The sequence below is a fragment of the Arvicola amphibius genome, chromosome 8, assembly GCF_903992535.2.
Source record: "Arvicola amphibius chromosome 8, mArvAmp1.2, whole genome shotgun sequence".
Lineage (NCBI taxonomy): Eukaryota > Metazoa > Chordata > Mammalia > Rodentia > Cricetidae > Arvicola > Arvicola amphibius.
Genome location: NC_052054.1, coordinates 17,027,633 through 17,158,179, shown reverse-complemented (window position 1 = coordinate 17,158,179; position 130,547 = coordinate 17,027,633). Strand labels below are relative to the sequence as shown.

The 130,547-nt window shown below is 42.4% G+C and overlaps 4 protein-coding genes across 9 annotated transcripts; 1 reads left to right on the top strand and 3 right to left on the bottom strand.

The window, feature by feature from the left end:
• Positions 1 to 9,119: 9,119 nt before the first annotated feature.
• On the bottom strand, positions 9,120 to 44,875 carry Lats1 (large tumor suppressor kinase 1). Its single transcript, XM_038338575.1, has 8 exons — positions 44,701 to 44,875; positions 34,804 to 35,285; positions 29,555 to 29,702; positions 21,943 to 23,453; positions 18,860 to 19,442; positions 14,391 to 14,573; positions 13,898 to 14,004; positions 9,120 to 12,803 (listed from the first exon to the last, which is right to left on the bottom strand). Exons 2-8 carry the CDS (start codon positions 35,149 to 35,151, stop codon positions 12,294 to 12,296), a joined length of 3,390 nt encoding a protein of 1,129 aa, XP_038194503.1. The 5' UTR covers positions 35,152 to 35,285; positions 44,701 to 44,875; the 3' UTR covers positions 9,120 to 12,293.
• A 1,674-nt stretch (positions 44,876 to 46,549) lies between these two features.
• Positions 46,550 to 57,526, bottom strand: Nup43 (nucleoporin 43). The gene is made up of 8 exons (XM_038338576.1): positions 57,357 to 57,526; positions 56,918 to 57,040; positions 56,043 to 56,120; positions 53,922 to 54,102; positions 52,378 to 52,513; positions 51,076 to 51,227; positions 49,617 to 49,739; positions 46,550 to 47,255 (listed from the first exon to the last, which is right to left on the bottom strand). Exons 1-8 carry the CDS (start codon positions 57,474 to 57,476, stop codon positions 47,026 to 47,028), a joined length of 1,143 nt encoding a protein of 380 aa, XP_038194504.1. The 5' UTR covers positions 57,477 to 57,526; the 3' UTR covers positions 46,550 to 47,025.
• Positions 57,527 to 62,648: 5,122 nt separating this feature from the next.
• Positions 62,649 to 97,538, top strand: Pcmt1 (protein-L-isoaspartate (D-aspartate) O-methyltransferase). Of its 2 annotated transcripts, none has more exons than XM_038340147.1 (8): positions 62,649 to 62,877; positions 77,525 to 77,629; positions 79,130 to 79,161; positions 85,911 to 86,015; positions 89,577 to 89,697; positions 90,343 to 90,428; positions 91,964 to 92,133; positions 95,959 to 97,538. In XM_038340147.1, the coding sequence occupies exons 1-8, from the start codon at positions 62,649 to 62,651 to the stop codon at positions 95,969 to 95,971; spliced, it is 861 nt and encodes a 286-aa protein (XP_038196075.1). In that variant the 3' UTR covers positions 95,972 to 97,538. The 2 variants fall into 2 exon arrangements, with proteins under 2 accessions (XP_038196075.1, XP_038196076.1); XM_038340148.1 differs by having other exon boundaries at positions 91,964 to 92,180.
• Positions 97,539 to 102,869: 5,331 nt separating this feature from the next.
• On the bottom strand, positions 102,870 to 126,131 carry Lrp11 (LDL receptor related protein 11). 5 transcript variants are annotated; one of them, XM_038340533.1, is made up of 7 exons: positions 125,573 to 126,131; positions 120,243 to 120,400; positions 116,435 to 116,591; positions 114,996 to 115,121; positions 113,258 to 113,470; positions 110,005 to 110,100; positions 102,870 to 103,024 (listed from the first exon to the last, which is right to left on the bottom strand). In XM_038340533.1, exons 1-7 carry the CDS (start codon positions 126,129 to 126,131, stop codon positions 102,870 to 102,872), a joined length of 1,464 nt encoding a protein of 487 aa, XP_038196461.1. The 5 variants fall into 5 exon arrangements, with proteins under 5 accessions (XP_038196461.1, XP_038196462.1, XP_038196463.1 ...); XM_038340534.1 differs by having other exon boundaries at positions 116,435 to 116,576; XM_038340535.1 differs by lacking the exon at positions 114,996 to 115,121.
• Between the last annotated feature and the right edge of the window lie 4,416 nt (positions 126,132 to 130,547).

Sequence of the window (130,547 nt, the reverse complement as noted above, 5' to 3'; positions counted from 1 at the left end):
AAAAAAAAAAAAAAAAAAAAAGAAATAGGTAGGTGTGTATATAGTGTGTGTATATGTGTGTGTGTGTGTGTGTGTGTGTATGTATGTATATATATAGTCCCAATCAACTAACAAAGACAAAAGTCATTCAGGAAAAACACATCCATTAACTCAATAAATACAAATATATTAAGTTTAAGCTTCTGATCCTCCTGTTTCCACCTCCTCTGTGCTGCAATTACAAATGTGGGCCCCCATGCCTGTGGTTTGTGGTGCTGGAGATCAACCCCAGGGCTTTGCATGTGTTAGACAAACTACCAACTGAGCAGTATCCTCAGCTCCTAGTTCAACAAGTAATTATTTTAGCAACCACTACCTGCCGCACACAATGCTTGCCACTGTGTTTATAATGTTTTCAGGGTAGAGAAATGGCTCAGCAGTTAAGAGCACTTGTTGCTCTTACAGAGACCTGGGCTTAATTCACAGCACCCACATGGTGGCCAGAAATCATCTGTGACTCCAGTTCCAGGGGCTCTGTCACCCTCTTCTGACCTCACAACACCCAGGCATCAACTGGTGCACATATATACATGCAGGGAAACCACGTGTGTGTGTGTGTGTATACATATAAAGTGAAATAAATATTGACAAGAAACAATGTTTTACATGGCTTAAAGTCTTCTAAATTTTTCACCCAAAATAGAAAATGATAGTTCTGCTATAGTGGATATGAACTTTAGTGTCACGGAGCACAGAAAACTATAATCAGTACATTAGCTAGGGATAATAAAAAGCAATACAGAAGATATAGATAAATTACCCTAAGAGATGGGTTTAACTTCTATATGAGTGCAAAATTCTGTTAATTTATGAAGCCAGTTTAGAGTTTTAAAACTTCTAAAAGGTGTAAAATGAATATATGTGTTACAATTCAACTTATAGAAAATTCTAGAACTGATGAGATGAACCTGGAGTAAGGATTACCAATCAGCGATAGCCTAGTGTGAGATTTAGGAGGTTGGGGATGATGTTCTGTAGGGGAAGTATTTTCCCAGATGTGTACATTTTTATATATAAAATAGATACTGTAATTTGATTTTATGTAAATTATACCTCAGTGTCTTTTGTTGTTTTTGAGACAGGCCTCACTCTGTAGGCTAGGGTAGCCTGAAACTTATTATGTAGCCCAGGTTGACCTCAGCAGATTCATATGGTTTCTCTGCTCTCAGGTGCCCAATGTTAGGCATGAGCTTCCATGCCTGGCTTTGATGAGGATGTTTCAAATAGACAACCCTCCAAAAGTGGCTTGCAGTGATTACTTCTATGTATTTAACTTGTACAGTTAATAAAAAAGAATTTGTCAGTTTCTGTTGCCGTGAAGAGACACCATGACCATGGTAACTCTTACAAAGGAAAAACATTTAGCTGGAGTGGCTTGCTTCCAGTTTCAGAGGTTCGGTCCATTACCAATATGAGAGGGAGGCATGCAGGCAGACTTAGTGCTGAAGCTGAGAGTGCTACATCTTATAGGCAACAGGAAGTTGACTGACAGTCACACTGAGGGAAGCTTGAGCAAAAGAGACCTCAAAGCCCACTCTAGTTGTGACACAACTTCCTCCAACAAGGCCATACCTCCTAATAGTGCCACTCCCTTTGGGTATCATTTTCTTTCAAACCACCACATAGATACCCTTAAATCACAGAGGTTTCAAACAACTTCTAATTTTCCTCCTGTTCTCTTCTTCCTCTTCCCTCTCCCTCCTCATTGTCCTTCTTTGGTAGGATCTCACTATTCAGCCCATGGTAACCCCAGACTCAGTGGTGATCCTCTTGCCTCAGCTTCCCCAATGCCATCATGCAGTTTTCTTCTTACCTGCTTTGTCTTTTTACCTTTACAGTGCTGAGCCCAGCTCCATACAGAGCTACGTCCCTAGCTCTTCTTAGCTTCATCCAGCTCACAGTTGGATGAATGCGATCATTGAAACCACAGAAGTAAAAAAAAGTGTGTGTGTGTGTGTGTGTGTGTGTTGTCTAGTTTTGTCATCGTGGCACAAGAGAGTCATCTGAACGGAGGTTCCCCAATTGAGAAAATGTGTCCATAAGATCCAGGGGCCAGCCCATCCCATCGAGGGTGAGTCCATTCCTGGGTTGGTGGTCCTGGGTTCTAAAAGAAAGCAGGCTGATCAAGCCATGAAGAGCAGGCCAGTAAGCAGCACCCCTCCATGGACCCTGCATTAGGTCCTGCCTCCAGGTTCCTACCCTGTTTTAGTTTCTGTCCCAACTACCTTCAATGATGTACTACACTGTGGAGGTGTAAGCCAAATAAACACTTTCCTTCCCAACTTCCCTGTGAGTTCAAGGTCTACATAGCAAGTTCCAGGACAGCCAGGGCTTTAAAGAGATACTCTGTTTCAAAAAGGAAGAGGAGGAGGAGGAAAAAAAGAAAGAACTGTATAGCTTTTATCTAGATAAGATATGTGTGAGTTCTCCTCACACTTGATTCCCCAGAGCAAGTCGTGTCAGACTGACTTCAAAGGGACAGGCTTGTGCAGCTGTCCCGTGTCCTCTGGAGGGAGCGCTTAGAGGCCACCTGCTCATCAGTCGTGAGTGCTACACTAGTCATTGCTCTGACCATGGGGTTTGCAGAACCACCTCCATTCTCAAACAATTGCATCCCCAGTGGGACTCTGAAAACAAGTTTGCATTTTTGTGGTGAATAGCCCGACTAAGGAGGCAGGGCTGTAGCACATGAGAAGTTATAGGGAAAGAGGTAGAAAGGTAAATGCCAGCCAAAGAGTTAAACTTTATTCACTAAGCAAAAGAAAAGTGGAACCTGTTCAAATGAAGGCATAAAGTAGTAGCAAAAGGAGGAAAAGCTTGGTGCTAGAGAGAAGTAACTTGGAGGAGGGAGTAAACAGAGCGATTGCTGAAAGAGGTGGGGCCTCTGGAATTACTCAGGAGGGAAATGGCCATAGAGGGTTACCTCCTGCCAGTGTTTATTCATTGTGCTTTCACCAGTAGACAAAATTAAGTTAGCTGTTATACCTAGCACATTGTAGGCACTAATTAAATAGTTGTAGAGTCAATAAAAACATAGTAAATAAAGTATACTTTGGGATACCATAATCTTTTAAAGTTTTAAAGTTTTTAAATTTTTTTTTCTGTGTATAAATGTTTGGCCTGCATGTGTGTATGCTCACTGCATGTGTGCCTCGGTCTGTAGAGACAAGGAAAGGGTGCTGAATCCCTCAGAACTGGAGTTATAGATGGTTGCAAGCTCCTGCGTGGGCGCTGGGAACTGAACCCAGGCTCTCTCCTAGAGTAGCAAGTGCTCTAAACCACTTAGCCACCTCTCCAGCCCTAAATAAAATCACTCTTAGAAATTAAGAGGTGGGAAAAAAATTTAAAAAAAGAAATTAAGAGGTGTTTCTTCTATTTCATTGGAAACTAAAAGGGACTCTTGGGTTCAGTTTATTAATTTGCTCAACTAGTAACTTTCTGTTATGTATTCTTACAAGATTGAACTGTCTCTTAGAATACACAGTAGTCTGGTTTTTATTTAAAAATCTCCATTTATTTACCTCTTGTTGCAGGGAGGTGACTGGCATGCGCCATAGGCGATGACATGCATGTGAAAGTCAGAGGATAAGTTTCAAAACCAGCTCTGTCCTTTCACCAGCACGTGGGTTCCGAGCATTAATCTCAAGTCGTCAGGCTGGGCAGCAGATGCCTTTACTTACTGACCTACGTTGCTGCTCCAAAGTCATTAACACTAATGTATTCAGCCCATGAACTTCACTAAATTTTAGGTTATAGCCCACAGTATCACTCTACAGTCTTCTGGATTTGCTCTGTAAATTGTTATAAGCCAGTGGGCATTTATTATGCAGTGCATTGTTTTCCTCTGTCAGCTTGAAGATTTTTTTACCCCTTTCCCTTAGTTCCTATCCGTTTGCCTCTGAAATGATGTGATAGTTTAGGCCCTCCAGGAAGTAGCCTCCAAAGCATCTTTTCATTGGAAAGTGATTTACTCTCAGTAAATGGAGAGTTTACAGGAGGTCATGAGAGACATCATATCCTAATGTAAGGCTGGGTCCTATGAAGGAAGTCAAGGCAGCAAGAGTTTCAGACTGTCACAGTGTATGAAGAACATTTTAATGAGGCAGATGGGGAGCTTTTAGTCAAAGGTCGTCACTGGAGAAGCCATCCAGATTTGGGAGTGCCTTAATATTCCTGCTGGACTAATTGCTGAGTGGAGTCCATTGAGGTTTGTAAGATGCATAGATGGTAGTGAATTCAGGGAATGGCAGCTTGGGCATCGCTTAGACTTCCTACAGATTTGACAAGTTCATTTTACAGCTGCCAAAGTTATCAAGATGTAATCAACTTCTTTTTCCCCCTCTTTTTTCTTCTTTTTTTGCATTTTGTTTTTTCAAGACGGGGTTTCTTTGTGTAGCTCTAGATGTCCTGGAACTCAATTTGGAACTAAGAGATCTACCTGCCTCTGTCTCTGCCTCTGGAGTACTGGGATTAAAAGCATGTGCCTGTCTCTCTCTCTCTTTCTCTGGCTCTCTGCCTCCATTATCTCCCTTTTCTGAGATAGGATCTTGCTATGTCATCCATGCAATCCTCCTGCATCAGCCTCTGAGCAATGGGATTACAGGTACAGGTGCATACCACCAGGCCCAGTTTGAGGTATTTATATTATGTATTATGTCCACTAAATGTGGTAAGTTTATGACCAATATTTCTTTTAAAATTTTTAAAAAAAAATAAACGAGGGTCTCACTAAGTAGCCCTTGCTGATCTCACACTCACTTTATAGACCAGACTAGCCTCAAATTCACAGAGATCCTCCTGCCTCTGGCTCCCAAGGGCTGGTTTATTTCTTCCTTTTCATGCATCATTATCCTGCAGAGAAGAGAGGTATATCAACAAGGTTTAACAAATACCTAGATATTGCTTTTCTCTTTCTTTGTAGTTGTTCAAGAAAGAACAAATGGAAAAACATGCTTGTACAACATAGTTATGAGCATGGTTTAATTGTCTACCAATTTCAGATGTCAGTCAAGCTCACTGATGGTTTCTTCTCTGGAAGTCATGTTTTATTTTTCTTTGTCAAGTATGTTTAGGTTAGTCCTCAGGAATTGGGGATGTTATGATGCAGAGACCCTAGACTCCTGTGTTTTTCTTTGATAAAACAAGAAACTGACTTGGCCTGACCCTTTCTGTTCTGGACAGCACCTCAACTGTTATGTTCTTAGACAGGATATTTGGGTTCTCCCTGCACGCATGCTTCAAGATTCAGCTAGAGGTCAGGTGTGGTGGTGCATGCTTGTACTCCTAGCACTTCTGCAGCTGAGGCGGAAGAACTGAGTTTAGGCCAGCATAGGTCAAATAAAATGACTTTCTAAGAAAAAAAAAAAACCTTTTACAGGTTAAGATATCATCCAAATGGGCACTTATCTCGTGCCATTCATTTCCTCTAAGGAGCAACTGGCCTCCATAATCTGCTGGTCTTGGTTCTACCCCAGCAGCATTCACAAGTAGACTTTCCTTCACGGAGTTTCTAGCTATCATATCATACGTAACAGAACGCATCTATCAGGAGCTGATGTGGTGATACCAGAGACAAGATCTGGAGTAATCGTGGGTTATAAACTTGAAGGGCTAGAATGAGGTCAGACTTCCCAGTAGCTGGCTGTGAGCTGGTGACACGTGCCTAATATCAGCACTCAGGAGGCTGAAGCAGCAGTATCACAAGTTTGCGAGCAGCCTTGACAAATCTGGACCACGTGGTGAGATGCTATCATTCAAAAAGAAAAAAAAATACAGGCCGATGAAGTATGTCAGTGGAGGTGCACTTTGGGGTTTCAAAAGTCCACGCCAGGCTCAGTCTCTCTGCCTCCTGCCTGGGAATCAGGATGTAAGCTCTTAGTTATTGACCTAGCAGCAAGCTTGATTGCCTGCCACCACACTTCTTCCATGACAGACATGGACTAACCTGAAACTGCAAGCAAGATCCAACTAAATCCTTTTTTTTTAATATATATATATATAAATTGTCTTGGTCATGGTGTCCTGTCACAGCAATAGAACAGTAAGACAAGGGCCTCAGCCACCTTAGTAACAATGAGGACGAAGATAGGGAATTAGAGATTAGATGAAAGTAATTTGTGGTGAATTGAATGAGAGGGAGTCAAAGTAGAAAATAATACTCCTAAACTGTTCTGCAAACCAGATTGTGCACACTGCGTGCTTCATTAGCCCTGGTGTGGATTTGCTGGCTGGCAAGGATGTGTTATGTTTTCTCTCATTTAATAGTTCATCAGCTCCCTGCAGACTGCATCACACCATTTCTCAGGCATCTGTTCATTTCGTTCTACTCCTTGGTGCTTTCATGGTTTTTATGGTCAAAATAAACTCACCATATTGTCTATGCTCCATCCTGTGGAAAAGGAAAACAGCAGGAGAGAGCAAAGAATTTCAAACTCAGTGTGTAAGATCTGCTCACATCCTAGTGATGGCCACATGTCACAGATAGGTAAAAACAGAGCTTGTAGTGTGATAGCAGAGGCTGCCTGTAAAAGTGGAGTGCAGAGCCGGGCGGTGGTGGCACACGCCTTTAATCCCAGCACTCGGGAGGCAGAGGCAGGCGGATCTCTGAGTTCGAGGCCAGCCTGGTCTACAAGAGCTAGATCCAGGACAGGCTCTAGAAACTACAGGGAAACCCTGTCTCAAAAAACCAAAAGAAATAAAAAATAAAAAAATAAAAGTGGAGTGCAGAATGGATGTAGGGAACAAGAAAAGCCTGTCATTATTAGGCCTGAGATTGAGTCCCTCATGAGTGCAAGCATGTAGAATTAGAATCCAGCTCAGGCCTCGGCCTCTTCTCACAGATATTGGTAGGCACCCTGCTGACACTGTCAAGTGAGTTTTGGGCTAGCAGACTTGCTATTGAGTCTCCATTTAAGGACTGTGACAACCAATAACCACAGCTTCTTCTCTGACTCCTACCTGAGCATCAGAACCTGGCGTCAGGCTCTTGCTGTGAACTTCTCTCACCCTTAAAGCATGAAAGAGGCTCCATTTTCTTCAGAGACCACATTGTGCTGTCTGTCCATGGTACAGAGGCCTAAACTCTCATTGGACTCCCATGCCATGCATCTCCCCATCTGTCTATGGCCTAACTCCAATAAACTCCTTTATCCCCAGAAGTCTGTCTTGAACCACCAACTTCATTCAAACCCTAGCATTGGGAACCTTTTATTTCCTTCCCAGTAGAAACAATCTAGAGTTACACCCAGATCATGAATGCACAAAGATATTCTGGGTATCAGAAAGAATGACAAAACACTGGATACTGAAGGCAGGAGCCATCCATGCCTTAAATACATCTGTCAACATCCCTCTCCCTTTCAGGTATAGACAGAGAGGGAAGAGGGGAAAGCATCAACAGAGGGAAGTATTTTTACAATGTGAAGCATCATGGGCATGGACCCACAAAGTAGTAACACAAATCAGAAATATGCTTTTGGGCCTATCAATTTGGCCTCATGAACATCAAATAATAATTTATGAAGGGGAATAAACGAATGGACGAAAGAAAACAACAGTAATGCTAACACTTGAATGTTTTCATGTTCAGCTGATTTGAGAGAATGCCTAAGAATCTGAATGGCATTCCCTGTGATACATGTAAAGGGAAATGTCACTTTCACATCTAAAAATGATCAAATATATCTAAATGATACTAAATGTCAAGTTTAATTAGGAAAAAGTTTTGGGATCTAGGTGAGGTAGTAAAGGTCTATAATCCTAGCACTCAATAGGTAGAAACACAAAGATCAGACATTCAAAGCCTGTCTCAGCTATGTAAGTAAGCTCCAGACCAGACTGAGTTGCACGAGAATTTGTCTTTTAAAAAAAAAAAAGGAATTTTTTTAAAAATGGAATTACAAGGCTGGAAACTGGCTCAGAGGTTAAAAGTACTTGCTGCTCTTTCAGAGGACTAGAGTTGAGTTCCCAGCACCCATATCAGGCAGCTCAGAAACCACTTGTAACTCCAGCTCCAAGGGACCCAACACCCTTTTCCGGCCCTTTAGGGCACCCTGCACATGGACATACATAGATTTTCTCAAGTGTATAAAGTAAAATGGAAATATAAACAATACCTTAATATTAAATACTGATTTATTTTAAGTACTTCTATTAGAGGAAAATGAATGTCCCGTACATTCTACTGTAATCAGTTTGTCTTAATTGCATAACTGCAATCACTAGTCATATACACTTCAACTCCAAAGCAGCAAAGTTTTAATCATAAATTTTCTAAGATTGAAAAATGAAAACTGAATTTAGAAAATTAGGCTAGAACAGAACATATAAGTAGACATGTTACCATTGAAGGGACAAAGCTCATGGGGCCCAAAACCTAGACAATTAACTACAGGTAACTAAGCAATGTTGAAAGTGGGGAAAACAGTCATCTCCAGGAAAGAGCACATCCAAAAACGATCAGCTCTGAAATGATGTACATGTGAGTAATATTATATAGACTGAACAAGTTGTATTTATGTATTTAGGCACACACACACACAGAAGAAGAGGTCATGAGTTTGAGAGTGAAAAGTGTGTGGGGTACACTGGAAAGTTAGAAGAAGGAAAAGGAAGGGGGAAATGATATGTTTCCAGTTCAAACTATTTAAAATTATATAAAAGTAAAGAAATCTTGGAAAATTAGAAATTGAGATGGTGAAATGGCTCAGCAGGTGGAGGTGCTTGCCTCCAAGCCTGACAACCAATTCAATCCTCAGGAACCACACGGCTGAAGGAGGGAACTGAATCCACTGAGTCCCGATTGCCATGAGTGCTGTGGCATGTGCGCGCGCACACACACACACACACACACACACATACACAAATGCTAAAAACGGAAGAAAGAAGATAGGGCTGGCATGATCGCTCAGTGGTTAAGGCTCTTGCCACCAAGTCTGAAGATCCAGATTTTCCCCCAGCAACCACATGGTCAAGGGGAGAAGTGGCTCCTGGAACCTGTCCTCTGCCCTCCTGTGGGCATGCACGCCCCCACATACAATACAACATATAAAAAGTTACATAATTTAGTTTTTCGCACATAATTGAAAGATCTGAATTTTGTTGTTTTTTTTTATTATCCCAGCAAATGTTACACTAGAGGAAATGATTGGGAAAATACAAATAGATCCATTAAAACTGACTGATTATTTGTTCTATTACATTCAGAAATATGCAAAACAGTTGTTATATTGCAAAGCTGTAATTCTTTTTCTAGCAAAGCATTATTTTATAAAATGGTAGTGTTGCCATTGATTCCATTTTAATACAAAATACTTATATACATAATACAATATAAAAGTAAACTGGGAAGTGCCCTCCACAAAGGAATATACTAAGGGACTTTACAAATATACCAATATGTTGACCCAAATTACGTTTTATTTTAGATTAAAAAACACAAACTGTTTGACTTTAAATATCAAAGGGATCTTTGTTTATTAAAGAAAAGTTGTAAAGTCCCCTGGGTAACAGCAGCAGCACATCTAAGAACCCCTCCCACTGGGTTTCTAAGTTCTAACATATTAAATCAGAATAAAACATTTCCACTCACAGCTTTGCACTTCTCAACAGCAGAAGGAAATAACTTTTTAAAAAAGTCAATCTCAAAGTGACTTCTTAGTCATACATTCTATAGTTTCTATTACAAATAGGAAGGTAGGACAGAAACAGCAACAGGGCCTGCCTCAGGACGTCACTGAACAATACACAACAGTATGTACAATTACACAATTATAGAACGCATTTTATAAATACTATTGATAACGTATTAAAGGGGCAAGTACACAAGACAGCCAGCTTTAAGGGACAGCATGGAGAACAGCGTCTTCACCCTGCTTCAGTTGAGGGTGTCCAGGTTTTCTGTTGTCCTCTATTTGCTCAGAAAGCACCAGCTTCTATGCTGGAAGAACTGGATGTAGTCAGGGAGTAATCCAATATAAGTATCCAAAATATTAAAATTGTAAATAAAATACTAAAATCACAGATACCAATGCTTCTATACTGTCTCTGACAAACACTAGACCATCAGGGAAGTTTAGAAGGACACAGAATTTAGTGTTTACGTTCAGAGGAAACGTGGTTGAGGGAGGGGAGACAGCACCTTTGTTTTTCTGCAGTGTAAATATGACAAAGTCGGTTTTCTACTGTATTGCACCATAATCCAGGAGTAAAACCACTAAATGAAAATGTAAATCTGAGTGAGAAAGCCCAAAGAACAAGAGGGCTGTCTTATAAATGTGGGAACCAAGTCAAAAAACTCTTGAATTAGTATGTTTTGCATAGGACTGTACAGTCTATTCAAACGCCCCATGATTTAAAGACTGTTTCTTGATAGCACATTCTCTTACAGTTCTCCTTAGCAATCCTTCAGAAACACCTGACATTTCAGTGCCCTCAAAATAGTGTTTAAAACATGTCAGTGTCATGCCAGCATTCACAGGATCATCACATCGTACTCTAGAAACCTTTCCAATGACAGATCATCATCATTTTTACAGAATGTGCTCATCTCAGAACTGTGCAATAAATTAAGAGTTTTCAGTTACTTACAGGATGTGGGTCTCTAACCTGTCGGTGAAGTTTCTATATTTAGGGATTCCTGGACATGCATGCAACGCTTTCTGTGTATGTGCTGATATGCACTTTTTTTCACTAGGGCCAGAGTTAACACAGGCTTCATCTCAAAAGAACCAGTGACCCCAAAGACCCATTCTTATACTGCAACAAGTTCTAAACTGAACATGAGTAAGCTAATAAGCTATTAATTTTTCTCTTTCTCCAATTCAACCAAATACCTTTGCCTTTAATTTTTTATACATATGGTTTCAAACAAATTATCTTTTATATGAAAGCTAGATAGGTAAATATCTTTCCTATCTGCAAACATTAAATCTGATAAAGTAATCCATGTCAGTAAACCCTAGGAAAAGAAAATAATATACAAACTTTACTAAGGTCAGAATGCAGCCTGATTCTTCTTCCTAAAAGATGTTACTATGCGTTTTGTTATAAAGCCACAATTCTTCCTTAGAACCTAAACATTATATAAATAGGCACATTAATCTTAAATAAGTTAGGCGGTCTTCAATTTTTAAACCACTATGTATTTTCTAATTAGGAATGGTCATCCCAATTAGGAGTTGATTAATAATTATTTTTAACCAATTAATCTACTCTTAGGTATAATAGTGCCAAACAGAACCATTTTCCTGTGCCAGTGATTTGTATTGTAGCACTGTTCTGAAAGGAAATCTACAGCAATGACAACACAATCAAGATTGATCACTGTTCTGCAAAGGTACCTTTCAGGGACAGCGGTGCTGGGGACTGAACCCAGGGCTTTGTATATGTTAGGCAAGTGCTCTACCACTAAGTTACAGCCCCAGCTCCTGGAAAAGTACTTTCTTAGTGAGTACATACAAATAAATTCTAATCAAAGTTTTACAAACTGTAAATAATTTCTGTTTAGGAGATGGAAATTTTTCCTCTAATCTTAAGATAAAAATATTACAGACCTTAGTTTTCAGTATTTGAAAATTTGATTTATGGCAACTTTGTTCCCTTTTAAAACTGGAAGCAGCATTAATATCAATATGGAAACAAAATTAGTAGTGCTCTGACTTCTTTTTTTTAAAGCCAGTAATTGAGAGGCTAGGTTAAGACTTCCGTGGAGGGAAGCGGTAAACTGCATTATTTCTAGTGAACTCACTTTTTTTCTGCTCTATTTGTGATCCCAGGATATGACTTCCAGATTAGCATTAGCCTAGGTACACCTTCTAAAATGATGCCTTAATTTCTTTAGCTTATTGTGAACTAAAACCACAGTCAGCAGGGGAAATATGGGTATGTTTCATATTTGGTTAAAGCAAGATAAAACTGTCTTTCAAAAACCCTTGAATTTTAAAATTATTTAGCATATATACAAATAGATACCAGGCTTCTCTTTTTAGACAGAGCACTATATTTTAAGTACTTTAAGTACCAAGAACTGACTATAATACTCAGTTCATAATTTACTTTCCTTATAACAATTTATTCTAAATTACTGGATTAAAGGGTGGAATAAATTAACATTTTAAAACAATTTCCCATAATTTAGGAAAATAAAATATTGTACACAGAGCACACAAACTCTGTCATATTTGCATAATCTCCTCAAAACCTAGAAACCCTGCATTTCAGGTCTTTCTGCACTCTTACAAGTATCTCCTAGTCTATTAAACGTACACTAGATCACGGTTTTTTACATCAGAGCCTATGTCCTGGTCATCATCATCAGACTGTTGCTCTGAGCCTTGTGAATTAATGTATTCATACTCAATAGGCTTTGGATAATTATATGGGTAGCCATTGTCATCAAAAAACCTCCGAAAGGTAAACTCATAGAAAGCATGTTCAGGGTGCTTCCCGTTTTTATACCAGCCATTCAGAGTGTCGTTGATATTTTCTTCCTCATTATCATCACTCCACAACTTGTCAGGATCAACAGGGTCAAAATTGGACGTATCTGTTGGGTGCGTGATTTTGGGGATGTATGAAGCAGACTGCTGTCTCAGATCACTAGAGAAATCAATGGTTTTAAAAAATGGATGAGCCTTTATTTCATCAGCACCATTTTTGCCTAGGCGATCTTCTGGGCCTCGGCAGAGTTTGATGATGAGGTCAGAGGCTTCAGGACTCAGCTTAGCTTGAGGGGGAATGTGAAGAGAAGTTTGCCAGTTGATAACCTTTAAGAGAGGGTTTATAAAAAGTAAAGAGATGAAAATCAACAATTGCCTCAAGTTTTATATCAAATGTCTTACTAGACTTCTTGTTTTTCTAAGTAATTTGCACAGTATTTTACCTTTAATAATAAATCACTGCTAGACAATATATTTTCTTTTCTTTTTTTTTTTTTTTTTTTTGTTTTGTTTGATTTTTGTTATTTTGGTTTTTCAAGGCAGAGTTTTAGTGTGTAGCCCTGGAACTCACTCTGTAGGCCAGGCTGGACTAGAACTCAGATGCCTGATTCTACCTCCTGATTACTGGGATTACAGAAGTATGCCACCATCTAGCTGTTTTATTTTTGAGAAAAGGTCTCTCTAAGTAGCCTTGGCTGTTCTGGAATTTGCTATGTGTGGTACTTTGAGTGAAAATAGCCCCATAGACTCATAGGGACTGGCATTATTGGGAGGCGTGGTCTTAATGGAGTAGGTGTGGCACTGCTGAAGGAAGTGTGTCATTGGGGGCAGCCTCTGAAATCTCAAAAGCTACAGCCAGGCTCACTGTGTCTCAGTCTCTTCCTGCTGCTTTCTGACCAAGATATAGAACTCTCTGCTCCTCTCCACCTGATCTGTGTTAACTGCACTCAAAAGGAATTCACAAGGAACTGGGGACACAGCCCAAGGTAGAGCACTAGTCTAGCATATCAGAGGGCCTAGGCTTGGATCCTACCACTCCAAAAATGAAATAGAACCATAAAGAAATAAAGATACACTAAACTATTACATAAAATTACCTACAGGCTGTTTGATACAAAAATGAATTTCATGCTTAAACCTGCGATCTATTCCTATGAAATCTCAGTGTGTATATGCAAACATTTAAAAATCTGGAGGCAGAGGCAGATCTCTGAGGCCAGCTGGTCTACCTACATGGTGAATTCTAAGCCAGCTTAGAGCGACATACTGAGACCCTGTCTCAAAAGAAAATCTGAAAGAATGTGAAATATTTCTGCCTCAAGTCGTTTGGACAAGACATATAAAGGTACTCTTTTAAGTACTACAACATATATAAAGATCTATAAAGGCTAATAATTTTTTGTGTAGGTCCTATAGCTTACCTTCATTTGTGTTTCTAATGGTGTTTGTGCCAAGAAAGGAGGTTGTCCCACCAACATTTCAAAAAGAATAACACCAACACTCCACCAATCACATAACTGTGTATATCCTAAAAGTACCAAAATTACATAGTTATTCACAAGAACACTTTTTTTTTTTTTTTTTTTTTTGTTTTTCGAGACAGGGTTTCTCTGTAGCTTTGGAGCCTGTCCTGGAACTAGCTCTTGTAGACCAGGCTGGTCTCGAACTCACAGAGATCCGCCTGCCTCTGCCTCCCGAGTGCTGGGATTAAAGGCGTGCGCCACCACCGCCCGGCCACAAGAACACTTTTAAAAGTGCTCAGAATACAAACAACATTAGCATTAAGTCAACAATTTATACTGTAAAATCAACACTTCTATCTTAAACCTGAAAAGAAATAAGGTATATTCTAGCATAAATTTGGCTGCTCTCAAAGACTACTGAAATTATTTATGAGACAAATAAATGCTTTGCCTGTTCGTAGTAGTACTTCAGGTGCAATATAATTGGGAGTCCCAACCAAAGAATGTGCTAGACATCGCTGGTGTTGGCGTGCAGCTCTCCGTTCTAGTGGCTTCAGTCTGTCTCCACACCGACAGTTGGAAGGATCTCCCCATTCATTACTGAAATCCATGCTATCTTGCCGTGGATGATCCCCTATAAAATAAAAAGAAAACATTAAATGAAAGCAACAAGGACAAAAGTCAACCTCAAGTCTGTTTAACCTGATATCATGATTAAGAGCTAATAATACTTTCCTGTGATGAATTAATGCACAAAAGATGCCAAGTCACTGGCAGCAATACTATTGCCGATGAGGGCCTGTTTGCAGGATATAAACAGGAAAAGACTTGAACTAAGAAAAATGGAAGACTCAATACTTTACTCAATGTTAAGTGACAGCAATGTAAGTCATGAGTAGGTAGAATAAAGTTATCTCATTCAAACTATTCTGTTATTTTTCTGAGGGTATTTTCATCTGATCAATTTCACTCATTCAATTCATTCAACAAAAGACAATAAGAACGATTCTTCACGCAGACAGGTCATACTCTGGCAGGGCAGAAGCACTACAAACATACATAGTGGTGACAGGGCTGAGGGTGATCTCAGCTGTTAGGGTGCTTGCCTAGCCCTGGGCTCCATGGACAGAACTGCAATGATTTGGCTTGTTGGAACATACCTGTAATCCCACCATAACTTTTCTGGCCCCTTTTAATTATTTTTTAAGGCTTTTTAAATTATGTGTATACATGTGGGCATGTGCACATGATTGAGTACAGTGCCCTTAGAAGCCAGCAGTGTCAGGTCTGCTTGGAGCTGAAGATATGGGCAGCTGTAATCTAACTTGCCCATATGGGTTCTGGAAACTGAACTCAGGTCTTCTGGAAGAATAGTAGGCACTCTTGTCCCTGGTCCTATTTCTTCTTCTTCTTCTTTTTTCTCATTTTCTTATTTTTTTGAGACAGTGTATCATTGTAACCCAGACTTGCCTCAAACTTGCTATGTTGCATGACTTTAATCCCAGCACTTGGGAGGCCTCTGTGAGTTTAAGACCAGCCTGATCAACATAGCGAGTTCCAGGAAAACAGAGCTCTGTAGAGAGAACTTGTCTCAGAACCAGAAGAGGACCCAGCAGGACAGCCAGTCCTCATGACCTGAGTTTAATCCCCAGAACTATGTGAAGGAGAGAAGCAACTCCAGCAGACCTCCGACTTCCACTTGCACATACACAAAATAAAGGGCTACTTTTGGGTTTTGTTGTTATGTTTTTTTTTAAACCAATAACTAAAAAAAATTAGAGTCAGGGGACTCAGCTGGTAAAGTGACAGCTGAACAAGCTTAAAGACCTGACTTTGGATCCCTAACACCCCTGTAAAAAATAGGTGTTGTGACCCCACTCCTGGGAAGGTAGAGACAGGTGGGTCCTTGGCATTATTAACCAGTCAGCCTATCCAAATCCAGGAGCTTCATATACAGTAAGAAACCTTGTCTCAAAAATAGGGTAAGAAAAAAAAAAAGTGGCCGTTGAGATGTTTCAACGGGTAAAGGAGCTTGCCACAAAGCCTGATAACCCGAACTGGATCACTGGAACCCACATTGTAAAAGGACAGAACCAACTCAGTTGTCCTCTGATCATTAAACATCATGGCATGTACACACTGTGCCCATAGACACATAACACAAATATAAATATCAAAATAAAAAGATAATAATCAAGGAAGATACCTGATAGTGACCCCTGCCCTTACATGTAACCACACGAACTGTACACACATTTGTCCACAAACACATGAAAGAAAACGATGATGACGGCACTGAAGGTGTACTTTGTGGCTTGCAATGGAAGAGGCTTTGGGTGCCGGTCCCCAGCAGTACACACATACAAAAGTATGGCATGGGTCTGCAATTCCAACCTCAGAGAAGGCAGAGGCAGGAAGATTAATTGAGCCCAGGTATTCCAGACCAGTCAAGAGAACACAGAAAAGAAGACACACTGACTATTCTATAAAGACAATACAGGAGATGACACAAATGTGATCTGGCAATTACATTAAATTGGATGGCAAAGAAGACCAAACGAGAACCTAACATTTGCTAAAATGTAAAAGGCAAGAACTCAACCACATAAAATTCAGAACAAGTCTTTTCATAAAGAAATAGCAATAGAAGGTAGACCAGAACAGTCAATAAGGGAGACATGTGGGCTGGAGAGATGGCTCAGAGGTAAAAAGCATTGCCTGCTCTTCCAAAGATCCTGAGTTCAATTCCCAGAAACTACATGGTGGCTCAAAACCATCTGTAATGAGGTCTGGTGCCCTCTTCTGGCCTGTAGGCATACATGCAGAGAGAATATTGTATACATAATAAATTAAAATATATATTTAAAAAAGTTTAAAAAAATAAGGGAGACATGCAAGGGCAACACACAGATTTACAGTGAGAAGATATGGGAAAGTCTGAAGCAAGAGAGCAAAAAGAGCTGATATATGATTAAAGAAAGCAGATCCTTCAGCACAGCATGGGGGCTGCAGCGGCAGAACACTGCTGCTGCGCTATGGAGGGCAGACTGCGGGAGAACAGGAAAAGACAGGTGAGCTAGAGAACGATAGGAAGTTTGGCTGAGGATGGTAGAATAGAGCAACAGAGGGACTCAGCCTCCTGGGCCGGTGCCAGCGCTAGTGTTCTAGAACAGAGAAGGATGGAATTGAGCAGACAGCTGTGGCATCTCTTTGTTAAGTTTCAACAGCTATTTGAAATCCATGTGGAAACAGGGAGAGATCGTTTCTAGAGAGACACGAAATCATTAACATATATAGGATATCTAAAACTACTTACAGTACTAAAATTAACTTAATTGTAATAATCACCTGGGAAATTTCATGAAAATATAGTTTCCCTTTTCCAGAGAACATTTTTCAATCAAGAGTCTGAAACAGAGCCTAGGAATTATACTTTTCAGGAGAATCAGAGGTAATAAAGTGAAGTGTGGGAGATACTTAATTCTAGCCACTCAGTGAGCTGGATAAGGGAGAACATGCCTAGAATCCCTGATCTTGGGAAGCTGAGGCAGGACTGTGAGTTTGGATTCATCCTAGGCTAAACAGTGAGTTTAAGACTGGCCTGTGTCTCAGGTAGATCTCTATGGAGCCCAGCCTGGTCTACAAAGCAAGTTCCAGCCAGAGCAATTACACAGAGAAACCCTGTCTCGAAAAACCAAAAGAGACTGGCCTGTGCTACATAGTGAAGCTCTGCCTCAAAATTAAATAAAAAAGAAAGAAATCCATCTGCTGTGTTCACAGATGCCCAGAAGGCTAACACTTACCTTAGAAATGCTATAAGCACTAAATTAGAATATAAGTAAGGCACCTAGGATATAGTAATTATTCAACAAACATTAGATCAACTTACACTTCCATTAGCGCTTGGAGGGTTCTTGGTGAAGCAGTGTGGTAGAAATAACATGGGCCCTGTAATCAGACAAACCTGGGTTCAAAGCCTAGCCCTTACACTTAATTTCTGTCTAACCTTGGACGAGTTACTTGACCTAAGTCTCACGTCTTCATTCTGCCTCACAGTGTCATAATTAAACAGAATCATGTGCATGTATTTAGGGTCAAGTAAGTTGTATGACAGTCATACACATAAATAGCAGTGAAAACAAATATATGCAGTAACATGGAGAAATCTCAAAAACAAAAGATGTTAACAAAAGAAAAAGAAACACAAAAATACATATAGAATGATTATATTTAAATAGTTTCAAGAGAAGGAAAAATGAAGTAATACACTGTTGACAAATATAATACATAATGCTATAAAGTATGGTGTCCAGGTCTAGTAGCACAGGCCTGTAATCCTAGTTAAATAAGAAGCTGAGGTTAGAGGATCCCAAGGTGAAGGAAGGCTTTCCTGAACTACCGAGTGTAAGTTCACCTGAAGTCTGGGCAACCTAGTGAGAGAGCTTGTTTCAGAATAAAAAATACAAAGTGGAGAGACTATAGCTCAGTGACAGACTACCTGCCTAGCAGGCGGGGACCTGAGAAACAACAGCAGCAGCAAAACCGAAAAAAGTGAAGAACGGACTACAAAGTTCTAAATAATGGATGTCTCTGAAGGAAAGAAGGGAAAATAACAATTAAGGGTATCTAACAACTACTGGTTATCTTGGTGGACACAGAGGCTTTATTAAAAATTATTTTAAAAACTGACACATTTCAAAAGTAACAAAATTTTGTAGTAGTTACCTACACTTTAATAATATTTCAATAAACTTTATACACTCTTAAACTTTATAGATCTATGTGTAAGGGATTCGCCTAAATTTTATAAGAGAGTTAGAAACTTAAGCCTACCATTCTCACCCATTGTTGAAGTCATCCTAAGTTGTACTACATAAGTAAATTATGGTGAGTTAAAATGGAATTTACAAGCTCACTTACCACTCTGGTAGTATTTGGAATCATGAGTCCATCTGAAGCCAGTGCACAGACCAAAGTCAGTCAATTTAATATGGCCATCTCGGTCAATCAAAATGTTATCAGGTTTAATATCTCTATGAATAAAACCCATTTTATGAACGCTTTCAACTGCACAGGTAAGTTCTGCTATGTAGAATCGTGCCAGATTTTCTGGAAAGATGCCCATTCTAATTAATAGGCTCATCATATCACCCCCAGGAATGTAGTCCATCACAAAGTACAAGTTGTCCTTATCCTGGAATGAGTAATACAAGCGAACTACCCATTCATTGTCGGCTTCAGCTAGAATATCCCTCTCGGCTTTAACATGAGCAACTTGGTTTCGGAGCAGAACATCTTTCTTTCGCAGCGTTTTTGTGGCATACAGAGCCTTTGTGTCAACTTTCCTTGCTAGACAGACTTCACCAAAGGCTCCTATTCCTAGTGTCTTTATCTTCACAAACATAGACTTGTCCATTTTAGCCCTTTTAAGACGAATATAGTTAGACTCTTTCTGGCAAAGCATCTTTCTCATTTGATCCTGGGCATCTTGAGATAATCCAACCTAGGTAAATAAACTAGAGGTTAAATAAGGAATTGTATTGGATAGCAAGGAAAAAGCTTAAAAAAATTCAGGCATACTTTTGAAAGTTAAATGCATAATGATTTTTAATAAAGCATGTTAGAATTCTAGAATGTATTTCAGAGCAAAATTAATGATCAGAGTCAAGCTTGAAAGCTAGTAAGCAATACACAAAGTGAGTCTATATGCAAATTCAGCTGTGGAGAGCAAGTAAAGAGGCCATCAGCAGGCTTCTAGTCCTCTCTGAAGCACTCACAGAGTAGTTTTCCAAAAGACAACAAAACAAGTCCGTTAGCATGCATTCTCAACTCTCTCCGTGCATATTCCCACATTATAGGGCTAGACTGCCTTCACTAAATCGTTTTTCTAGATGTCTAGGCCTCAAATATTTTCCCCATGATTTTATATTTCACAGAGAAAAACTTTTTCACTCCACGTTCAATCATTCTTATAAACAAAAAGAAAGAAACAACAAATGGCTCAGCAGGCAAAGGCCCCTGTGGCCACGTCTGACTCTCCCAGTTTGATCCCTAGGACCCACATGGTAGACAGAACCAACTCCCTCATGTTGTCCTCTGACCTCTACATGTTCTCAGAGGCTGTGTGCACATGTGCATGAACACATACACACATATACATACAGAGAGATACATATAAATCAAAATGTAACTAAAAACTTTTTAAAGAAATAAAAGTCATGGTAATCTTTCTTTTTCTTTCTGAGAACGTCAGTGTAAGGATGAGACTCCTAGTCCATCTCTAACAAAGTGCAACCTGCTTGGTATCTTTTAAATATTCTGAAATAATTTTTAAAATTATGATGATTAAAGGCATTATAAAAAAAAAAACAGATAAATGCAAAGCTCAGCTTCTAAGCAATGACGGAATACCTGGACTTAGAAGACAAGGAGTTTCTCTGGCTAATAAAGAATTTATTAAAGTTTAAAAGGACAAGACTTAGCTGGGCAGTGGTGGCGCACGCCTCTAATCCCAGCACTCAGGAGCAGAGGCAGGCAGATCTCTGCGAGTTTGAGGCCAGTCTGGAGTCTGGTCTACAGAGTGGGTTCCAGGACAGGCTCCAAGGCTACACAGAGAAACCCTGTCCAAAAATAAAAGGACCACGCTTGGAAAAGTAAAGGCTAATTTTAGAAATGCAAGACTAATCTCAATACAGCAACTTCATGCTTCTGTTAGGATGTGCATTTGCATGCAAAGTCTTTTCAGAGTGGTAGCATGCCAGACTTAGTACAGAACTCTTTCTCTTAAAATCTTACTTGCCTACACAGTAATGGAGGCTACAGAAGTCAGCAAAGCTTCCAACACCATGAAAGTTTAAGTCAGCTATTAGTGAAAGTGAAGAGGAAAAAGGAAAAATAAACTAAGAAAATACATAGACTTTAGTAAGAAATCTAAGAACAATGTGAATAAAAGAATTTGTAGTATTTCTCATTTAACATAATTATTTATAGTAACAAAATATTGGTTGGGCAGTGGTGGCACATGCCTTTAATCCAAGCACTCAGGAGGCAGAGACAAGCAGATCTCTGTGAGTTCGAGGCCAGTCTGGTCTACAGAGTGAGTTCCAGGACAGCCAGGGCACAGAGAAACTCTGTCTAGAGCCCTCCGTACCAAAAAAAGAAAATACCGTACTGAACTCAAGTGAGACTTGAAATAATCATTTTATAGCTCTCTCAGGATGAAAAGAAGCATAATCGTCTTATACTTTGAGTGGCAGATGCAAAAAGAGGGAAAATTCAAAGTTTTGCATTCTGAGCACAGGATACAACCATGATAGTGAGGGCTCAACCATACTACCTACCAAAGGCATCTACTTGGGATCTGAAGGGAATGCTCAGTACTCTGGTCTCAATGTATTCAACAATTTCAACATACTCTTCCTCAAACATAATTAGAAGAGGAAAGTAACTGCAAAGAGATGACTTTGGCACTTCCTTAATTTTTTTCTTTCTGGTGTGTGTGTGTGTGTGTGTGTCTGTGTGACAGTCTTGTTACTGGAACAAGGCAGTCTTGGCTGCCTTGGAACTAGCAACACAGGCCTCTGCCTCCTGAGTGCTGGAATTAAAGTTGTGTGCCACTATGCCTAGTGACTTTGACATTTTCTAATAATGTGTATATTGAGAAAAAACACCAAATTCTCAACTAAAAAGCAATGATTTTTAATGTGTATTGAAAGATAACTCAGATATTTCTACGTGTTATAAAATAATGTATAAAACCTAGAAATTAACCTTTGTTTTAATTTCCATATCCCATATACTATAATGAATTGCAAATTTACATCAGAACGTTATTATAGGAAATGCTGAATAAATCACTAATATGCTATAAACAAAAATTCTCCCCAAGTTTACTTAAATTATTGGCAACACATTATATTTCGCTGTAAGAATACCAGAGCACAGTACTTTAAAATGCCAAGGAAATAGATGATCAAGCGTGAAAACATTTTTAAGAGTTTTACCCGCATCATTTCATTTTCTAACTGTTTTTTCCGATGCAGACGTTGCTGATGAGACTTCAAGACATTTTCTACATGCTGCTCCATAAAAAATTTGAAGGCCTGAGGTGAGTAGCTCTGAATACGAGATTCTCTTCGTTCTTCATCTTTCTTGTTTTTCCTAACAGTGATAGGTGAAGTTGTAATCTGTTTCTTTTCTTTATCCCCACTATCAACATTTTCCAAACTTTTCTCACTATCTTCTTCCTTGGGTGAGCTAGACTGATCGTCTTTGCACGGTTTATTTATTGATTCATATGGAGGAACAGATGGGTTTTGGTGTAGCAGATGTTTTGGGTAAGGTGGTGGTGGACCTTGATAACTTGGAGCTTCAGCAACAGGTGGAATGACAGGCACATTTGGAGCTGTACTCTCAGGAAAAGGGGTAGGCTGAACAGTCTGAATTGGTTGTGGCATCCAAGAAGGATGGGTAGGGGCTAAAGCAGTCTGCAGCTCTGGTTTTAAGACACGCATGCTTTTCACAGGCTGTTGAATAGGAGCTGGTGTGATCGCAGTGACTGTAGTGGCTGAAGGCTGAGAATTAGCAGAGTGACTTGGTCTACTTCCTAACGGGTTATTAAAAGAATTTGACCTCACTGGTATGTTAGGTTGCCATGTAGGAATTTCATGCCCACTGTTTGGAGATGATTGGACAGGAGCAGAGGATGACTGGGGCCAAGTTGTCTGCAGTCCAGGTATGTTAATATTATAAAGCTCCATATTATGACTGTTCCTGTTTGGCACCATCATCGATTGAGGAATATTTCCATTTGCGTATGATGGAGGAGCAGCAGATCCCCCTGTTTGTAAAGTAGAAGGGCTTTGTCCATTAGTTGGGGCCAGAGGATATGGAGGTGGTGGCTGCCGATTCACAGCACCAGCAGGGACATTTTGGTGCATGATAAAATCAGTCTGACCACTGCCGTTCTGAACTCCAGGTCTCCCTGGTGGAAAGTTAAATTTGTTAGTACTTTGCATGATGATTGGTTGTCTGCCAACTGGAACAGAATTAATGCCTCTCTGTCCCTGGTTAGGAGGACTCATGGGAGAAGGGTTAAGAGGTGGTGGAGGGTAGCTCTCCTGCCATGCCCCAGGTGGAACAGGAGAGATTCGGGAGATTACGTATTCCATGCTTCCAGAATAGCGCTTTGTCTGAGAGTTTGGTTCCCACGAAGAGGGAGGTGGAGTTGTGCCTCGTGGAGGGGGAGTCTGGCCTCTTGGAGGTGGTGGAGGAGTAACACTCCTAACTTGAGGTGGTGGTGGGGGATTCACTCTCTGTCCACTGCTTGGGTGAGCTTGAGCAAATGCTGCAATACCAGATCCAGATAGGGGTCTTCCTACATCTGCCTGTGGGTTGGGGCTTTCAGAACGATAGACCACATTTTCTCCTAGAGGTGGGCCATGTCTCTGAGGAACTAAAGACTCTTTAGAACCTTTCCAGCTTTGTTTTCGGTTAATTGATTGTTGCACATTTCCTATGATTATAAAAGAGAGAACAGTCATGTTTTTTAACCTCTCATTTTAAAATAATTTATCTCAGAATTCTGATACTACTAAATGATACTTAAGTTTAAGAATTGTAAAATAGGAATAAGTCAAGAGATCAATTTTACAATGTAACATGAGTAATAAAAACCAGAGACAGATACTGGGGTTCAAAGTGAAGATCAGAAAAGCAAAACAGCCAGTCACTGGCTCTTACCTCTTTGTTATTTATGTTTTAATAAATAGAGCTTGCCTGAATGTCAGTGCAAAGTAGCCACACTAGTTAGCCATACAGGCCAGGCTGCGGTTTCACACATCTTTAATCCCAGCAGCTATACCAGTTAGTCATAGAGGCTGGGCAGTGGTGGTGCACACCTTTAATGCTATAAGACAGGAGGAGACAGATCTCATGCTTAGTCTCATTCTGAGGATTTGTGGAGACAGGATCACCATTTCGGTTTGAGATAGAGATAAGAGCCAGTGGCTGGTTGCTTTGCTTTTCTGTCCTCAGATTGAACCTCAATATATGTCTCTGGGTTGTTATCACTGTGTTATAACTGTTGACTATAGGTAATAACAATGCACTTTTGGGGCTGAAGAAATGGCTCAGTAATTAAAAGTGATGGCTCTTAGAGAAGATCTATGTTCAGTTCCCACCACCCACAAGGCAGCTCACAATGGTAACTCTAGCTCCAGGGTATCCAACACCCTCTTTTGAACTTCACAGGCATTAGATACATGGGTTCACTTATACACATGCAAGTAAAACAGCCATAACCTAACAAAAACCCGATGTATTCTCGAGAACTGCACAAAATAATTAACTAATTATTTCAAGGATCTTAATTGTCCTTTAGGCTAGGCTGGCCTCAAATTCTTGGTCTTCCTGTTCTAGACTTCCATGTGCTGAGAAAATAAGGGTATACCAACCCTGCCCAGATCCAAGAGTACATTTTAAGTATTCCCATCAACCCCTCCCCCAATAAGAGAGATAAGCTAGATAGTTGATGTTAGTTACCTTGATTTAGCCCCCACCACCAAAGATTAGGAAATAAAGTTTCAGCACATGATTTTACTTAAAGACATGGTTATTACATTTCATTAATTTTGTGTATATATGTGGATACACAAGTCCACAGCATGCATATGTAGGTCAGAAAACAACTTGTGGGAGCTAATTCTTTCCTTCCATTATGTAGGTCACAGGGATCAAACTCAGTCCCTCAGGCTTGATGGGAGGAATGTTTTTGAGACATCCAGGCTGAAGTAAACTTATAATATACATACCAAGTTTGAGGCTAACCAAAGATATTGAGACCTTGTCTCTTTTTTTTATTTTTTAATTTCATTTTTATTATTAATATTACCTTTAGAGCTAGAGAGATGGCTCAGTGGTTAAGACCTCTGGTTGCTCTTCCAGAGGTCCTGAGTTCAATTCCCAGCAACCACATGGTGGCTCACAACCATCTGAAATGAGATCTGTTGCCCTCTTCTGGCGTGTGGCCATATATGGAGGCAGAATGTTGTATACATATTAAAAAAATAAAAACTTAAAAAAAAATCAAGGACAAAAATTAAAAAAATATTAACTTTAATTTTTTTTTAAATTTTTTGAGACAGAGTTTCTATGCCTGAAACTCATGTAGACCAAAGTGCCCTCTAACTCAGACATCTGCCTACCTTTGTCTCCTGGGATTAAAGTGCTGGGATTAAAGGTGTGCATTACCACCTCCTGGCTATTTTTAATACTCTTTTCATTTTTATTTCATGTGCACTGATGTTTTTGCCTGCATGTATGTCTGTGTGAGGGTGTCAGATCCCCTAGAACTGGAGTTATAGATCATTGTGAGCTGTCATATAGGGCTTGGAATTGAACCTGGATCTTCTAGAAGGGTAGCCAGTGCTCTTAACTGCTTAGTCATCTCCCAAGGTCCTATTTTTAATATTTTAAATTATATGTATGTGCTGATGTGCTTGAATGGAGATGCCCTTGCAGGTCAGAGGCATCAAATGTCCTGGAGCTGGAGCTGTGAGCCACCTGATACAGGTGCTGGGAATCAACTTGGGTCCTCGGCAAGCAGTACAATTTATTATGTAGCAGTTTTCATCTCTGCAGGCCAGAAGAGGGCACCGGATCTCATTATAGATGATTGTGAGCCACCATGTGGTTGCTGGGAATTGAACTCAGGACCTCCGGAAGAGCAGCCAGTGCTCTTAACCTCTGAGCCATATCTCTAGCCCCAAAGTCCTTTATAAAATAAAAATAAAAAAAATAAATAAAAAAAATCTGGATATGGTAGTTTGAATGAAAATGGTCCCCATAGGCTCATAAAGAGTGGCATTATTTGAAAGGATTAGGACTTGTGGCCTTGTTGGAGTAGGTGTACCTTTATTGGAGGAAGCTCAAGCCAGGCCCAGTGGCTCTCTTTTCCTTCTGCCTGTAGATGATTCAGATGTAGAACTCTCAGTTCCTTTTTCAGCACCATGTCTGCCTGTTTGCTGCCACGTTTCCCACCATGACAATCATGATAATAATGAACTAAACCTCTGAACCTGTAAACCAGCCCAATTAAATTAAATGTTTTCCTTTATAAGTGTTGCCATGGTCACAGTGAGTCCTTTCTAGCAATAAACCTAGGCACTTGACATGCTAATTTCTTTTCCCTCCACCTCACAGTATATATTCTTAACCACTGAGCCATCTCTCCAGCCTGGAGACCTTGTCTCAAAACAACAACATTTTAAGGGAGAAATTAAGTTTTATTGCTATTTTTTCAAAATAAAACAAAAACCTGGGCCCCAAATTGGGGTTCTGATTTTGCTTTCAATTCCTTTTAGAAAGCTAGCTCTTCTCCAGCGCTTCCTACCTAGGGGACATATTTAGACTTTCTTACCTGGTGAGTCCCTTCTTCTCCCCTTTCAGTATTTCTCCTCCCAAATACCAGGGCCTGAACCCAGGGACTCACATTTTTTGTTTTGCATTTGTAAGACAGGGTATTGCCTTGTTTCATTTTCTTCCTGCCCAGTGGTAGGGACTGAACCCTGGGTCTTTCGGCAAGCAAGGCAAATGATTGGTCACTGTGCTATATGTTCAAGTACCCCATCTTTTTTTTTAACCTGTGTATTACTTCCTACTAGTAAATTTCAAAGAACCTGGCAAGTTTTTGAAGTTCTTCATCGATATTGCTGTCCAGAAAAGGATGGTATTCTGTCATTTTACAGTGAGAATGTCTGTATTTTTAAGACCTGCCAAGTTCTCGAAAATATTTAGTAAGAAAGAAAGTTATGCATGGTAGAGTAAATGAACAAGTAGGATTCAGTAAGAATGATGTTTTTTTTTCTCCTTTCCTTTTTCCTTTAAAAACTTATTTCCTAAATAATCAACATATATACACATAGACCCATTCATGTTTCCATGGAAAGAAAATATTGTGGCTATTAATAGTGATATGGTATTTTAAAAGATATTTATTTATTTACCTTGACACAGGTTCTAACTATGTAACCCTGGCTAGTCTGGAATTCCCATATACTATTACCTTAATATGAGATTTGAAACTTCCTTTATTGTACACTGTAATGACTAATCTTGGTTGTCAACTTGACTACATCTGTAATCAACTAAAATGCAAGCAAGCTGAGCACACCTGTTGATGGAGTCCACAAAGATGCGCAGTATGACAACTAATGTTTGGAAGGCAACCCACTAAAGATTTACACATCTGATGGAGGTTAAATTACATAGGCATAGTCTGTGAAACATGCTGCCTTTTGATCAGCTGGCTGTCTCTAACTGCAAACCCTTAGCAGTGTATTCCTCACATGTCAGGTGGGCACAATCTTCCCATGTTCTGTTAGTAGGATGACTTCTTCCTACGCTGTATTTTCTGGCATATAAAACAAGCTCTCATAATCCAGTCCCACTTTACGATGACAAACTTTGAAGCCGGTTCTCAATCTACAGCCTGACTGACAGGGCAAACTGGCCAGACAGAATGTCCTTGTGGAGAGATCACAGGAGGAACTTCCAAAGAGCAGAATTGCAGGTGTTGGGCCTTTTAGATACAAGTTCTCTGAAGATTTATGATAATTAGGTGGTACTTCAGGAGTTGGGCCTTGTTATATCATAATCCTTCAAAAGATCAATAGCACCTAGGTCTCCTTCACTGACACTTCTTGCTCTGATTCAAAATAGCAATTACAGTACTCAACTTCATTTGGAAAAGCAAAAAACTCAGGATAGCCAAAACAATCCTATACAATGAAAGAACTTCTGGAGGCATCACAATCCCTGACTTCAAACTCTACTACAGAGCTACAGTACTGAAAACATCCTGGTATTGGCATAAGAACAGACAGGAGGACCAATGGAACCGAAGAGAAGACCTGGATATCAATCCATACATCTTCAAACACCTGATCTTTGATAAAGAAGCAAAAAATATCAAATGGAAAAAAGAAAGCAAATTTAACAAGTGGTGGTGGCATAACTGGATATCAGCATGTAGAAAAATGAAAATAGACCCATATCTATCACCATGCACAAAACTCAAATCCAAATGGATCAAAGACCTCAACATAAAGCCAGCCACACTGAACCTTATAGAAGAGAAAGTGGGAAGTACACTTGAACGCATTGGCACAGGGAACCACTTCCTAAATAAAACCCCAGCAGCACAAACACTGAGAGAAACAATTAATAAATGGGACCTCCTAAAACTGAAAAGCTTCTGTAAAGCAAAGGACCTGGTCAACAAGACAAAACAACAGCCTACAAAATGGGAAAAGATCTTCACTAGCCCCACATCAGACAGAGGTCTGATCCCCCAAATATACAAAGAACTCAAGAAACTGGACACCAAAAAAATCACATAATCCAATAAAAAAAAATGGAGTACAGACCTAAACAGAGAACTCTCAACAGAGGGATCTAAAATGGCTGGAAGACACTTAAGGAAATGTTCAACATCCTTAGTCATCAGAGAAATGCAAATCAAAACAACTCTGAGATTCCATCTTACACCTGTAAGAATGGCCAAGATCAAAAACACTGATGACAACTTATGTTGGAGAGGTTGTGGGAAAAAGGGAACACTTCTGCATTGCTGGTGGGAATGCAAGCTGGTACAACCCCTTTGGATGTCAGTGTGGCGATTTCTCAGAAAATTAGGAAACAACCTTTAGGATTCTAAAAGAGACATGGACCAAACAACTACTGGATTGTTGGCCTTCTGATCAAAAGAGACAGTCATTGTTGGACTAACCAGACCACATCCTGTAAGCCACTCTAACTAATAAATAACCCTTGTAGGGGGACTAGAAAGATGGCTCTAAAGTTAAAAAGAGTACCAGCCAGGTGGTGGTGGCACATGCCTTTAATCCCAGCACTTGGGAGGCAGAGGCAGGCAGATCTCAGTGAGTTCGAGGCCAGCCTGATCTACAAAGTGAGTTTGAGGTCAGCCAGGGCAGGCAGAGAGAGGGGAGAGAAGGGGGGGAGAGAAGGGGGTGAAGGGAGAGAGAGAGAGAGAGAGAGAGAGAGAGAGAGAGAGAGAGAGAGAGAGAGAGAGAGAGAGAGAGAGAGAGAACTTGTTGCTCTGTTGGGGTTCAGTTCCCAGTACCCCATATGGTGGTTTACAACTGCTTCAGAGTGTAGACCTCAAATGGGCACCAAGAAAGCATGTGATACACATACATACAGAAATCATAGTACACACACACATAAAATACAAATAAAATTTAAATAAATTCCCTTTCATTCCTATAAATTCTGTTCATCTAGAGAACCTTGATTATACAGTGTTTGTCAGTCTGTCTCTCCATCTACCCCCATTCTTTCTTTCTTCCTGTTTGTTCGTTTGTTTGAGACAGGACCTCCTGTAGTTCAAGCTGACTTTGAACTCACTTTGTAGCTATTGCTGGCCTTGAATTACTCCTCCATCTCCCATGTGTTAGTATTACCAGAAATCTGCCACCATGCCTGGTAATATCAGCAATTTCTAAGACCTGACATATTCAGGTGTTTTAAATATATGGTAAAAGAAGAAATAAGAAAAAAAAAAAACAAAAACAAAGAACTGATACGATGAATCACCTGGTTTCATACTGGCATTAACAGGTCTGGCAGCCGCTGCAGCCATCTGCTCTCGACGAGGATCTTGGTAACTCATTTTGCTAATAAATTCAACAGCTGCTTCTATGCTTCTGTTATTAGTTTTCTGAAGAGCTTGAATAACCATGTCCTGGTACAAAATTTTTACAAAAAGAAACATAATTTCAATATAATTAACAGAAGAATGAGAGTAGTAAACACAAGAGAAATTCCTAGTAATAAAAAAGACAGAGTCTCAAACCTAATGATATCTTATTTCATTATCACTTACTTTGTGTACATGTGTGCACGTGTGTGCACAAGAATGCCAAGGCGAGTGTGTGGTGGTCAGAGGACAACTTGCAGAAAGAAGTTCTCACCTTTATTAGAAGATCCTAGAGCCATTAGGTTACCCGGCTTGTCAGCAGGCACCTTTATCTCCTGAGACAACTAGCCAGTCCCCACACCCTATTATTAGTGTCTTTATAATTACTGACAATAGCCCCATAAATCTCAAACTATTAAAGAAACAAAACAAACCTTCAAATCTTAAAAATGTTTCTTTGATATTTTTATCTTTATGTAGCATAGCTACTGCTTCCTTCTGTTATTGATTTTGAAGTGAAATCATTGATGTGGTTTTGATTATCTTTCACTCTTACATAAACAAGGTATCAATAAACACTGGACGCAGGCTGTGGTTGTTAGCAGATAGACATGCTTGCCATTTTAGGCCTGGCAACTTAAATTCAATCCCTAGATCCTACATAAAAAAGAAAGGAGAGAACAGAATCCACAAGGTTGTTCTCGGACCTCCACGTGTGTCACATCACATGCCTGCCCCATATCATGCACACACCCAAACAACAATAAAAAAATTAAAAACTTTAAAACACTGAAAGTCACTTTTTGTATCATTAAAGTGTTTTATTAAGTATTTTTGCCAGTATGTCTATCAGTAAAGGAATTCCTTGCTAGTTTTTATTAAGAGGTTACATCTGCCAGGCATGGAGATGAAAGCCTTTAATCCTAGCACTCTTTGCGGAGAACCTCAGTGTGATTCTCAGCACCTACACATCAGGTAGTTTACAACCACCTATAACTTCAGTTCCAAGGAATCTACTGCCCTCCGCTAGCCTCAGAGGGTACCTGCATTCATATGCACAAATCCACATTTGAACACGCATATACACAGAATTTAAAATAATAAACAAAATAAAATAAAGGTGTCAGATCCTCTGGAACTGGAGTTACAGACCACTATGAAGATCCATATAGGTGCTGGAAATTGAACCCAGATCCTCTAGGAGAGAAGCTAGCTCTGCTCTAACTGAGCCATCTCTCCAGTCCCAAATCACTATCATATTCAAAGCATTAACTGGATTTTTGTTAAAAACAACCAAACTCAATCTCTAACTGAAACAAGGTATACTGTGATCATGTTTTATGACAGTCAGATTTTGCAAATTTGTGATACTAAGAAATTAATTCTTACTTTAAATGCAAATTTAATTTATAAACTGGTTAAATCAAGCAAATTGTAATTATGCTATTAACCATCATACGGTAGCACCATATCACTGGTAAGAAAATCCATTATATGTTGAAATCATATTTTGTTAAATGATCTAGAATTTCAGCCTATGGTTTTGGTGATTATTATCCTGGCTTTTGTTCTTTTGTGACAGGATCTCAATTAGGCCATTGTGGTCTTAAACCGGATATAAAATTTAGCATGATCACCCCACTTCTACCACCCAAGGCCATGACCACAAGGCATATAATATCATACAGCCAGTTTTATTACACTATATGAACAAAACAAAACTATTGCTATGATTTAAAATATTTTCACATAGCTGGGCAGTGATGGTGCATGACTTTAATGCTAGCACTTGGGAAGCAGAGGCAGACAGATGGCTGTGAGTTCAAGAACAGTTTCCAAAGCTACACAGAACAGTTTCCAAAGATACCCTGTTCTGAAAGGCCTAAATAAATAAATAGATCCACATATGTAACAATGTCAGTTTAGTGTTCAGTACTTAAAACAGAGTATTAGTGCCAGTGTGAAAAAAGAATGTTCAAATCAGCACCTTTAATACAAGTGCTATGTGATTTTTAAAAAATTACATAATTATGCCTCCCTATTCATGTTTGTAGGAAAAAATATTTTTAGTGATTATGTATTTGTGTCCTCCAAAAAAGCATCAATACTATTTAACAATTATGCCTATCAAGGAATTAATCTTGAAATATTTGAACTTTTAATTCAGCAGTTACCAGAAACATTTTCAGAAAATAGAGAGAGAGAGAAATGAAGAAAGAAAGAAAGAAAGAAAGAAAGAAAGAAAGAAAGAAAGAAAGAAAGAAAGAAAGAAAGACAGACAGACAGACAGACAAACGGATGGACGGATGGAGACAGCATAATGCTGCACACCTATAATCACATCACTTGGAAGACTGAGGAAAGAGACTGAAGAGCATGAGGTGAGGCTGAACTAAACAGGGTTCCACACTAACCTGAGCTATACAAGACACCATCTTAAAACAAAACAAACAGACCCCCCCCCCAAAAAAAAAAGAGGGCAAGTAAACTGTGCTGGTTAGTTTTATGTCAACTTGACACAAGCTAGAATCATTTATGAAGAAGGGGAACTCTCAATTGAAAAAATATCTCCACCAGATTGCTTGTGGGCAAACCTATTTTGGTGGTGGTGGTGGGGGGGGGGAGGGTTGAGTTTCTCTGTGTAACCGTGCTGGCTATCCTGGAATTTGCTTTGTAATTGAGGCTGGCTTCAAACTAACTCACTGAGACCTGCCTGCCTCTGCCTCCCAAGTGCTGGGATTACAGGCATGCACTGCAGCCACCACCTGGGCTATGAGGCGTTTTCTTGATTGATGTGAGGGCCTAGCTCATTGCAGGTGGTGCCACCCTTGGACAGGTGGTCCTGGGTGCTCTAAGAAAGCTAAGAGGAGCAAGTCAAACAGCAAGTGTAAACAGCACTCCTCCACAGCTTTTGTTCCAGTTCCTGCCTCCAGGTTCCTGCCCTGAGTTCCTGCCTGGGCTTTCTCAGTGATGGACTTATAAATTGTAAGGTGAAATAAATCCTTTTCTATTCAAGTTACTTTTAGTCATGTTTTATTACAGCAAAAGAAACCCTAACTTAAAAAAAAAAGGTACCAGATTCATGGAACAGTTCTGTGACAAGACCTGACCATGTTTTGGGGAAGACTGTAATTCTGGGTGAGAAAAGCCATTGAGTGTTCAGAGCTTATGAACTGCTGTGGGAATCTAGAAGATAATGCTGAGGCTAAAAAGAGACCAACACCAGTGAGGTACAATATTCTCGGCAGTGTTTCCTCAGAGTAAGTACACAGAAGCTGTGGTTCCGAGTAAGCCAAGGCTTTACCTAGTGCTAACAGCCAAACCTGGTAAGTGTGTAAGTTTCCAGGTAGTACTAGTTTTGAAGCATGAGGGAATGATGAAGATCAGCTGAGGCTTGGCACTGTGAGAGGCCAGGAAAGGCCAGTGGTGAATGTGCAGCCTCAGTTGAAGCAGAAGTCCCAGGATTTGAAGAGGTCATCGAGAGAAATTAGAGCTTGATGCCAAATGGCAGGGTCAGAGTGCCTGAAGAGAGCCCAGAAGATGCAGCCCAGCTGCAGTGGAGACCCAAACATTTTGGAGATGCTAGTACAATAGGATGCCTGCCAAGGACAGCAGCAGCTGTGGAGTGGAGCCAGCCTGAACCTAGTGTGTGTGGATGGCAGAGCCAGAGAAGTGCCACTGACAAGGCCCTAGGAGACCAGAGGACCATCTGGGATCCTACACATTAATCGTTGATTTTTTTTTTTAATACTGCTAAACTTTGGATTTCTTTTGATCTGACTTTATCTGTGTCCTGGGTCTTCCTTTTTAAATAAAAATTATGTATTTTTGTTGTTGTTGCTGCTGTTATGTTTCTCAAGACAGGGTTTCTCTGTGTGACAGCTCTGGCTATCCTGGAACTCACTTTGTAGACCAGGCTGACCTCAAACTAACAGAGACATGCCTGCTCTGACTCCCAAGAGCTAGGATTAAAGACGTGCTTGGCTTATAACTTATTTTTTATTTTACAAAAGCCCACCCACAGCCATCCCAGAACTTAAAGCCCTCCTAACCATGTGTTCCTAGTGCTATAGTGAGCCACCATGCCTGCCTATGATTCTTGATGAGTCACCATTGATTACATTTTACATAGCTGAGTTTTAAAAATACATTTATTTATTTTATGTGTATGCGTTCTGGCTCTGTATATGTATGGGCACTATGTGCTTGAGGAGGCCAGAAGAGGGTATAGATTCCCCCTGAACTGGAGTTTAAAGATGGTTGAGAACCTCCATGTGAGCGCTAGAAATCAAACTTGGGTCCTTTGGTAGTGCCGCTCACAGGTAGCTCTTAACCTGTGAGCCGAGTCTCCAGCTGTACATAGTTGATTTTTATCTAAATGATTTCTGCCACCTAAAATATTCACTCACAAAGAATGTTGTTGTGAGAAACAAATTTTATTAATAATCAGAACAAAATATGATTGTTATGAAAAGGATTCACAGGAGCTCTGGAATAGATAGTAAAAATTTGGCTTTGTAGCTGGGTGGTGGTGGTGGTGCATGCCTTTAATCCCAGCTCTTGGGAAGCAGAGGCCGTCTGATCTCTGTGATCAAGGCCAGCCTGATCTACAAAGTGAGCTCCAGGACTGCTAGGGATACACAGAGAAACCTTATCTCAAAAAACAAACAAAAGGATTGGCTTTGTTAGCCTTAACTTACATATAAACTTAGGCCTGGGTGATATGAATATTCTACTTAGTTACTGTAGTTCTCTCTCCCTATGATGAATCTAGATTTCATACCTTGGAGCTATCACTTTTCCAGCAACAACTGAGATGACAGCGTTCACATTTCAAACTACTCCCCTGCCCCATCACTTGTGGCTTTCTTCAACTGCACCTCCACTCTGGCATCATAACCTCACCTATAAAAATTCCAGGATTTAGGACTAGCACAGAAGAAACTAGAGAAATAATTATTTTGTCATACTAATCAGTATGATTGTAAATATAGCAGTCTTTGTTAATGGAACACACAAATTTGCATGCATAGTTGCATCTGTCCTCTCAAAGGAAGATTTCTAGATGAGCTCTCCTGAAAGGAGTTTGCCTTACAGGATAAGAAGAATCATGTGGTTGGTTTGTTTTGTCTTTAAACACTCTTACCTCATCAAAGCCAGCAGCCTGCAAATCCTGAAACATCTGTGGATTGACTTCTGAAGGGCTCCGGGAAGAACTCGTTTCATTTGCAAATGGTAATAGAGAGTTTCTAATTTCTTGCAAGGCTTTATGGTGTGTGCCAAATTTGGGTGGATTTCTCACTTGCCTGGGATCTTCAATCGACATCTTGCTCAGATTATGCTCGGCCTTTGCAACATCAGATGGTTTAGATAAATTCCTAAGCGATTCTCGAATCTCCTGCAGCATTTGTCGGCTGCTGCCAGGGTAGTTGCTGGCAGGAAAGGTCTTAGGCCTCATCTGTCTGTACCCTTCTGGTTTTTCACCCCTCTTCATGAAAGCATCTATATGTGGCCCCGTGAAGCACTTCTTCAGGGCTAACCCACAGATTCTGAGAGATTCCTTCTGAGAAAAGGTGAAAGGAGAAGTTCCCAGGAACGTCAAAATCCTTTACAATCGAAGTAACTAACCTAAAACATAAAATACATAAGTAAAGCTATAGTGATTATGAAAGCAGCTCCATGTATGGAGAAACCCCACTGCTATGAGAATTGATAGCTCCCAACTGAAGCTCAGACTTCATCAAGTAGTACTGTAGAATCTAGGTAAATTGTTTCACTTCTCTGTGCCTATTTTCCCAGTTTAGTTTCTAAAGTGGATTTACATTACTTCTAACTAGCAGTTACTTGTGCCCCCCAAATCTTAAGACTGCTTTAGTAAGTATATAAAGCACATACAAATGTAAGGGATTACTAAGTGAACCTTAAACAAACTCCCTCTCCAATTTTATTTTTATTTTATTTTATAAATATTTATTTATTATGTATATAATTGTCTGTGTGTATGTCTGCAGGCCAGAAGAGGACACCAGACCTCATTACAGATGGTTGTGAGCCACCCACCATGTGGTTGCTGGGAATTGAACTCAGGACCTTTGGAAGAGCAGGCAATGCTCTTAACCACTGAGCCATCGCTCCAGCCCCATCCCTTTCCAATTTTAAATCTTGGAAATTAGACTTCAGTGTAAGATTTATTAATAAGAAAGGTACTAGTGCTTTTAAAAGGTTTCACATGACTTTTTCAGAAGATTCTAAACCTTTTTGGGTTTACCAAACTACCAGATGTGAACAAGGATATCTATATCCTAAAAATGAAACCCAGACCATCAATCCAGACAGTAATCCCAACACTTAGGAGGTAGAGGCTGGAGGATTTCTGGTATGTAGACAAGGCCAGCCTGGTCTACAGAGTGAGTTCCAGGACAGTTAGGGCTACAGAGAGAGAGAGAAACAACAATCTTAGGTCATCAGGCTTGCATTCATTAAGTGCCTTTACCTGGCCCTTCAATTGTCTGAATAAATGCAGTGCAGCAAACGTTGTATCCATGCACTGCTTTCTGTCTTCCTGCATAGCTCTAACAACAGTCATGTCTCAGTTCTGAGCTATGGCAGTTAAAGGTTCAGATGTAATCCTTGCTTCAAGGATTGTAACAGGGCTCATTTTAAAATAGTGGGATTATAACATGGAGGAAAAGTGACTCTCTAAATCACTGCATTGAGTCCTCCTGATTACTACTGGACATGTGAACAAGACAGAAACCTCTGTGGGATTAAACCACCAATATTCTCTTATTTGTTACTAAAAAGCAGTATTGTTATAGCTTAAATATGACATGCCCCAGAGACTTTAGGAAGTGCATCCTAACTAAAGGAAGTAGGTCACTGGATGTACATCCTTAGAGGGCTATAAATTGTCCGAGGTCCCTTTCTGACCTTACTGGCTGTCATGTGAGATGTTCTGCCACGCACTCCTGCAACCTCCAAAACTATGAACCATAATATATTTTTCTTCCCTTAACTTATACGAAGTAATTTGTCATAGTAATCAAAAGTCTAAGAGAGGGGCTAACCAGATGTCTCAGCAGGTAAAGATGTTTGTTAACCCTGATTACCTGGGCTCGATCCCTAGGATCCACTGTACAATAAGACAATAGATTCCCCAAAGTTGCCCTCTAATGTTCACATGTGTCATGTTGTGTGCAAATTCACACATGTACCCATGAATAAATGACAAGAAGACGGGTAGTGGTGGCGCATGCCTTTAATTCCAGCACTTGGGAGGCAGTGGCAGAGGCAGGCAGATCTCTGTGAGTTCAAGGCCAACTTGGCCTAAAAGATTGAGTTCCAGGTCAAGCTCCAAAGCTACCAGAGAAACCCTATCTCGAAAAACCAAAAAAAAAAAAAAAAAAAAAAAAAAGACAAGAAAACATTTTTAGGTTTACTTATACTCACTTCTGGACCTTTTTGCTAACATCAAATATAGTATCTGTTTTTATAAGTATACTATCTGACTCTTCTTCCTCTGAGAACAAAATGGTAGATTTTTGGAGCTGGGATATTGGAACTGGCGGGATATTGGAACTGGCAATTGTTGTAAACATTCACACACTAACCTGATATTGCATTACCTCCAGACAATCGCCCCTTCAGGGGTCTTTAAGACTCTTGTACTAAACACAGTGGAGACTCACTTTGGAGCTAGCACTCTTTAAGTCTTACTTTCTATGTTGAAAAAGCATATATACTTTGTAAGTAACCAAATGTAAGTTTTTAATGCTCCATGAGCTGTTTTTCTTCCATCTGGTCTGTAAAGTGCACACATACAAAAACTTACTTATATAAAAATTTAAAATATTCCTAAATTGTTTTTTTTAATCTAGCAGAAAATTAGTATCAAAGAAGGAGGAATTATAGCTCTGACCAAATGGTTCAGAAACCTTTGGAATTGGTTTATAGGAAAAATTTAGAAAACTTTTGTGGATGTGGGCTAGAGGCTTCAGAATGACGAGAACAGAGCCTCAGTGGCAATTTTGGAGGGTGAGCAAAAACCAGAACAGTAAGAGAAACAAAAGCAAGAAAGGCTGTGCTCGTGAGATTTCAGACTGGAACAGGATCTCTACTGAGAAACTAACTAAATGTCACTGTGTTGTACTCTGGCCAAGAACATGTCCTAAGAATTTTCATTAAGTAGAATTGAAAGGTGCTGAGTTTAAAAAAGGAAGTTTCATGGGAGCTCAGATTATGGCTTGGTTATTGCTGACTGCCTTAACCAGACTTACTGTGAAAATGGGGAGGAAAAAGCAAGAGAAAAATTGAGAAAAAAAGGAGTAGTTTGACCAGAAAAGGTAAATATTCAAAATTTCAGACAAGGATGGTATGGTTATGAGAGCTGGCATTAAAAAGAAACCACTGAGCCAGGTGATGCTGGCGTGCATTTTTAATCCCCACTCTCAGGAGGCTGAGGCAGGCAGATTTGACTTCCAGGCCAGTCTGATCTATAGAACAAGTTCTAGGACAGCCAGCCAAAGCTACACAGAGAAGCTTGAAACTTGGTCTTGAAAAAAAATAAAAGAAAATAAAAGAAAGAAAGGGGGAAGAGGGAAGAGGAGAAAAAAGAAAAGGAAGGAAGGAAAGAAAGAGAAAAAGGAAGGGAACCACTTTTCTTTCAAGAAAGATGACTCAGTTGTTAAAAGCATCACTCTTCAGAGGACCAGGGTTCAATTCCCAGCATCCACTTGGCAGCTCACATCACCTATAACTGCAGTTCTAGGGGATCCACTACCCACTTCTAGCCTTTGCCAGCAACAGGGATGCAAGTGATACATATACATGCTTACAGGCAAAACATCCAAACACATATTTTTAAAAAGAAAAGAAAAAGAAATCACTGCTTTGCATTAGGATAGAAAGGAAGATGCTTTGAGAGCATCCCAGATACTGCCAGACTACACCCATAACAGGCTCACTATATGAAAGAGTAAGCTTATTTGATTTTTCCATTGAGAAGTCAGCACTTTTGGGGTGCTCTGTTTTCAAGGAGCAGATTAGAAAGTTGTTTTCCTAGGACTTATTTCAGTATGCTCAGTCATTCAGTCAATCAGAAAGCCTACGTGCAGAATGGTCCAGTCAGGAACTGAGCTTATAGAGGCCTTTGCTGCACCATTCAAAATCCAAGTTACAGGATCTTAAAAAGGAAAGCCTGAATATTATTAGGCTACGTGTAACTGTGCCAAAGTTCTTGCAGGAAGCCTTTGAAAGAACAGTGCAAGATATTGTTAAGGTAAAAGCCTAAATACTAACTAGGATCCCAGGATGTTGGAGATGTACATAGAGCATATGTCAAGGACAGCTGAAGTCAGTAAATGAAGCTGGCCCAAGAGATAGGCCATGTCAAACAGCAAAGGGCCCAAGCGCACTCAACATTATGCTATCATGGACCCAGATGCTGTTCAGGGCTTAGTTTGGGGTCTTTCTTTGCTCTCATTCCTACCTTTTGAAATAGATTTACTCTGTGTCTTTACATACATAAAAAAATACATACATAAAAATACATAATTTACTTTTCTCATTTTCCAGGGGCTCACAATTATGAATTTGCCTTGGGCCTTAAGGGAGACTTTGGGTTTTTGAATAAGAGTGGAATTATTGGCACTACGGGCACACTTGGGAACAAAACTGATAGCATTTTGAAGTGACCACAAGTCTTTGGGGCCTAATGTGGAAAATGCCTCCAGAGGTTCACTGGTAAAGTCTAGGTGCCCAGCAGGTGACCCCTACTTTGGGAGGTTCCAGAAACATATTTATTTATTTTAGATTTATTTACTTATTATGTATACAACATTCTGCCTCCATGTATGCCGCATGCCAGAGGAAGGCACCAGATCTCATTATAGATAGTTGAGAGCCACCATGTGGTTGCTGGGAATTGAACTCAGGACCTCTGGAAGAGCAGCCAGTGCTCTTAACCACTGAACCATCTCTCCAGCACCCCCCCTCCAAGAAACATTTAAAATAAGGACACTGGGCTGGGGTTTACCTCAATGGTAGAGCAACTGCCTATCATGTCCAAAACCTCAGTTTTGGTCTACCACACCACAAAAAATTAATTAAATTCTGTTACTGTCAGCTCATCTTCCAAAAAGTATACCAATTTACAACTCCTTCAACAAAGTATGGCTAACACAGGCTGTATCAAGTTTCAGTAATCTTTATTGCTATGATATATAAAAAGTTAATTATAAGGCAGAGAATTTTAAAAAGAATTCAAGGCAAAACAGTGTGGTGATATTTAGTTTGTATTTTAACAAATAAAGCTTGCCTGAAGATCAGTGTGCAGAGCTAAGCCACTAGAGGCCAGGGAGTGGTGGCACACACCTTTAATCCCAGGACTTGGGAGACAAGAGGCAGAGGGATCTCTGTAGTTCAAGGTCACCCTGGGCAACAAGAAATTGATCTAATCTAAAAGAGCAACAGAGTTCACACAAGGGTGATTCCAGCACTTGGGATCACGTGCCTTTAGTCCCAGTACTAGGGAGGTGGAGACAGGAGTGATGTGGCTGGCTGGAATGAGAATATAAAGCAGGAGGAGATCGGAGCTCAGTGCAGTCTGAGATAGCAGTCTGAAGCAGTCAGTCAGAAGATGCAGTCTGAGAATTTGGTAGAGGTAAAAGGTCTCCCTAGCAGCGGACTATACTGCTTCTCTGACCCTTCAGCTTTCACCCTCTAATATCGGACTCCGGGTTTTATTTAAGACAAATTAGAATCCGTGCTACAAAACAGCTTACTACCCCAGCTCAAGGAAGAGTGGTGTCAGATTAGCCTTTCCAATGAACAGGCCTGTCATGTTACTTTCCTGTTCCACAACCACTCATGACACCCCCTTGAAGGACTCTTTCAACAGTATTAAAGCAAAAGCTCTGGAAGCACACTGCCCGGGTACTTCTTAGCCCTCCCTTGGGCTCCCACTCCAGGGTCTCTGTGTAGCCCTGACTGGCAGACCAGGCTAATCTCAAATTCAAAGATCTGCCAGCCTCTGCCTCCAGCCAGACTCTCAATTTTTTATTTCTTTTTTTTTGTTTGTTTTTTGTTTGTTTTGTCAAGACAGGGTTTCTCTGTGTAGCTTTGAAACCTGTCCTGAACTCGCACTTTGTAGAGCAGGCTGGCCTCAAACTCTCAGAGATCCACCTGTCTCTGCCTCCCAAGTGCTGGGATTAAAGGCCTGCACCACTACCACCCTGCCAGACAAACAGTTTTTAAAGTGATTAGCTGTATGACCCTAGGCAAACTACTTGGCTTCTGTTCCTGCTTTTCATCCTCAAATGTATCCAATAACTGGATCCATGTCATAGGGCTGTTACTGACATTAAATAAGCTCACACATTTTCAACAAGTACCTGGCCAGCTTCTTTCAACAGGAGTCCTGAAAGTCCTTTTACCTTTGTAAATGCAGATTCTACCTATCTCCAAGCTCACATTCTAACAACGCCAAATAATTAACTCTCAGCTAAAATGCTTCATTATTTTCTACTTTAATTTTCTTTTTTATATAATCTTGAGGGAACCTCTGCCATATTTCTTAAAGAACTTATACTCAATTTTTAAGGCTTCATTCAAATGCCTCCCCAACAGAAAAACTCTCCCAGAACTTGTTATTCCCTGAGCAAAAGACACATTTTGCATGATCCAAATAGAGTGTTTTCGTTATATTATTTTTCCTAGATCACAGATTCACAGAGGATTTAGTGTCTTGACTTTGTTTAATGGACAACGAAAAAGATCGAGAAGTAAAGTGCCTTGAATAAGATTATCTTTTCAAAAAATGTTTTTTAAAATTTACTTAAATTTATTTTTATGTGCATTGGTGTGAAGGTATCAGATCCTTTGGAACTGGATGGAGTTAAGGGCAGTTGTGAGCTGACATATGGGTGCAGGGAATTGAACCTAGGTTCCCTAGAAGAACAGCCAGTGCTTTTAACCACTGCGCCATCTCTCTAGCCCTAATTATTTATTTATTTATTTACTTACTTATTTATTTATTATGTATGCAGTGTTCTGTCAGCATTTTTGCTTGCATACCATAAGAGGGCATCAGATTTCATTATAGATGGTATGAGTATCTGAGTATAAGCTGACAAATGGTTGCTGGGGATTGAACATGAGACCTCGCAAAGAGTGGTAAGTATACTCTTAACTCTGAGCCATCTCTCCAGTTCCAATAAGGTTATCTTGTAGTCAGCTGGATGCTAGACTAGATTCCACATACTCCAGCCTAGTCCAGGACACTTTTCATTACACCTATGACTTAAACTTTCTTGATCACACTCAAGCTTGAAAAGAGTTAAAGTTCTTCAGATTGAAGAAAAAAACTTCCGTGAAAAAAAAAATTGAGGTAGATGGTGGTGGAAGAAGCTTTGAAGCCCAGCACTTGGGAGGCAGAGGCAGGCAGATCTCTGAGTTCAAGGCCAGCCTGGTGTACAGAGTGAGTTCAGCACACAGAGATCCTGTCTCGAAACAAAACAAAACAAAAATGGACTTTTCTTCAAAAATGCATTGCCTTGTATATTAGGAAAAACAATAAAAAAACCAAAAACAGGTACAAATACATAGTAAGATTTCAAAAGCCAGGTATGGTGGCATAAATCTTTAATCCCAACAGAGAAGCTGAGGCAGGAGGATCTTTGTGAATTCAAGGCCAGCCTAATCTGTGGTGAGTTACAGGCCTGGCAGGGCTGTACAAGAACCAGTCTCAGAAATAAACAAAAGCAATCTAGTGTTAACTTGGGCCGGACTAAGTTTATAAAGACAATCTGCTAAAACCCTTGGTGAACTGTATATATTGTTTCTCAGCAGCACAGTCCTCCTGCTCAGAGAGCACTTCTGACACATCCATCCACCAACATGTCCTCCAAGTTACTCTCTAAGGATTGACTGATCAAAGGGCTAGAGAGATGGCTCCGTAACTGAGAGCACTAGATCTTTCAGAGGACATGGCTTCTAATTCCAGTACTCATACTAGCAGACCATAATTGTCTGTAACCTCAGTCAGAGGATCCAACCTTCTCTTTTGATCTCAACAGACACTAGGCGCACACACACACACACACACACACACACACACGCACAGGCAAAACATTTCCACACACATAAAATACTAACCGAAGTGAAAACTGGTGGTAGGGGTTTGTAGGTCGGTCTGCAGAGCACTGCTCGGCATGCAGAGACTGGGGTTAGATACCCAGCACCACCTAAACTGGATTTGGTGGTATGACTGTAATCTCAGGAGGATTATAAATTCAAAGTCATCTTCAACTACACAGCAAATCCTAGGCCAGCTTTGGGCTACAGAGATCCTGCCTCAAAAACAAGTAACAAAAAAAAAGTGAAAAATGCTGAATGTGTGGCAATTTAGTGAGCTCCTGTCTGAAAAGAGAAGAGGGTGGGGCAGCGGGCATCCTCACCATCCATCTGTAAGACCCTACACACATACAGTGCTCGGTGCCACAAAAAAATATGAAAAGTCACTTATTTTTGTATTGATACTGAAAAATGATCATTTCTACTTTATAATATTATTAAACTTTTGTAGGGTACAAAAGTCATCTAATCTAAGCATCACATCTAAATGAAATTCTCAGAGTAGGAACCATTCCAAGAGTATATGTATATAGAACAACAAAAACTAGCATGAAAACCAGAAACTTAAATGGTGGAAACAAAGCCAGGTACCACACACACAGTTTAGGAGATTTTTTTTATTACTTTGAAGAGTCTCAAGGCATACAGGCAATAATCAGGCACAGAGAGAGTGCCTTTCTCACCTGTGCTGCGATCTAGTTTCTTGCCATAACAGTCTGTAAGAGAAAGGCAAAGACTCCACTGACTGACCGCCTTAGGGAATCACTTGGCCCATATTACCTACCCAACCACTGTCTTAAGAGAAAACCTTAGTTAGGACAATAAAAAATAAAAACTGAAAGTATCCTAGCAGTTAACCATACCTTTTTTTTCCTCGTGGTGGGAAAGCTGATTTAAAACAAACATTTGCGGGGCATAATGGCAAAACCTTAAACCCAGAAGCAGACAGACCTTTTTGATTTCAAGGTCAGCCTGATCTACACGTGGAGTTCTAGGCTAATAAGTACTATATATTGAGGCCCTGTCTGAAGAAAATTATAATAACCTTCAACAAATAATCCATAGCCGCCCGTCAGCCTTCATGATGCCAAACATTCAGGCTAATTTCCAAACTCTGTGCGATACCATATTGTGTGAGGCTGTACTTATTACTCATCGAACAAAACTGCTAGAGAATACACATACCTTAAAAGTCATATTTACAAATGTAAACAAAAATCTTAACCTTGTTCCCTTAGAAAATGATTTTCAATGGCAGAAGTCGCAGAAGTCGGAGAAGCCGGGATAAGCCACCTGCGACTCATTCTTCGCTCCCAGCGCTCTTTTCTAGGTACAATAAACAACCTTCCCTCGATTGTTTTTCCTTCCTTTTCCAAACTTAAAACACACGCTCCGACTAAGCTGACACCGTCTCTCCCATCCCTAGCCACTAAGCGGTGACCTAACATATTGCAGCGGGCTGGAGAGAGTCCCCGATCACTTCAAGGTTTACCCCGAGTCGAGGCCCGCCGCGAGACGAAAGAGCAGCGGGTTCGCTGCAACCTCCGGAGAAACACCAGCTCTCGCTTATCTCCCCTCTAAACCTGGGAGGGGCGAGGTGGGGGAGATACCATCGCCTCGGGCCTCCGCCGGCTCCGTCGCCAGCCTCGTTCGCACCTCGGAGGCCTCAGCGCCCCGGGCTCTTCCTGCGGCGCCGGGTGCGGCCAACCTTCATTTCCCCAGGGCAGGGCTCAGCTCAGGTCAGCGCGAGCAGCCCAGTCAGGCCCGGACCCGGCCGGCCGAGCCCGCCGCTCCACGGCGGCCCCTGGGCCCCCGCCAGCGGGGATGGGCGTGGGCCCCGACGGCCACCGCCCCGCCGACTAGGGCTGGGGAGAAGAGTGAGCCCCACCCGCGGCGCCGGCTCCGGACTTACCTGCAGGGGACAGTGGGGCTCCTGGACAGCGGCCGCGGGCCCGAGGACCGGCGCCGCGGCGGCCGGAGCCCGTCCCCGGGGCCCCCGGGGTCGCTCGGGGTTCGGGATGGGGCAGGGCGGGGACGCACGCCGGGGGGGCTGCGGCCGGCCAGCGCGGCCCGACGCGGGGTCGCGAGGACCTGGCTCTCCCCTCAGCACCAGGCCGTCGCTGCCGCCGCCATTTTGCCTTCCACTCCGTGTCGCCGCCGCCGCCGCCGCCGCCGTCCGTCGCGGGTTTCCCGGATGTGGGCATTTCCCGGCGTCGCTTGCGCGGGGGCCGAGGACTGGGGGCTTCAGGCCGCCCCGCTGGGGCCGAGAGCGAGCGCTGGGCTGGTGGTCTCTCGCACGGCTGCTCGCCCGCCGTCCCGAGCCCGGGTGAGCATCGCCTGCGGGCTCCAGTCGCCCGGAGAGTGGAGTCGGTACCACCGCATTCTAGCTCCGCACCGAGACGTGACCCGGGCGCGACGCTGCGAGCGTGGGTCCCACTGGGAAAGGGTGGTGAGCGGCGCTCCGAGACCACGGACGTTTGGAGGCAAGACGTGTAGGGCTTGAAGTAAACCTGAGTCTTCGGGACCTGGAGAGTACCTGTTTTTGCAATCAGCCGGATGCAGTATTCTTGAAACTGGACCTATGGATTAGTAGAATTCAGTCCCACAGATCCGCCGGAAAGGTCATTGTACCGTAAATGGAGTAACGGGGCCTGTGTCAAAAGTTGTTTCTTATTAAATTGAATCTGCTGTCCGAGATGCATCATTGACTTTGGTCCTAGAATAGACTTTTTTGCGGGGATACGGTCCAGGTAGGGGCTCTCTAGGCCATCGGGGGTGAACTGGAACTCACGATTCTCCACCTTCCCAAGCATTGAGATTCTGCCGACACTGATCCGTCAACCCCCTGTAAATATGAACACCTTCCCCAGTTTTGCCGATAAGAAATACGTGCCATTAGTATTTTTCAGATGATCTTTGTGTGTTAAGCTAAAAAAAAAAAAAAAGAATCAAACCATGCTATACAGGTGCCCTACTGAACATTCCATAGTTTTCATTTTGAGACTGGGCCGCACTAAGTTATTGGGCTAGCTTTGAACTCATTTTGCAGTGCAGACATGCCTTTAAACTTGTGATCCTTCTGCTTCAGCCTCCGGAGTAGCTGAGATAGCAGGATCTTCTCCACAAAGCTCAGCTTTGCTTTTTATCTGAGGCTAATTACTGGGTACTGTCTCCAAAAGTGTGAAAACTTCAGATTGTGAAAAAGATTTGGAGGCCAGGGAAATGTTTAGTATGGTTGCTGCCATTGCTTTGTATCTGTTGTCATGGTAATATCCTTAGTGTGCTTTCAGCCTACTCTGTGGTTGAATGATTCCTGCATATCGATGTCCCATCCTGTGCTTTGGTAGTTAAAATTTTAAGAGGCATGTAAATCCAGTGAACCATGTCTGCTGATTTGAACCAGCTATTAAAAAAAAAAAAATAGCCACGGAGCAGGAGCTGCTGCTTGAGAAGGAAACTAAGTCACTGCTTCAAGCCAAGGTGGAGGGGTCATAAAAGATCCTTGGGAAAGCAAGGGAGTGAGGAGTGGATGCCTCACCTAAGGCTGCAGAACCCAAACCACAGACCTCCAACCGGGAGTTGGAGAGCACTAGCATTACTGACTTTGCAATGAGTATATGAAATTATTTTGTAAATATTTTCAACCTTTAATAATCAGAATAATTCCTTTGGAGCACCTTCTATATTAGCACATTTTTTGATATTAAAAACTATTATAAAAACTTAAGCTATAATTCTAGAAAATATATTGTTCACAAGTGTTGATATGTAAAAATTTATTTTTGGAAATAAATTTGGCTTATGTAAGCAAGAATTGATATGCTGAAGAATCTTGGTATGTGATGTAGCTAGTTTTCAAGGGGAGGGGGTCAACAGTTGACATCCTTTGAAATGGCTGAACCCCACACAGTCATGTGCATAGCAACCCTCCTTATGCCTGTTTCTGTTGACTAGATAGTTTAATTCACATAATTCTGCTTGGATTCTACATTGTTGTTTTTTGTAGAATTGTTAAGTTAAATGAAGGCCTGTGTTGAACAGTCCTGGACCCCTCCAATGTCTACACTCTGAAGATCTTGCATTGATCAGATTCTAATAATGTGGGGGGAAGAGTCAGCCAACAAGCCAAAACTGGGCACTGAAGTTAACAACAGTTTTCTGTTTCCTTGCAAATACCATATTTCTTTATGATTGGATTTTGCACACGGTAGAATTGATAACTTTGGTTTTTTCATGTTCATGAAAATAGTTGTCTGGTAACATAAATGGCTTCTGCATCAGTCCCACAAACAAGACAGGGACCTAAAACATCCAAACTGTTTACAGACAGAGTTCTGCTGGGAAGCAAGCTTGTGATTTCAATGCGGTCTTTGGCAGGATCTGTGCTGAGCCAGGAACTTATTAGAGACTGGTGAACAGTGGCCTGGTTACTTATGCTATGAGACAGGAAAGTGCTACTTCTTCCTCCTGTGAGAAGAAAAGAGGAGGGAAAAAAAATGTTAAGACACGTCCAAGGCAACTTGTAATATAAAAACGTTTATTGGGACTCAGGGTTTCACAGGGGTAGAATCCACGACTATTATGGAGGGGAAGCACGACAGCAGGCAGACAGAAATAGCCCTGAAGCAGTAGCCGAGTTTACATCCTGATCCACAGAAAGACACTCAGGAATGGCCTTTGCTTTTGAAATCCGGAGCACCCCCCCAGTGACACACCCTGTCCAACCAGGCCACAGCTCCAAATCCTTCCCAAACAATTCTACCAACTGAGGATCAATCATTCTCATCAGCCCATAAAGACTAACTTCATAACACTAAATGTAAATCTTCTGTTGATATTTCAAAAAGATAATAATTCTAATATATTTAACTCTGTTAAATCAGGCTTATGTGGGAAGTGAATAAGCACAAGATGATAAAAAAATACTACTATGTCACCTTTTTTTATTATTTTGTTTTTTGTTCTTTGAGATGGGGGTCTATGTAGTCCTGGCTATCCTGAACTACTTATGTAGACTAAGCTGGCCTCAAATGTTCAGAGATTTGCCTACTCCACCTCCTGAGTGTTGGAACTGAAGGAGTGTACACCACACCCATTTTCTATCATGTCATTCTAAATTTTTCATTACATTATGTGTGCAGGTATGTGACCACAACCAAAGGGGAAAGCAAAAGGAAAGACTCGTTCTATTTTAATTATTCGTGTATGTGCATATGGATCATGGAGATCAGAAGGCATCTTGTAGGAATCCATTCTCTACCACGTGGGTGCTGGGAATCAAACTCAGTTGTCACACTTGGTGCAGTGCCTTTACCCACTAAGCGATCTCACTGGCCTCATGTCATCTTTTTGACTAAAAATTTATTCAGTGTTAGTAAATACTCAACGTTTGAAGGGAAAATATAGATACCAAATTTGTAGTCAAAAGAAAACCCAGAAATTTTGCTGATCCCCATTTTTTCTGTTGTTTTAATGAAAAAAAATCTCAAGAGAGATACCATAGAGAAACAAAAATAAGTAAAAAGAACCCGAAATGTACACAGAAACATGTTTCTCACTTGGAAGGCAGAGGATCTCTGAGTTCAATGACAGCCTGGTCTACAAAACGAGTTTCAAGACAGCCAGGGCTACATGGAGAGAGCATGTCTTAAAAACCAAACAAACAAAAGAAATACAAGTTCCTAGTTCATATTAATGAGTTTATAGGGGCCCAAGAGATGGCTCAGCTGTTAAGAACATATACTGTTCTTGCAGAAGACCTGGTTCAGTTCCCAGCACCTAAGACTGATGGCTCACAACTACCTGTAACACCAGCTTTTGGGATATGACACCTTCTTCTGGTTTCTGCTGCAACTACACTCATATATACATACAGGAATATAAACACACACAGCATACAATTAAAAATAAAACGAATAAGCTGGACAGTAGTGGTGCATGCCTTTAATCCCAGCCCTTGGGAGGCAGAGACAGGCGGAGGATCTCTGTGAGTTCGAGGCCAGCCTGGTCTACAGAGCAAGTTCCAGAATAAATAGAGAGATAGACAGACAGATAAATTGAATCTTTCCTTTTGCTTTCCCCTTTGGTTATTTTATGTGTATGGGTATGGGTGTTTTGCCTGCATGTATGTCTGCACCATGTGTGTGCCTGGTGCACGGACACCAGAAGGCACTGGATCCCCTGGAATTATAGATGATCGTCAGCTGCCATGATGATGGTGGGAATTGAAACAGGGTCCTCTGAACTCTTAACTGCTGCATCCTCTCTCTAGCCTTTGTGTTTGTGTTTTTGTTTTGTTTTGAGACAAGGTCTGTTTTTGTTTTTAGCCCCAGCTGGCCTTAAACTCGACTCTGTATCTTAGGATGTACTTAAACTGATCATCCTGCCTCCACCTCTCACCTGCTGGGAGGTTCCACTAAGGCCTGTTTTGCTCCTTTTCTTTATGCTCCTAGTCTGCTTACTCCCTACACAGTAATTTCGTGTATTTTGCAGTTACTTCCTGTTTTATTCTACTGTAGTCGGTGCTTTTAACTGCCGAGAATGCGTGAGCTCGAGAGCTGATGTCTGTGAGCACTACACACACTGGATCCCCTGAAACTGGAATTACAGATATACATGCAAGCAAAACACTCATACACCTGAAACCAAAGTTAATCTTAGAAAAATAGGGAATGTGGGCAAGTTTGGTGGTGCACACCTTTAATCCCAGCACTCAGGAGGCAGAGGCTGGCAGATCTCAGTGAGTCTGAGATGAGCCTGATCTACACAGCAAGATCCTGACTCAACTTGAGATTTAAAAGATCCGGAAACAGCACCCTGGAACTTTACCTTGGTGAAAGAGAGAAGACTTTTCGGATCCATTTGTGGAGGCATCCCAGTGCCAGAGGGATCCATCTTCAGAACAAGTAAACAGATGATCTGGATTGGATGGGTGGAAGTGAACCTCCCACACTAAAGAGACAGAGGCAATCAATGTTAATAGTCTAAGAAGGTTAAATGATGTAACAGTTACTGATTTTTCTGGCCTACTCCACAAGTAGTGGCTTTTTTTCTATCTGCATGTTATAGTCACCAAAAGGTTACAATCTGTCATTTCTTTACTTTGAAGTCTTTGATTTTTAACTAAAGTTTATAGGTTCCCCAGCTCATCTGCACATTTTTATCCATTAGTGTGATCCCAGCAGCTGGGAGACAGAAGTTTGTCTTGAACCCCTAATCTCCCTGCCTCTGCCTCCCAGCTGCTGGAATTACACATGCTTGTCTGAACATTTCTTAAATAGGGTCAAGCTGCAGTCCAGGTTTAATGTTTGCTTACTTGTATTTCTATTCAAGCAAAGGCATTCTATTCAAACAGAAGAGGGCATCAGATCCTCTAGGACTAGAATTACCATTAGAAGTTGTGAGCCAGCATGTGAGTGTTGGGAATAGAACATGGTTTCTCTGGAAGATCCATCTTTCCAGCTCCTTTTTTTTTTTTTTTTTTTTTTTTTAAATAATGAAATGATAAAGAGCCCCTTTCACAAAAAGCAAATATCAAACAAAAAGATCAGTTGGAGCTTGGGATATAGGCAGGGGCAGAGTACTTCAGGGGACTGAGAACATTATTTTGTGAAACAGCGGTAGCTCATGCCTGTAATGTCAGCCCTTGGGAGGCTGAGGCAGGGGACTTGGTAAGGTGGTGTCCAGTTTGGGCTACACAGTATGTTCCAGGATAATCTGGGCTACTTACCTCAAAACTACACAAAATTAATTGATTCATGAGCAAATTAGCAAATATTAAGTGATAATTTTATACAGAACAATCAGTAACCCGACAACATACAATATGACAGTTTGGCCCATTGATTTTATTTCTAAATAGTCACCTCCTCTAGCCCCCTGCCCAAAAAACAAACAAACAAACAAACAAACAAAAACGAAAACCTAAGAAAATCAGCTCAGTAAGTTGAGCATGCAGTAGTTGGATGGTGGTGGCGCACTCCTTTAATTCCAGCACTTGGGAAACAGAGGCAGGCAGATCGTGTGAGTTCAAGGCCAGTCTGATCTACACAGCAAGCTCTAGGGCAATCAAGGCTACACAAAGAAACCCTGTCTCAAGCCACCCCCCACAAAAGCATGTAGTTCTGCATATGATGAAACATTAAAGAGCTTAAACACAGAAAAGGATTATCTAGCTTATACTACGTAGATATTAAAAGCTTTGATGTGAACCAATCCCTGTGTATCATTATGTGCTTATGTGAGGAACTCATCCCACAGAAACATTCTGCATCTCCACAATACTCACTTTCAGCCTCATGAGCCTTAAGTAAAGATACGGGCATGGTGCCTTGTCTAACATCCCAAATACTCAACATCCCGTCCTGGCCCCCAGTAGCTACAACATGCTGCTGGTTGGGATGTCTGTCAACACAGTGGAGTGGCACTCGGTCACCAGTCCTTTTAAAGAAGATAGGACAATATCAAAGATGTGGGAAAGGACAATTTATCTTTGCATAACAGGAAACATTTCATTTTAACAACCAAATAATAAAATTATGTGACTGGAGATACTAAATCTTAGTGATGCAAAAATTTTTAACTAAATCACATATTTATAAATAATAGTTTTAGAATTAAAGACTACAATCACTCATTCAACTTGGAAACACAGGAAGCAAAATAACAAAATGGAAAGATGTGTAAGGAAGACTTCCATGAAAATGTCTGAGTCAAGCTGAAGAGCTGGCTCAGCAATTCCACGAGTGCTAGTCCAGAGACCCGAGTTCGGCTCACTGCACCCCTCACTGTACCCATATCAGCAACTCACAGTCACCTGTAATCCCAGCTCCAGGAGCTCCTATAAACCCGTCCTGCAGGTACCTGCAATCATGTGCACATAGCCACACAGACATACAGTATAGTTCAAAATAAACTTAAAAATATGTATAAACTATACCAATTTTTCTTTATGCCTATGCTCTTAATTTATGTTTTTTGTTTGCTTTTTAAACCTGATACTACATTCTAGTTTCTTGAGAAAGCAGCAAACGTTACAGATCTAGAAAGGGTGATTTCTACTCTGAAAAAAATTATCTTGAATTGTATTTTTTGTGCGGTCACACCTACAGTGTATTTTACTCACTATCAATACAATCATTTGATAAACAGCAACAAGTTCTCTGTTAAACAACATATACTTCAAAGACATAAATTTGTTGCATCAATACAACAAATACTTGCTAAATTTAGGATGATAGAATCAACTCCATCATATTATCATTGCTTCATCAATTTAATCATGGATCAGTGTCTGAAATGCACTGAAATGCAAAGCTGGAGGATAGGAACAAAAATAGCTCAGTAGTTGAGAGCACAGGCTGCTTCCAGAGAACCTGGGTTCAATCCCAGCACCTATAGGGCAGCACACAACTGCCTGTAAACCCAGTCCCAGCCTCTGGGGGTACCACATGCATGAGGTGCACACATACACCAACAGGTAAAACACTCATACACATAAGAATAAATTTTGAAAAACCACCACAAAGTTGACTGCAATAACCAAACATAACTTTGTACCACACTGCTGAAATGGCAAATCAAAACTTACAGTGATAATATCTGACAGGGCTCACTTCCTTGTTGTCTGAAATCCCATATTTTTAACTGTCCAATGGAGTTTACTGTAACAATCTCAGGAGTTCGGAGGAAGGTTACAGCATGGAGTGTACTGCTGTCCGCGTTATCTGCAAGTTTAGAAATAATAGTATGTGTTGACAGGCTCCTTTTAGGGCACATTCTGCCTATTGGCTGAAATATTGTAATTTCTGATGATTCAGCATATTTTTTAACGGAGAACTATATAGTAAAATACAATACGTGTCTAGATGCTCTCTTCCTCTCTGGTAGAGAGCGTCACTCAACAGGGCAGTTGTTTTCTAAATGCAGGGCTGATTTACCATCTGTTTTTTCTATTTCCTCTTAAGATTGCTATATTTGAAGGGGAAGCCCAGCCAATCACCTTGTTTGTAAGGCGTGTCCCCCTTAGTCTAATATTTACTTATAAAATCTTGTGGGCCTATGGCCCGCCTGCTCTTTGTTTTCCTGCGCTCCTTGCTGGAACCTTGGATTTGTAAATTCCCTTTTCTTTCCTTTATTAAAGCTGAATATTATATATTAAAGCTAGTCTGGTTAATCATAACTGCCGATCAACCATGCCCCTTCATATATTGAATTCTTTCTTTTTTTATTTTTATTTTATTTATTTTTTGGGTTTTCAAGACAGGGTTTCATTACATAGCCTGGCTATCCTGGAACTCACTCTGTAGACCATGCTGGCCTTGAACTCAGAGATCAGTCTGCCTCTGCCTCCTGGGTGCTTGGATTAAAAGCGTGAGCCACCACTGCTTGGCTTTTTATAATAGTTTTTTCTTGGATTTCCTCAAGTTTTAGATTTGAGTCACATGATACAAACTTCCAAAATTAACTTGTGCCACTTCTGTACACTGCCAGCAGGCATAGCCCTTAACAAGTGTTATAACTTAGAAATTAAAAACACAAGAAACTGATACGTGGGTGCAATCCTTGGAGGTGTAGGTGGGGGACCAAGATTCTTGTCAGGCAAGTCTGAGTGAGGCACAGTTAAGAAGCATCTCACTAGCACTATGTCTAAACACCATTAGAGTCCATCACTCCATGTTCAAGAGCAACTGGTTTGTCACCTAGAGACACCTAACTTCTGTTGCTGTGCATTCAATACTGTGCAATCTGACCCTAACTCACCTTTCCAGCTTCACCTTTCATCTCTCCAATATCAAATATCTAATGTCAGCTCACCATAGACTCCGTCATGTGCTGTCTGCTTTTACCCTGACTCCACGCTATTCCCACTTTTCTGGCATATCATATTTTAGCATTATTTATGATACAGAATCAAGAACATATTAACTGCCACTTGCTGCATAATTATGTGATAATTCCGTCTACTAAAACAAAACACCACCACGCAGTATATTTCTCTCTTTTATCAATTATTTACACTGGCCTTATCCACATACTATGTTACAAAGGGACCCTGCCATGTCTATTTTCACACTCTTCACTTAAATTCATACTTAAATTACTATGTGATAAAAGGAATATGATTTCTCTCACCTATAGTTCTTACAGCCTCCTTGTGGTCAACTCTGAAGAGATTTATTCGCCCATCTTCTCCAACAGTAACAATTTCTGGGTTGTCGCACACAATCCCTGTACATGGTGCACTGCTATAGGAAGGACTGCCGGGACCTGTATGGTGGTGAGCTGCAGGCCACCGCTGATTGACTGACAGAGTCTATGCATCAGAAATGAGCATACTATTAATCAGAGCAAAGTTCTAAAGAATGAGCCCTTCTCCTCAGGAATTTTTGTTTGTTTGAAACAGAACTTCCATGTTTTGGGATTATAAGTGAGCCACTGTGTCTCTTAATAATAGTATAATAGTCTCATGTCCTTGTAAAAAAAAAGCAATTTTCTTTTTTTTCTTTGTGGGTTTTTTTTTTTTTTTGGTGTGTGTGTGTGTGCGCACGCGCACACACACATTGGTATTTTTCCATGAGCATCGGGTCCCCTGGAATTGGAATTACAGTTGTGAGCTGCCATGTGGGTGCCATGTGGGAATTGAACCCGGGTCCTCTGGAAGAGCAACCAGTGCTCTTAACTGCTGAGCCATTTCTCCAGCCCCTTCCTTTTCTCTTTGTTTTGTTTTTATGGATAGAAACCAGGTCTTCAGAGGTCCCACTACCTAAAGACCCCTCTCTTGAGGCTGGGGAGGCAGCTCAGAAGTTGAGTGTGCACTGCTCTTGGAGAGAACTCAGGTTCCATTCCCAGCACCCACACCAGGTGCCTCACAATAGCTTGTAAGTCTAACTCTATACTGGTGCTTAGAACCTACTTCCAACAAATTTCTGTACATTCTAATTAGACTCACCACATTTACGTAAAATTAATGATTTCTGTTACCAAGTAGCTGAATGTTTGATTATCCTTTAAAAATTTATAGCTCTTGTAGACCAGGCTGGCCTCGACACTAAGCCGGGCGGTGGTGGCGCACGCCTTTAATCCCAGCACTCGGGAGGCAGAAGCAGGCGGATCTCTGTGAGTTCGAGGCCAGCCTGGTCTACAAGAGCTAGTTCCAGGACAGGCTCTAAAAAAGCTGCAGAGAAACCCTGTCTCGAAAAACCAAAAAAAGAAAAAAGAAAAAAAAAAATTTATGGGACTCAACTGACATATAGGGGACTAACTTCTATATCTTTTACTACATGATTCCATTAAGAAAACAAATGAAAGCTGGGCATAGTGGCATATACTTTTGATCCCAGCACGCAAGGAAGCAAAGACAGATGGATCTCTTAGTTTAATGTCAGCCTGGTCTACCTAGTGAATTCCAGACCGACCAGACCTACATAGTGAGATCCTGTTTCAAAAACAAAAAGGTTATGTGCATGTGTGTGTGCCTGCCTGAATTTATATGCACCTTCTGCTCAGGCCAGAAGGGCACATTTGATCCTCTAGAGTTAGACTTACAATCTATTGTGAGACACCTGGTGTGGGTGCTGTGAATGGAACCGGGGTTCTCTCCAAGAGCAGTGCACACTCAACTTCTGAGCTGCCTCCTCAGCTTCAAGAGAGAGGTCTTTAGGTAGTGGGACCTCTGAAGACCTGGTTTCTATCCATCAAAACAAAACAGCTGTTACCCCCTCTTTGTAGTATTTGGAACTAGAAGTTGAGCATGTATACACACTTGCTCATTTACTTTCTCCCTTCAGCCCTGTAAAAGACTATCAGAGGAGTTGAGAAACCCTATAGGAAAATTACCACCAGCAGATGCTACTATTAGAGCTAATAAACACAGTTTATTTAAAGGATGTCCAGTTTCTGTAGAAGCAAATGTAAGCATAACGTACTTATCAGAAAGTTATATGGGGCTGGGGAATGCTCAGTGCCAGAATGCATGCTTCAACCCTTATCAACCCCTAAAAACTAGACAGTAGCCTCTCCGATTTGACTTCTCTTTGAGCTAAGGTTGCGCTGTGTTGTCCAGGCTAGTCTTGAGTTACTGTGATCAAACAATTCTTTTCTCTCAGCCTCTGGAAATGTGGGAGCTCCAGCGTGCCCATGACTGGCTCTCCTCAGGTTTAAACTGTAAAACACTGTGAACTCAACACAATCTTCCATACGCCTCCTCAGAAATATCTAAAACACAAGTTTACTCTCCCAACGAAAGTTCTTTACCTGGTTGTTTGGATGGTGAAGGAACACTGTTACACATCCTGTTGATGAAGCAGCTACAATTCTTTCCTGGTCAAAAAACTGAACAGAAAGTTTCTGCATATTATTATAGATTTGGAAATATTAATGAGAAAAAAATCCATTACTTCAACTTGATAACCCTAACCCTAACCTCTAACCCTAACCCTAAACCTTTAAAATGGAAACACTAATTTCTGCTAAATAGTTAAAAGGAGCCACGGATCCAACCTCCACATTCTAAGAAAAAAAAAAAAAAAAAAAAGAAAGAAAGAAAGAAACATGGAAGAACAATCCTGTACAGTATTTTCTATAACTGTTCAAGATATACTACTCTCATCTTTGGAATCAGTGAGTAGTGAAGAGTACTTGAGGGCTGGGGTACATACACTCAAAGGTCGAGAGCACTTCCCCAGTACCTGTGAGGTCCTGAGATCACACATGATAAAACCCGACCAACAGATATGAAATGCAAATTAACATATCTGTATAAAACTCACCAAACAGGGCTTGGCATGTAGATGGGCAAATATTACTGTTATTTCCTTTGAGATAAGGTCTCACTACATGGCCCAGGCTGGCCTTGCGATTACTCCTGCTCTGCCTCCCCTGGACTAGAATTAGAGACTTAAACCCCCATGTCGGGCTTGGGCAATTAATTTTAAAACTGAGTGAGCTGAATTCACTTTCCCAGCCCCACCCTGTCACCAAGTGCCTAAACAATGAGGTGGCGAATTACAATTCAGAGATTAGTGTCCTGTAAACCAGGGGTGAGAGTAGCCAAACTATAAGGTGCTACACTACTTCTAAATGTATTCTCAAATTTCCAAAGTTAGCTTTGGGTGACAACTCAGACTTACCTGTAAATCCATGACATCACCATGATGTCTGATATCGCACAGCAGTTGATGGTCTCCTTCAAAGCCTCCGTCAGAATCCAAATTTCCAAAATCTCCAATAGACCACAGTGAAACGCAATTTTCCTGCAAAGCAGAAAGTTTTATATCTTGGAGTAACGAAAACGTCAACTCTAGGAAAGCAAAATTCAGATTGCCTTTCGGGCGACCTTGCTTCAAAAGCACCTCAGACAAACGATACGGTATGAGTTGAAAAGACCAGAGATGTGGCCCGGTTCGGACGGTAGGACTACACACTTGGTGAGAGTTTAAAACCAGATCCGAGGCTCCGATACACCACCAGGTAGCTGGCACTCAAGGGAGCCTGGCAAGCCAGGTGATTTCGCGCGCCCGCGCGGGGGTCGTGGAGCAGAGCAGCCGGGACCCGCCCGAGCCCGGGTACCTCATTGTCCCAAGAACCCGTAGCGAAGGTCTCTGCGGTCTGCAGGCTTCCGGAAGGCACCGGCCGCCAGCGGGTTTTGCTGATTTTCTGAGACACGAACTTAGCATAAATTTCCTCCATGCCGAAATCTACAAGAAGGTGCAGCAGAAAAAGCACACTGCGCGCCCCTCAGGCCCGCCCCTTCCTGCGCGGTTCTGATTGGATGAGACCTCACTAGGGAGACGGTGGCCGCAGGCAGCCAATTCTCGGCAGCAGGAGGACGTGCCAGCCCCTGAACTGAAGGAGTCCCTGGTGTTCACTCCAGGAGGCATCTCTGAAGACCCGGACCCTAGAACCTTCACAATAACACACACTCCTAAGGTGAAGTTAGCCTAGGAACACTGACAATATATTATTTGTGCAATAACAATGTAATGCCAGACGAACATTTTAAAAATTAAATATTTTTGTTCTATATAAATATTTTGTTATAAAAGTGTTGCAAGTTAAAAAAAATCAACACACACGCGGGGCCGTGTGGTGCACGCCTTTAATTCCAGCACTCAGGGAGGCAGAGGCAGGCTGACCTCTGTGACTTCAAGGATGGACTATAGAATGAGTTCCAGGACAGCCAGAGGTACACAGAGAAACCCTATCTCAAAAAACAAAAACAAAAAAATAAAAACAAAAAACAAAAAAACCCAACCCAAACAAAAATCAACACACACCAAAATTAACCTGACCCAAAGACTATACAATCCAATGAACTTTTATACATTTAGCGAAGCCATTCAGAAGTTGTAGAACTTCATATTTCTCTAATCTATATTTATTTTATTATTGAATACATTTTTATTCACTTATCCACCACCAACCCCTTAAAAAAGTCCATGACAGATTTAGAGATAGGAAAACAATTACATTTACTATTCTTTTTGATAAATCCTTTAAAATTTTAACTTTTTAAAGAGATTTTTAAACTTTAGGTGTGTGAATGTTTTATTTCCATGTATGTTTGTGTCTACTGATCATGTTCACGCCTGGTTGTAAGGCCAGAAGAGGGGGTGAGAGTCCCTGGAACTGGAGTTACACAAGGTTGTGAACTGCCATGTGGGTGCTGGAAAATGAACTCGGATCCTCAGGAAGAACAACGCGGGCTTTTAACTGCTGATCTCTGTCGGTTTCCAGCCCTTGAAAATAACTTTATTTTTACTTTAAGTTATTCTTAAGTATGTGTCTGCATATTGGTAGGAGGAAGGAGGCTGCTTCTTGGTTCCTGGCCTCCCAGCTAGCTTAGACCTAAAATAATCACACAGAAACTGTATTAATTAAATCACTGCTTGCCCCCCCTCCTTTTTTAGTTTTTCAAGACAGGGTTTCTCTGCAGCTTTAGAGCCTGTCCTGGAGCTAGCTCTTGTAGACCAGGCTGGTCTCGAACTCAGAGATCCGCCTGCCTCTTCCTCCCGAGTGCTGGGATTAAAGGCGTGCGCCACTACCGCCTGGCTTGGCTCTAGCTTCTTATTGGCGAACTCTTATATTAATTTAACCCACTTCTATTAATTTGTATATCACCAAAAGTTCCCAGCGTCTATTTCTGGCCATTCCATGACTTCTCTCTAACTCCACCTTCCTCCTCCCATGCTATAGGCCAAACCAGTTTCTTTATTCATTAACCAATAAAAACAACACATAGACAGAAGGACCTCCCACAGCACATATCCGTGCATATGGGGAAAGGTGCCTGGAGTGGCTCTGGGTATCCTGGTGCTGGAGTTATAGGCAGGTGTGAGTCATCCCTGTGTGGGAACCAAGGAGTCACCTTCAGCCCTCTGGAAGAACAGCAAATACTTTTAGCTGCTGAGTCATCTCTCTAGCCTTGTCAGAGAAAACTCTAAGAGTAAATACAAAACAAAAAAATTGCAGGAGGAAATACCTTGTACCAGCTGCAAGCAATTTGTTGAACTTCATGGCACATAGAAAATGTTTTTAAAACTTTAGGGTTGGAGAGATTACTCAACCACTAGCAGCATTTGCTGTTCTTCCAGAGGGCCTGGGTTCAGTTCCCAGCACCTACACTGATGCTAACCATCCATTGGTACACATGTGGTACACATACCTACATAATTGGCGTGGGAGGTCCTTCTGTATATGTGTTGCTCTTATTGGTTAATAAATAAAGAATCTGCTTTGGCCAGTGGCTTAGCAGAGTAGAGCTAGGTGGGAAAACGAAACAGAATGCTGGGAGAAAGAAGGCAGAGTCAGTGAGATGCCATGGAGCTGCCAGAGGAGAAAGACTCAAGCTGCCAGCTGGAACCTTGCCAGTAGGTCACGAACCCCGTGGCAAAATATAAAATAATGGAAATGGGTTAATTCTAGATGTAAGAGCTAGCTAGCAATATACTTAAGCTATTGGCCAAACAGTATTGCTATTAATATGGATTTCTGTGTGATTATTTCGAGTCTGGGCAGCCGTGAACAAACAAGCGGGCTCCTACAACACACGATGAGTTCCAGAACAGCCAGAGTTATTTAGTGAGACCCTTTAAACAAACAACACAAACCACTCATACACATAAAATAAACCTTCAAAAATGCTTAACCTCCTAAGCGAGAGCTCAGGATTAGGATCCCAGGTCCTGGGTCAGGACTGCAGCAACAGGAAAAATAATCCTTAAATTATCCTGAAAGTATGTTCACTAAGGTAGCAACTTAGCATCTTCAACTTCCTCCACTTCTGGAAGACCTGGGATTAGAATCTGGAACTCTAGTTTTAGTTTGCCTGCATGTATGTATGTGCACATGTGTGCCTGATGCTCAGGAGGTCAGAAGAGAGTGTATGATTCCCCCCTCCCCGAACTGGAATTACAAAAGGTTTTGTCAGTCACCATACGGGTGCTGGGAATTGAACCCAGGTCCTCTGGAAGAGCAACCAGTGCTAGTAACTGCTGGCCCCTCTCTCCAGGCCCTCCGGTTTTAGTTTTAATATCTTTTTTCTTGCTCTGTACGCTTAGTCAGTTTCACTTATACATGTAATTAATAATGTGTTTGTTGAGAACTGTGTCACCAGGCTATGAACCCTCTATGTTGCCTCTGTGCTATTGGTAACACCTTTAATACGCTCCACTCCTCACTACTTCTCATAACCCTGTCCACCTTCAAAGATCAATGCCTTTGTCTACCTTTTCCAGATCCCTTCAGCCTGTGTTGTTCAAAGAGGCCCAGCACTAGTGTCTAGAGATTCCAGACCATTAAGTGGCCTCTGTTGTCTGCTGTTGATGGTTCCAGGGAGGGAACCTGAGATCTTTCATTTGGAAGGTAAGGTCTCTTCCATATTCCCAGCCCACTGGTGTTCTTCTAATCATAGATTTCACGACTAGTATGTAACTCCTACAAAATTCAAGAGGAGGGACTTATTGGTATTTTTGTTGTTGTTGTTTTGGGACAGGGTTTCTCTGTGTATCTTAGGAGCCTGTCCCAGAATTCGCTCTGTAGACCAGGCTGGCCTCAAATTCACCAAGATTTGCCTGCTTTCTGCCTCCCAAATGCTGGGATTAAAGGCATGTGTCACCACTGACCATTTATTGGTATTTCTATTCTCCTTTATACATTCTTTTAAAGAAAAGGGGTGATGATATGAGAATTATGAAGACTGTTACCCACCTTGGACATTTCTGCCACCATACAACATTCCAGTCACTGAAGTGGGTTTTGCATGAGACAGTGACCAATCACTCACAAATGAGAAAATCAAGTCTCTGAACAGTCTCACCTAAACTGAGGTTGGGTGTTACATACTTGTGTGGGAAAAGGTGACTGGACTAAACTTAGCTGTAATCATCATGATCTATACAAGAAAGGGCATCAAGTGAAAGTACTTAACAGCAAGGAGAGTCTAGACTGAACGTTTGTCAGGCAGGAAACAAACTAAAACTCACTGCTTTATTCTTTTAAAAAATATTTTTATGGTTTATTTAACTTTATTTTATGTGCATTGGTGTGAAGGTGTCAGATCCCTTGGAACTGGATCTTCAGACAGTTGTGAGCTGCTATGTGGGTGCTGGGAATTGAACCCGGGTCACCTGGAAGAGCAGTCAGTGCTCTTAACCACTGAGCCATCTCTCCAGCCCTCACTGCTTTATTCTTGTAGAAGCTGGTTGTCCTGGAACTCACGGTGTAGACCAGGCTGGCCTCGAACTCACAGAGATCTGCCTGCCTCTGCCTCCCAAGTGTTGTGATTAAAGGCTTGCGTCACCATTACTGGGCATTGCTTTCTTCTTAATGTTGAAGAACACGGACATTAATAGTTAAAGGATCCATGAAAACAGATAATGGACATTTCGGATGGGAAGCAGGTTGAGTGTTTCATGTGACGAAGTTTGGTAAGCGCTGTAATTTGGAAATTGCTCCTGACGCCATAGCACAGCACTGGTGTCTTATAGCTTCGTTTCCTTCCTAAAAAGTTTACTGGAGTTTATGGCTGCGTCTCAGTTTTAGCTAGCACACTCTGGAAGCAGCAGACAGTGTTTCCTGTCAACTTCTCAGAACCTAGCAGAGATGGAAAGAATAAAGCTACTGCTCAGTCTAAAGTGTAATTTGCGAGGCTTGTAAGTTGAAACTCACACTTGGGTAGGAAGAATAACACTTTCACCATAGGATATTGTGGTGTTTAGTAACCATTTATAGCTCTCGGCTGGTCTTGTTCTCAACTAGAAAAGCATCTCTAACCCCAAGCCCTTGTATCTTTCCACCTTGATTTTACGCTTTCAGAGCTGAAAACAAACCAGAGCCCTAAAGTCGGCTTCGTCAGCACCATCCTTCTGACAGAAGCTGGTGGACTTAGTGCTGTAGAAAGGCGTTTGCTCTCGGGCTCTGCTAAAATGATTATTCTGGCCCCATCACCAAAAGCCTTGACCCTACCAGCCTAAACGTTAGTGCACCGGGTTGGGTGAGGCAGGACGGAGGTAGCTCACTATCTAGCAATCTGGACCGTCATAGGAGCAGACCCGCTGCTCGCAACAGCTGACGGAGAGGCGACTGCGGAGCCCAAAGCGGCGGCACACGTAGGACCCGTCATCCCGCCACCGCGCTGGGTCAGCCGGGACGCAGCCAGGAACGAGTCCCACCGCGCAGGACGCCACCCCGCCGTCGCGAGCCTCAGCCAGGGGAACCCAGCAGCGTGGACTCGCCGGACCTCGCCACGGTCACCGGGCTGCCACCCACCGGCTCTCCCTCTCCAGGCCTCCCCCGCCTCCTGCCCCGCCCGGCCGCACCCCGGGCTGCGCGGCGTCACAGAGCGCATGCGTGCCGCGGGGGATGCCGGGAGCGCGCAGTGGCGGCAGCGGCAGCGACGGCAGTAACAGCGGCCGCGCGAGCGGGGACACCAACGGGGCGGTGACCGTGTGGGAGGTGGTCTCACTCTTGGGGAAATTGCTGGGGACCGTCGCCGCGCTGAAGGTGGTTCTGTACCTGCTCCGGGTGTGCTTCGCGATGGCCTGGAAATCCGGCGGCGCCAGCCACTCGGAGCTAATCCACAACCTCCGCAGTAAGTGCCACCCCCGCCCGGCGTGGGCCACGGGGAAGGGCCGGGCCTGGACGCTGTCCCCCCCGTGACCGTCCGGAACGTTCGGTCTGCACCCCTGCGCCGGCTGGAGGGCGTCTGTGCGCGGTTGCACCGGGAGTCCTGGACTGCATGCGTTTGCGGTCTCCTCCCCCGGGACCTGTCACTGGGCACTGTGGACCGGGAGGGGAGAGAAGCCACAAGGGGGGCTGCGGCGGTGGGACGGGACGGCCGCCTCCTCTTCGCGGGCTGCGGGGACTGGGTGCGGCACAGGTGGCGTGGCTGTTGCTGGAGTCCGCTGTCCGTCCGACCGGCGAGGGGCGTGACTTCGGGATGGGGAAGTGCGAGTTTGTACTCCTGGTGACCGGGCTGGCACCGAGGGGACACCACCCTCAGCCCGAGGGTTCTCTCGCGGTCCTCCTCGGTAGATTTTCCCGAGCGAGCGTTCTTCTGCCTCCCCCGCCCTCTGTTTTTTCCCTTGGAGGGAGATGCGGCTGTCTGATACCAGCCAGGGGAGGGAGAGGACGTTACGGGTATTGGGGTTACGGGTGGGTGCTGGAAGCAGTTTCTCAGGCTGTTGTCCAGAGTATAGGCTCTTTGCGGGGGCGGGGGGGCGAAGGATACTCTGTTAGGGCATGCTGTTCCTAAGAGACTTTGTTTGGAGCCTTTGTGAGGTCCTGAATCCAGCAGACCATTGTGTATATAAAATATTGGTACTTTTTTTCAGGATCGTCCATTGGCTTTTAAAAGCGTGTATGAAACGTTTTTTAAAACTAGCATTCTCTGTAGTCATTGTAGCCCTTCCTTTGTTGATAGTTTTAGGGTGCAATGAATGCTGTGTCACCTACCTTTTTAAATTGAAATAGAGTGTTGTTCAGCGACTAAGGCGAACTATAAGTTTATAATCTCACTCTGATCAGAATTCACAGTTCCTTTTGCCCACCAGTTTTGAAAAAAATTATCATAGTCTTCCAGGTGATGTTCTTAATTTTCTTATACTTTTTTTAAAGAAAAACTTTTCATGTGTTTGTCTTATTTTTCAACTCCATTCGTGATCTCCTCGAGGGCTAGAAGCATAAAAAAATTGAATTTTCACAGAGTCAATACTCATTCTTTCCCCCAGGAATGCCAATTCATTGTCCCATTATATGCCAAGATCTTTGTAGGGAGCAAAAGGGGGAATGAGAGAAATAAGTAGGACTGTCTGGTACTTAATATATACATCATTGCAGTTCAGAAATAATAACTAAATAAATAGTAGATATTTAGTGCTTTGTGGTGTTTAACCACAAAGTTAACCCTGGGACTTTAGACATGCTAGACAAGTGCTCTCCCATGAATATCCTGTCAGCCTACAAAATGAAGGGCTTTTAATTGAGTTCTTCGGAATGGAATCATGTTGATACTGAAGTAAAGGGATCTGCGAATTGGAAGTGGGGGTTACAGTTTTAATCCCCCGCAAAGATGTACTCACGGATTGCTTAGTTTTAATGTTGTAATTCATTGAAAGTACTTACTTTTTCTTTTGTATTTGAAGACAGAAGTACTGTTTGATTTTTATAGTTGATGCATCATTTGTACACTTTGAGATTGTGATGATACATTTCTTGCCATTCATTGGCTTATGTTGTGGTAACTGTTCTTTGGGAAGTTTTCAACAGTTTCTCCAAAGCTTGAGCTTACCCTTCAGTCCTGGATCATCTGCAGAGCTTGTTCAGCTAGGAGGGGTGGAGATTTTGTAGCTAACAAAATTATTTTTTTAATTGTTTTTTTTTTTTTTTTGAGACAGGGTTTATCTCTGTAGTCCTGGCAGTCCTGGAACTCACTTTGTAGTTCAGCCTGTCTGACTCTGCCTCCCCAGTGCTGGGATTAAAGGCGCCAACAAACTGGGTGGTGGTGGCCTTGGGGAGGCAGAGGCTGGTGGATCTGTTAGTTCAAGACCAACCTGGTCTATAGAGTGTGTACAGCTGTGAACCCAGGGACTTCATAGAGGCAGAGAATTGAAAATTGCAAAGCTAAATTCTGCTACTGTTTCAGGTTTATTATATATATATATATATATATATATATATATATATATGGTTTTTGTTTTGTTTTATTTTTCAAGATAGGGTTTCTCTGTAGCTTTGGAGACTGTCCTGAAACTAGCTCTTGTAGACCAGGCTAGCCTCGAACTCAAAGAGATCCTCCTGCCTCTGCCTCAGTTATATATTTTAAAATAAGGTTTTAGAAAGTCTGTAGCTCAGCATTTTAGAGCTCTTCATGGCTGACTCAGTGCTCGGGTTGATGATGGCAAACTTGTTTCTCCTGCAGGTGCTCTTGCCAGGGCAGTTGGCTGCCACCAGAGTCCTAGTATGTTGTGCTTCTAGAAGGTACTGTAGGTTTGGTGACTCTGGATCCCTTTCAGCAGTGCCTTCTTGGCTTGCAGAGTCTTCTCTTTTGCTTTGGTTTTATAAGGGGCATTCACTTCTTGCTTGGATTTCAGTGTCTCTTTTTTTGGTTTTTTAAGACAGGTTTCTCTTTGTAACAACTCTGTCTTGGAACTTGCTTTGTATACCAGGCTGGCCTCGAACTCAGAGAGATCTGCCTGCCTCTGCCTTCCGAGTTAGGATTAAAGGTGTGTGGCTACACTGGCCACTTAACACAAGATGAGCAACTCTTTCTCCTCTTCTCAACTTGTTTTTATTTGTAAAAACAAAACAAAAAAATTCTATGCAATTCCTTAATGTATGGTCATTTCTGCTTATGTTTCTTTTGTATCCTTGACTGTTTCATTTGTAATTTGCAAATACAATATTTATAAGATTATCATTCACCCAGTGAATACTTGAATGCTTCCAAATACAATGTTTGTAGGATTATCAATCATCCAATGAATACATGAATGTTTCCTCTTTATTACTATTTTTTGCTTATTTGTTTTTGTTTTATGTGCTTTGGTGTTTTTCCTGCATGTGTGTCTGTATGAGGGTGTCAGAAGCCCTGAAACTGGAGTTTCAGGCAGTCTTGAGCTGCCATGGTAGTATTGGGAATTGAACCTGGGTCCTCTAGAAGAGTAGCCAAGTACTCTTAACTGCTGAGCCGTTTCTTCAGCTCCATGCTTCCTCTTTATTCATTTATTTATAAATTTTTTTTCAGGACAAGGTCTTCTTATATTGCCCAAGCTAGCTATGAATTTTTAGGCTCAATCATCCTTCTTCAACCTGTTGAGTAACTGGCGTGCAGGCACTTAGCATTGCACTCAGTTGGGCTCCTATGTACCAATCACTAGGGATAAAGAGGCACTTGGCATTGCATGCAGTGGGGCTGGGTCTCCAGTGTGCCAATCACTAGGGATAAAGCGAAGAGTGAAACAAATACCCACTCCTTTTTGTGGCTTTCTTCTACAGCAAGTAGCTAAGTAAAGAGTACCTCATAGGTTGACCATTGTCAGAGCACGGGACAGTAAAATGACCATCTTCAGAGCACGGGACAGTGGGTTTCCAGTTGCAGGAGAGAATGCCTCCTCTATATCCTTTGAGCAAAGGTTTGGTGATGGGCAGACAGCCACGAGGATAGAGCTGAGGTGCTAACAGCTCAGACAGCGAAGTTATAGGGCTAGGTTTGGATGTGAGGTGTGGGAAAAAGACTGGAGACAAGTCAAATATGACCCCAGAGTGTTAGGCCTGGCAGCTGGGATGGTTTGCCATTTCCTGAGTTGAAAATAAGTAAGTGAATAGCAGATTTTATTTTGGCTTGACTTTGCAGAGAGGAGCAGATCAGGAATTTATTTGGGAGAAAAAAACAGATTTAATATGCTATGATATACCTAAATTGAAACCTTTATTGATATTTGAATATGTGATTATGATAATTTTTGTTGTTGGGTCCTAAAACAGTTATTTTTGTTGTTTCTGGTTTTTAAATTTTTATTTTTTTGTGTGTTTTGAAACAGTGTCTCATGTAGCCTAGACTGTCCTACTGTCCTCAGACTTGCTATATAGTTGAGAATGACACTGAACTTTTCATCCTCGTGTCTGTCCTTCTGAAGTACCATTATTTCCCCCTTGTGTTGGGGATTGACTCTAGGGCCTCATGCATGCTAAGCAAGTGCTAGACCACTGGACTGTATCCATAGCTCTTTTTTGAGGTGGGATCTTGTGAACACACTGTAGGCTAGGATGGCCTCAAACTTAAGGTGCTTGCAAATGTGCTTCCTGAGTACTAGGTTTCCTTGTCTGTAGCCATGCTGGCCCAGTGTGTTTACTTTTGCAAATGACTTTTTTCCCTCCCTCCCTCCGTTCCTCCCTCCCTTTACTCTTTATGTGCACATTAGCACATAACCAGCTCATAAGAGCCTAAGAAATTGGAGCTATTTGTGTGTGTACACATGTGGAGGTCAAAGGACAGCTTTATAGAGTCAGTTCTTGCCTTCCACCTTTACATGGTTTCCAGGCATCGAATTCAGATCATCAGTCATGTCAGTAAGCACTTTTACCTACTGAGCCATCTCAAGTTAGTTTTAACTAACTTAACAGATAGTAAGTAACTCATGGTATATACAGAGGATAATAGTTAATTTTTATGACTTAAAATTTTATTATTAGGCAGCCTGGGGATGTTACTCGATGGTAGAGTTCTCATCTGGCATACATGAGATCCAGGATTTAGTTCTCTGTACCATACCAAGAAAAAAAAAAATCTGTGTATCTACTTATATTTAACTTAAGTAAAAACTAAATTAAATTTTCAGTTCTGTAGTTTTACCAGCCATGTTTCAGGGCCTTGATAACTTCATGAAGTTAGTGGTTGCCCTGATGAACATGAAAAATATAGATATACAACATACCCTGTCACAGGGAGTTCTGCTCTGTCTAGGTGATTGGCTCTTTTACATGCTATTTAAGGTGAAATTAAGCTGTAGGAAGAGGAAGTTACACTGTTGTTATGTATATTTGTTCTAGTATTTGTGTTTTCTGACTGAGGTGCTTTAGGGGCGATGTGAAAGGATCTTTGAACAAGTGTGATGGAGAGCACAAGAGTTGGCATATTAGATGATACTTTGATGGGACTGAAGTGTCCGATTTAGCATAGCGAAAGTTTTAGGGAATAATAAATACTTGAAGAAACTTGTAGAAGAGGGTAAAGCAGGGGGCAGATTTGTACTCATTATAAGGAAGAACTCAGCAGAGCTACCCTAACCATCAAGAGTTTTGTCGTGAAGCCAGTGGTGGTGGCACAAAATCCCAGGACTTGGGAGACAGAGGCAGGCAGATCTCTGAGTTGAGTCCATCCTGGTCTACAGAGTGAGTAGGACATCCAGGACAGCCAGGGCTACACAGAGAAACCCTGTCTCAAAAAAGAAAAAAAAAGTTTATTTTGAACAACAATGCTTTCTGTCACTGGGTATACTAAAGCAGAGAGGGTGGCTGACCATTTCACTGTAAGGGACACTGCAGAGGGAGTCGTTATCAGATTTGAATGTACACCAGTTCTAAGAGGAACATTCCATATCCAAGATTGTGTGATTTTAAAATAGCTTTAAAGATTGCATAATGCTTATGGAGTATGTATGTTTCAGGAGTCAGGCAAAAAGGCAAACATTTTAATACTAACTGCTGATGTTAACCTACTTTTACATACGGATGAAAAGGAGCTCAAGAAACAACCCTCTCCTTTGGGAAGCAATGTTGAAACAGTTTACTTTTACAGACCAACTAAAACTGACAGGCATAGAGAACAACAATGTATGATTGAATAACATCTGGTACTTAGAGAACTGCTTTGTCTTTGCTTGCTGTTATATAAGCTACTTAGATTATAGTGCAATTTTAAATCGAGTCTCTTTTAGACTTTATATCTTCAGTGTATATGAATCTACCTCATCTAATTCTGGATGAGAAGTAAAAGATGAAAATTTTGTTTGCTGGTTGATACTTGAGAAGAAATGCAAGATAACTCATAAGTGGCTATTAACTCTTATAATCTAATAAAATGGGATAGTACTTCTTATTGAGACAACCCTCCTCCTCCTCCCTCCTCCTCCTCCTCCTCCTCCTCCATCTTTTGGTGCTGGGAATCAAAATCAAGGCTTTCACTATACTAGGCTACATCCTCAGCCCTTGAGATGGAACTTGTTATAATGAGTTTGGGGAACGTTTTACCAGATTTAGAATCTGTCTAATTTACACCTATACTGGTCCTCCTAACTTCTCCAAGGTTTACTTGGATCCCATAAATGTCTCATAGTCACCCCCTTTGCTGTGCCTTCATTGTTAGGTTCCCAGTACTGTTAGCGGTTTCTTGAGATAATGAGTTAAAAAGAGGAAGTTTGTTTGGGGTTGGTTATGGAGGTCTCAGTCCATGACTGTTTGGCCCTGTTGCTTTGGGTCTGTGTGAAGGCAGCACATCATGGCCAAAGCACGTGGTAAATAGAGCCCTCAGTTGATGGCCAGGTAGTGAGAGGCAGAGAGGAGACCAGGGTCCCACCGTTCTTCCAGGACCAGTGACCTGAAGACTTCCCACTGATCACCACTTCCCACTGTTGCCAATCTGGGACCAAGATTTTGGGGGAAATTGTGGACCTAAACTATGACAATCTGCCCTTGGCTCCTCAAGGCCCATGTCCACCTCATAAAACAAAATACATTTTGTCCTTCAAGAGTTCCCAGTCTTTACTGTTCTGGCGATGCTTACAAGTCCAGAGTCTCGGGTATTATTTTGAGCATCTGTTTTGAGGTGATGTTTTAAAATAGATAGCATCAAATCAAATTGTAAATTACTTTAAATATATTGCCTTAAAAACCTACTAAAGAATGTGCCACCGAACTTTTGAGTGATAGTTGAAATATCCTTCGGGGGGGGGGGGAGGAGAAAAATCAATGTTGACTGAAACATTTTCTTTGAATTTTTAATCCAATCTTTCTCACTTTTTTTTTTAAAATTCCATTGAAGAGGTTGTAAATTGCCTTCCTTATTCACTGAGAAATATTGAATCCATGGTACACAGTCTAAAACATTTCTGATTTCAGTATTTTTGTACATTTTTATTATTAAACCTTCTCTGATAGTGTGCACTAGTGTTTATTTCTACATAAACTACTCAGCGCTAAGGAAATTGTATGCTCATTTACAAGATAATAAATCCCTGAAATTTTGTTTCAAAAAAAAAAAAAAGAAGCCCAGACTCTGAGACAGAAGGCAAACTTAGCTGTGATTCCTTGTAAGAAATCAAAAACACATATTCCAGCCTTCTGAAATATAGTAATGGGACAAGCAAAGGCATACGTTTGTATTCCAAGAGGGCATAGAAAGATGGGATCAGACAAACCCAAGGCCAGTACCCCAGCAGGGCAAACATAAAATCCTTTCTGTAGCTGATGCTCCCTAACAAGTGTGGACAGCCAAGGGTCTGGGCAGCCCCACCTACTGGCTTTGTTTTGCCATTCTTTCAGCCTCTTGCAGGGACCTACACTGCCCTTAGTTTTCTTTGCAGGTGTTCCCTGCTCCTGGCAGTTCTGACATTCTAGAATCTTTACTGCAGTCTGTGCGTCACTCCCTCAGCTTCGTTATTTTTATGTAGTTCAGGGTTCCTTTCAGGGGCCAACCCTGCCACAGACTGTCTGACTTCCTAGGTTTTCCTTTGTATTCTTAGGTGATATCTCTACCGTTACATAATTTTAACTAAAAAAAGATTTATTTATTCAATGTCTGAGTGTTTTGTGTTCATATATGTATGGGCACCGTAGTGTGCCTTGTGCTGATGTAATGTAGAAGAGAATTTCAGATCTTTTGTTACAAGAGTTATAGACATTGTAAGATGCCATTGGGTGCTGGGACCCACACCTCCATCCTCTGCAAGAGCAGGAAGTGCTAGTAACTACTGAGTCATCTCTCCAGGCCATGAGTTGGCATTCTCAAGTACTGAAAAACCATCATGGTCTTCCTCCATGTAAAATGAAACCAACTGATGACCATTCTTGGGTGGTCTTGTCACAGGTCCAAAACAATAGAGCAAATCAAATATGGATTGAAGTCTTCAAAACTATTAACCAGAATATACCCATACATAAATTATCTTAGGTACTTATTGTAACAAGAGAGAACTGGCTAATAGAAAGTGGTGTTGCGTCATAGGGCAACTGACTACAGCTACACCTGAAACAATGCAATAACAGTCCTGGGAATTTGCTCATGGAAAGAATCTGAAAAGACAGAAAGCTAAATATGCTGAAAACACAGTTTAGCAGGTGATTGTGGTAGAGGCTCAGAGGACTAGAATACAGATTAGAGTGCAGACAGTAAATAATGCAGATGAGGTTCCCATGGAAACGATTCTATTGGCAATTGGGCTAAGTACCACCCTTGTTAACTTGTGGAAACAGCTGGACTGCATTTTATCCATGCCCTGAGACTGGGAACCTGAGCTTAAATCAACAGACCAATTTATATTTTAGAGGAAATTTCAGAGCAAAAACAGCATTCAGGCTGTGTCATGAATTTACCAGCTTTTAGCCAAATTTATAGCGAGAAGTAGGAGTAGAAAGAACAGAGCAGAATGATTTGAGAAACTTTTAGTTTGGCCAGAAGAATACCTATAAATGTATACCTATAAAAGAAATACCAATAAGTTGCTTTAAAAAAAACAAGATAAGCACCATTAAATATAAGCCTAATGTTTTGCATCAGAACAATGTGTATCTTAGGAATTGGTAAGACCCTACTCAACACAATGAAAATTTTATTTAAAAAACTGCCCATACAGGGCTGGAACAAAATAATAATAATAAAATTAATAATAATAATAATAATAATGTCCATGGAGCTGGGAACATAGCTCAGTTGGCAAAGTGCCTGCCTGCTTCACAAGCAAAAGGGACTGAGCTGAACCCCCAGAACCCAGGTTAAAAAAAAAATAAGCCAGACTGGATGTTGGTGGCGCACACCTTTATTCCCAGCACTAGGGAGGCAGAGGCATGTGGATCTCTGTGAGTTTAAGGCCAGCCTGGTCTACAGAGTGAGTTCCAGAACAGGCTCCAAAGCTATAGAGAAAAGCTGTCACAGAAACCCAAAACCAAACAAAAAAACAAGCCAGGCATGGTGATGTATGCTCGTAATCCCACAGGAAGGCAGAGACAGTGGATGGATCCCTGTGACTCAGTGGCCAGCCCACCTAGCCCACTTGGTGACTTCAGGCTGGTGATGGATTGAGATTGACCCTGTCTCAGGAAAAAAAGGTGGACATTGTCTAAAGAAGAATATCCAAGGTGGTTCCCTGGTCTCCTTTTAAAGTTGACAGAACATACTTGCTCTCTTTTCAGAATAAAATATATTATCAACTTTCGTAAACAAATTGAAACCATGTTACCCTAAGAACAGGCTAGCCTCAAACACAAAGAGATTAGCCTGCTTCTGCCTCCTAAGTGTTTGGATTAAAGACATGCACCACCACGCCCAACCTCTTGTATAATATTTTTGTGGGTTTTTTCCCCCTTAAATTTGATTCACCCTCTGTCCCTTTCTATACCCCAAGTTGGAAAGAAAAATGTATCCATTCTTTTTTTTTTTTTAGATTTATTTATTATATACAACATTCCTTCCATGTATGCTTGCTGGCCAGAAGAGGGCACCAGACCTCATTACAGATGGCTGTGAGCCACCATGTGGTTGCTGGGAATTGAACTCAGGACTTCTGGAAGAGCAGTCAGTGCTCTTAACCTCTGAGCCATCTCTCCAGCCCATGTATCCATTCTTAATATGGCCCTTAGTTTTTCAAACTTTAAAATTTGGCTTATAATTTAAATTCTGTTAAAACCCTAATAAGATCTTATTTGGATTGGCTACATATTTGGACCCACAATAGCCATTTTTATAGTTGATTAACAAGGGTCCCTGTATCCTGAGGTTACAAGCAGATTAAGTAAGGGTGTTTCAAAAGCTGTTCAGTGTTTGAATAGGTTGATGATAATTCGATGTTTAGCCTCTAATTAGGCTGTACATGCAAAGCAAACCAGCACATTACTTTTTTTGCACATCTAAAGACAAATCAGTTATATTTGAAAGAAAAACTTCCTTGCAGTGGTGGAATGGATGGATATATATACACATACATACATATATATATATATATATATACACACACACACACACACACACGGATATAGATATACACGGATATATATATGTATATATATATATATATGTAATAGATTACCAAAAATAAGAAAATTATTTAATACAGCTTGGTTTAGCCATCTGATATGGGTGCTGATAGTTGAACTAGGGTCCTTTGGAGAAGCAGCGGTGCTCGCTGTCTCTGTAGGCCCTTTTGCATCATCAGAAACATTTTACTGTTTGCCCTCATTATTTAATTTTTTCATTTATTTGTTTGTTTGTTTGTTTATTGTTCTTTAGTTTTTTGAGACAGGGTTTCTCTGTAGCTTTGGAACCTGTCCTGGAACTTGCTCTGTAGACCAGGCTGACCTCGAACTCGTAGAGGCCTGTCTCTGCCTCCTGACTGCTGGGATTACATACAGGTGTGCACCATCACCACCCACCCCCCTTTTTATTTTTAATCTCCACAGTTATAGGGTTGTGACCTACAGTTTAAGAAGCTAGACTCTGGCTGTTTGGATGGTCAGCCATTAAAAGCTAGGCTTACAACCAAAAATATATGAACCTAGGCTCTAGAAGGATCCACAGGAAGGGTTGTGTGCACCCCTTCTTAAATTCTTGAAGCAGTGGTTACTCCTTATTTATTGAAAACTGCTTCATTCTTGTTTTGCTTTGAATGTTCCTCTAAAAAACCTAATGTTACCTCCTACTTTTAGCCTGTCTTAAGGTTCTATTTTTTTAATGGATTATTTTAAATCTGGAAAAAGACATTTTCCAGAATGTTTTAAAGTTGATTATTCCTTATCTTCTAGGTAGCTTCAAATCATCTTTGTAGTCGTTCACTGTGAGCATAGTTTTCTTTAGAGCCTTGACTGAGGCCAGCTTAGTTTTCTTCTGTCCTGTCTTGAGGCATTGTCTGGAGAGGACTCCAGGCCACCCGCCAGGAGCTCTGCTTGATTTGCAGGTTTGTGACAGATGATGTCAGTGGTTGACACAGTGGAGGAGAAAAGAAGTGCCGCTGCTTCCGCGGGACTGCTTTCCCTGTGGCTCTGCTTCCCTGCAGGCAGTGCACCTTCTCGCTGCCTTTCCTTTAAAGTGTGGTTTTCCTTACACAGCTTTACTATGGTAAATCCAATGAATATAATTTATCCATTTAAATGGTATCATTCAAGGGTTTTGCTGTGTTTACAGAGATGTTCAGTCACTGCCATGGTCACATCAACGTTTTCATTACCTAGAAAGACCTTGTCTCTCATTCCTAGTTTTTCGGCATCCTCAACTTTAAGCAGCTACTAATCTAATTTTAATCTACAGGTTTACCTACTTTGGATATTTTATTTAAGTTTCATAACTGACCTCTTTCATAATTTTTTCAGGTTCTTCCATGTTTTATGAATGAATAGTTCATCCCATTTTGTGACTAAGTGATGTTCCATTACACAGATACACCACATTTTATACCATTCATCCTTTGATGGGCATTTGAATTGTGTCTACTTTTTAACCGACTATTCTGAGTAGTGCTATGAGTGTTTGTGTGTATGTTTATAGGTAGTTAGAAGTTTTCATTTCTTTTGGAAATATACTTAGGAGTGGAATTCCTCCTAAGTATATTTGATAGCTTCATGTTTATCCACTCTAAAGTGACTGTACCATTTTTTATTTCCATTAGATGTGCACAAGGATTCTAATTTCTCAAATCCTTATAATTCTTGTTATTGTCTGGCTTACTTTTGAAGGAGCCCGGATCTTACTATGTTGTCCGGGCTGACTTCAAATTCCTGAGACTATAGGTGTGGCTACTGACTTGGCTTCTCATCTGGCTTTTATTGTAGTCATCTTAGTGAGTGACAAATGGTGTTTCATGGTGGTTAAAATTTGTATTTTCAAGATGGGGTGTGCTGGCGCATGCCTTTAATCCTAGCACTTGGGAGGCAGGGGCGGGTCAATCTCTGTGAGTTCGAGGCCAGCCTGATCTGCAAAGCCAGGACAGCCAGAGCTGTACACAACAAAATCCTATCTCAAAAAACAAAGCAAAACAAAATTGTATTTTTCTGGTGACTAGTCATGGTTGGCATATTTTCATGTATTATGTGTATCTTTGGAGAAATGCCTAGTTAGATTTACATCTTTTAAAAATTGGGTCTTTTTTCAACTTTTTTTCAGATTAATTTTTTAAAAAACTATTTTGTGTAGAAGAGGGATTATATGCACATGAGTACAGTTGCCTGAGGAAGCCAGAGGCTTTGGGTTCCCGGGGCTAGAGTTACAGGTGGTTATAAACTTCCTGATCCAGGTGCTGGGAATCAAATGTGGGCCCTCTACAATAGTAGTATTTGCTCTGTACTGTGGAGCTAAGTCCTCAGGTAATCTTTACAAACTTTCTGGGTTTTATTTTTGATAGAATCAGAGACTGATCCCAGGACCTTGAGGCATGCTAGGTAAGTCCTCTGCTACTGAGTACAATCCCCAGCTCTGACTGCTTTTAGTATCATCAGGTCTTTTTTATATTTATTATGTATACAATATTCTGTCTGTGTGTATGACTGTAGGCCAGAAGAGGGCACCCTACCCCATTACAGATGGTTGTGCGCCACCATGTGGTTGCTGGGAATTGAACTCAGGACCTTTGGAAGAGCAGGCAATGCTCTTAACCTCTGAGCCATCTCTCCAGCCCCTCATCAGGTCTTTTTTTTTTTTTTTAAACTTTATTTAACTTTGTTTCATGCGCATTGATTGGTACAACAATGTCAGATTCTCTGGAACTGGAGTTACAGACAGCTGCGAGCTGCCATGTGGATGCTGGGAATTGAACCCGGGTCCTCTGGAAGAGCAGTCAGTGCTCTTAACCACTGAGCCGTCTCGCCAGCCCTCATCAGGTCTTTTGAAACACAACTGCTTTTTAGTTTTGATGCTTTTGTTGTCATATCTAAGAATCCGTCCACCGTCAGATCTAAAGTTTTGACTAGCCAATTTTTTCTTTTTAGATGTTTTGTTTTTTAGATTTATGTGTTTTGAGTATTTTACTTGCATGCATGTGCACCATGTGCATGCCTGTGCTTGCAGAGGTGAGCCAAGAGCATTAGATCCCCACGGAACCCAACCATGTGGGTGCTAGGAATAGAATCAGTTTTCTGCAAGAGCAGCCAGAGCTCTTATCCACTGACCCATCTCTCTAGCCCTTCATTGTCTTTTCTTCTATGAACATCTTCTTGTGGCTCTTACATTTAGGTGTAGATTTTTGTTTTGTTGGTTGTTTTGTTTTATATTTGGGTTTTCAAGACAGGCACAGTTTGATGAAAATTATTCTGATTATAATTAACTCAATCTTTCATGCAGAGCAAAGCATACATGAATCTCCTTGAGGAACAAAGTAAGCTGAATACAAGTCAGACATGATTACATTAAAACTCCTTGTAAAGTCCATAAAGATAGGGTCTATAGATTGAGAAAAACAAGCTTGCGATAATAAGGGCCTGGAGGAGGGTCAAGGTGCCCGAAAAGTCTCTGGGCACGCAGATAGCTCAAAGGTCACCAGGCTGGAAGGCATATCATTGCAGCCTTCTGGGAGGTTAACAGGTATTAGCAATCCTTCCCTCGAAGGATGGACTCTGTGATAACATTTCGGGTCCCCCCAGTGCTCGTCTGGGAGCATAAGGCCTCTTGTGTCTCCCATAGTACTTAGCACTGTACTTCCTTTTGGGGGAATGATTTCATCAGTGCTTAATCAGTGCTTAATCTATGTCTTTTGCTTCCTGTTTCTTTTGTACTCTCTTTCTGAGAGTGATGCTGCAGGTTATGTTGGCTTTGTTTCTGCCCCTTCTTGGTATCATTGTGCCCCTTCTTGGTATCATTGTGCCCCTTCTTGGTTTTATTGTGTTGACTTTTTTGAACAGCTGTATGATCGTCATTAACTTTCCAAAATTGAAAGTTCCACAATTGATGAGTAAATGACATTAGTTTGCATAGTTAAGCTACTTGTGTTGCTTTAACTGGTCTCATTTTTAAGGTAGCTATTTATAGGCCAGGTAGTGATAATGCACACCTTTAATCCCAGGCAGATTTCTGTGAGTTTGATGCCAGCCAGGTTTACAGAGTGAGTCTTAGGTCAGCTACGGCTACATAGAGAAACCCTGTCTCAAAAAAAGAAAAGGAAAGAAAAAGCTATTTATAATGTCAAACCCAGTACTTGCTGTAGAACCTCAGCTTTGTGTGTCTTGACGGCTGAATACTCCTACTTGTGACCCATAGCTCTCGGTTAATCCTGATTCTTTTCCAGGTCTTCTCATATCATCAGGTGACTGTCACCTCACCTGTTACCCCATTTCCACTCCAGTTCAGTATACATTACTGGATGTAACTGAAACCCTTCTCGTTTTCTCCATTCTGACTGCTATCATTAGAGCCAAGTGACCTGTGTCTGCATCATGGCCGACTTCTGGCCTTGCCTGCTTCAGTCTGTACTCTGCAATGTAGCCAGAGTGATTTGGAAATACATCTGATGTCATATCTGCTTAAAATATCTGTCTCATTATTTCAGAAAATGGAATCATCAAGACAGATAAAGTATTTGAAGTGATGCTGGCTACAGACCGCTCCCACTATGCAAAATCTAACCCTTATATGGATTCTCCACAATCAATAGGTAAGCTTTATATTTCTGAAAAGTTGTGTTTTCCATGAGTTACTCTGTAATTTTTTTTTCTCAAGACAGGATTTCTCTGTGTATCTCTGGCTGTCCTGGGACTAACTCTGTAGACCAAGCTGGCCTCAAACTCTCAGAGATCCGCCTGCCTTTGCCTCCCAAGTGCTGGGATTAAAGGTGTGCGTAGTATACAGATGTGAATTATAGCCCCACTAATTGAAATTTTGTTGCTCAATTTTAATAATTCCAAAATACCCTTTGTAACAAAATGCATCTTTTTCTATGTCTTTAAAAATATATTATGTGAGTCAGGAAGTTGGGGGATTTTTTTTTTAAGGAAAAACAAAACTTTAAAACCTAAGTTTTAGCTGAGTGCCAAGTTTTATTGAGGATCCTTAATTTTGAATTTGCATATTAGCATTGACTTTTGAAATCACTATTTAAAGGGAATAAGTAAGTCCTTATTGACTTTTCTGCTTCTCTGGGCCCGATGCTTTGCCTTTCCTTTGTCTTTAGAAAGTTCCGTATTTAACTCCTTGTCCTGAAGCAGGTTTTGCTGAGCTGCTGAGCCTTGGCAGTGGGCGCCTTTGAGGCTTAGAAGTGCCTCAGGATTCTGTGGGCCAGCTGCCATGTCTTCTTTTGAAGCACTGTGACAGTCAGCAAGAAGATCCTGGGGAGCTTCTGAACCCCAAGGCACCTGCTACCACCGCTCAGTGAAAACTGCTTCAGAGGCAGAAGCAGGTAAATAAATCTTGAGAATGTAACACCAGAAGGAAAGAAAACATGGGCTAAAAAACCAGCACAAGACAGTGATTTACCCATATTGCAGCAATAGAGGAGCAAATCTCTTAAACTGGTCAGCTGACTTTTAAAGTGTTGTCTGAAGTGTAAAGCTAGTATTCTGCTAAGATGTTGCATACTTACTGTACTTATGAAGTCTGAAGAGAATGCGTGAAAAGTAAGTTACCAGTTCTCAGTACTGAAAGCCTTCCTGGGACAAGCCTGTAATCCCAGACACTTGGAGGCTAAGGCAGGAAAAGGCTGAGCTCAGGGCCTGCCTAGGCTCATTTGGAGATCCTTTCAAAAAGGGAAGGAGCAAAGGACCCAAGCTGGCATGGTTGGGACATGCTTGTAAACTGGGCACTTGGGGGTGAAGGTAGGAGGTGTCCAGGCCAGTCCAGACTAGTCTTGGCTGTGTGAGACCTTGTCTCAGACAACAACAGTGGTGCTGGTGGAGTATCTTTTTCTTGTTGGCCAACCACGCAGAAGGCATCATTAGCAGTAGAGGAGTTGGTTTACTAGATGAGCGCAGTAGCCTTTGATATGGTTGCATTTTCTAACTTCTACCTTACTTCAGTTTTCTAACAAATTTTGCTTTAAGATTATAAAAACTGGAAAAAAATGTGAAAAACAATGTGTGGCTATTAGAAAAGGAGCTGTGTGCATTGTATGGTGTGCTTTTGTAGCTGAGTGTGTCAACATTCTCTTCTTGTTTTGTAGGTTTCCAAGCTACCATTAGCGCCCCTCACATGGTGAGTTAACCCTACACTTGACCATGCGCAGGCACATTTACTGGAGTGACCATTTCTTTTCTTTCGTTTTGAGACAGTGTCTTACTGTATAGATCAGGCCGGCCCCAAACTCTGCTTCTAACTCCCAAGTGCTGGGACTAAAGGTGTGCACTAACATGCCTGGCCAAACAGCTTATTTTATACTTGGTATTTAGAAGAACTCTCCTTGTTAGAAGCTGCCATTATTAAAGGTTTCAGTGTCTGTTATTAGCACCTATGACAGAAAAATTGAACCTAGCAAAAAGCTAAGTAAAGGAGAGAGTGTTGTCTGTAATTCAGAGGCTTATCCTGTGTGAGTCTTCCTGGGATGGTGTGAACTGATGTCTATTCACTGTAGCTGGGCACCTACAGGAGACCAGGAGACAGTTCCCACCAGCCACTTTGGTAAGCCAGTGAGCTTATTGGGGTGACAGAGACTTAGAGGAGCTTGGTGACTCACAGGCCACTGTGTCACTGCAAGAGCCATTCCAGCATGGGTCGTAATGTCCAAAAGCCACAGGTAGGAACCCTGCATGATCTTCAGGAAGTTCTGTCAGACACATCACCCCACATTGTTAAGAGATCATCTGACCCTGAGCAGAGGGAAGCAGCCCACTGTCCTTGTGAGCTCCCAGAGCTCCCTCTCCTCCAGTGGGAGTGCTCTGACACCAGAAGTCGCTACCGCACCATGCTCTGGGGTTCTTCAGCTTTCACAGTTGGTTTGGAAAGCCATTAGGGAGTAGTGATGGACAGCAGGTGTAAAGACGTGACTTTGGAAAGACCTGTTTAAGATCTGATTTTTTGATCTACTGGAAATTTTGTTTGTATCAGTTTTAAGTATTAGTTTTTTGAATTGGTACTGCATTGGATTTTGGTGAAGAAAATAGTAGCTTTCTGATTCTTTTAAAGTATTTGGGTAGGAAAAGCTCATGTGTAAGCTTACTCCTAAATTCTGTTACATATGTATTTATAATATACTGAAAATACTAGAAGAAAAATACTTACAAAAATTGAATATAAAGCATTTCAAAGATATAGAAGCCAAATAAGCAGAAAATCATGGTATATCTTTTTAAAAGATGTTTTTATTACATTCTTTTTTTGTTTTTTGTTTTTTTCAAGACAAGATTTCTCTGTAGTTTTGGTGCCTGTCCTGTAACTAGCTCTTGTAGACCAGGCTGGCTTCGAACTCAAGAGATCCACCTGCCTCTACCTCCCGAGTGCTGGGATTAAAGGCATGTGCCACCACCGTCCCACTTACATTATTTCTTTTGGGTGTGTGGAAGGGCATATGGAGGGTCAAGAACAACTTTTATAGATCTTATCTCACCTTTTACCATGTAGGTCTTGGAGTTTGAATTCAGGTTGTCAGGCTTGGCATCAAGTGTCTTTATCTGCTGAGCCATATTAGCTGCCTTAAATATGTCTTGTAATTCAAAAACATAGGGCTTTTAGAGTTGGATATGGTAGTGCACACCCTTGGGAGGTTGAGGCAGGAGAATTGTGAGTTTGGTGCCAGCCTTAACTACATAGTGACAGGTATCTTAGGGTTTTTATTGTTGTGGAGACACCGTGACCATGGCAACTCTTAAAACATTTAAATGGGGTGGCTCCCTTACTGTTCAGAGATTCGGTCCATTATCAACATGGTAGGGAGCATGGCAGCTGGAAGTATGGAGGTGTGCAGGCAGACATGGTAGTGGAGAAGATGCTGAGAATTCTTACATCTTGATAGGTAGGCAATAGGAAGTGGTCTGTCTCACTGGGTGTGGCTTGAGCGTATATGAGACCAATGCAAAACCCGCCTCCACAGTGATACTTCCTCCAACAAGACTACACCCACTCCAGCCAATCCGCTCCTACTAATAGTGCCACTCTTTGGGTTCCATTTTCTTTCAAAAAATCACACAAGGTCATCCTGAGCTAGTTAGTAGGACTCTAACTCAAAAAGGGGGGTGAGGTTGTAGAGAAAAATGCTAGAAACTAAGCTAAAATGAGAAAAGCTAAGAAATATAATATGTATAAAATAGAAAAAAAAAACAATAAGTATTCATAAAAATACATGGTTTTATGAGTATCCTTGAAATTAGTAAAAGTCCCAAAGAAAAATAAAGGACAAGATTGATCGTTTTTTGAGAAAGAAATGCAGTATTGACTAATAAAAGTTATTTCATGGAAATTAGTATATTTCAAATTAATATTAGTAAAGGGCCATTTTTCAGTCAGGTTGCTAGAGATCAAAATTGGTAATACTTTATGTTGGAAAGAGGAAACTGGTAGTTATATTCGTGTGTGTGTGTATGTTGCAACAGTAAAATTGTGTTTGGAAGGCCATACACATACACACACATCTTAGTTACTTTTTAAAAAATATTTTTATTTAAAAAAAAAACAAACCAAAAACAAAAAGCCTGGTGGTGGTGGCACCCGTCTTTAATCCCAGCACTCGGAAGGCAGAGGCAGGTGGATCTCTGAGTTCAAGGTCAGCCTGGTGTACAGAGCTAGTTCCCGGTCTGGCTCCAAAGCTACACAGAGAAACCCTGTTTTAGGGTGGGCGGTGGGGGGGAGGGAAGACTTTAACATAACATACAGTGCCACACACTGCGCCCCCATGTCTGCGCTCTGTGCGCTTTTACCCAGTTACTGAGCTTCGGGCAAGGGGCTGGAGGTTAAAATACACACATACAGACAGCGACAGGGGTCATCCTTGAATTCCCCAAGAACGCCCCTCTTTATTGTGTTCAGGGGCAGATTATATAGAGATAGCCACGCCCCAGCCAAACCCACCAGAAACCACTCTGCCATCAGGAACTCCTGAAGAGCTCATGCTCAGAGCAGCTGTAGGCACTCAGATCAGGGGATTACAAAAAATTCAGGATCTGGGGTCTTACTGCTCCCAACATCTCCCCCCTAAAATTTTTATAGTGTGACCATATCAGACTCGGGACTTTTAGGAGTGGCTTTGCCATGACCCCAGGAGCAGTCAGAAACCACTGCTCCTTCAGCAGTCCCCTAAATAACACACCCCAGCTGCCAAACCCCCGTGGCGCATTCATTCTTGTCAGCTGAGTGCATGAAAGACACCTTGCTCGTGCACCTCTTTGGCTTCCCTAGCAGCCCAGCTGATCCTGCTTCTGCCAAGTGACCATATGCTGCATTCTCATGGGTTGTCTGAACTTACACAGGATTTAAAAATGAATGCCCATGGCAACAGGCATTAAGATTGCCAGCAGTAGGTTCCCCAGTCACCACTGAACCCAACCTCCCATTTGAGCTATGGTATTCAAACATCCCTTTGGCTAAAACAGTTACAATCTGGTGTGCTAATTGTAACATTTCAAGGGCTATTCATGTAACCATTGAGTTGTTTCACCACATAATGAACAAGACATTTGTTGTACTAGCCATTAGTCCACCTGCTCCTACAATAGGGCAGTCTCTTGATTTAAATTCACTCTGCCACAGACTCCTCGGTGTGCAGAGCCTAGAACTGCCACTGCCTATTCCTTGCCCCGCTGCTGCGTTTTCGGGCAGCCCAGTGGGGTCTGTGCTCCAGTTTGTCTAGCTCCAGCACTTGTTATTGCGTTTGCTGATACTTCTGCTCCTACAATAGGGCCAGTCTCTTGATATAAATTCACTCATGTTGGGAGCAGTGAGACCCCAGATCCTGAATTTCTTGTAATCCCCTGATCTGAGTTCTCCCCCCTAAGTTTTTTTTTTTTTTAAAAAAAAACAGTGTCTGATCTTAAGTATTCGGGGGGATGAGGGGTCAGTATCTCCAGGTAACATGTACTTCTGGCACTGTTGTGGCATCCTCCAGGCTAGGCACTGACTGGGCTGAGGCAATGTGCCTTCCACCACAGGCGCCTAGCAAAGCTCTGCTCCAGCTGCCTTCTAGCCCCAGCTGCATTCGTTCTGGGTCCAAACTGGTGCATGAAGTGGAGCAGAACTCAGGGAAGCAGGCTTGCTGCTCTACAACCACTGAAAGGGCTCCACTTAGGGAATTTGGGTGTTGTCAGTCTGTCTGGCTACTTCCTGCTGAGTGGGGACGCTGCATTCTTAGGGGTATTTACTACAATTTACTGCCATTTTCCAGTTACTCGGTCCTCGAGGCAGGTCCCGGGGTTTGCGTGCATGGCAGCCCCTCAGCGCCCGCCTGGAGCCACTTGGCCTTGGAGCCGCTGCAGCTCACACTCCACTGCAACATTTCAGGAGGTCTCGGGAATTCAAACCACATGAATATCGAATAAATCCTTAGGTTCTCGTCGTCTGTGGAGACAACAGAACCTCCTTTCCAAAACATCAAATTCTTAAGCCCATATTTTAAAGTCAAGATACCTTTCTTAGCAGTTCCTAGAATCAAATGTCTTTCTCCAGTCCAGAACACAAAATACATAATCAACATATCATACATCTGTACACATTTATCTTTTTTTTAAGCTATATACATTCTATCTTTTCCCAATATATACGTCCCCTCCGGCCGGGGACAACCCTGTTCGTTTACCCCTCTTTCTCTGTTGGACTTTTGCTTTGCTGCCAAACCGAGCAAAGGACGTCAGGATTAACCATACCCCAATCCACCCTCACCTTCTGAGGCGACCTCTCAGCGTTCCCTAGTTCCCGATATCTCGGTGGAACCTCCAATTGCCGCGCACCGCACCCCCATGTCTGCGCTCTGTGTGCTGTTACCCAGTTACCGAGCTTCGGGCAAGGGGCTGGAGGTTAAAATACACAGACACACACAGACAGACAGCAACAGGGGTCATCCTTGAATTCCTCAAGAATGCCCCCTTTATTGTGTTCAGGGGCAGATTATATAGAGATAGCCACGCCCCAGCCAAACCCACCAGAAACCACTCTCCTGCCATCAGGAACTCCTGAAGATCTCATGCTCAGAGCAGCTGTAGGCACTCAGATCAGGGGATTACAAGAAATTCAGGATCTGGGGTATCACTGCTCTCAACAATACAGATAATTCTTTTTTTTTTTTTTTTTTGTTTTGTTTTGTTTCTTTGAGGCGGGGTTTCTCTGTGTAACAATCTTGGCTATCCTGTAATTTGCTTTGTAGACCAGGCTGGCCTTGAACTCACAGAGATCCTTCTGCCTCTGCCCCCAAAATGCTGGGATTAAAGGTATTTGCCCCTACTGAGGGGCCAGATAATTCTAAGATTTTTAGAGTCTGCTACTCCTGCGAGCCATGTGACTTATTTGGGAAACAAGGCCTGACAATAGCACGAACAAGGTCCGCTTGTGGCAAGGCCCTAGAGAGACATTGACCCATTTGGCAAAGCCTGTGGGTAGTTCACTGCACAGTTCTGGGCCTGACCCCAGGAGCAGACGTGCTACCTGCTCTCCTTGCTTTCACTATGCTGGTGACCTTTAGCTTCACTTTCTCAGGGATAAAGTAGCTATTACAGAGGAAAACTCCCCCGGTGACTCTCTTCTGAGTGAGCCAGAGATGTTAAAAATAGATAGTGGACCTAATTCAGCCCCTAAAGCGTTTGATGTTTCAGGTGTGACCATGAGTTGAGACGTAAGAACAGGATGTTGCCTTTCCAGTGCCCCTGTAACTAGCCTGAAGAGTCACAGTAGTTCATGAAATTTAATATTACAGATTTACATAACTGTTGTGGAGAGAATGAGTTTAACCACAAGAGTCTAGGAGAAATGCTAATAAATAGATAGTATCAGGAGTTAATTGGAACAGTCTAGAGACAGGGATTGAAGCAGAATCATAGAAGCCCACAGTTGTTTGATAGCTATGCCAATACCCTAAGAAGTTGAGAGGAAAAGGGCATGAGAACAAGAGATAAATGCTGCCAACCAATAAGAGTAAGTTTCTAAGTTATGTTGCTTATAGAATAAAAGGAAAAACCTGGTGTATCCCCAGAGGAGGGGGAATGGTACAGAGTGTAGAATGAATTGATCCAGCTTTGGCTGGTGAGTTGATTGTAGGAACCCAGATCTTACCAGATGTAAATGTTAACCAATGGAGACAAAACTGTCTCTCACCCTGCATGACGCTGTAACCGCAAATGCTGCCAACTGAGCACACTGTTCTACTGTAGGTGTGCCGAGTTAGAGAACTTTCTTTGTCGCTTGCAACACTGCTTACGCTTCTAACGTTAGAGCTATAGGTCAAATAGGTAGTAGTTACCAGTGGGAAAGGAGTAAAAGAACAAACTAGTAATTGTTGTAATCATTTTTAGAAACTTACAGGAACAAATCTGATTGTAAAACTGTTTATGCAGACCATTAAAATTATATAAATAAAAATGATCCAGGCTATCTGGGGCCACTTGTTTAAACAGGTAGTCACAGTTTCTTCAAAGTGCTGACTTCACACATCGTCCCATGTCATCAGACCCATCTGGAGATAGGCCACCAGCATCAGGGTCTTAACTGTGTAGCCCTGGCTGGCCTGGCCTGGAACTCACTATTTAGACCAGGTTGACTTCTGCCTCCTGAGTGCTTGGATTAAAGATGTGCAACACCACAACCAGAACTTTATATGACTTATTGTTATTATTACAGCTATGCTTAGTAACTTTATTACATTTTTTGTTATAGAAGATTGAAGCTACCTTAAATCTCTTCAATATTGATATTTGTTATAATGCATTCATACCTAAATATAGTTTAGTAGTAGAAACTTCAGTAGAAAGTGTGATGAGGTGATGTATGGGCTTCAAGAAGAAATGAACATTTGGTTAATTTTCTTTTGGCAGCATGCATATGCACTAGAACTCCTGTTTGACCAGTTACATGAAGGTGCTAAAGCCCTTGATGTAGGATCTGGAAGCGGAATCCTCACTGCGTGTTTTGCACGGATGGTAAGAACTTTAATCTCCCTCATGAGCCTAATAGAAATATATTACATGATTAGCTATCGTTTCTTCTTATTAGTAGTTTTAATCTTTGTTTTGTTCTATTAATTTGGTAATTTATACCAGGTAGAGGTGGTGTGCGCGCACCCAGGAGGCAAGTGGATCTCTGATTTCAGGCCAGCCTAGACTACCAAGCAAGTTCCAGGACAACCAGAGCTACACAGAGAAACCTGTCTTTAAAAAAAAAAAAGCCAACAAAAAGTTGGATTATAGTTGCAAGTGATGGAGCATTTAAACCTAAAACTGTAGAACTCAAAGAGAATTTATTTTTTAAAATATTTATTTATTTATTATATATACAATATTCTGTCTTTGTGTATGTCTGCAGGCCAGAAGAGGGCACCAGACCTCATTACAGATGGTTGTGAGCCACCATGTGGTTGCTGGGATTTGAACTCAGGACCTTTGGAAGACCAGGCAATGCTCTTAACCACTGAGCCATCTCTCCAGCCCCTTCAAAGAGAATTTATTTAACTTGTCTACTGGAAAAGCCTAGGGGCTTCCCTGGGTTCTTATGTAGCTGGATTTAGAAAGCCAGACTTAGCTGGGTGGTGTAGCATGAATTCTAGTTGATCTTAATAATAAAAACCCAGAGTCAGATATAGGGGTTAATGCTGAAGATCAGAGAAGCAGAGAGGCCAGCCACTAGAGAGTTCTTTTACCTTTACCAATGCTCAGACTGAAGGGGTGATCCTGTCCTCAGACTGTATGTCCAGACTCCATCTGTCTCCACCAAACCTTAGACTGCCTGAAATCCTGTCTCCTCCTGCCTTATATTCCTTTCTCCACTCCCTAATGCTGTGATTAAGGCATGTGATCCCAAGTGCTGGGATCACCTTTTGTGAACTCTGTTTCTCATTTAGACAGATTCAGTCTTGTGTAGTCCAGGGTGACCCAACATGACCCCAACATGGCAGCCCAGTTCTGCTTAGTTCTCATCTGACAGAAGAGAATGAAGCTGGCCTGGTTTTAGGCTGTCTTGCATGTTTCCTAAGAGCTTTTCCTTAGAAAAAGGTGAGGTGCTGGCTTTCTTACTGTAACACCTCAGCGTTTAGCAAAGAGGCTTATCTGGTGAAGCTGTCGAGAGTGTAAGCAGGGGTCCACTCAAGCACCTGAGTGACGGTTTGTCTGTGCTCAGGGTCCTGGCAGGTTGGTTATGAGGAACTCTGTGTCCAGAGAGGTCCTGGTCTATGTAACGTGAGATGTGTGCTCTGTCTAGATGTGCAGTAGATCCTGCAGTGGAACTCTATAGAGATAGGAGTTTTATCTAAATTTTTTTCTTGCCATTTGTTAAATATCTAAGATTAGTGCCCAGCACACAGTGAGGGCCATGGTATTTTCTAGTATTTAATTGGTTTTGTAGAGTTCCAGTCCTCAGAACTGGGTATCAGGAATTCTTTTATAAAAAGCTGGAAATAGTGTTTAATTAGCAAATCATTCTCTAGTGTTGATATGTTACTGGTTTCAAAGGGGTATTCACTTATAAATATCATTAGGGGACCAATAAGATGACTAATCGGGTAAAGGTACTTGCTGCCAGTCCTGACAGCCTGCGTTCATTCCTGGAAGCCACATGGTAGGAGGAGAGAAGAATCTCCCACATGTTCTCTGCCCTCTCCACATGTGCCATGGCACATGCCTCCTACACGTAAAATAAGCAAATAAATGTAGTAAAAAATAGGTTTCTTAGTTATCTTTTAAGAAGATACTGTTTTTCAAGCATTTACCTGTAGTTATCAGTGTTCTGTGTGCTTAATGTGCTCTTTTCTTTCTCATACCTCCTATGAGGTATAGACCCCATTTTTTCTTAGTTTGTAATTGAGGAACCTGACTTAGAGAATGAAGGGTCTGCATGCCTAGTGTCAGGCAACTGTGAGTGATGAAATTCAGGTAGGGTGCAGGAGTCTGTTCAGGGCCTTTATTCTGTTATTCTTTATTTTGTAATCAGTGTTGATACTTAAGTCATTTTTATGTATTTATGATTTTTTTTTTTTTTTTTTTTTTTTTTTTTTTTTTTTTGAGACAGGGTCTCACTGTGTGGCCCTGGCTGCCCTGGGACTTGCTGAGTAGACCACACTGCATCTAACTCAGAGACTGACCTGGCTCTGAGTGCTGGTATCAAAGGCATGTGCCACCATACCTGGCTTCTATATTTATGTATTTTCATATTTTTCACTAAAAGCAGTAGAGTTGAATGTAAAAATCCCACCTCACCATTTCTTGTTTTTGCTTTGTTTGAAACAAGACTTCACAATACAACCCAGGCTTGTCTCATTTTTACTATGTAGTCAGACTGACCTCTCCTGCCTCGGACCCCCAGATTATGGGGTGGTCAGTGAATAAAGTGCCTGGCTTCTTAAAATTTTTATTTAATACCTGATTTTTAAAAATTTAATTTATCTTTTGGAGACAAGATCTGTAAAACTTATGTCTTAACTCATGTACCACTGTGCCTTGAGTCAATATTTGAGTAGTTTTTAAATTATCCTTTTAGTTAGAGTTCATACAAATTAAATAGTGTTAGTTAAATCCTGCCGCAAAGTTTTGGTTTTAAAAATGTATTATTTTTTTCTTCTTTGTTTGTTTGGTTTTTCAAGACAGGGTTTCACTATGAGGTCCTGACTATCCTGGAACTCACTTTGTAGACCAGGCTGGCCTCGAGCTCACAGTGATCCATCTGCCGCTGCCTTCTAAGTGCTGGGATTAAAGGTGTGCACCACCACTGCCCAGGAAAAATATATTAGTTTTCTGAGATGGATCTCATCATATAATTGTGACCGGAACTCACTGTGTAGAACAGGCTGGCCTTGAACTCACTGATTCACCTGCCTCTGCTTCCTAAGTGTAAGAACTAAAGGCATTTGCCACCCATCATATCTGAATGAGTCCTGGATTTAAAAATTAGAAATCTAGACTGGACAGTGATGGCACATGCCTTTAATTCCAGCACTCAAGAGGCAGAGCCAGGTCAGTCTCTGAGTTAGATGCAGTGTGGTCTACATAGCAAGTTCCAGGGCCCAGGACTACACAGTGAGACTCTGTCTCAAGAAAAAAAAAAAACTGAAACAAACAAACAAACAAAAAAAAAACTAAGCGGTGGTGCACGCCTTTAATCTCAGTACTCAGGGAGGCAAAGGCAGGTGGATCTCTGTGAGTTCTAGGCAGCCTGCTCTTCAAGAGCTAGTTCCAGGTCAGTCAGGACTGTTACACAGAGAAACCCTGTCTCAAACAATCAAAAGAAAAAATTATAAATATAAAAGGGATGCAGATTTCTTAGTAAGGTTTTGTAATTTATTTTAACTTCATAATTGCTTAAATAAAATTATTCAAAAAGTTGAAAAGGTTGTATATGGTAATTGCGATAAACTGAGATTTTAGATTAATGACTTAAAACTGTTTTTTATTTTCTCATTGCAGAATATGATTTTAATTAAGGGAACATTTTAAAGACATTCCAGAAAAGCAAATTTACCAATGCGAACTCTTGAACTACTTTTTGTTTTTCAGGTTGGACAAAGTGGAAAAGTCATAGGAATTGATCACATTAAAGAACTAGTAGATGACTCAATAAACAACGTCAAAAAGGACGACCCAGTGCTTCTGTCTTCAGGACGAGTACGACTGGTTGGTGAGTAGCAGGAAATTTAAATGTTTCTTTTAAAGTGGATTTTTCAGTATCCTTCATCTTCATTGAAATACGTAGGATAAAAACAGGGTTTTTGTTTTGTTTTGTTTGTTTGTGTCCATTTTAATGAACACACAGTGTTGCATTGCTTATGATCTCAGCTTGGTGTTTTCCTGTCATCGTTGGGGTTGAGTTTGTTTTCATGTTTGCCCATTTGGATTTCCCTCTTGTCAGGTGCCTGTCCAGATATCTGGTTGCATTATTATCTTTGAGATGTGTGTTCTAGCAGTTAGTCTTGTTACTTTACAACATTTCAAACCCCTTGGTGGCATGCATTTTCATTTTATTGCCACCTTACTTTTATTCATTCATTCATTCATTTGTTTATTTTGCACTGCTCTTGATCAAACCCATGGCCTTCCACATGCTAGGTAGTTGCTGTACCACGGAGGTACATGCCCAGCCCTTATGGAGCTGAATTAAGAAATTCTTAATTTTAGTGTAGTTAGGCTAACTGTTCTTCCCCCAGTGCCTTCTGTGTCTTAAGGATATATGAAGTCATGAAAGTCTCTTCCCCGACTCCTCTGCTAGAATTCTTCACACCAAGTGTGATCTGCACAGATTTTCAAAGTGTAACTTCTCTTTCAGTGGGTGATGGAAGAATGGGATATGCTGAAGAAGCTCCTTACGATGCTATTCATGTAGGAGCTGCTGCCCCAGTTGTGCCCCAGGCAGTAAGTTGGGCTTTTTTTTTTTTGTATTTGTATTTTTTGTATTTTGTATTTAAGTCCTAAAACTTAAAATATTTATATAGCAATGTAGTGATGAGTTCCAGATGAAGTACAGAATATACTTAGACGTTCATACATTCTAGTTAATATTAAATGCTAATAGTTTATTAGATGAAAAGAAAATGTCTGTGTGAGAGAATTTTGTCAAGTAGTCAAGGAGGCACTGATGATAGAACTTGAGCTGGGTCAGAGTTATTGGAGCCTCCAGCTCACAACTCAGGCTGTCTTCCTACATTCTTAGTTTAATGCGGTTTAGTGATTGTGGTTTGACTTGGGCGCAGGAGGAGCCTGCATATTAAGAGCTCAGTCCTTATGTAGACTTGAAGTGTAAATGTGATGCTAAGAAGATGTAGATGAAAGGACTGACTTTGGGAGCAAACCTGTATCGGGAGGAAGAAGTCTCCTATTTTTCATTATGACTGTTAGAACTCAGGATAATAAGTCAAGGGCAACTCAGTAATCAAGTGTTCCTTAAGAAAATAAAAATGGAAAGTGACCAAATTTTAACTGAAAGAAACCTTCTCTGGGGCAGTACTATCCTATCCAAAGTCAGGTTTCTTTCTTGCTGGTTTTGAATAACATAAGGTTGTATTATTCAGAGGGTAGAATATGATTTAACCATTTTCAGACCGGAAGGGTAGTCTGGTTCTGCATTCGTGGGATTACCCTCATCATACCAATGAAGGAGCCCAGCCCTACCTTCCCACTCTGCTGGTGCCAGGACTCCTAAATGCAGTCATGGCATTAGGATTCCCTTACCATTGTCTCAGTGATGCCCTAGATTCCACGGTAATAGGATAGCAGTTCCTTGATAATTTTCTGTACTTTTCCCTTCTCTGTCTCCCCTTCCACAAAGATCTGGAACACACTGCACTGGCATTAGAATTCTCTGTTGCATTTGGTTCTGCCCAAACATACTGAGCTTTTTAGTTATAGCAGGTGCTGTGTCAGGTGCTGTGAGGACAAAGTGAATGAATACACAGCATAGTCCATCATCAGATTACTTGTACCTTAGTAGGGGAGGACAAGGGGTAAGTGGCTAAGTGGGGAGTAGGTTACTATGTTTTCAGCCAACAGGGAATGAAAAATATGTTTTTGGATGAGGGGAGGTCCAGAAAGTTGAAAGAGCAGGGTTTAGGTTTGCTGTCACTGAGTACTATGTCAGGTCCATACAGTGGCCCTCTGTTAGAATACTAGTAACCTAGAGATGGTTCAAATGAGGCTGGGTGTGCAGTGTGTTATACATGCAAGGATTGTGCCACTTGTGAGGGACTTGAGCCACTGTGGGTTATGTTATGATTGAGGGATCCTGGAATCAACCCCTGATTGATGGTTATATCAAGGACACTAAGAAGTGACTACATGAAGTGTGTTTCTGCTTTTGCCCATGGACATTGAACATTGCTTACGATGCTGTCAGGTGACTGTTTCACATCTGTAATTTGGTGTGTTTGTGGGCCTTTTCTTTTTTCTCCTAGTTAATAGACCAGTTAAAGCCTGGTGGAAGATTGATATTGCCAGTTGGTCCTGCAGGAGGAAACCAAATGTTGGAGCAGTATGACAAGCTACAAGATGGCAGTGTCAAAATGAAGCCTCTGATGGGGGTGATATACGTGCCTTTAACAGATAAAGAAAAGCAGTGGTCCAGGTGGAAGTGATTTTCTCTTCTGCTCTTTCTTCTTCCACACATTCAAGGTGAAAGGGTGTGGACTTTAAGACATTAGCCTGCAAGAACTGTGTTTGGTGGCTTCCTTCATGCTGCTCCATTAAAGCATCAGAAACTCCTCCCATGAGCCGTGTGACAAATGTGGCATGGTCTGTTCTTCTTTCAGAGTGACTTGTTCCTTTAGAAGAGGGAGGGTGAAAAGCCACTTAGGAGGCAGAGACAGGCAGATCTCTGTGAGTTCAAGGCCAGCCTGGTCTACAGAGTGATTCTAGGACAGCTAGACTACACAGAGAAACCCTGTTTTGAAAAAAAAAAGGAAAGACACTGTTTTCCTGAATATTTCTAAGTCATGTTTATAGCTGCTATAATAGGTATGGAAATAAATGTTTTGATCTAGAAAAGAGGCCACCATTTCTTGCCTTGTTCATTCCTTCTAATACCACTGGGACAAGGAGAAAGAAAGATTTGTAAAGGGGAAAAATGTTTGACATTTAAAAAAATGTCAGTCCTGGAGAAGATGGTCTAGCTTTTGGGTTGTTTCTTTGGGTCAGTTTCTGGGTGTGCAGCATGGTTTTAGAGCCATTGTAAGAAGTAAATGTGTCATCATGCTTTAGATTAGGACAGCCAGTTTTGAGCTCTTCTAGCTAAGTTTGGGGAGGAGAGGGATTCCAAAGCTGTCAAGTGAGTTACCAGGTCTCCCAGCCTTCCTGGAGGACATGCACACAGTACTGTTCTCACAGTCCTCCTCACGCTGCATCGCATGGCTCATTAGAAAGCTGCTGCCTGCTTGTGCATCACAGTGTCAGCTGAATGCTCCCTTTGGCACTGCCACCACCTCCCCGGAGAGAAGTGACAGCAGCACACTGGAGTGTCTGGAGTGTCGGCTAGGCGCATAAAGCCAGGGCCAATCAGGGCGGGCTGACGGCATCTTTGCCCTAGAATCTTTTCTAGTTGACAACTTTCTTCTTTTAAGAGCGTCTTTTTGGTTTTGTTTTGTTTTTTAAATAAAAAAACAATGTAAGTACAAGAACTCTTAATTTTGCTCTCTAGAAAGAAGGCAGGTACCTTTTAATGACTTTTAAAATTTTCTTTGCGCATGGTGCATGCATGTATGCCACTGCATGGGTGTGGAGCTCAGAGAACAACTTGGAGAAGTCAGCTCTCCCCTCCTAGGTGGGGCCCAGGCATTGAGCTCTGTCAGGGGAATGGTAGTGGTTGGCACATGCTTTTAATCCCAGCACTCAGGAGACAGAGACAAGCGGATCTCTGTGAGTCCAAGGCCAACTTGGTCTACAGAGAGAGTTCCAGGACAGGCATCAAAACTACAGAGAAACCCTGTCTCGAAAAACCAAGAAAAAAAAATTATGTACAGTTTCCCCTGTATGTATGTCTGCACACCAGAAGAAGGCACCAGATCTCACTATAGATGGTTGTGAGCCACCATGTGATTGTTAGGAATTGAACTCAGGACCTCTGCAAGAGCAAGTGCTCTTAGCTACTGAGCCATCTCTCCAATCCTCATTTGTTCTTGAATGACAATATGTATGATTTAGTATTACCAACACGGAACTATAAAAACTTAATACAACAGACTTACATGGTTGTAACCCACTGATGACATTTAACATATATAGCCATTTTAATGAGCAAATATGGGAATGCTACTTTTTATTGTAAATGATCTGTGCATGTAAGTCAGATAAGCAGAATTTTGAACATTGGGGAAATTTTAGTAGCTAGAAAGTTGAATGGATTTGAGAAAATTATGATGTGTGGAAGTTGTCTGTGTTTTCACAGCAAATGTTAGCTTTCCTTAGTACCTTAAGATTTAAAATTCCAGTCTATGAGCCTAATTTCTTTTTCTTTATTGGGAAAATGTGAAGAAACTCCAGATGTGCCCCAATAGTAGATTACTTGCCTAGCATGCATAAAGCCTTAAGTTTGATCCCCAGTACCCCCCCACACACAAGAGAAGATGCAATGTAGAGGCTATTTGGAGATGTGTTAGGTGTTCTTGATGGGCATTAAGACTTAGTTACTAATTGTTTAATGTCTTGCTATAAGTAAATACAAGTTCTGTAATTTAGTATTAGGATAATTCATGCTTTAAAAGACACGGGTGTTCAGATTGTGTGACTAGAGCAAGTGATTCCTGTAGACTGATAATCTTAACATTTGCATTCTGGTAAAGATTGTTCTATGCTAATTATAATAGTGTGGTTAAAGGACTGTATTAGGAGGGGGTAGAACTGATAATTATCGTGTAAAAGATAATCCAGGGGCTGGAGAGGTGGCTTGGCTTATAAAGTGCTTACTGTGCAAGAATAAGCGCCTGAGTTCAGATCCCTGGCACCATGTAAAAGCTGGCTGTGGTGTCTGTAACTCCAGCACTTAGTGAATAGGGGAAGGGAGGAGTGGGGGTCCTGTGTGCTTACTGGTTGGCCAACCTTGATGCTCCAGATTCATAAGTAGACCCGTATCAAAAACTAAAGGGGGGAGTAACTGAGGGAAACACCAGAGATCAACCTCTGACCTCTGTACAATATATACACACACTCTCACATATGCTCCAGTAATGTAACATAAAAGGGGGCTTATTAGAGAAAGCATTTTTTTTCTTGTATCATTTATAAAATACAACTTAAAAGGCACATTATTTGGTAAGCCTTGAACTCAGCACCTCTTTGGGACATGAAAGCTCTCCCTTTATGTCTCTTCCATATCCACAACTTTTATAAAGCATTCGTCTTTGGTGTTGCTGAGACAGGGTGGTGGAGGTGTGCAGAGCTGAGCTTTGCCATCGCTGCCCATTGCCAGTCACCATCTCTGTTTGCGGCTCACACTTTAGCTCTACAGATATGTATGTCATATTCTCTGAGTCATTTGAGAATTAATTGCACAACTATACTTCTTCATCCCTGAAATACAGAGTGTTTAATGATATTTTTGTCACTTGGTAGCTTCAGATGAGGCTTCCAGATTTTGTGATGCTTCGTTTTTCCACACTGAATGGTTTCATTGAGGTAGAATTTATATGCCATCCACTTTCCTGCATTTTTACTCCTTCTTTCCTTCCTCTCACTGGCAGTTGCTGGCCCAGTGCTGCAATGGCTGAGCCAATGGTTTCTTTGGAGCTGATAAGGCTGCCTTAATGAGATCAGCTGACAGGTATAAGACACCTGCAAACGGGCTTTTCTCCAGAGAGTTCAGGCTGGAAGTGCTAACCGACTCTCCAAGCAAGACTCTTTATTCAGTTTTGCGAATAGAATTCTTTTTCTGTTTTGGTTTGGTTTGGTTTTTCGAGACAATAGTTTCTCTGTATAGCTTTGGAGCCTGTTTGTAGACCAGGCTGCCCTTGAACTCAGAGATCCACCTGCCCCTGCCCTCCATTGCTGGGATTAAAGGCATGTGCCACTACCGCCCAGCGTGAATAGAACTCTTAAAAAATAATTTGAACTCTGAGTGTTTAAGCTGTCATCTTAGAATCAGTAAGTAGATTAGCAAGATGGTCCTAGACAGAAGTCATAATTTTTCTGACTGTTTTGCCTCAAAGAAAGAAGTTTTACCTTTAGGTTTAAAATCAGTTTGGGCTTTGTGGTTTCCTGCTGTGTTGTGGAGTAGCATGAAAGATGCTCGGGGTAACTGATGTCTGGTTTTGCCTTGGCTTGGAACTATTTGTGCTTTCATTTCTCTTATTGCATTGCTTGGAATCTGCATATTTTACTGACTTGAGTGTTGTGTCTAAATTGTTAGAGTGCCAAATCACAGCATGTAACTCCTAATTACATTTTTCTCTTTTCTCCCCAGAGATGAACTATAAAAGCAACATGAGCTTGACCAGTTTATAACATTGCAGTGGATTGCTCATCTCGGTCCTTAAAGCATTTGAAAACCAACAGCATCACAGCTTGTTTTGGACTTTGTTACACTCTTATTTTCAGCATGAAAATGTGTGGTTTTGTAGGATTTCCTAATTCAAAGAGGCGCAGAGCCAAACTGGTAGAGGAGGGCTGCAAAGTATAACTTTGTGTGTTGTTTTAACATGCCCACATTTTATTTTAAAAATATTAAAAGAAAAGGTTCTCCACATGGAAAACCTAGTTTATTAATTAGTTTTGAAGAATGGCTTTGCTTTTCTTGAACACTTAATTCTGTTCCAATATTAATTTATCAGATTTCTTTTGTGCATCAGATAACACCACCATTTACAAGTTTAGGTTTCTTGGTAGCTGATGTTCGTTAGATGCTACTAAGAAAATAGAGATGAGCTTTCTTTTTAAAGCTTTCGACGTGGTGTCGTAGGATAGCATGTTGTAGATACAATCAGCTGCTGTTACCTTAAAACTAGTTGTTTGTAAATACTGAAACCTCTGACGACGGCAGGTGGTGTCCTGTAAACACTCAGCTGTTCAGACTGGACATCTCTGATGTAATTTTCCTCTCTCTAAAAATGATAGGAGGTTGTAGCTCAATATCGTTTTCTGTTTCTAGTTTGCTGCTGATACTGTATCTGCGCCTAACACGCTGTGTAAGCTGTTGCTAGTCTGCACAGTTTATACAGCGCTGCTTTGCCAAATAAAATTAAAAGCAAAAGAAGCATTGGTGGCGTTTGACTCTAGAAGAACAGAGGTCTGCTAGGTCCAGATACTGCCCACAGTCACGGGGGAAAGTGTCTCCTGCTGCTGCTGCAGTCTGTGTACTCCTAGGAGGTAAATATGTATAGCATTAGTCCACAGTACATGGCTGCCTTTCTTCAGGACAAAGACTGTGCGCTCATTGTTCTCACTGCCTTCCCAGCCCAGGGCTTGCTATTTAGTAGCTCTGTAGTAAATGTCCAATGAGTGAGTGGCTGAAGTTAGTATCAGGGAAGAATGTGGTTGAGAATAAACATACCAAAATCTATAAGTAGACTTATTCATTTAATAACTGTAAAGTGTGTGAAGACAATAGCACTTTGAGGATCTTATTTATGTTTTCTAAGACTTTAGTTTTTGTGAAGTTTCTAGAACTGAAGGGAAGATTATCAGCTCCCAGTAAGTGGGGCTAGCTTCCTCAGCAGAGCCTTCCATGTGAAGGGCACATAGTTCTGACAACATGATTCTTAGTGTGTGAGAAACCCTTCCCCACTCTCCAAGTCTTATATCACTAACTTAGAAGTCATGCAGACATCATCTCACAAGTGTCTTCTTGGCTGAGGTCTCAGTCACAAGAAACTAGCATTCTGCGGTCCCACAGACTTGAAAATCTTACCCAGCTTTGGTTTGCTGCTGGTTGTTGCTTTGGAATTCTGGCAGTGAACTCTGGTGTCTAGGATGCATGGTTATTTGAAGTATGTGTAAAGGTTAAATGTTCTTTCAGGCTTTAAAGCAAATAAATTCTTAACCGTACCAGTAGCCTACATCCTTGGTGGTCATTACACCATGTTACATGCAGATCTCTGTTAGATTTTGGAATAGAAAAGCATTCCATACCAGTAGTTTTCAGTCTAGTTGAGGAGTTTGTAAATAAGCATTATAAACTGCCCCCCAATTTGTACTGCCATCCAATTCTTGGATTTTACCCTTTTAGGAGGTGAAATTTTAGGATGTCAGATAAACAGTTTTAATAAAACATCACTGAGTGGGTAGAGATAGAAATAATCATTTTAATGAAATCTGAGCCTTTAAAAAGAGTTGAATTTATGTATGTGTATAGGAGAAATGAGAAATGTTTGATAATTTCCAAAGCATTTTATTTTCCTTAATAGATATTGTGCCTGTATATAACATAAAGGGCAATGAAGATACTTCAGGAGGTTGTAGGCTAGTGTGATTTTTCCCTATAGATTTGATCTTACTGAAAGCCAAACTTAGCTATCAAATGTTGGTGGCAATAAGCTTCATCAGGGTTCAGTTTCTATTAAGGGCTGCTGCTCTTTTTCAGACAGGAACAGTACAGAACACATCGAGGGAAAATAATTCATAAACACTGTCCAAGTGACTATTTAAAAGTCCATTCCCTACTAGATGCTATTGTTCTGTAGGGGAATGGGAGGGGCTTGCTGCCAAGCCTGAGAACCTGAGTTTCAACCCCAAGACCTACACGGTAGAAGGAGAAAACTGATTCTCTGACCTCACACACATTGTGGCCTGGTGGCATATGCCTGAAATCCCAGCACTTGGGAGGCGGAGGTAGACAATTACAGGTCATCCTCAGCTACATAGCAAGTTTGAAGCCAGCCTGGACTCCATGAGACCCTGCCTTTAAAAGAGAAAAGAAAGTACATCTCTTTACTAAAACATCTTAAAATGTCAGTGGATTCTAAAATAGTGTAATTTTTTAGTAATAACTTCATAAACTCTTCAAGGGAGTCTTAGTGTGTGATTACCACCAGGAGGTAATTCCTCTGAGCTTGTAAGGCATTTTTTTGCTCTAGAAGAGGTAGATTTTTCTAGTTTCTAGTAGTTTAGAGTGCCACTAAAGGAACTCATGCCTGTGTGGTAACCTAACACTAATAAAAAAAAAATAGCAAGCATGGGTCATTTTATAAATTGTTCTAGAATTCAACAGGCTGATAACTTATTTAGTATATATAATTATATGTATAAATTCTTGCAGCATATAAGTCATTTCTTACAGCTTCCTGTGTTCCTAATGACTTAATAGCTTAGTGTTTCTGCAGTAAAAAGGCTCTGACTGGGGTTTGGTTACATCTCTGGATTTCTCCTACTGTTTTTCAGAAGGATGGCAGTATTTTGTTCTTAGCATACGTAAAGGTTGTCCATAAAAGGATCCACTTGAAAGGGGACTAGCCCAAGGAAGCTTGTGACTGTGCATTGTAATATAATAAAATGTAAATGAAGCATAATAATTTGTTCATCTTGAATTCTTTTAATCTTCTCTTTACAGTGACTGGTGGCTTCCCCCACCAACCCTAGGGCTTCATCTTTTTTTTTTTTGGTTTTTCAAGACAGGGTTTCTCTGCAGCTTTTTTAGAGCCTGTCCTGGAACTAGCTCTTGTAGACCAGGCTGGCCTCGAACTTACAGAGATCCGCCTGCCTCTGCCTCCCGAGTGCTGGGATTAAAGGCGTGCGCCACCACCGCCTGGCTGGGCTTCATCTTTTTTTTAACTGGTTTTGTGTTTGTATCAATAGTCTGTGAAATTCCCTTCTTGTGGGGAAAAAAAGCAGTGATTGACGTTACTCTGTCAGTGCTCACAGGATGGTACTGAACTGGTTCTCTGAACTCTGGGAGCCTCTGGTGTCTGTCTTACTTTCCACTCTTCCTTCTTTCTGTCATTCAACCTGTGAGAAGACCCTTCAGGACTGCTGAATCTGAAGAATTCATTCAGACAGTACCAACAGGGTGGGCATGGCACACATGAACACTGTCAGAAGGCCCTGTGATGGCAGCATGAGGGACATTTTAATTGAGACATCCTACATGTCTTCCAAAACAAGCTTACAAAAAGCTGCAACCATGCATGGGCCTAGATGGCCCAATGTCACAGGAGGCCATTCTTACTTCAGTCCATTTCTGAGACACTAGCTTGGGTCTAATTATTTTTCTGTCATCAGAAAACTCTAACAGCGTTTAGCCCTGAAGCCACTGTAACTGTCCCTTTTAGCTGGACAGTTCTACACTCCAAGAATGTGGAGTTGGGAACCACTCCTCTACTGCTGGTGGGAGTGCAGTCTTGTACATGACATTTTGGAAATCAGTATGGCGGTTTCTCAGAAAATTGGGAATCAATCTACCTCAAGACCCAGGGATATCACTCTTGGGCATATACCTAAAGGATACTCAATCATACCACAAGGACACTTGCTCAACAATATTCATAGCAGCATTATTAGTAATAACTTGGAAACAACCTAGATGCCCCTCAACTGAAGAATGGATAAAAAATGTGGTACATTTACATGATGTATTACTCAACAGTAAAAAACAATGATATCATGAAATTTGCAGGCAAATGGATGGAACTAGAAAAGTCATCCTGAGTGAGGAAACCCAGACTCAGAAAACAACACAATATATACTCGCTCATAAGTGGTTATAAGATAGAAAGTAAAGCAAAGGATAACCAGACTACAATCCACAGTTCCAAAGAATTGGGATGGGGGAGAAGGGAGGAAGGAAGAGGAGTGGGAAAAAATATATAGCTCAATAAAAACAAAAAAAGTTAAAAAAAAAAAAAAAGAGCATCCCTGAGATGATTCTGAAGGAGGACATGAAAGACTCAGTCTGTGTGGTGTTCATAAAAGTCTAGTCAGAGCCACCAACAGACAGCCTTCGACAGCCAACATAAGGGACAAATAGAATTATGGACCTTTGGATTGAGGGAAGATACAGTAAAGAGCAAACTCAGCCAAGTGATGGTGTCAGTGTGACAGTAATGGGGCCAAGCAAGGTCTTAGTCATTACAAGGAAGAGATGGAAAAGGTTCCTACTGAAGAGACCGTAACTGGGATATGAATGGCATCAAATATCAAATTTGCTATGGAAGGTGGAGAGTACCTGCTGTCACCTTGTCCTGATAACCAAGTTAACAATCAGATGTAAGCTGCTGGGCAGGCCTAAGGACAAGCTGTGGAACAGCATGCTTAAGAGGTAAACTAAGGCCCTGCAGTGGTGGCGCACGCATTTAATCCCAGCACTTGGGAGGCAGAGGCAGGTGAATCTCAAAGAGTTCAAGGCCAGTCTGGTCTATGGAGCAAGTTCCAGGAGGCTCCATAGCTACACAGAAAAACCCTGTCTCGAATCCCCCCCCCTCCGCCCGCTAAAATTATAAGCTATGACCACTCTGTTCCTTTAAATAGTTGGAGTGGCAGAGGAAGAACTTGTGTCAGAGGGTCAATGGTAAGATGGCTCTGAAAGGTCTCCCAGGCTTCAGATGATGACTGCTAAGTAGAGCTTCATCTCCAGCCTTTCATGTGCCTTGCGGTGACTCCCTTTTCTACATCCCTCATTTTCCCTCTTTGTGAAAACAGTTGGCATGATTAAATCAAAATTATATAGTAACAGTTTGGGCAAATTTAGTAACCTACAATTTATAATAAAGGTTTTTTTTAAGGCATAAGGATAAAATAGTTTATTAAAGGAATAGTACATACAAGACATCTTTCTCAAGTACTTCAAAACAACAATACTAGATTGTAGTTAATTTCTTTGTATATAAAAGAAGTGCAGAAAGAAACATGCCTTATTGGTTTCTATTTTACTGGGTATGGCTGTAGGCGATGCCCTCTATAAAAACAAGCCACACAGGATCAGAATGCAGGTGAGTTCACTCACACCATCCATCTCAGACTACCACGGTAACATTGACACCATTGCTCAGCTCTAAACATTCAGCAGGGTAGAGTTGGAGTCTCAAGGGATAAAAGCAAACATTTGTTTTTCTAGAACTACCCATTAATACACTTTGATAAGTTATATTCCCTCACCAAAATCAAGCCACTTGTTAAAGGAACCACCTACCTTACATTGTCTAAACGCATGAGGCTACAGTGTTTTTCAATGTTTGCCATTTACAGTAAAGAAAATAGGAACATCATGATTCTAAATGGGCACCACACTGTGCAGTCCCCTCAGATACTCTAGAGCTCATGACCCAGCACTGAGTAATGACGGAAAATCTACCTGTATTGCTTATAAATTTAAAAGAACGATGCTAAGCTGGTCGCTAATTTCCCGTAAAGGTGAGTTTGCACAAAAGTGTTTTCTGCTCTGGAAATACATCCTGACATTAGCTGACTGTACGTTATGACATTTTAATAACATACAAGACGGTGAAGGCAGGGGTATGGTTCAATGGTAGAGCACTTGCCTAGCACAAACAGGCTTCTGGGTCCCACCTCCAGCTCTGCAAAACAACACAAGGGGAAGCATCCGACTCATTCCATCGAATGGCCTGCGATACTTAAAACATGGCGACATTTTTACATTGTGCCCAGACATCATTGTTTTGATTGACAATTCGCACTATTTCATCAGAAAGGCTCATGTTGAAAACCAGTGCATATATAGACTGGCCACTGTGCTCCACACCATGAAGGCATGCTGTGCAGATGGGACATTAATTGTCCTTACTTATCCCATGGCTATGCTTCTATTTGCTTTTGTCTGCCAGGTCCTCTGCTGCCGCCTTGACCTCATTTTATAGCTACCTAGAGTTGCTCCTGACCACAAGGGGTTCTTCAAAGGTCAGCAGGTCATGGTGGCTACCACCACAGTCTGGTGTCAGAAGCATGGGGTGGAGAATCCATATTCCTCTCCTGCAGGGCTTTGCTGATCTATTCAGAACTCTTCAACATACAGACCTGCTATTGATAATATCTCACTGAGTGTAAATTCACTTAAGGTCCCTTTTCAAAGATATTTGGCAGAGAAAAAGAGAATGAAGCTCACGGGAACTCAGTAGAGGAGAGGGTCGGAAGACAAGGAGGTGCCAGGGGCCAGCAGTTGGCACCTCACAAGTGAAAGGCTGTCACTGCCATTTGTCACCTGATGGCATACTGACTTTCTGTCTCAGCATACTATAAACTTCAATCTCATGAATTCCTCTCTACCTTTTTGAGACATTTACTTCCCAGGAAAATGATTTCATGATAAATCGAGGTTTCTAACTGCAGTGTCTTCTAGCACAATTTAAAACAAAAGGTCTCAATGACAGAACCCAAAGAACAAGTTGTAAGTGAACCCCATCCTTGCCCCCAGCTGTTATAGCAGCTTCATTACAGATACATCCCATTGATGAGGTAGTCAGATTCCTCAGACGTAATGGGACGGGCTTTCTTAAGTTTCTGCTTTACCAGTCGAAGTCGGCAAGTCACCATGAGAAGTAGCAAAGCCGTGATGGCCAGACCCAATGCCAGGGGTAACACTGCACCTATGCGAGGTTTGGGGGGGAGAAAGCTCTGGTCAGTGGTTGGCAACAGTGACAGCTACTGGTTACTCTATGATGAGCACCCGACATGCATATTTTACCCCATCTGAACAGCTCTAGTTGGTACTAGTATTATTGCTGCTTTTTTGGCAAAGGTACAGAGGGGCTAATTCCCATGTCTACTTATGTATTGTAAGTCTAGTCTTAAACCCAGACCTCTTAAAAACCAATTCTCTACCAGGTTCCTACAAAAAATTCCTGGCATCGGGTAAAAACACTGCAGTTTTTTACTGCAACTACCCTAGAGATGCAACCAGGAGAAACATTTTCATTAGAGTCATGTGACATTTGTGGATTCGCACATGAGCATCTTCTCATTAGTTGTAGCCTAACTCCCGATTTCTGGTTCTGGTAGGGCTTGAGAGATGGCTCCATGATTAAGAGTACTTTTTGCTCTTCCAGAGTACTCAGCTTCAACCCCTAGCACCCACAAATCAGCTCACAGTCACCTGTAACTCCAGTACCCGGGGATCCGATGCCCTCTTCTGACCTCCACAGGCACCAGGCACTCATGTGGTACATAGACATACATACAGGCAAAACACCCATATACATTAAAGTTTTTAAAATCCAGGGATCCTACTGTCTTCCAGTAGACAATTTATTAAAAACTAACATCAAATATGCTTGTATATTCGGCCCTAAAAACAAAACAAATGCATATAGGCAACACTGAACAGATTCAGCAGGGTGTGTGTGTAACAATAATAATAATAATAATAATAATAATAATAATAATAATATAAGGGGCCATGAATTCTTTTTAGGGGGTAGCATGGGAGAAGTGAGCGGAAGAAAAGGGAGGAGGGAGTGATGTTATGTTTTAATTAAAACTAAACTTGTAAAGACATGCTGGTGTAACTGGCCACTGGCTTTTCCTTTGGGGCCGCTCCGGGCAGAGGACCAGGGTAGCCTGTAGTTTTCCAGAGTCTGGAAGCAGCATGGTAGATCTGTCTCCAGTTAAACTCAGCAGGCTCTATTCTTAGCCCCTCTGCACAGGAGCAGGGCCGGGTTGGTGAACAGTGTGAGGCTATTTTTAGCTGCACCTTCTTTCAGCCAGACAAAATAGAGGAGCCAACATCTCCATGTGTAGCTTGGCTCTGAAACACTTCATTCTGCTTATTTATTCTGCGTTGACTAATAGCTTTACGTGTGCCAGACGCTGGCCTGAGGACCTAGTAATCAAAGATAAGCAATTTTTTTTATTTGTTGCTCGCAAAAATACCCAAGGATAAGCTAATGCCAGAAGCCAACTTTATAGCTGAAATAACTGAATACTCACAAGCACATGAGCTGGCACTCACGCTATAGCCATTTTACAGACAATGGGAACGGAGGCACCTAATACTGGTCATATGTGCTGAAGCACCCCCCACCGATTGAGGACAGAGCCTGTGGCCTCGTCCCTATGGTGCTGATTTCTCTAATATGGATATGAGAACACATCTGAATATCTTACTAGATAGACTGCAATGAAATATTAAGGTGACACTGACAGAGTTGTGTTTAAAACCTAATGATGGGAAGAAATATCTGGCTGGTAAGATTTTTCCTACAGTGATTTGGATCTTATGTGGGGGAGCGAGGAAGATAAGTTTGTTACATGTGTTTGTTCTTAAATATATGTGTTTATTTGGATCATTTTTTGATTGACATGCCTATAGGGCAGTGGTTCTCAACTTTCCTAATGCTGTGACACTTGAAATCCGTTCCTCCTGCTCGTCTGTGGGTGTATCTGCATGTAAGATCCGCCTGGAGATGGACAGAGGAGGGCTCTCAATACTCCAGATGGTCTTGGGCAACCCTTTCATTCAACCCTGAAAGGGTCACAACCCACAGGTTGAGAACCTGCTGCTGCTGCTGCTGCTGCTGCTGCTGCTGCTGCTGCTGCTGCTGCTGTAGGGGCTCCAGATGGAATGTCCCCTTAGGTGCTTTGATTATCTGATCTAGATACTTAGGGGATGTTAGCATAGTGATAGTAGCTGCTACAGTAAAAGTGAGATCGGTGGTAGATAGAAAGGAAGAGGTGGAGGAAGGTTCTGTGGTGATATTCGAGATATTCATCAGTGTGACTATGGGACAAGGCCAGTTCAAGCACCCTCTTCTCTGCTGTCCAAGACCTAGCAGGGGACATCTCCATGGACACCTGGGATCCCCTCTAGAACCAAGTCTCTTGCCAACCCTAAAATGGTTCCCTTAATGAAGATATCTTCTTCCCTGCTCCTATCCGCCCTTCCTCCATCTCAACCCTCCCACTCCCCCAAGCTCTCCCCAATCCGTCCATTCTCCCTTCTCTCTCCCCCTCTCCCCTTCCCCCTATCTTACCCCCACTTCCACCCCCATGCTCCCAATTTTTGCCCGGCGATCTTGTCTGCTTCCAATTTCCAGGAGGATCTATATATGTTTTTCTTTAGGTTCACCTTATTATTTGGTTTCTCTAGGCTTGTGAACTATAGGCTCAATGTCCTTTGTTTATGGCTAGAGTCCACTAATGTAGTGAGTACATACCATATTCATCTTTTTGGGTCTGGGTTATCTCACTGAGGATAGTGTTTTCTATTTCCATCCATTTGCATGTAAAATTCAAGATGGATGGAGATAGAGACAGAGACCCACATCAGAGCACTGGACTGAGCTCCCAAGATCCAGTTGAAGAGCAGAAGAAGGGAGAAGATGAGCAAGGAAGTCTGGACCGCGAGGGGTTGGTCCACCTACTGAGACAGTGTGCCTGATCTAATGGGAGCTCACCAAATCCAGCTGGACTCGGATTGAACAAGCATGTGATCAAACTGGACTCTCTGAATGTGGCTGACAATAGAAGCTGACTGAGAAGCCATTGATAATGGCACTGGGACCTGTTTCTACTGCATGTACTGGCTTTTTGGGATCCTAGTCAATTTGGATGCACACCTTCCTAGGCCTGGATGGAGGCAGGAGGGCCTTGGACTTCCCACAGGGCAGGATACCCCGCCATCTCTTGAGACTGGAGGGGGAGGGAGGAGGGTGAGTGGGGGAGCAGGAGGGGAATGGGAGGAGGGGAGGAAGTGGAAATTTTTGAATGGGGAAATATATATATATATGAGGAGGGGACAGGAGCAGGCTCCAAAAGGCGTGAGTCAGAGGACAGGGATGCAGAAAGCCAACAGAAGAAACAACATCACAAGGAGTGGCTCCGGTGAATAGGATGCTCTGAAGGGCTCAGGGCGGAGCCTGGGGAGTCTGCTGGATTAGCAAATGGAAATTTATTTACAGGAGACTGGACAGTTTCCTTTTTTGTGCACTGATTGCTTGCAGCCACAGAGGGTGTGCACTGTGGAGACTAACAGAGGACGATTCGGCAGAGGTGATGTTGGAGAGGGGGAGGAAAGGAAGAGAGGGTGTGGCAAACACACAAATCTGCTGGAGGGTAGGTAGCTGAGGTAGTTCTCTCCAGACAGCCTTAACTTGAGGCACTTAAAACTGGCCCCAGGAGTAGCTGGCCTCACCTTGACATGACCTCAAGGTGATGTCACACAGGGGGCATCAAACTCTAGATTAGTATCTGAATACCGAGGACTGTCCTGGGTCTGGAACACGAGAGGAAAGGATTTGGAAGGTGCCTTAGTGTCTACAGATACCAAATTTTAGCATAAGGCCAGTGCTCCCTTACAGAATTGTGAAAGAAAAACCTTCAGCAAATGTACGGCTTAGAAACTGGTTCTAGAGCCACTTCCATCCCACAGCCCTGCAGTCTGGAAGCATCCAGAACCACTGCTTCTCCTTGCATTCCAGTGCTCTGAGGTTTTAGTGGCCACTACTGGCTCCTAGTGCCATTGCGATGAAAGATGTTTTCAAAGGTTAAGTGCCTTTGAGTGTCAGGACTGAGACAAAGAAAGGCTTTGTTCTCCTCCCACAGGAGCTCAGAGACCCCCAAACCACTTCAGCTTGGAATGTAACAGCCCCAGTTCTGCCCCAGGGAAGAGCTCTTAGTCTCTGAGTCTATGGGTAGATCAAGGATGAAACCCAGTGTTTAGGCTAAGGGCGGGGAGCAAATTTTAGGTGGGAATCTCAGTCCTGTGGCTCAGGCCCACCTAGGGAGGCAAAACAAAATTCATGAAAATTTCTGTTTCCCAAATCAGATATGAGGGTGCTAATTCCTGTTTAGGACTCTGTTTCTGTCTCTGTCTCTGTCTCTGTCTCTGTCTCTGTCTCTGTCTCTCTCTCTCTCTCTCTCTCTCTCTCTCTCTCTGTGTGTGTGTGTGTGTGTGTGTGTGTGTGTGTGTTCAGGGCAGAGGTTGATGCTGGGTGTCCTCTTCAGTTGCTCTTCACCTTAGTTTTTGAGACAAGGTCTCTCAGTGAACCTAGAGTTCACCTAGCTACGGGTTGACTAGTCAGCCTGAGTTCCTCCTGTCTCTACCTCATGGTGCTGGTGCTGCAGGCGTGTGCCACCGCAGCCTAGCCGGGGCTGCAGGCGTGTGCCACCGCATCCTAGCCGGGGCTGCAGGCGTGTGCCACCGCATCCTAGCCGGGGCTGCAGGCGTGTGCCACCGCATCCTAGTCTTTCTCCGGGCCCTAGGGATCTGAACTCAGGTACTCACGCTTACGCAGCTTTATATACTGAGCCATCTCCCCATTGCTGCCCCCCCCTCTTTGAGACAGAGTCTCACTCCATAACCCAGGAAACTCGCTATGCACCCCAGGCTGGCTTTGACTTTGTGGCAATCTTCCTGTTTCAGCCTTCTGAATGCTGGTGTTACAGAGCCACTTTGTCCAGATTCTTTTTTATTGTTTTTAGGTGTGTGTGTGTGTGTGTACCTGGGCTTGCAGGTGCATGTACATGTGTAGAGGTCAGAAGTTAACACTGAATATCTTTCACTATCCTGCTCTGTCTTATCTTTTGGGACAAGGTCTCTCATTGAGCCCAGAGCTCCTCTATTAGCTAGAACAGCTGTCCAGTGAGCTCCAGGCACCCACCCATTTCCATTTCCCCAGGGCTGAGGTTACATCTGTGTGACTGTGCCCAGATGTGGACCTAAGTTTGGTTGCCACGGAGCCAAACTTAAGTCCACGTTCTTGTATGGCAAGTACTCTACTGGCTGTGGTGGTTTGAAAGAAGATGCCCCCCAAAGGGAGTGGCACTATTAGGAAGCGTGACCTTGTTAGAGTAGGTGTGGTCTTGTTGGAGAAAGTGTGCTTTAAGGTCTAAAATATGCTCAAGATACCACCCAATGCCTCAGGCCACTTCCTGTTGCCTTAGCCTACCCATCAAGACGCAGCCAGCACTGTGTCTGCCTGCACATGTTCCCCACCATAACGACAATGGATGAAACCTCCGAAAGTGTGAGCTGCCACCTCAATGAAATGTTTTCCTTATAAGAATTGTCGTGGTCATGATGTCTCCTCACAGCAATAGAAACCCTGACTAAGACACTGGCTGAGCCATCTTCCCAGCACCTCGTTTTTTAAAACAGTGTTTTGCTATGTAGTCAATGCTGGTCTCATGTGAGCCTCGCTCCCCAGGCTATAATCCTAAGGGGTTACAGGCATGTCTCACCACGCCTTATTTAGTCTTTGCTGTTCAATCCTTAGTTGACAGTTTCTTCAATATTTTCACTTTGGGTTAATTTGAAATTATGTTTTCTCTCAACTTCTAAGACACAGTAACAGAGCTGTCAGTAACCAGCTAGAGCGAGCCTCTTCTTTCCATACCCATGCTTCTACATGTATTAAAATAGCTTAATAGATTCCAGCTCTGTATCATTAAGAAAGCTAAGATGATGAATTATGTATTCAGCTTGTATGAAGGGGAAGGAAAGTCAAACCATCTTAACAACTAGAATGAGGAGCAGCCATTAGAACCAAGCCTCCAGGGACATGTGGCCATGACTCCAGAGGGGGGCTGGCTTCTCTCTCCATGCTGACAGGTGACAGGGAGTCTTATCTTAACCCCAGAAAAGCGGAATCCAATAGGCCAGTAGACTTCAGGGACACAGGCAGCTACTGGCATCTGCACTATGCTCAGACATCAGTTGGTTAGAAATTAAATGTGGTATCATCCAGCCATGAACAGGAAATGAGCACCATTGCACAGATACTACAAAGAAAAATCTAGGGGGAAATTAAAGCTTTGTCCGTGTTTAGATCGATAACTTAGGGATGGTTTTGTTCTCCTAGGTCTTTTTGCGGACTTAGTGTGCAGGATGCAGGACTTTCTACAGGACTGTGAGTGTGCTCTTTCCAGTTAAAAACAATCCAAATGATGAAACTGTCCTTCCCCGTGCCAGGGTTCCACCTGCGTCCTGTCCACATCCCTGCCATGTTCTGTCCTAGGAGTCTCCTCCCTCTTCTACCTCACACCTAACTCAATCTTAACAGTCACCACTGACAGCCAAACCACGCAGTCTACACTAGACACTGTGGCAAGCTCCCCCTCCACAGCCACCCTGGGAGGTAGGAATAGCTACTGCTATCATCTCCCATGAAATCATTAGGATCCGGAGATAAGAACCTGGCTGTGGTTGTTGAGTTGAGTGGCAGAGCCAGATTTGAACTGTGGTGTCTGATCTGTCCTGGAACTCGTCCTATGGACCAGACTGGCCTTGAACTCAGAGATCCACCTGCCTCTGCCTCCCAAGTGTGGAGACTAAAGGAGAGAGCCACCCCGCCTGACTGAGCCTGTGTTCTTAACCTCTGTGCCACAGTGTGACTTTTCCCACAGAGTGACCCCTGGAAGGATGTATGAAAGACAGAGTGAGATCCAAAGACAGTAGGCTCCTGTCAATGGCACCATGCGGCACTGTAACCTCGACACTGAGAGGACAGTTCTGGTCGCTGGAGCACAGCCTCAACATGAATGCTCATGGTTCCAGCTGACATGCAGCTAGAGCTGGGGTGGTTCTGGGGACCTCATTGCTTTCTGGGGTGTATTCAAAACAAACACTGACCTGCTTCTGGGGCTGGGTGTTCCCGTCTTGCTTGGTCACTCTTGGACTTGAAAATGTAGCTTCCTTCTTCTTGATTCTCTCCTGAGGAATTACTGTCTGTGGAAAGTAAACAGGTATATCTTAAAGGGATATTAAAAACTTCAGGAAGTAGGCATGGGATTACAGCTTTATTTACTTTTTAATTTAGGAATATGTCTGTTTGCATGTGAGATATGTATGTGGGTGCCCATAGAGAGGCCAGTTGTGAATCCCCTGATGAGGGTGCTGGGGTTCTCTGGTTAACTACCAAGTAATCTCTCTAGTCCCTTATCAATCATTCATTCATTTTTCATTTGTTTGTATTTTATGTGCATTGCTGTTTTGCCTGCATATACGTGTCTGTGAGGGTGCTGGGTGCCTTGGAACAGGAGTTACAAACAGTTAAGAGCTGCCACGTGGTTGCTGGGTATTGAACCTGAGTCCTCTGGAACAGTAGCCAGTGCTCTCAACCACTGAGCCATCTCTCCAGTCCCCCTCTTATGACTCTTTAAGGCTGGGGACTTTACAGCCAGGACCTGAAGGAAGCCAGGCTCTCTCATTCAGAAGGCACAGAGGTAGGAGGGGAGCAGGATGTTCATTCTGCCAGTGCCTTAACAGCAATACTGTGCATGAGAACTCACTACCAGGGGGAGGAGTCCTGTCTGGGGTGACCCGGGAGGTCACTGAGCTGGAAGAGGGCATTCTAACATTACGGTCTTGGAGTTTGTGATAAGCAAACTGCCTCTCCTCTCCCCCTGGATAGCCTGCCTGTTTGAGATGGATTTCCAGCACCATCTTGGAAGGACACAACAAGCTTTTTCAGCTGTTCCACAAACCACACTTCCACAGGTCCAAACTACCCTCCTAGAACTGTGATCATATAGATGCCGATCAGTTGCCCCAGAACACGAAGTGTGAGAACTCTAGACGGAGAAGGAAACCTTTAAGACAAGTCCTTAGGCTTTTTGTTTGTTTGTTTGTTTTTCATGGCTACTTCTAGGAGGTTGGCCATTCAAGATGAAGCCGAATATCTCCTTCCCAGGCACCATCTGTTAGACACTCATTGAAGTGAATGATGAACAAATGCTTCTTATGTTCCGGGAGAAGCTCATGGCCACAGAAGTAGCTGCTGATGTTCGATGGGGTGGAGAAGACTGGAAGGGCTATGTGGTCTGAATCAGAGGTGGGTACCACAAACAAAGTTTTCCCATGAAACAAGATGTCTTGACCCATGACAGAGTACCCTGCTGTTGAGTATGGGGCAATCTCATCATAGATGAAAAAGGATTGGATAGAGGAAATGCAAGTCTGTTTAAGGATGCATCATGGACACCAACTGAGTGTTCTCAACTTATATTTCTGGTTATTATAAAAAAAAAAGTAGGGAGGAACATTTCTGACTGACAGATACTGCTGTGCTTCAATGGTTGGTACCCAAAAGAGCTAGCAGAACCTGAAGGTTTTCAGTCTTTCTAAAGAGGAGGATGTCCACCAGTATGTTTCTAGAAAGCCCTTAAACAAGGAAGGTAAGAAGCCCAGGACTAAGGCATGTAAGATTGAGAGTCTATTATTCTCCATGTCCTGAAACTCAAACACTGATGCTCAAAAGAAACAATGCGCTAAGGAAAGCAAAGAGGAGGCTGCAGAACATGAAGGAAGCCATGGAAAAGCACCAGGAACCGACTGCCAAGAGATGTAAGCTGTCCTCGTTGAGAGCTTCTACTCCTGAATCCAGTCAAAAATAAGTCTTGAAGAGTAACAAGTAAATAATTAGACTTGAATCTCAAAATAAATAATGACGTCCTTGAAGCTGGTAGAGTAGCTTACAATGAACAAGACCCTGAATTATATTCATTATATAAATAAATAAGTGAATGAATGCCCTTAAAACAAAGATCTTTTATCTAATTTTACCTCAAAGATAAGCTAAGGCTCAAGGCTTTGGTGTTTTAATAGAAGAAGAATGCCACACCTGTATGCAGAAAATGTTTGGGTTTTTGTACACGTTTCAGCCCAGTTCCTTGAAGGATTTGGCTGATCTGCTACACTACCCACAAATTCTTAAGTTCCCAATAAAGAGAGCCCATGTAAATGGGCACAGAGCACTCCTTTCTAGTACTCTGCAGGCCTGGAAACCAGCTTTCCTTCCTCTCGGCTAGACTGGATGCAAGAAGACACCCTTGTTAATAGGTGACTGGGACCACACAGAGAACAGGCCCCACAGCTGCAAACACATTCAACGACAATCAGGCCATTGTGCCCATGAGATGCCGAGCAAACACGGCCTACACTGGAGCTCTGTGCTCCCAAACGCCAGGGCCTCAGGCCATTCAGAGCACGCACTCACTGTGCAACCAAACATTTATACATGCCCTATACAATCTGAAAAGAACTATGTTCCAGACTGAGGGCATATTTCAGTGGTTCAGTGACTGTTTTGCATGTGTAAAGCACCGAGCTTAATCCTCAGCATGCACAATGCACAAAAAAATGGGATCTGTATTGAACACATACAGAGACTGTTTTCCTGTCATAATACAGTATAAGAACTATTTATTTGCTATTTACATTATATAAGGAATTACATGTAATTTGGAGATGTTTGCAACATAGAGGAGGATGTGTGTTGATCACATGCAAATATAAAGCTGTTAATTTTTACTTACATTTATTTTGTGTGTATGTGGGGAGGGGCATGCATGTATGCCATGGCTCCTGTGTGGAGATTAGAGGATAAACTGCAGGATTCAATTCTCTCCTTCCATCAGGTGAGTCCTTGGGGCTGGGCCTGAGTCGGTAGGCCCTGCAGGAAGTAGCTGCACTCACTGGGCTGTCTCGCTGCCCTGTATTGCTACTTTTAGAGATGGAACTTGAACATCTTTGAACTTTGGTTCTCACAGACCCTGGAACTGATCCCTCGGGGACATCTAGACATTCCTTCCCATAAACCAAGGCTTGGTTTGTTTTCCGTGCTGGAGATCAAACTGAGGACTTTGGATGCCAGGCACACGCTCTTGCTCTGACCTACAGCTCCAGAGGCCGTAACTGTATTAGTACAAATGTCAGGGTTCTTTTCAGTTTGTTTTGTTTTGGCCAAATCCTTCATTTCAATCTGTATCATTCTATTTCAGAGTACGTTTCCTTGATGGTTTTCAAACAGAAGATATAGCTTTGAGCCACAGGGACAACAGAAAACAGAGGGACTACTCACGGGGAAATCATTCTGAGTCCTTACCTGGCACGGCAGGAATGATCTGACTCTCTGGTGCCCTCTGGGTGGAGTGAATCCTCTTCTCTGTGTGGGACACAGTAGCTGGTTGGTTGTGGGGAGTGGCTTTCTGGGACTTTTCAAACCGGAGGTCTTCTTTACCCTCACTCAGTCCCGTGGTTCCTGGCTGGGCAGAAGTAGCCGCCGCGTGTGTCACCACCATCTTGCGGTCAAGGCCCACTGTGGAAGAATCAGTTACTTGTTGGCTTTCTTTCTTTCTTTTAATGTTTGTTTAGTTATTTACTTTTGTGTGTGTGTGTGTGTGTTTGTGTGTGTGTCCACAGAGCTCAGAGGTGGGTACTGGATGGATCTCCTGGAACTGGAGCTACAAACGGTTGTGAGCTGCCATGCGGGTGCTGGGAATGGGCCAGAGGACAACCCTGTTCTTCCTTAGGTGCCATCCACCACTGTTTTTGAGACGGGTTCTCTTGCTGGCAGAACCCGGAGCTTACCAAGCAGGTTAGGCTGGCTGACCAGCAGGCTCCTGGGATGCTCCTGCCTATGCTGCCTCAGTACCGAAATCACCACCACAGACTCGACACTTGCCTTTTTCACACAGACGCTGAAGAACTACCACCTCAGCCTTGGCTTTCCTTTCTGAACTCTGACTGAGGCCATTGGATCTGCACTTGGTTTATAATCATGGCTACTCGCGACTAATATCCCACTCAGCTAAGACATGCCAAGCCCCATAAAACCCATTGCTTACTTTTGAAATGGGCAATGTGATCTTTCCTCTTTGAGTAGCTTCCCTAACATGGACAAAGACAGATCCAACCTTATTGTTTTTCCAGTCTCTCTACTTTGATAGCAATGTGGGTTGAACCTTGGCCCTTGTGTGTGTGAGGAAAGCACTAAACCTCAGTTCCTAAGCCTTAGGCTTTAGAATATCTCTCCTCTTCCTCACAGCCACACTTCATTCAGCTAGATTTATAGCTCGTCCTTATGTACATGACCTTTACAAAACTGATTTATAGTTTCACCTTAGCCAGAACCCAGTGTGTCATAAATTGTCCTTAAAAATGATAAAAAGTGCCGAATAGTGGTGGCTCATGCCTTTAATCCCAGCACTTGGGAGGCAGAGATGGGTGGATCTCTGTGAGTTCGATGCCAGCCTGCTCTACCAAGTGAGTTCTAGGATAGGCTCCAAACCTACAGAGAAACCCTATCTCGGGGAGAAAAAAAAAGCCAAGCATAATAGAGTCACAAGTCTATAATCCCAGAACTTGGAAGGTTAAGGTTAGGGGACTGTGAGTGTGTGGTCAGCCTGGGCTACATGGCAAGTCTGTATCACAAAAACAAAATCAAAAACAAAAAAAAGGTATGATACTACATGGTGCAGGTAGGTCAATGGACAACTTGTAAGAGTCAAGCCTTTCTTCCCACCACGTGGGTCCTGCGAATTAGATTCAGGTTCTGAGGCTTCAGGAAGAACCTTCTTCTCTGAGTCATCTTGCTAGACCTACTTCAGATTTTAAAAAAGTGTATGTTATGCAATATTTTAAAGATAAGAAAAATCTTTGGAATGTTGAAAAAAATCATATGCAATACCAAAAATTTGGCACCTGCATCTCAGACTCTAACCTCAGGGAGTTCTCAAGCATAGCTTTCTGCAGAAAGTTATAGCTGAAGCAAGCAGTGGAAGAACGCAGGGTTCCCATTTTATCCCAGATCCCTGCCTGACAGGACCGTGAAACCGACTCACAGTTTTGGCAGAAGTCTTCATCAGACCCATCTGGACACTGGCTCACTCCATCACAAGCCAAGGTGATGTCAATGCAGCAGCCACTGTCACAGAAGAAATGGTAGCGCGAGCAAACGCTGGAGCACCCTGTTTGTGAACAAGTCTCAGGTCACAGGGTTGCTGAGAAAGTCAACATCCCCCGTCCTCCAGAGGACCTGGGTTCATTTCCCAGCTCTCACATGCCAGATCACAACAGCCTGTAACTCCAGTTCCAAGGGATCCGACACCCTCACACAGTCATGCAGATAAAATATCAATGCGCATGAAAATTAAAAATAAATACATTTAATTAAAGAAAAGGCAACTCTCTGGTGGCAGGTATGAAAGGTACCCAGCTAGAATCAGGTCTTAAGGAGTTCTACAATTTGATGGTGAACAAAATGGTTCTTTTGAGAAAACAAGTGGCAAATTATGATAGCCCACTAACAGCAAAAGTTAACAAAATCTGACACTCATTTTATTGAAGAGCAGTCAACTAGAAGACTAGAAAGTGAGTCTCTCTGGGTGCAAGGCTATTGGAAGATAGCTTGATCCCAAAGGAGAAAGTAAAGAATGGGAATAATGTAGAAACTGCCCAGCAGACAAGAGTTCAGGTCTGCCATCCCAACAGAAACTTAGGACTGTAGAGTGAGCGGCAGCCACCAGGGGGAGCAAACGGAATAAAGGGGCTGTAACCAAGCAACATTACACATGTGACAGGAAAACCCAGGATTGCAAGACTTTCCTTCTGAGTAGTTTAGAGAGAGATCTACATTTAAAATTTATATATTTTTTTCTGGAATAGTCATCCCCAAACCTTTTAAGTGTCTTACTAAACTTCTGAAATTCATTCATAAATAATACGCGGGTTCTGAGACGTTGTGTGCAAGAGGGACTGTCAGACAGTCCAGTGAGTGAAGGTGCTCGTCAATCCCAGGAACCCACATGCTGCAGAGAGAACCAGCACCCTGCAAGTTGTTCTCTGTGCATCACACATACCTGTACAAGTGCAGGCACACACACCGCATGTACACACATGAACACACAGCGCATCATACACCAAATACACTGAAATTTTCCAGAAGACTGTATCTGTGCACAAAATCCTCTCCTAGAAAAGTCGGGCACTGTCCTTGACAAGGTCAAAGAGGAAAGGTAGAAGGTCAACACACAGGACCCACTAGCTCACTGTCTATGCTCTGAGAATGTTCTCTACACTCTAACCAGTGGGACCAAATTGTCCTAAATAGAGAGCCTGTATTTGCTATTATATTTTTAGCAAAAACTTCAAGCACCAAAAATAAGATGGAAGAGCCTGTGAAACGTGTCACCGGGATGTAAAATCTCAGACACCATCCTTCCAGGAACAGCTGGGCTGTGGCTGGCTGGGGGGGAGCTCAGTGGAAGAACTTTCTTCTCACCTCCCGTGGAGTAGATCCTGGGAAGCACGCTCACAGACACATTGTCAGAGCTTCTCTGGCCCACCGTGTCAGTCACAGTCAGCTGGAAGATGTATGCACCTTCCTTCAGGTGGGACAGCTCCAGGATTCCTGGCTGAGGCACCTGCCATACAGACATGTTTGGGGAAGAGCTGAGCACGGGGCCCAGGAGCACACAGCAACATGTACACTGTCCCCTCACTCCCCACCCCCATGCCCCACAACAAACCATCAGATCCTCTTTCTCCTTAGAATTGATACGTAAGCTGGGTGGTGGTGGAGCACTTGGGAGGCAGAGGCAGGCGGATCTCTTGAGCTTGAGGCCAGCCTGACGGTCTACAGAATGAGAACAACCAGAACTACACAGAGAAACCCTGTCTGGGAAAAAAAAAAGAAAGTACTTCTGATTGTACAAATTATCAGTCTGGGCACACACTGGTGTGAGCCGGTTCCACTTTATCTGAAGGTCAGAGAGTTTGAGTTTAATTTTGCTCTCTCAAAGTTGTTAACAACAGGTGTGGCTACAAACCAGCAATTCTGGCCTAGGGTGGCTACTTAGTATTTTGAGTGTTGAGGTAGATGCGCTCCACCTGGACCAAAGGTCGGGAAATTCAAGTCTATTCCTTGTGTCACGCTAATAAGGTCTGTTGCCTCCCCCTCCCTTTTTGGAGTAATAGATATAAGTGTATGGAAGAATAAACAAGGAGAATTCAGTATTCATTGAATGTCCTTCCCAACGCTGTTCTGTGTTTCTGTCTCTTCTTTCTCTTCTATCTCTGTTCCTTTTGCTTAATAATCCTAATCCTCACGCTCCTACCCTGGAACATACAAGTTTTGTCGAAGCTGGTTTTCGACAATTAATCAAAATGCTGAGATGTAAGGAAGGCAAACAGGAAGGAGGCCTTGAACAGGTTCAGTCACTTACACAAACATGGGAAGGGGATGCCATGGTGGCAGGTATGTGGAAAGATGAAGCAGGAAACTTTGCTAACAGAAGACTCAGCAAAAACCTATCATAGGACACAATTGCAGATATTTTGTGCAATTAGCTTCATTAATAGGCGTGGAGACTAATGTTCAGATCATAAGAGGGAGCAGAGGGTCAGAAGGAACCACAGCATACAGGAGGAATTCTGTTAGGGATTGTGGATTTTTATGAAGAATACACATCTAAGAAAACCCAGGGGCTGGAGAGATGGCTCTGTGGTTAAAAGCACTGATTGTTCTTCCAGAGGACCCAGGTTCAATTCCCAGCACCCACATGGCAGCTCACAACTGTCTATACCTCCTTGATGTGGGAGTCTCCTCTGTGTGTTGCTTGTATTGGTTAATGAATAAAGAAACTGCCTTGGCCTGATAGGGCAAAACTTAGGTAGGCAGAGAAGACAGAACTGAATTCTGGGAGGAAGAAAGCAGAGGAGGGGACGCCATGGATCTGCTGCCAGAGATAGATGTGCTGAATTTTACCTGGTAAGCCACTGCCATGTGGTGATGTACAGATTAATAAAAATGGGTTAAATTAAGATGTAAGAATTAGCCAATAAGAAACTAGAGCTAATAGGCCAACCAATGGTTTAATTAATACAATTTCTGTGTGGTTATTTCAGGGCTAAGCTAGCCAGGCAGCTGGGACAAGCAAGTGGGCCTTCCTTCTACACCTCCTGTTTCAGGGGACCCAACATTCATGACAAAACACCAATGCACATTAAAAAAAGGAAGAAAAGAGAAGAAAGGGGCTGGAGAGATGGCTCAGTGGTTAAGAGCATTGCCTGCTCTTCCAATGGTCCTGAGTTCAATTCCCAGCAACCACATGGTGGCTCACAACCATCTGTAATGAGGTCTGGTGCCCTCTTCTGGCCTGCAGGCATACACACAGAAAGAATATTGTATACATAATAAATAAATAAAAGAGGAAGAAAAAGAAAAAAAAAAGAGAAGAAAATCCAGATCAGACTAGAAGGTAGATGGTCTGAAATCAGTACAAGAGATTTTATACAGAATAAAAGGATGCTGTTATTGTTTAAGTAAAACGGCACTGTTCCCTGAGTGGCCCACAGGCCATGAGGGGCAGCAGATCCCAGGCAGGGAGCCACGTGGCAAGCGAGGAACCTCGGTGGGACAGATAGTCCCAGGAGGAGCCACAGCTGCAGTGGGTGAGAGACAGATGGATAGGCACACCATGCATAGTGAGTGGGTATTTATTTAGTGGGTTATGGAGGGGAAAGGGAAAGAGGGGAAGGGGAGAAGGGAGAAGAGCAGAGAGAGAGAGAGAGAGAGAGAGAGAGAGAGAGAGAGAGAGAGAGAGAGAGAGAGAGAGAACCAGGGGGGATAGGAGAGGAGCCACAGCTACCTCTTTGGGAGAGAGATGGAAAGGAAGGGACTCGGGCTGCAGGCAGGCAGGAAGATCTGCCTGCTTCAGTGGTGAAGGGGGGGAGAAGGAGGGGGCGGAGTTTATCTCTTAAAGGGACAGGATAGACCATTACAGATGAGATCAGCATTTTCCAAAGGGAGGACCTAGTACCAGTTCATAGAGTGAGGTGCAGATTGTTTGAGTCAATTGTCAATACGCTAGGCCACTGTTCTTAATCTGTGGGTCGATACCCCTTTGGGTATTAGATATCCTGTATATTACTCATTTGCATTATGATTCACAACAGTAGCCACATTACAGGTATGAGTAGCAAGAAAATAATTTTATGGTTGGGGGTCATCACAACATGAGGAACTAAGCCAGGCAGTGATGCTGAATCCTAGCACTTAGAATGCAGAGGCAGGCAGATCTCTGTGAGTCAGCCTGGCCTACAGAACGAGCTCCAGGACAGCCATGACTAAACAAAGAAACGCTGTCTCAAAATCCAAAAAGAAGGAGGAGGAGGAAAATTCTTTACATGATAATAATTCTATTATTAGCTCCCTCTTTATATTTATTTCTTTCATACTTCCTAGTCAAATTTTTAACTGAGGGTAGCTAGGAACTAATGATGTAGTTCAGACTGGCCTTGAACTTGTGATCCCCCTGCCTCAACCCCCTCAGTACTGGGATTACAGGCATGTGCCATCACACTTGGATACTAACTAAATCGTATACTAAGAAAGAAAACCTTTTAAAAAATAATCAGAATTACTGAAACACAATATAAGTATTTGAGCTGAAGGAACAAGACCCTGGCAGGCTTCAAAGAAAATGATCAAGACTCTTTATTATACACAAAGGGGAATTTACAGACTAAACAATTTCTAGGATAATTGATTATATAATTTCTCCATCTTATGCATGCTCTGCTTGCTTACAGGCACTCAGGGACTATGAAGGATTTTACAGAAATCCACTTCACAGAAACACCAGTTTTTGTTAGCAAGAATGAATCACCGGGGCGGGCGGTGGTGGTACATGCCTTTAATCCCAGCACTCAGAAGGAAGAGGAAGCAGGCAGATCTCTTTGAGCTCAAGGCCAGCCTGGTCTTCAGAGTAAGTTCCAAGACAGCGAGAGCTGCTACAATGAAGAAGGATGCTTAAAAGAAATCCCACATTAGCTCAGAATTGAGAATTATAGAGGGTTATTTATTTAAGGGTAGACTCACAAGTCACAATCCTCTACTGGAACGGAGAACAGCAACAGAATCCCGCCGCTGGGAAAGAGGCCAACTGCGTGCTTTATATCAGCATAAATAGTATAAGAGGCCACACCCAAGTGGGCAGTAACTTAAAGGATACTGGTAGTAGGAATTCCTACAGCACTACTCAGAGAAACCCTGTTTGGAAAAACAACAACAAAATGACATGATTCACCTTCATGTCCACTGATGGGTCACCCTGCTTCAACGTCCACTCATAATGGACAATGGCGTGGTCATCTGTGCTTTCTCGGCCATCCAGAATTACCCCGTCTGTGGGCAGATGCAAAACCACATCCTTCCCGGCCTTGCTAAGTGGAGGCTTGTCCTCACCTGTGAAAGAGAACAGGCCTCAGAGGCATGACTCCCTGATTTCCCAACCTACAGACAGCAGTCATCCTGTTCGGAGAACAGGTTAGTCCGTCACAAACCTCACACAGGAGAAATATCATCTGGAATCTATCTTCCTGACAACTTTCATTGTGTCCCCTCTATACACCAAACAATAAAATCGATTCTGACATGGAATTTTAGCTATGATACATGTGGAAGAGGAAGTATGGAATGTCAGCTGTTCACAGTAAGTATAGAAAACTAATAACATGCTTTAAAAATTTTAATGATTTATTTTTATCCTATTGCATTGATGTTTTTCCTGCATGTGTGTCTCTGTGAGGGTGTCAGATTCCCTGGAACTGGAGTTACAGACAGTTGTGAGCTGTCATGTGGGTGCTGGTAACTGAACCCAGGTCCTCTGGATGATCAGCTAGTGCTCTCAACTGCTGAGCCATCTCTCTAGCTCCCAATAATATTTTTTAAAAAACCTTCAAAAGTTTTACACGGAAGGGTCAGGAAAACACTGAAATATTTTTCTTGTCATAAAGCAAATTAATCCTGCATCCCCTGAAGGATAGTTATGATAGTCACTGACTGTTTAAGTGGGCAATAGATGTGATTTCTGAGGCCAGTCCTCACATCCTAACTTGACCTCTGATGACCTCTGAGATAACAATTTCTCAATTCCTGTCCAGGCCAATTATACAGTAAAATGTATTTTGAAACAAACCAGAGCTTAGCTACACAGAAACAGTCCTGGAAGCAAACAAAGGACGACATTTACCAAGAGCAAAATAAATGTAATTTTGAATTTCCATTATAAAAACTGTAATGGAAGCATTGATTTCTCCTGGAGACTAAACACAGTGGGTAAGACAGAGGTCAAACAAGACTCAGACCAATTGAGACTGAGTGTTTCAAGGTGGGGTTTAATCTAGAGGATGATAATGTTAGCTGGCCTCATTCACAACACACTGCTGTGAATGGAGCCTTCTGATCTGTGCCAAGCAAAGGATACAGATTGGCTGAGAAATAAAGGAGTAAAGAAGTAAAGATGAGTTGCTGAGGTGGGGCCAGAGAGTAAGGGAGAGAGGTAAATACGTGAAAGGAAGAAAGCTGTGTGCGTTTTGTTTGTTTTTCTTTCCCAGGCTGGAGAACCAATCATTTATTTTTTAAATTGCATCGCTCCAGGAAAGAAAGAAAGAAAGAAAGCAAAAATATCCACAATTACAGTACAGTATGATCTTCATATTTAGCATGTGGAGTCCAGTTTTTTCCCGTATGATACTGATGGTCACATGCAATTGCATTTGCACAATTAGAACTGCTGCCATTTACCAGCGAGGTCTTTGTACCACGCAGCATGCTGAGTGCTCTACAGGCATCACCTCACTCGTTACCCACAGTCAGTCTGAAGCAGGCCTTATGAGTGGCAGACAAGTGCTCAGAGAAGCTGAGTCAGGCGGCTGACATCACAGGCAAACCCACATCCAATGCTTCTAAATCACAGGCTGCGTCCACTACACTTTTTGTGACCTTAATAGTTTATAGAGTTGAATCCATTGATATATTGCTCTATTCAACCCATTAATATTTATTCAGATATCTTAGCAATGTCAATGAATTTACATAAACTCCACAACTTCCATTTTGACTTCTTTTGGGTTTCTGGGGATCAAACTCGGAGCCTGTGTAGGCTGGGCATGAGTCCTACCACAGAGCCACTCTTCCTGAATCTATTTTTATCTCTTAACCCCTAAAATTGGGCATTTATTTTTCGTCAACCTTATCACTAGGAAAATGCCACAATAAACATGTTTTTGAGCATATTGTTTCTCTAGGACAGATCATTCTCCTTAAAAAATATTCTAGAACAGTTGTTCTCAACCTGTGGGTGGCAACTCCTTTGGCAAACCTCTATCTCTAAAAATATTTACATTACGATTCATAACAGGAACAAAATTACAGTTTTGAAGTAGCAACAAAAATAATTTTATGGTTGGAGTCACCACAACATAAAGAACTGTATTAAAGGGTCACAGCATTAGGAAGGTTGAGAATCACTGTTCTAGAAGAATAGATATTTTAAAACTCGACACATTATTTCCTAATTGGTTTCCAAAAAAAACTGGTACCAACACACATTGTCAATGACCATGAGTTTCCCACATGCGTGCAAGTTAAATATATTTTTTATTTTTTACAATTTAGTAAGTGTAAATTGGCATTTACATTTGCCCCCCCCCCCCTTTCAGTGGTACCAGTGATTGAACGTAGGCTCTCTAATACGCTAAGTGCTCCGCCGCGAAGCTCTATGAAACGCCCAGTCTCTGACTGTATCTCATGTTGGACATTTCCCATGTTTACCGACTATATTTCCTCTCCAGGGAACTGTTTACTCGCACCCTTTGCTCATTTACTTTTCTCATACCCCCTCTCAGCTCTGTTAATATTTTAAGATCATATTTCCTAGGCTATTGTTTGTAATTCCTTATTTAGTGACATGAAGTTTTTGTGAATTTGCACAAAACCCATCTTTTCTTTATGATCTAAAGAAATTTCCTTAATTAATCTTCTTTCCAGATAGGCAATAATAAATTTAGCTTTCAGTTTTCCTATGTATGGTGTAGACTGTGGCTTAATTTTATACTACAAATGTATATAGGACCAGTACCATATATATATATATATATATATATATATGTACATACGAGGACACTTGCTGTCAAGTTTGATGACTTGAATTCGACCTCCAAGACCCACACAGTCTAAGGAGAGAACCAACTTCCTGCGGATTTGTTTCTGTCTTTCACATATATGCTATGGCAGGCATGATTATAAACACACCAAGTAAATAAATGATGAAACATAAATAAATATGCATCTGGGAATTGTGTGTGGTCACAGTGGTAAGTCTCAATGCCATTTTCCCCACATTGCCAACAAATAATATTATTTATGAATTATAATTCTCCAACACTGTCAACAAATAATCTTTGTAATATTTATGAATTATAAGTGATTTCTCCCAATGCAAAAAAGAGAAAGAGAGAAGGTGAAAATGTGAGGAAGAGCCTTGAAGATGACTCAGCCATCTGCAGAGGGATCAGCCCCTCAACAGAAAGGTCAGTCCTTGCATTGTGCTTGGAGACAGGCAGCAAGGGAGGCCTGCTTGGGGCACAGCAGAATTCCACCTTAGGGCTTTGGTTTTTCTAGAATGGAAAGGGTTGCTTTCCAAGTTCTACCCAGAGATACTGGGTCTCAGGCTAGACTGTCCAAACATCACCAAGGTTCTGGTCCCTGAATGCTGGGAGATTATATTCTCAGCATATTCAAGATCTTAAAGACTTCAGCCTCCACCCCTCTTTTCTCAATGTCTTCCCAGCCACACCAGACAGCCAAGTAAGTATACCACAGACACCTGTACCACCCCAATAACTCACAAGAAGCATCCACACTTGGTCATTATAATGATCTAAGCTAAAACACAAGCAAGGCACAAAGCAAGATTATCTTGGGATGGGTGAAACCTGGACTCAAACCCTAGGACTCAGGACTTCAAGCATTCGTCTTTCTCCAGTGGTTCTCCCAGGTAGATTCTGTCTCATCAACAGTATATATTCTCCCATCACCCCTGACAGCTACCTCATTATCTCAGCTGTGGGTGACAGACCCTCAGGGACGGTGAGAGAAAGCACTGAGCTACTCAGTGGCTCAGCAAACTTAGTGCTGAGAGGCCCTCAGGCAGCTGCTTTCAATACAACAGGATTTGACCTTTGAGCCTTGTGAGGACAGAGAGTTCCTGTGTGTAAGAGCTCAAAATAGCTTTTAACATCAAACTCACCCAGCGTGACCAATATATACTGGCTGATATATAGCTGATGGCAATGCTACAAATCTATTCTATCCATCTAGCTCTCCCCCGAGTGTCTTCTTGAGCCTTTGAGGCTCCCCAAATGGACCAGCCACAACTCTCTACAAGGAGCTTTGCTAAATCACTTTGACTCTCTAACCTCTAACTCCGCATGCTCACAAGAGTCACAAGAAAGGGGGCAAGAAATAATAATAATAATCTGGGAAGGAAAACTGAAGTAGTTTTAGAAACATAAAGAACTCAAAAGGATTCTGTAAAATTCACTTCACCCTCCACGCAGAGCCCACAAATGCAGCCTGTAAGCCTAGGTGTCACCTTCAGCATTCCCATATTCCTGAAGACTTGAAGAAGTCTGGGCTTGTCAGTGCCCAGAGAGAAGGCAATGCCTCTAGAGAACGGAAGGACAAGCGGGGGTGGGTGGGGGGTGATGACGACAACAACACACAGACCGCTGTTTCTGGCCTTTCTGTTGACTTTTCTTTGCCCAGCTTTAAGGAAAGCTCCTTTGTGGCAATGCCAGTGTATTCCAGATGAGCGCAAAGAACCTGGGAAGGGATTTTGTTTCTCTGCTACTTTTTCCCCTTCTTAGTCTTGGCTCCCCTGGAGCATCTGCATTTAAAACCACAGAATCGACAAGCTGTTGAGGTCTTTTAAAGAGACACACTTTACACAGTATCCATTGTGTACCCAGGGCTGAACCCAGTAGGCCCCAGTACAGAGTTCCAAAACCCCTCAACACCCAGCCTGCTCTGCTTAAACTCAGGTCAAAAACAAAAAGGTCACGAAAGAGAACATTTGTTGGGGAGGGGTGGGAGAGAAGAGTGGAGGCAGGGTGACAAGTTTTCCTTCATATTTTTGTCTGAAGGAAGTACGTACAGGCAAAGAGCCAATCCAGGAAGCAGGGGGAAGGTGCTAGGAACATTTTGCATCTATATAATCAAATCCTGTCCTTGCTATTTCTTGGAAAAACAAAAACAAAAACCACGTTTTATAAAACCTATAAGACGAAATAAAACTAAAATAATCCTTATTGGGGAAAGGAAGCTCTGGATAAATTCTTAAATAAAATTTCCGCCAGACCTCTCCGTTGAGCCCTCGACCCTCCTCTTCAGGTTCTCTGAGGCAGCCCACCACACCTGCTTCTGTCCAACTTCTGGACTTTCTCAGCCCCCATCCCTAAGTCTGAGAAATATAGGCCACTTTTCCAGTTATCCGCAGCTACAATCCTCTGAAAGAGGAGGATTTTGCATGCTTGGTATGCGATTCCAGGACGGCGGGACACTCGCGGCACTTACCCGGCCCGGGCGAGACCCCGGCGGTGTCCCCGGCGCGGCTGAGAGTGTAAGTCCGGTATCCCCGAAGCGGCGCGAACTTGCAAACGCTGCGGCCCCGCGCCGTGCAGTTGAACAGGTAGCATCGGGGCGCGGGCATGGGCGCGGGTGAGCTGGGCCCCCGGGGCAGCTGCACCACCGCCACGGTGCAGCGAGGCTCGGAACAGCAGGCCGCCACGCACTGCCGCCAGCCCCGCACGGTCCCCGGTGCGCGCAGGAAGCTGGCTCCGGCCGCGATGGAGTCCTGGGTGCGGATGATGGTATCGGGTACGGCCCGGTAGACCGCCGTACCGCCCGCGCCCGGGCAATCCTCCCTCGGGCCGGCGAGCAGCTCCGGTTCTAGCTCCTCACGCGGCCGTGCCAGCTGCAGCTGCCGGCGAAAGTCTTGCAGCAGCCGATCGACCCCCGACGGAGGAGCGGCGGGTTCCCCGGACCGGCCGCTCGGCAGCCAGAGGCAGAGCAGCAGCAGCCCGCGCAGAGCGTGGTGCCGGGAGCCCGGGCCCGGTCCTCCCCGGGCGGCCATGGCACGAGCGCGGCCTCAGAGCACGGCAGCCCCGGGGCCTGGATCCTTCACGGAGGCGGCAGGCGTGCCGGTTTCGAGAGGCATCGCGTGCCGAACCGGGCGGGGTCGGGCACGGCCCTGGCCCTTCTACCAGGCTGCCGCCTTCGGGTGCTTCTAGTTTGGCTCCGACCGCAGAAGCTCACCCGGGCAACCGGCGGTCGCTGCGTGGATCAGCACCGGCGTGCGGACAGCGGCTGCGGCGGGGCGGAGCTTAGCGTGCAGGGGCGGTCCCCGGGGCGGGACTTCCGCGGGCCGGCAGGTCCCCTGGGGTGCGGAGGAGGAGATTCCCTGGACTGCTTGGCTGCTCCGTGGAGTGAGCTCACTTTCTAATTTGCCTTTCAGTTTCCTTTAGACATCAGAAACTTAGCAACGGAAAGCTGACCGTGTAAGTGAGGAGACAAAGGTCAGGTGGTAGGAAAAAGATTCCCTTTTCTGTAAGGGGAGGGCTAAGCAGATTGAGGCCTGCACATCAGTTTACTGATGTTGGAATGGATGGCACCTGACTTTTAGTCTGGGCTGCTAGAACACAATACTGCTCAGTGTGTGACTAATAGATGCCGTGACGTCTAAGATCAAGGTACCATCGTATCCGTTTCTAAAATCAGAGATGGTCCTCACAGGGTGGAAGGCGCTTCCTAGAGTTTCCTAATCACACTCAGAAGACCCCACCCTTATATTCTAAGTCACCATCTTTAATAGTAGAGTGCCCGTGTATATATACAAGATCCCGAATTAAATCCCTAGCAGCACACGCACACACACGCACACACATGACCCCATCCCCATATACTATCACACTGAGGATTAGGTTTCAACATAGAAATTTTAGTCTGTACTTTAAGTATGTAGTGACCCATGTTCATACTTCACAGACATTAAGTCAGTGCCCATGTAATTCTTAGAAGGGAACCTGGCACATGTAGAAGCTGCCCAAAATTATTAACTTTGGGCTCATCTTTTTGTATGTTTTTAAATGATTTTATTTATTCTTTGAGAATTACAATTTATTTTTATCATATTCTGTTACTCCCCCAACTCCACCCAGATCCTACCCACCCAACTTCTTGTTTCTCTCTTAAAAAATAAAACAAAAACAAATAAACAAAACCCAGAAAGAGGCACTCTGTTTTATGTTGGTTAGGTACTCCCTGGCCAGCTCTGCAGTGTGGTTGATATATCCAGTGTCACCACATTGGGAAAAAACTGGGTTCTTGACTGTGTTTTTAACTTCTCTATTTTGTGGCTGGAGAGATGGCTCAGCAGTTAAAGGAATATTACTTTTGCAGAGGACCTAAGTTGAATTCTCAGAATCCGTGTTGGTTGGCTCACAGTTGCTTATTGGTCCCTGAGTGCATATTCTTGTCAGAGTGAGAGAGACACAGGACCATCAAGGTTGTAACCATGTTGGCAGGAGAAAAATATATATTAAGGAGAGTTACTTGTGTCATCAGGGGACTGAAGCAATAGGCCCTAAGGGACTGGATTTTATCAGCAACCTTGTTGTGGTGGGTGCTCAGTTCACAAGGGTCCATGGAAGAAACAGGGTCATTCTAGGATGATTTTTGGCCTTTGCGGGCCCGAGGGGAGTTAGCCTCTGGAAAACAGACCAACTGTAGCTTTGCAAAAGGCTTTTTTTTATTGTCATACAATTTACACCTTAGCAAGTCAATTTTCCCATACCCAAATCTCTTATCTGAAACTCCCCGTGCAGACAAATGCCAAAGCAATTCCCAGTCACAGAACCTCTGTTTTCTGAGTCCTCCCACAACCAAGTTTTGCACAGGCTTCGAACCTTTTAGGAAGCACTCAGATAAGATTTACATACTTCAAACAGAAGGCAGAGGACACAAAAAGCAGATCAAAGCCAGGTGCTAACACTCCCAAATCCAACCAGCTGCAAACCTCTTCTGGGACTCCAGCTACATCTCATGTTGGTTGAAAGGCAAGATGGCTCAGAGGCAAGGTGGGTTGGGGTTAGGGTAGGCTAGGGGTAGGGTGGGTAAGGAACAAGGTAGGTAAGAAGAAAGTGGATAAAAGACAAGGTGGGTGTCCTGGCTAGTTTTATGACAACTTGACAGAAGCTAGAGTCATCTGAAAGGAGGGACCCTCAACTGAGAAAATGCTTCCATAAGACCCAGCTGTAGGGCATTTTCTTAAAGATTAATTGGGAAGGGCCCAGCCCATTTTGGGTGGTGCCATCCCTGGGCTGGTGGTCCCAGGTTCTATAAGAAAGCAGGCAGATCAAGGAAACCATGGAGAATAAGACAGGAAGTAGCATCCTCTATGGTCACCGTATCAGCTCCTCTCTCCAGGTTCCTGCTTTGTCTGAGTTCCTGTCCTGACTTCTTCAGTGATGGACAATGATGAGGAAGTTTAAGTCAAATAAATCCTTTCTTTCCCCCAAGAAAATAATGATGCAAAGACTTATTATGAAAACAACCTGTGGCTCAGGCTTGTCCCACTAGCTTTTATAATTTAAAGGAACCCATTTCTATCAATTTACTTTTTGCCTCATGGCTTTATTTCCTTATCTCTGTACTGCCCATCCTGATTACTGCATGTCTCCTTGTGTCTCTGCCTTCTTCTTCCCAGTATCCTCTATGCCCGGAAACCCTATCTAGCTATTGGCTGTTCAGCTATTCATTAAACCAATCAGAGTGACACATCTTCACAGTGTACATAAAGATTCCCCAACAGGGGGACCTCATTACTTGTTTCTTTTCTCTTTAATTAGTGTAATGGAGGTGAGTACAGAGATTAGATTGTTTTTCTTTTCTTTTCTTTTCTTTTCTTTTCTTTTCTTTTCTTTTCTTTTCTTTTCTTTTCTTTTTCGAGACAGGGTTTCTCTGTAGCTTTGGAGCCTGTCCTGAAACTAGCTCTTGTAGACCAGGCTGGCCTTGAATTCAGAGATCTGCCTGCCTCTGCCTCCCGAGTGCTGGGATTAAAGGGGTGTGCCACCACCACCTGGCCAGAGTTTAGAGTCTTACAATGCCAGACTCCAAACTTTGACCCTCAAAAATTTGGCACTCAGATGAGGCATATGACTGGCCAGACAGATGGACAAATGGGCTTCTCACAGCAGTTAGATTGCACCACATCGGACAGTGGTGAAGGTGCTGTGCTGAAGCCCGGAGACAGCTGGAATTCTTCACTTGTTGGTTCCTGGTTCCTGGATGTGCACATAGGGTAGTCAGACGGCAGGTCCATAGGCAGTCCCTGAAGAGCTCTAGCAGGCCTGAGCATGGCAGACACGCCATTGAAAGGTTTTTCCTGTTACCCTTCTCCCTGAGAGGTCCAAACTCCCTCCCTGTCTAGGTCTCAGTTTCTCAAGAACAAAGGAGGTTTATCTCAAACAAAGGGCCATTTGTCAACAACACCCCTGACAGCAGGGACAAGGGAGAGAGCACCTGCGAGGCCTGAGCCAGCTCCTATGGTATCTCAATGCTATGACCAAAAGGGACAGTTTCTGTAATCCCCCTGAAACTGCCTAGACCTGCCCAAGCATGTCCAAAGATGAAGAAATGAAAGCCTCAGGTAATCAAAACTGTACTAATATAACTGCTGCTTGCTTAACCAATTATATTTAAGATGACCTACCTGTACCTGGAATTCCCCTAGCTGTGTTTAAAAGGAGCCTGTGAGCTCCTCTTGTGGTCACTGTTTTGTCTAATTGTTGACCCCATATGCTGGTTGTTTCGGCAGAATAAGCACTCTTTGTTCTTGCATACTATCTGAGTATGGGGTCTTCAGCGATTCTCGGACCCTACAGGCCCCCTTGCTAAACCATTAGATTACATTCCTAAAGCTAACCCCCAAGGCCTATTCCCTTATTTGGTCACAGACTTATTCAAGAGACAAAACACCAAGGCCCAACAATCAAAATTCATTATTTGGCTAACGTGTCCAATCAGGATTTACCAACTCACCCTAGCACAGACTCTCCCTTTTTCCCCTTAAAAAAACCCTGCAGGGCTGGAGAGATGGCTCAGAGGTTAAGAGCATTGCCTGCTCTTCCCAAGGTCCTGAGTTCAATTCCCAGCAACCACATGGTGGCTCACAACCATCTGTAATGGGGTCTGGCGCCCTCCTCTGGCCTGCAGGCATACACACAGACAGAATGTTGTATACATAATAAATAAATAAATATTAAAAAAACCCGCAGAAACATCTCCTTTTGCTCTTGCTCTTCTTAATTGCTGCCGAACTTGTTGCTGCCTCTGCCTTTGCACACACACACACACACACACACACACACACACACACACACCCCGCCTTTGCAGTCCCCCACTTTGCCCCTCCGGTAATGAATCTCCTTTGTGCTGAGAGTTTGCTGTACCGATTCTGGGGTCCGAGCTCCCTTACATTGGTGTTGTAACT

What these genes read in the sequence shown, in the direction of transcription:
- Lrp11 (XM_038340533.1), bottom strand. Translation starts at nt 126,131, where the DNA reads ATGGCCGCCCGGGGAGGACCGGGCCCGGGCTCCCGGCACCACGCTCTG. An exon ending in ACCCATCAGTGGACATGAAG is followed by an intron (nt 116,592 to 120,242) that starts GTGAATCATGTC and finishes TCTTCCCCAAAC; the next exon opens with ATGTCTGTATGGCAGGTGCC. An exon ending in CAGGATCTACTCCACGGGAG is followed by an intron (nt 115,122 to 116,434) that starts GTGAGAAGAAAG and finishes GTTCACAAACAG; the next exon opens with GGTGCTCCAGCGTTTGCTCG.
- Lats1 (XM_038338575.1), bottom strand. Translation starts at nt 35,151, where the DNA reads ATGAAGAGGGGTGAAAAACCAGAAGGGTACAGACAGATGAGGCCTAAG. An exon ending in TAGAAAATGAAATGATGCGG is followed by an intron (nt 19,443 to 21,942) that starts GTAAAACTCTTA and finishes TTATTTACCTAG; the next exon opens with GTTGGATTATCTCAAGATGC. An exon ending in CATTAGAAACACAAATGAAG is followed by an intron (nt 12,804 to 13,897) that starts GTAAGCTATAGG and finishes CCTCTCTTAAAG; the next exon opens with GTTATCAACTGGCAAACTTC.
- Pcmt1 (XM_038340147.1), top strand. Translation starts at nt 62,649, where the DNA reads ATGCCGGGAGCGCGCAGTGGCGGCAGCGGCAGCGACGGCAGTAACAGC. An exon ending in AGGACGAGTACGACTGGTTG is followed by an intron (nt 89,698 to 90,342) that starts GTGAGTAGCAGG and finishes CTTCTCTTTCAG; the next exon opens with TGGGTGATGGAAGAATGGGA. An exon ending in CCCCAGTTGTGCCCCAGGCA is followed by an intron (nt 90,429 to 91,963) that starts GTAAGTTGGGCT and finishes TTTTTCTCCTAG; the next exon opens with TTAATAGACCAGTTAAAGCC.
- Nup43 (XM_038338576.1), bottom strand. Translation starts at nt 57,476, where the DNA reads ATGGAGGAAATTTATGCTAAGTTCGTGTCTCAGAAAATCAGCAAAACC. An exon ending in GTGATGTCATGGATTTACAG is followed by an intron (nt 56,121 to 56,917) that starts GTAAGTCTGAGT and finishes CTTTCTGTTCAG; the next exon opens with TTTTTTGACCAGGAAAGAAT. An exon ending in GTCTTCTCTCTTTCACCAAG is followed by an intron (nt 47,256 to 49,616) that starts GTAAAGTTCCAG and finishes TTCTTCTCACAG; the next exon opens with GAGGAAGAAGTAGCACTTTC.